This window comes from Sciurus carolinensis, chromosome 5 (assembly GCF_902686445.1).
Source record: "Sciurus carolinensis chromosome 5, mSciCar1.2, whole genome shotgun sequence".
Taxonomy (NCBI): Eukaryota; Metazoa; Chordata; class Mammalia; order Rodentia; family Sciuridae; genus Sciurus; species Sciurus carolinensis.
The window spans coordinates 149,617,514-149,739,876 of NC_062217.1; the positions used below are offsets into that span (position 1 = coordinate 149,617,514).

General features: G+C 45.6%; 7 protein-coding genes and 1 non-coding gene across 25 annotated transcripts; 5 read left to right on the forward strand and 3 right to left on the reverse strand.

The window, feature by feature from the left end:
* Positions 1–7,900: 7,900 nt before the first annotated feature.
* Slf2 (SMC5-SMC6 complex localization factor 2) lies at positions 7,901–52,795 on the forward strand. The gene is given in 22 exon segments (XM_047552741.1): positions 7,901–8,106; positions 8,109–8,188; positions 11,081–11,120; positions 11,901–11,978; positions 11,981–12,639; positions 13,966–14,023; positions 17,463–18,448; positions 19,421–19,491; positions 23,217–23,339; positions 23,926–24,093; positions 25,408–25,510; positions 28,752–28,827; positions 30,025–30,166; positions 36,897–36,999; positions 37,579–37,755; positions 39,626–39,723; positions 40,527–40,614; positions 42,042–42,173; positions 42,522–42,599; positions 44,020–44,106; positions 46,354–46,422; positions 49,525–52,795. Coding segments are annotated over 22 exon segments (3,513 nt in total). The 5' UTR covers positions 7,901–8,045; the 3' UTR covers positions 49,561–52,795.
* Positions 33,980–34,105, reverse strand: LOC124986048 (U6atac minor spliceosomal RNA). Its single transcript, XR_007108958.1, has one exon. It is a non-coding gene; the product is annotated as a U6atac minor spliceosomal RNA (small nuclear RNA).
* Positions 52,796–58,109: 5,314 nt separating the features above from the next.
* Positions 58,110–71,316, forward strand: Sema4g (semaphorin 4G). 4 transcript variants are annotated; one of them, XM_047552677.1, is made up of 16 exons: positions 58,110–58,220; positions 61,164–61,664; positions 61,756–61,904; positions 62,151–62,213; positions 64,671–64,769; positions 64,875–64,968; positions 65,111–65,224; positions 65,424–65,593; positions 65,669–65,838; positions 66,123–66,267; positions 66,393–66,615; positions 66,847–66,962; positions 67,085–67,245; positions 67,424–67,485; positions 69,029–70,081; positions 70,209–71,316. In XM_047552677.1, the coding sequence occupies exons 2-15, from the start codon at positions 61,541–61,543 to the stop codon at positions 69,856–69,858; spliced, it is 2,520 nt and encodes an 839-aa protein (XP_047408633.1). In that variant the 5' UTR covers positions 58,110–58,220; positions 61,164–61,540; the 3' UTR covers positions 69,859–70,081; positions 70,209–71,316. The 4 variants fall into 4 exon arrangements, with proteins under 4 accessions (XP_047408633.1, XP_047408636.1, XP_047408634.1 ...); XM_047552680.1 differs by having other exon boundaries at positions 70,213–71,316; XM_047552678.1 differs by having other exon boundaries at positions 58,150–58,552.
* Positions 71,317–72,492: 1,176 nt separating this feature from the next.
* On the reverse strand, positions 72,493–73,310 carry Mrpl43 (mitochondrial ribosomal protein L43). Its single transcript, XM_047552682.1, has 3 exons — positions 73,123–73,310; positions 72,913–73,019; positions 72,493–72,809 (listed from the first exon to the last, which is right to left on the reverse strand). The coding sequence occupies exons 1-3, from the start codon at positions 73,251–73,253 to the stop codon at positions 72,568–72,570; spliced, it is 480 nt and encodes a 159-aa protein (XP_047408638.1). The 5' UTR covers positions 73,254–73,310; the 3' UTR covers positions 72,493–72,567.
* A 59-nt stretch (positions 73,311–73,369) lies between these two features.
* Positions 73,370–78,857, forward strand: Twnk (twinkle mtDNA helicase). Its single transcript, XM_047552681.1, has 5 exons — positions 73,370–75,271; positions 75,455–75,695; positions 75,940–76,047; positions 76,587–76,728; positions 77,658–78,857. The coding sequence occupies exons 1-5, from the start codon at positions 74,029–74,031 to the stop codon at positions 77,922–77,924; spliced, it is 2,001 nt and encodes a 666-aa protein (XP_047408637.1). The 5' UTR covers positions 73,370–74,028; the 3' UTR covers positions 77,925–78,857.
* A 2,298-nt stretch (positions 78,858–81,155) lies between these two features.
* On the forward strand, positions 81,156–91,174 carry Lzts2 (leucine zipper tumor suppressor 2). 4 transcript variants are annotated; one of them, XM_047552499.1, is made up of 5 exons: positions 81,156–81,310; positions 86,572–87,021; positions 87,644–88,321; positions 88,837–89,103; positions 89,812–91,174. In XM_047552499.1, the coding sequence occupies exons 2-5, from the start codon at positions 86,614–86,616 to the stop codon at positions 90,493–90,495; spliced, it is 2,037 nt and encodes a 678-aa protein (XP_047408455.1). In that variant the 5' UTR covers positions 81,156–81,310; positions 86,572–86,613; the 3' UTR covers positions 90,496–91,174. The 4 variants fall into 4 exon arrangements, with proteins under 4 accessions (XP_047408455.1, XP_047408452.1, XP_047408456.1 ...); XM_047552496.1 differs by having other exon boundaries at positions 87,644–88,318; positions 88,834–89,103; XM_047552500.1 differs by lacking the exon at positions 81,156–81,310 and adding an exon at positions 83,611–84,086 and having other exon boundaries at positions 87,644–88,318; positions 88,834–89,103.
* A 759-nt stretch (positions 91,175–91,933) lies between these two features.
* Pdzd7 (PDZ domain containing 7) lies at positions 91,934–109,414 on the reverse strand. 9 transcript variants are annotated; one of them, XM_047552491.1, is made up of 17 exons: positions 109,352–109,414; positions 108,356–108,746; positions 104,808–104,948; positions 104,366–104,540; positions 103,659–103,835; positions 103,256–103,403; positions 101,954–102,014; positions 101,152–101,547; positions 100,484–100,681; positions 98,557–98,607; positions 97,798–97,967; positions 94,824–94,915; positions 94,606–94,697; positions 94,416–94,487; positions 93,092–93,688; positions 92,720–92,820; positions 91,934–92,308 (listed from the first exon to the last, which is right to left on the reverse strand). In XM_047552491.1, exons 2-17 carry the CDS (start codon positions 108,579–108,581, stop codon positions 92,084–92,086), a joined length of 2,922 nt encoding a protein of 973 aa, XP_047408447.1. In that variant the 5' UTR covers positions 108,582–108,746; positions 109,352–109,414; the 3' UTR covers positions 91,934–92,083. The 9 variants fall into 9 exon arrangements, 5 of the variants coding, with proteins under 5 accessions (XP_047408447.1, XP_047408449.1, XP_047408448.1 ...); XM_047552493.1 differs by lacking the exons at positions 91,934–92,308; positions 92,720–92,820; positions 93,092–93,688; ... (1 more) ...; positions 94,606–94,697; positions 94,824–94,915 and adding an exon at positions 98,902–98,996 and having other exon boundaries at positions 97,835–97,967; positions 98,557–98,604; XM_047552492.1 differs by lacking the exons at positions 91,934–92,308; positions 92,720–92,820; positions 93,092–93,688; ... (1 more) ...; positions 94,606–94,697; positions 94,824–94,915 and adding an exon at positions 98,902–98,996 and having other exon boundaries at positions 97,835–97,967.
* Positions 109,415–109,547: 133 nt separating this feature from the next.
* On the forward strand, positions 109,548–120,342 carry Sfxn3 (sideroflexin 3). Of its 4 annotated transcripts, none has more exons than XM_047552503.1 (11): positions 109,548–109,809; positions 111,873–112,036; positions 112,805–112,975; positions 113,288–113,386; positions 113,737–113,812; positions 113,966–114,051; positions 114,905–115,032; positions 115,214–115,263; positions 116,517–116,566; positions 117,282–117,329; positions 117,576–120,342. In XM_047552503.1, the coding sequence occupies exons 2-11, from the start codon at positions 111,876–111,878 to the stop codon at positions 117,670–117,672; spliced, it is 966 nt and encodes a 321-aa protein (XP_047408459.1). In that variant the 5' UTR covers positions 109,548–109,809; positions 111,873–111,875; the 3' UTR covers positions 117,673–120,342. The 4 variants fall into 4 exon arrangements, with proteins under 4 accessions (XP_047408459.1, XP_047408457.1, XP_047408460.1 ...); XM_047552501.1 differs by having other exon boundaries at positions 109,548–109,737; XM_047552504.1 differs by having other exon boundaries at positions 109,770–109,789.
* Positions 120,343–122,363: the final 2,021 nt, after the last annotated feature.

The window sequence follows — 122,363 nt, forward strand, 5'->3', positions numbered from 1 at the left end:
ACAGGCACATGTCTGTAATTACAGTCACTCCAGTGGCTGAAGCAGGAGGAGCGCAAGTTCAAAGACAGCTTTAGCAGCTTAGTGAGATATTGTCTCAAAAATGAGAGCTGGGGATGTGGCTCAGTGGTGGAGTGTTTGTCTGGCATGTGTTAGGCTCTGGGTTCGATCCTTAGCACGGGAAAAAAATATGTACAAAAAATAAAAGAGCTGGGAATGCAGTTCAGAGGTACAGCACCCTAGCGCCAAATAAATAAAATAAAACAATGGGAACCCATTTTTACCTTACAGATTAGCAAAAATAAACAAACAAACAAAAGGATGGCAATGTCAAATACTAGAGACGACATGAGGAAAACAACGCTTTTGTACATTGCTAGTGGAATTGTAAATTAATTTAGCCATTTATGGAAAGTAATTTGGCAGTATACAGTAAACTTGATAATGCAAATACCCTATGACTCAGTAATTTCCCTTCTGATTATATAACTCATAGAAGCTCTTTCACATGGGCACAAAGAAACATGTACAGAGATGTCCATGACAGCATTGTTTGTAATGGGAAAATAAAATGTGGCATATTAACTGCATGCATAAACAAAATGCACACATATGCATGTTTTTTAAAACATATACAAAATAATCCTTCTCTTTCTCTCTCTCTCTCTCTCTCTCTCTCAGTACTGGGAATTGAACCCAGGAGCCATCTATCTCTGAGCTACAGATCCAGCTCTTTTTTTTTTGAGACAGAATCTCACTAAGTTGCCAACGTTGGCTCTAAATTTGCCGCCTCCCCCTGTCTCCTGAGTAGCTGGGATTACAGGAATGTACCGCCATGCCTGGTGAAATCCTATATGTTCTTGATGACTAAATGTGTATATGTAAAAGAATTTTAGAAGACCTGAAAACCACAGTAATTGGAAAGAGGGAAATTAAACTGGTGCTAGCAATTAAAAAAAAAAAAAATCAGTAATGTTATACTATAGAAAAAAAAGACCAGAAAAGAAGTAACTAGATAAAGGTTAACAGTTGTGAGTTCAAAGTGGTGAATGTGTTTATAATATTATTCTTTGCATTTATCTATAACTTTTACATTTCTATAAAGAGTCAAATAGAAGTGTGTGTGTGTGTGTGTGTGTGTGTAAAAGAGAAGATACAAGTGATACTTAGGGTGCAAAATCAGTAAGACTTTGTGGCAAATAACACATGGGGGCTGAGGGTGACAGAGGAAGGGGTTAGTAGGGCTCCTAGTTTTTTGGCTTGTGTGACAAGTAAGCGGAAATAATGAAATGATTTACAAGATAAGAAATAAAAAGACAAAGAGATCAAATTTGGGGTTTAGGAGTGAAGAAAATAAGTTTTGTTTCAGACACGTTGAGCTTAAGAACCCAGCAACAAATATTTATGCTACCAAATCTTTCAGGTATAATGATGGCTGCCACGTTGCCCGCAGAGGCAGGTATGAGTGGGGAGGTCAGTGATGAGGTCCTGAGAAAGTGAGCCCATGAAGTGAGCACAGGTCAGCTGAGACAGCAGGGGCTACCTGGCAGTCTTCATTCAAAGTATTGAGCATAACACTCAGTTTAACTTTTCATCTAAAACCATTGGTCCCTTTTTTATGAGACAGATACGCATAAGTAGTATGTTCTTGGTAAAATATAAATTTTAGACACAAGGGAAAACCTCCTATTAGCTTCTATATCTATAAGTTGGGCATTTTAAAGGACAAAAGACTGATGTCTATCAAAAACATAAGTACTGAAGGTATATCTCAGTGAGAGAGCACTTGCCTAGCCTGTACAAGGTCCTGCATTCAAGCCCCAGCACTGCAAAAAATAATGTGTGCTTTTATAAAATGTGCATATCCTTTGACACAGCAAATTTTCCTTGTAATGTATTTTAGAAGGAAATACATGTACTTCTATGTTTTAAAAAATGGGTGTTTAAAGGTATTCATTGCAGCTTTATCAATAGCAAAAGACTAAAAGGGAACTAACTGATTAAATAAATGATAGTACATTCACCCTGTGGAATACTAGGCTGTAGTGAAGAAATCACTCAGGAAGCACAGCATCCTTCCAGACATAATGTTGGCATCCACATGTATATAACTCCTTTTGTCTGTATGAACAATCTAATAGCAGCATACACTGTTCTGTGACTTAAGTTTTTCACTTAATATATCTTAGAAATTATGCCATATCAGTTTGTTACCAGTAACAATAGCTAAACCTCATGCTTATTACATGGCAGGCACTGTTCCTAGTGCTTTATTGTATTAACTCACTTAAAACTCACAGCAATTTATGGGATAGGTACTATCATCATTCCTTTTTACATATGAGCACAGTAGTGCAGAGATAAGGTCACAGATCTCCTGAGTGGCAGGGCTGGGATTTGAACCCAGGAAGCAAGACACATTTAACTATGACATATCCTGTATATCTACTCAGAACTCATAATTCCTAACTGCCTGGTATATTACTGTGTGGATGCACCATTATTTATTTAACTAGTTCTCTACTACTTGACTAGTTAGGTACAAAGTTCCCTCTCAGTTTTTTATGACTGATAATGCTGCAATGACTACTTCTGTGATCATCTTTGTGAACATTAAAGCTTATCGCTAAGATATATTAGGAGGGAAATTGCTGGATCAAAGATCATATGTATTTTATATTTTTATAGGTGTCGGGTCATTGGTTCTTTCAAATGCCCATGGGTATTTATCATAGAATATATGGCAATTTCTTTAAGTAAGAACCCCCAAGTGAGAAGCTTGCCTACTTACTTCCTGTAACACTTTTCTGGGTCCCCAAAACACTTTGGGCTCTAAGAAACATTTGCTTTAAGAGAGCATGATCTCATAGTATGAAAGAAATAAACAAATTTCGGGTATAAGTCAAAATATCACATGGCTGCATGCTTTTCCTGCAGGTCTGTCAAGTCTCATTCCACAGCTCCCCAGGGTTTGACACTGAGAGGAGGGGAGACAGGCCTGCATTCCCACATGGAAATTATGGTCTGAAGAGGCTGCCCCCATTTAGTCAAGAATGTGCCCTCCAATTCTCAATGTCTCACCTCCTTCCACACTGAGGCTGAGTACCAGGTACCATTTGACAAAGGCCACCATTTTCTGATTTGTAGGAATGTGGTGATTAAATGAGCCAGTGTTCATAAGAACAGTGCCTGATCTATACTAAGGTTCAAAAATATTCGTCATTGATGTCACCGTGGTGTTAAGAAATGTTCTCTGATTCCAAGTTTCTGTAAGAGGTAGGAAAATGGCTCTGATTCACTTACTTAAATTACCTATCCAACCTCTCCCTGTAGGCTCCAGTGTGAGACCAGTTTGTACCACTTGAAGTCAGAAATGTAGAACTTTGTGTGAAATCCACTGATTTCTCAAATTATTTATTTGTTGGTACTGGGGATTAAACCCAGGGGTGCTTTACCACTGAGCCACAGCCCCTTTTTATTTTTTATTTTGAGACAGGGTCTCACTGAATTGCTGAAAATGGTCTTGAACTTGAGATCCTCCTGCCTCAGCTTCCCAAGCCACTGTGTATATTGCTGGAAATCAAACCAAGGGCCTTATGCATGCTAGGCAAGTGCTCTACCATTAAGTATATCTCCAGGCCTAACTTAACCTTTTTACTATGACTCCATAGCAAGGGTCACAGAAATCTTTTACATCAGTGTTGGAAAATATGTATAAAACCAAAGAAGTAAATATTTTGGAAAACAACATATGCTTATATCCATGTGTAGTATACCAATCTCCTCTATTATAGTGTTTTGTTGTTGTTGTTTTAATATGGTTGGTGACCCATCACATCAGTTTCAAAGTCTTCTAATGGCTTGCTGAGTATGAGAGAATCACCTGACTGGTTTGTAGAGTTCCTAAAAACAATATATCCCAAAGTATTTCTTTTTTGTGTGTGTATGTGTGTAGTACCAGAAGTTGAATCTAGGGCACTCTACCACTGAACCACATCCCAGCCCTTTTTATTTTCATTTGGAGACAAGATCTTGCTTAGTTGACCAGGTCAGCCTTGAACTTGCAATCCTCCTGCCTCAGCCTCCTGAAAGCTGGGGTAATAGTTATGCACCACTATGTCTGGCTCCCAGTTTCTTATATTTCAGATGTACAAGTGGTATCTATGCCTACCACCACTGCTGAACAAGGTAGCTCTAGAAAAAAACCTGGATATCTTTATCTATATATAAAGAGAAAGAATATTTCTGGTAGTCATCATTTATTACTTGGTTATTTATTAATTTTTACAGTTATCTTCAATTTTAGGATTTATACTCATTTTCCATTATGGAAATACCTTAAAATTAAAAATATATATATATATATATTTAAATTTATAAAGTGACTTAAAATCTTCAGATATGTCAAAAATCACAAATATGTTTCTCAAGTGTGTAAGTGTGGTAAACTGTTCTGTACCATTCCAAAATGAAATAACAAGTAACTGCCTTTCCTTAACATCAGATCTGCTTTTGCAGAGTTTTACTAATTATTCTCAGGAAGTTTGGGTTACATGTCACTACATTAAATTACATTTGGCATTTCCCCTGCTGCCCCTGAAACCAAGCCAGTGCTTTTTCTAAGCATTTGTCCTGCAATTTTGAGTTCAGCATCTGTTAGCAGTTTTCTGTGTGGACCTTGAGCCACTGTGAGCTCACCTTCCCTTCTTGAAACCCTCACGTGGTCTTTCTCTGTCAGCCTTTCAAGTTAATTATTTCCTGTGTTCTCTGAGTCTGTTCCTTATCCCCCCTCAGACCACCCTCTACTTACTTTCATCTCTACACAAGCTCTTGTACTACCTCCTCCCCCACCCTGCAGGTCCACAGCAAACAGGTCTTTGTCTCTTGGCCTGCCCTAGAGCATCTTCCAACAACCTTGGAGTTAATTCCACAGTGTAGCAATCTCAAGAGCAAAAATTTGCCATGTCTGTAGAATCAGGAGTTACTTCCAAGTTCCCAGCTTTTTAGTAACATTCTTTGTAACTTACTGACCTTTTGTTCTCTCAGTTCCTGTATGCTAAGGTACTGTGTGAGCCAGTACTCCCAAGATGTTTTCCCTCTGTGATTGCCAGGGATCTCTGGTATCAGTTATACTGTCACTCGTCTCAGGACTCCCACCTTGCGCTTGACTCTCTCAGTAACTTGATCTGTTGTTCATGTAACTTTGTTTCAGCAGTTGTCCCATCTCTTCCCATCAAGGCCAGAGCCTCTGTTCTCTCGTCTTTCATAACTCAAGGATGCTAAACAGAACTAAGCTGTATCCCATAACAGCTTCATGCACAGAAGCCACTCCAGTCCTGTGGTCTTTGCTTCCTTATACCCATGCTCAGAAATCTTCCCAAACTGGCCATTTCTGGTCTTCCAGTCTTAATTTCTCCAATTTATTTTTCCATTGCTGGCTGAGGCTTTGTTTTAGGTCTGTAACTCCTTCTTGCTTCCATTATTCATTATCCTCCCCACTGCCCCAGCCCAACCTGTTTTTCTCTCCCCTCATCTCCCCATGTGAACACACGAGTTCTTTAACATCCTTTACTCAGTGTATAGTTTCCTGGCCATCTATTCCCAACCTACCACAAATTAAAGCATAAAAAGCCCTTACACGGGTTGGGGATAAAGCTCAGTGAGTAGAGTGCTTGCCTAGCATGCATGAGGCCCTGGTTTCAAGCCCCAGTGCCCAAAAGAAAAAGCTCTAACAATCAGTGCATGTGTGTTTTGAGTGTGGTATATATGTACACATTTAAAGTGGAAAAAGGGGTGTAAGGACAAAATAGGGGTCCAAACCTGTTGGGAGTGGGGTCAAGGAGAAAAGCCTTAGAAACTTTCAGCTGTTCTTGTTAGTATGTTGAACATATCTCACCTCGCAAACCAAATCTGCCTCATTTTCCGATACAGCTTAAACAAAAAAGAGCCTTAGTGCTTATTGAGGATTTAGGTAACTACTTTCCTGTTAAGAAGAGATTTTTTAAATTGTGTTTTCATTATGACTCCATCTCCATTTATTGATCAAGGGATTTCTTGCCTCACTTAACTCCATAATCTGTTGCTCAGATTAAGAAAATATGAAAACTATTGTTTGGTAGCATAAGTACAGACTTTAAAGTGATATTTGGAGTCTGAATGATTCAAACAGTATAATCCAAGAAAAGCAACTAATTGATCATGCAGAACATGTTTTTATGCTTTATTCTTTTTATGGACTGAACATGCAATGAAACGAATCAGATTAAATGTTTTGTAGATATGTTCTGTTATAAAAAGGAACTTCCTAGTGCAGAAACATCCAACAGAAAGCACTAAATCAAGAGATAGGAAACAATACATGTAAAAAGCCCTTAATAAACAAACAGATAAGCCATTGTTCATTTCAACATACTTCAGCACCTATTATGTTTTTTTTTTATGTAAAAACAATGCTTATATCAAAGCAGTATAAGTTCTCAATTATTTGGAGCAGAAAGTACCTTTATTTTGGTATTTCCTTTCTTGCAACTACCACTACCTCAAATAGAGCTATGCACATAAACTTTTGGAAGAAAGACCTGTATGTTCACTGTTTACCTTCTATCCTCTACTTTGCAGCCTGTTGACCACTTGATTCCCCGTTAATTCTTTCTCTTGAGAATTACCCGGAAGAGAAAGAAGGTGAAACTTAGTTCAGTCAGGCATGCTTAGCGATAGAAGCAGTTCAATCTCAGTACAATAAACGTGAAAGATCTGTACAAATTCTTTTGTGTTAAGATTTTATTCCATCCAATTGGTGGAACAGCCCTGTTGATTAAAGCATGGACATCCTCAAGGTTGATGTTTTGGTTCTTAATAGTAACTAAAACAGTACTTGCCCTGTCTCTAGAATTTGATGGGATATTAAATTCACTGCAAGAATCTGTGTAGAGGACAAAGGAAGGAGAACGATAACTTATTCAGTTTTGATTACATGAGAGATTCTAAACTGTGCACTTTACATTGCTTTATAATTTATAATTGCCCAGAAAAAAATATATACCCATTGTATAGACATGGAAACTGAGGCTTAGATATTCTGATCAGTCTCTCAGTTTGTAAGGAAAACCTTGGCTAACAACCTCCAAAGCACAAGCCCTATACAAAGTATGACTTGGAGACTGCTGGCAGCTTTTACTATTCTGTGCTGTCCACAACTACTATGGGTAATTTGAAAGTCAATCCCATATTCCTTTCAAAAATCTTCAAGAAGTCTCTACTTCATGGATAACTCGAGAAACAAAAATGTTTTTGTGGAATAAAAACTGTCTTTATTTCAATTTTTTTCTTCTTAAAAAAATAAAAATCTACCTCTAAAGCTTAACAAGAACCCTTATAGAACAGACACGTCTTCAGATTGGCCTATGCAGACTACTGAGGAAATGGTGACAGCATTATGACATTTTGGCCTGAGATGCTTGACGATGTAATAAGCAGCTGAGGATTTGTGGGGCACGATGTATGACACAGAAGCCCAACTGTTGGCCATTTTCACTTAAGGGCAGCTGCGAGCTCCGCTCTGCTTCTGCAAACCTGACCCCCACCCTCCACCAGGCGGGGAGTCACCAGCTGCCGCACCCCCCAGCTGCAGCCCGCTCCTTTCCGCCCCCGCGCTAGGGGCCAAGGCCGACACAGCCCAGACGCTAGGCGCGCGCTCCAGGCACACGTGGACGGTGTGGGGAGGGCAGTTTTCTTCCTCCCCTCCCCCTTCTGAAGTCCGCCTTTCTCCTGAGAGGCTGCAGCTTTTTATTGCGCCACCAACAGAATGGACCCCCGTCCCAGCCAATCAGAAAAGCCAGTCCTCAAGTAAGACCCGCCCCCTGCTGGTCCTCAGGTTCCTTCCCGCTCACACCGGAGTCACTTCCGAAGAGAGAGAACCGCCATGAAGAGAGAAGGGGGTGCCGCCCACCTCTGCTCCGACAGCCTCCCCGAGTCCCAGCAACAAGACGGCAACCACACACCCAACTTCTCCAGCCACAGCTCATGCCGCCGTCGCCAGCGGCGCCGACATGACAAGGCGCTGCATGCCCGCTAGGCCAGGTTTCCCCTCATCCCCAGCCCCGGGGTCGTCGCCCCGCGCTGCCATCTGAGACCCGGTAGTACCGCCCCTGCTGCAGCGGGAAAGAGAACAGAGAGTCTGGGGACAGGTACCGTGCAGAGGGCTTGAGAAGGGGCCGGGTCGCGGGGCAAGGGTATGAGGGAGGACTACGGACGGCCGCTCTTCAGTTCCCGCCATCCTCCGCGAGCTCCGGCCTTAGAGTTCCGGGGCCTGGCAAACCCTCGCCCCGCCTCCGCGCGGGGGCTTCTGGGAGTTGGAGTTTCCTTTTCTGTGGTTGGGGAGCTCCTCTTGGTCTAGTGACCACCAGCCTGATGGCTACGGAGAGCTCACCTTTGGTAGAACGTGATTTTGTCCTTTCCGAGAGCTTGGCCGGGGCCCTTGCTACTTGATGCATATTTAGATCGTTTTTTGTACGTTCGCAGTTCTGATCCTAGTGGTTTAGTATGAACCTTTCCTATAAATTGTGGGGTGAAATTATGTAAGATGTGATGGGAAAAAAACCCTTCCACGAATTACTTTATAGTCCAGTGTATACGATAATTCATACTTAAGAGCATGCAGATTTGGAATGTGATTGTTTTTTTCTTTCAGTTATTTTTGTGCCTCTCCAAGAGGCCATTTTTTTTGTAAAGTGTGTGGGAGCTATGTAATGATATGGGGAGTTTCAACAAATGACATACTCTGACAATAAAACATACTTAAATTCTCTACGAACTTGGTACTGTCTTTTATTTTAAGTTTAAAAGCTTATAATGATTTTATAGTAAATTCATGATCTAATATTGTGGTACAGATCCACAATCCCTTAATTCTGAAAGCCCGAAAGCTTAGAAAATGAAACGTTTTCAGTAAGTTTTGACACCACATCTTATTTGGCAGTCAACCGTACCAGAACTAATGTAAGGCTATTTGTGGACTTTATTCCATTAAGTGTGAATATTAATAAGCTTTGCTGGAGAAATATTGATGTGCTTGATTACAGGTTGCAGCAGTGGAAAGCCACTGGGGGCTTTGTATAATATATCCAAATTATCCCCTTTCTCAAGTCCAATAAATTTAGAATTCTAACACCCATTCGGCCCCAAAGTTTCAGATAAGGGTTTGTGAAGCTGTTAAGAAATTTTTTAAAACCATTTATAACTAAGTAGTGGACATTACTGTATGGACGAGCTAAGGGAACTATTTTCTCTTGAAAGTTATATTCATGATATTTTTACAGGTTACTTGTTGTTTTACCCAAAGCCATGTTTGTCTAATATATTAATCGTAAAGGAGTCTGAGATCTAATACTTTAGGGGAAAGATACAGTGTTACATTTAGTAATTAATATAAAACATACTTAATATATTTTGTTTTGAATTGCTGCTTCTGGTTCTTTGGCATCTCCTCCTCCACCAGTAACAAGGAATCATGTTTTCTCCCCTTTAATGTTCTCAGGCATTGTTTCCTTTACTCTGTGGTAGATTTAATTTACCTAATATAATTTATTTTCTGTAATTAAATGCACATATTCCTCCATAACCTGTCATTCATATTCATCTCATAACCCCTTAAATTTTCCACCAACATCTCAAAAAAAATATGGTGGACGTTCTCAGTAAACCAGTAAAGGTGTACTTTTTATTCTAATGTGACCAATAAAGTGTACAAGGTGTCGCAGGAGGTTAACCTTGGGTTTGAATTGTTTAGGTTTTCACTGAGTAGTCCCGTCTTCCTGTATAAATGTTTGGAGAAACATGTTTAGTCTACAGCTTGTTTTCTTTCAGTAAAATGAATACGTTTTAGCAAAATTTGCCAGAATTTTTTGTTGTTCTGGTATGGGGAATTGAAACCAGGGGTACTTCATTGCTGAGCTGCATGTCCAGATTTTTTTCCCCCCCTGTACAAGGGACTGAAACCAGAGGCACTCTACCACTGAGCTACTTCCCCAGACCTTTCTATTTTTTGTGACAGGGTCTCTCTAAGTTACACAGGCTGATTTGAACTTGTGATCCTCCTGCCTTAGCCTTTTGAGTGTCGGAGATTACAGGCATGTGCCACCATGTCTGGCCAGACAGTTAATTTTTTGCTTTGCAAAAAATTTTGTATCTGACAACTCTAAATATGTGAAGAAATCCCAAATTCTGGCAGTATAGTCCTATTTCATTTTGTGCCCAAATTAAGATACAAAAGTCTCTTAAAACCTAAGCAATTTGTTTTTGTTTTGTTTTACCCGTTAACTTTCATTTCTCTTTGTTTTGCATTTTTCTTGGTATTATTTTTGTAAATATCTTAAGGATTCTTAAATGAAAAATTAAAATTTTTGAAACACTACTTGTGAAGTCTCATGCCATTTTTGCTGTTGTTTGACATTTGACTATAGTGTATAGAGTAGTATGAGCTTAGTACTTGATCCTTTCTGCCTTTGCCTAGCACATTCTTCTTCAGTTCCCAATACCACAAAAATTGAAGTAAACATTCTTCAACAACTGCTTTTCCAGATCAACCAGATTACTCATATTGCCATCCTACCATCTACTGTATTTCTCTTGTTATGAGAGTCTGTTGAGGTTTTAGTTCATTTTTACAATCTACATTATTCATTCAGATTTCTATTTGAGTGCTATTTTGTTTCAATTACTAGAGATACCAATTAATAGATTAAGATGCCTATCCCCATGATCTTCCATTCTACTGTGAAGCAGTGTTTCGGTACTATGAAGCATTCTACACTAATTCTCTGGACCTACACTGCAGTTTTACCACTTTAGTACTATGAATTATATAGACCCTGTTGTTTATAAGCTCATGTAGAATGATGAATTTTCAGTATTTTTTCAGCTCAGCAAAGCATGATTGCTATTATCAGAATTCATTTAATTAAACCAGACAGTGAAATCTAGCTTGTATTCTATAAATCTAACATTCTCCTTTTAATCTGAATTTTTGAGATTTTAATATTTGCTTATGTGATACCATATTAGTTATGCTTTTATTTTCAGGAAGCAGTCGATTATAGATTTCTTCAAACAAGCTTCAAAACAAGGTATGTATACTGTTAATACTTTCGGGGGGCTATTTTGGAGGTTAAGAGGGAGATAGGTTCAACTTTAAACCTATTCTAAACTTTTGACTGGCTAAACATAGTGTTCAAATTGAAAATAACAATGTTTTTGAACTTGTGATTTGTTTTTGGTTTGTTTTTTGGTACCAGGGGTTGAACTCAGGGGCACTCGATCACTGAGCCACATCCCCAGCCCTATTTGTATTTTATGTAGAGACAGGGTCTCACTGAGTTGCTTAGTGCCTCACTTTTGATGACACTGGCTTTGAACTCTTGATCCTCCTGCCTCAGCCTCCTGAGCTGCTGGGATTACAGGTGTGCCTCATTGCACCAGACAAAAATAACAATGTTTTAATGATGATACAGTGGGGTTTTGTTTTGTTTTTAACAAAGATGAACTGGTTCTAAACAAAGTCATTTTGCTGTTATGCATTACATTTTAAAATATTCCAGTCTATAATGTTTATAGTACATACCATTTTGGTTCTGTAATACAGTAACGTAATTACAGAGCCATAGAAAGGTTATATAACATAGCAAAAGGGAGCTTTATGAAAGGCTATTAACAAATAATCTGTCTTAATTTCACTTATCCCCTCCCCATAAAATGTGTATTGTTACCCATATATTATTGGTTTGATAATTTTTGTGATAACTAATATAGTTTAGTATTTTTAACTGATAATTAAGATAAATATAAAGCATCAGTTTGTGTTATTTTTAATAACATGTAATTTGTATGTGTTTTAATTGGCTATTCAGATAGACATATGTTGGATTCTCCACAAAAATCAAACATCAAATATGGAGGAAGTGGATTGTCCATCACTGGGACAGAGCAGTTGAAAGGAAACTATCCTCACAAAAAAAATCTAAACCCAAAAGGGTGTCATCAGAGAAAAGTCCTATTTTAGAAGCTCTCATGAAAGGTGTTAATAAAGAGCACCACAAAGATCGTGATGTACATGAGTCACGTCGGCCTTGTGTGTCACTAGGCTCCAAATATTTATCCAAAGGAACAAATATCTATGTTCCTTCTTCATATCGCTTGTCAAAAGAGATGAAGTCACTAAAGAAAAAACATCGGTCTCCAGAGAGAAGGAAATCACTGTTCATCCATGAAAATAGCAGGGAGAAGAATGATAGAGATCGAGGCAAGATGAATACAGACTCCAAAAAGCAGGCCATGGTGAGAGAAGCTGACATCTTCAAGAACAGCTCCAGAAGTCTTAGTAGCAGGAGCAGCCTGTCCAGGCACCATCCAGGAGAAAGCCCGTTGGGAGCTAAGTTCCAGTTGTCACTAGCTTCTTATTGCAGAGAACGGGAACTAAAGAGGTTGAGAAAGGAGCAAATGGAGCAAAGAATCAACTCAGAAAATTCTTTCTCTGAAGCAAGCAATCTTTCTTTAAAATCTTCTAGCGTAGGAAGAAAATGTACACCGAGGCAGGAACAAAGTAAACATAATGATGTCATACCTGGAAAGAGTAATCTTTCAAACCTGGTATGTGCAATAATTACTGAACGAGTTTTGCCACTACTATATCAAAATATTTAATAATTGTTAATGTTACGTTGATATTTTTAAGGAAACACTGATACACAGTTTGTGTAGAAGTTGTTTTCATGAGGTTTCTTCCAACTGTTCTTCATTGAATTCTTCCCTTAATTTTTTCAGATCAGGAACAAAGATCTTTTCAAATCAGGAAAATAGCATTTTTAGAACTTTTAGACAAGTATTTTTAAGTTAGGATATGCTTAAGGGAGGTATTCAAGTAATGGCAAGTCTAAGAAAACAGACTGGTTTAGAGCAGTGATTGTCAAAATGTCCCCTGGAGTGGGAGCAGCATCAACTGGGAACTTGTAGGAATGCAGGTCCTTTCCCAGGCCCACTAAAATCAGAAACAGTGGTGGTAAAAGCCCAGCAACCTTCAATTAATGAGCCTTCCAGATGATTCTTATGCACTTTAAAGTTCAAAAGGCAGTGGTTTAGATTATATGTTGTATATGGGTCTTGGAAAACTTAGATGATGATGTTGACGATGACTTGAAAACTGTCCACATTCATCTTATCTCATAGATTTTTCTTTTAAGCATAGAGTGAATTTAAATTAGCATATTCTATCTTTCCCCAAAAAAAAGTCAAGTTCTTAATTTCAGAGTGCTTCTCACAGAGCAAATAAAGGAAAGTCAGATGTCAGAATGCAATGTTAATAAGGTGAAATTTTAAAATCAGATAGGCTGCTCATAAACTTAGGACATTCCAGGAGTAAATAAAGATTGTTGCATTGTGTGTTACTATTCGCAAGAAGTTTGTTGCCTTCATCAGTGAGATTTGTTAATGATCAATACAAGTAAGATTTGGTCCATTTTTTTAAGATTTCAGTGTTCGGTGGTATATCAGTCCTTAACCATAAGTATCAAAGAACATATTGTATCTATTTGGGAAATAATAGATTTCAGTTTCTCTCTTAAAATAATCCTTGAGTTATTAATATAAATCTCCAAATTAGCATTGTGAAAACTGAATTTTTATATATTTATAACACAAATGCCTACTTTTCATTTATTTAGCTCTCAGTAGTACAGCTCTTGCCTGTCATGCTGAGACCCTAGGTAGAGCAAGAGCTCTACCACTGAACTACATATCCAACCCATACCTTCATTTTAAAGCTTAAGATCTTAAACATTTTATTTAGAACTTAGATTTCACCTCTAAATACAGGTATTTCCTTTATTTAATCTAGAAATCTATGTTTAAATGTTAGGAAGAAAAGTTCATATTTATTGCCCCAAGTTCCTAATTAATTTTTTCTTATTTTCCAAATAGGAAAATGGACATCTCTCAAGAAAAAGATCCTCTTCTGATTCATGGGAACCTACTTCAGGTAGAATCAAATTTAAATTTGCAAATTTCAAGATAAATTTGCAGCTTAGTGGTACTACTTTCTAAAACAAATTTGCTTAAATATTCAGTTCCCTTTCTAGATGTCAATTAAGTGTTTCAGGTTAAGAGTTTGACAAAATTATATTTAAAAAGAATAGTCCATAGCTGGGTGTGGTGACACACACCTGTATTCCCAGCACCTAGGGAGGCTGAGGCAGTAGGATTGAGAGTTCAAAGCCAGCCTCAACAGAAGCGAGGTGCTGAGCAACTCTGTGAAGCCCTGTCTCTAAATAAAGTACAAAATAGTGCTGGGGATGTGACTCAGTGGTGGAGTGCACTTGAGTTCAATACTCCACCCACCAAAAAAAGAATGGTCCTTGAATTTAGCATGCATGATCTGGTTTGTCTTGACTTCTCTCCACAGTTAGTTCTAACAATGTGTATCTCATTAGTATTCAGTGTTCTATTTCTGAATCCTTGGATACATCAAGAAACATGATCTTATATTCTTGGAATTGTAGACCCAGGGGTCTTGGTATTATGTTGAAGATACTTTGTATAAGGTTGAAACTATTAATCATGATTCAAAACAGTGTTTCTTAATACTTCAAGTACAAACATGCCTGTTTAATATCTATTTTCAAGGACATTTTATAAGTGCTATGTGTCTAAAAGTATCTACTGATTGAAAAAATACATAGTTACTGTTAACTCAGTAATTTTTAAAGTATCTTTTTTAAATTAGAAAATAGAACATTAAAATTCAAACGCTGCAGAAATTGATGACACAGAAAACAAAAGGCCACCAGAAATAATAACTATTCATAATATTGTATATCGGGGTTTTTTTCCTGCTATAAGTGCAAACTTTGAAAATCGAACTTTAGATTCTATTCAATAAGATACAGTGGACATGGTGATAATAGTTAACATTTATTGAGCACTTACTGTGTATCATACCTTATTCTTTGTGAAATTAAAAATACAAATGGAGCTTGGCGTGGTGATATACACCTGTAATCCCAGCAGCTCAGGAAGCTGAGGCAGGAGGATTGCAAGTTCAAACCAGTCTCAGCAACTTAGTGAGACTTGAAATAACTTAGTGAGACCCTGTCTCAAAGAATAAAAAGGCCTGTGTATATGGCTTAGTGGATAAGCACTCCTGGGCTCAATCCCCTGGTACAAAAAAAAAGTATGTCTTGCTTAATCTTACTGGTATTCCATTTATACATGATTATTATACTCACAAAAGTACAAGAATTTTAGAAATGTTGGTAGAGTAGGCATTTAGCTCTTTGGTCTTCCAGAGCCGTGTCCCTTGGTTATAGTCTGAGGTCAAATTTAATCCATTCCTAGTATCTTTGATAATTTATTAATAACCAATCCCCTATTAATGAACATTGAATATTTTCTTATGAACTCAGTCCTAAATTTGCTTATTAATATATATTGGAGCCAGGTGCAGAGGTGCCTGCCTGTAACTCCAATGATTTGGGAAGCTGAGGCAAGAGGATCACAAGTTCAAGAATGGCCAGGGCAACTTAGTGAGACCCTGTATCAAAATATAAAAATTTGGAGATATAGCTCAGTGGCAGAACACTCCTGGGTTTGATCTACAGTACTGGGGAGAAAAGAAAAAAGAACATTATATTTTTCCTTTTCTTCTTACAAACTCAATTCCTCTTCAAATATTTTATGTTAACAAACACTGGAAAAACTGTAAAACAGGGGCTGGGGAGATAACTCAGTTGGTAGAGTGCTCGCCTCGTAAGCACAAGGCCATTACCGCAAAAAAAAAAAAAACTTTAAAACAGATAGTCTGTAGACACTATAAGGAGTGCAAAAAAACAACAAAAAAAAAAACATGAAAATTTTGCAATTAATCTGCCGTAGAGATTTTACAAAAGGGGAACCCACCTGTAGTACCAGTTTATTTCCATCTAATTCTAGATTTTTAAAGCTCTTAATAAACTGACTTGTCCTAAACATTTTCCATAAACAGTTTGCATATCCTCTTGGATAAGTCCTTATTTTAATTCATTTATGCCTATAAAGATAATATTTTCAAGTAAGATCACATTCTATGGTTCTGGGCATCAGATATGAATGTATTATTTTTGGGGACACAATGCAGCCCATGACATGGCTGAAGATTAGAGGGATATATGGGGAAGAATAAATAGTATTTAACCATTGCGGGGGAAACATGGGTGAATTTATTTATTTATTTATTTATTTATTTTTTAGTTGCGGATGGACACAATATCTTTATTTTATTTATTCTTTTATGGTGCTGAGGATTGAACCTTGTGCCTCATGCATGCTAGCAAGTGCTCCACCACAGAGCTATAATGGCAGCCCTGGTGACTTTATTTTTAAATGAGAAATTTAAATTAATCTGTTACTCTGCTTTGCTGGGCAGTGGCACACACCTTTAATCCAGTGGCTCGGGAGACTGAGGCAGGAGGATTGCAAAAGGCCAACCCCAGCAACCTAGCAAGGCTGTAAGCAATTTAACAAGACCCTGTATCAAAATAAAAAGCATTGGGGATGTGACTGCGTGGTTAAGTACCCCTGGGTTCAATCCCTGTTACCAATAATAATTATAATAATAATAATAATATCATGGGCTGGGGATATAGCTTAGTTGGTAGAGTGCTTGCCTTGCAAGCACCCTGGGTTTAATCCCCAGCACCGCAAAAAAAAAAAAAAAAAATCAATCTGCCTTCAACTACTTACCGTTTATGTGTTTGAAGGTACTATATTTTCATTTTTTTTTTTTTTTTTTTCATTTATTTTTGTAGTATTGGGGATTGAGCTACATTCCCAGGCTGGCGTAGTACTTTAAAATACAGAAGTGTTATTCTGCAACCAGGTAGTCCTGGTCTTGAAAGAATATCCAAAGTGCTTTTGAAACCCTTTCATTGGTATAAATATGGGTTGTTTATGTTTTAGGGAGTTGTGATTTTAATTCTACTATGGTAGTAAATGTTTAATAGCTTTGGAATAAAACTGAACATTTGTTCTTAGCTCTGTATTTCTTGGACACCAGTATCTATCAATTGATAAATAAATGGCTCTTTGCTCATTCTATATATATGATGAATAATCTTATCCTAAAGTATTAGAACTTTTTTTTTAACTGGGGATTAAACCCAGGGGCACTTAATCACTGAGCCATATCTCCAGCCCATATATATATAATTTTATTTAGAGACAGGGTCTCACTGAGTTATTTAGGGCCTTGCTAAGTTGCTGAGGCCAACTTTGAACTCAGGATCCTCCTGCCTCGGCCTCCCCAGCCGCTGGGATTACAGGCATACACCACCGCGTTTGGCTTAGAACTTTAACATTTTGTCAGTGTATTCTGGATACTTAGTGAATAAGCTTTACTCAGGACAGTATACTTTCCTCTAATCTGAAAAAAAATTAAATTTTAGCAGGCTCTAAGAATAAATTCCCTGACAAGAGAAAAAGGAACTCTGTGGACTCAGATCTGAAAAGCACAAAAGAATCTGTAATACCAAAAACAAAAGAGTCCATCCTTGAGAAACGTCCTGATGGACCACATCAGAGAGAAAAATTTATAAGACATATTGCACTGAAGACACCTGGTGGTGTGCTGCGCTTGGAAGATATATCCAAGGAACCGAATGATGAAACTGATCACTCCTCTACAAACTTGGCACCTTCAAATTCTGGCTACCATTCTTCTAGGAATAGCGACCAAATCCGTGTGGCAAGTACCAAAGAGACTAAGATACAGAAACCCCACTTATCTTTACCTCAGGAAAAATCTACAATTAAAAAGGCTAGCAACCTTCAGAAAAATAAAACTGCTAGCTCTGTAACATCAAAAGAGACAAAACTTCTACCTTTGCTGTCCCATGTTCCAAGTGCTGGTTCCTCTCGGGTACCATTAAATGCTAAAAATTGCACTCTTCCAGTTCCTAAAAAAGATAAAGAGCGTTCCTCATCTAAAGAATGTTCTGGGCATTCTACGGAATCCTCCAAACACAAGGAACACAAAGCAAAGACTAATAAGGCTGATTCTAACATATCTTCAGGGAAAATTACTGGGGGATCTTTACGTTCAGAATGTGGCACTCCCACAAAATCTCCCCCACCTGCTTTGGAAGTTGTGCCATGTATCCCAAGCCCTACAGAACCTTCAGATAAAGCGCCTTCAGATAAAGAGAGTTCAGGAAATTCCAATGTAGGTAGCAGCGCACTGAAAAGAAAATTAAGGGGTGATTTTGATAGTGATGAAGAAAGTTTAGGTTACAACCTAGACAGTGATGAGGAAGAGGAAACATTAAAATCACTGGAAGAAATAATGGCTTTGAACTTCAGTCAGACTCCTGCAACTTCAGGAAAGCCTCCTCCTCTTTCTAAGGGGCTTAGAGCTCAGTCATCAGACTATACAGTAAGTTCTGTGACATTTATCTTTACCTGAAAATATGGATTAGTGAAGGAAGATAGGTTGTTGAAACTTACTTTAAAATTCAATATTTATTATAACTCATAGTTAGACCCAAACTGGTATAATTCTTTTTCAGTAATTGAGTTTCCCATATCTTTAGTTTTATTACTGTTAATCAGTGGTCTCCAAACTTACTTGATCACACACACTTTTTTAGTAAATTAAAAAAAAAAAAATTTGAGCATGTACCCGAACATATATGTGTATACTGATAGATTATATACATGTACCACTATAATACTGTGTACTTTCTAAAGCATATGCAAAAACAGAATATAAAAAGAGAAAAAAATAAGTATTTTCCTATTGAAGTTATATAGAAGTTACTATAGAGTGAGTTCTATTGGAGTTTCTATAGACGTTTCATATAAATAGAAGTTCTATTATTTTCTTCCTGCACCCCAATGGATCACCTTGCACACCCCCTGCTTTGGAGACCACTGCTGTAAATGAAGGTAGAGTGTAGAAATGTTGTTAATTGTGGTGTGCAATTTTATTTATAAAGTGCTTCATTCTATCTTGGGAGTAAGCTGAATTCTAAGATGTCTGTAAAATTTGGTGGGGAAGGTGTTAATATTTCATGGTAACATCTGAAGATTAGTTTGGTTTCACTAAAATAAAACTTAGAAGTAAAGATAGGATAACCACAGAGCCCTTGGGTGTTTATAGTCAGATCCTAAGGCTAACAGGGTTTTATAAGTAGTGCCTTACCTAATAGATGATAAAAATCAAATTGCCTGCAGTATGAAATACTAGATTTAAAGCATGATGGTGAAAGTTCTCCTTTAAGAAAGGTGTCATCCTGGCCCTTATTATTGAAATAGAAAATACTCTTTTAGTACTCAGAATAGCTTAAAACATCTCAGATCTTCTATGAAGTATGTTGTAAAGGATTTCTGAATTTTCTTCTTTTAGGAGTGCGTTCATAGTGGAACTTATACAAATACTTTAGAGCGTCTAGTGAAAGAGATGGAAGACACACAAAGGTTAGTTAGCATCATGATTAATTTACTAAATATAGCATACTGTCGCTTGTATGACTTTTAATTTGCCTTTTTTAAAAGATCATGAAAAATTAGCATTCATGATGTCTTAGTACCTTTATAACAAGAGTTCAATGTTAGCTGTGTTAGAAATAAGATGGGTTTTCTTGTTCATAGACTAAATCAAAGATCCAGGTTTTTCAGGACTGGGGATGTGAATCAGTGGTAGTGTGCCTTGAATGCCCCGGCCCCCTGGGTTCGATCCCCACCAAAAAAAAAAAAAAAAAAAAAAAAAAGCCAGATTGTTATAGTGTATTGTATGTTGCATTAACTAATATAAATTCCATTCAACTTATCAGTAGTATCTGATAACTGAAATCCTTAATCAAAAGAATGGACAGAGCTTGTTTTGAAGCATATAGTAGTTCAGTTCATTTAAGTAAGTTGATGTTGTTGTTGCAACCATTGTCACCATTCAGATCCAAAATTTTTCATCTTCCCAAACTGAAATTATACCTAGGACACTTAACTGCCCATACTCTCCTACCTCTCTGCCCTTGGCAACTACCATCCTATTTTTTGTTTTTATAAAATGAACTGTTGTAGGTATTTTATATAAGGAGGATAATACAGTGTTGGTCCTTTTATGACTGATTTATTTCACTTGGTGTAATACCTGCATTGTTTAGTGATGGTGAAGGATGTGTTAGAATTTCCTTCCTTTTTAAGGTCAGTTATGCCATTGTAATATGTATAGATCATATTTTGTGTATTCATTCATCGATGGCCACATGTATCACTTTTTGGCTACGGTGAATAATGCTGCTGTGAACTTGAATGTACATATAACTTATGTCCCTGCTTTTAGTTCCTTTATGTATATATCCATAAGTTGACTTGTTGAATCATAAGGTGATTGTTTCATTGAGCCGGGACTGCCACACTGCTTTCCACCAGCAATGCATAAGGGTTTCCTATTTCCACAGTCTTACTATTTTCTTACTTTGGATAACAGCCATACTAATGGGTGTGAAATGGTAACCCCTTATGATTTTGATTTGTGTTTCTCTAATGACTAAAGATGTTAAATATCTTTTCATATGCTATTGAGCCTTTACATAGTTTCTTTGGAGAAATACCTGTTCAAACCCTTTGCCTATTTTTTTTTAATATTTATTTTAGTTGTCAATGGATCTTTTATTTTATTTATTTTTATGTGGTGCTGAGTATCAAACCCAGGGCCTCACACATGCCAGGCAAGTGCTCTATCACTAAGCCACAACTCCAGCCCTCTTTTGCCTATTTTTAATCATATTATTTCATGTTTTTGTTGTTCACACAGGAAAAATGTTTTTTAAACATTAGGATGTTCACCAAGTCCAAGTTTAGAGGTCAATAACCAGACATGGTATTTTTATATCAAATTACTCTTGAATAGCTGCAGCATTATGATGAACATCCCTCCTCTCTGCTGTCCACCTCCCACAAATCAGAAAGTTGAGGATCATAATTTTTCCCTAATGAAATTTATATAACTAGATCCAGACTGTTTTTGCTAGTGAGAGGGGGAAAAGACATTCCTTATTAATTCAAGGACTCTCCATGAACCCAGAGCACTTCACTTAAAAATTCAGCTGGATTGCTAGGCATGATGGCAAACACCTATAATCCCAGTGCCTCAGGAGACTGAGGCAAGGAGGATCACAAGTTCAAAGCCTGCCTCGGCAACTTAGCAATGCCCTGTCTCAAAATAAAAAGGGCTGGGGATATGGCTCAGTAGTTAGATGTCCCTGGGTTCAATCCCCAGTACTAAGAAAACAAACAAAAATTGAGCTGACTTTGATTACATAGAAGTTGGTATCTGTGTATCTCAAATTTGATAACCAAATAGCTAATTATAGGAATTGAAAATAATTAGTAGGGCAAAAATTTTTTTCTCTCTGAATTTAATTAAGAGAAATTGTCTCTGTTATAAAGTTCTTTAAATGTTTTGTGAACTCATGAGATGAATCTGAAGTTGTTTGGTTGGTTTCTGGTGCCAAGGGTTGAATCCAGGGTGTTTAACCACTGAGTCACATCCCCAGCCTTTTTACTTTTTATTTTGAATCAGGGCCTTGCTAAGTTGCTGAGGCTGTCTTTGACCTTGCGATCATTTTGCCTCAGCCTCCCAAGTCACTAGAATTGCAGGCATGTGCCACCAATGCCCAGCTGAAGTCGCTTATTAAAAATTGAGCATTGTTCAGTTCAGAGGTAGATAAGCCAGTTTGATGGTTGACTTTTTTTTTTTTTTAGTGATGAAGCAGTTCTTACTTTAGTCATTTACTCTTCTGTACATTCATTCATCCCCTTTTGGTGCTGGGAGTAAGAACTGGTTAAAAGAGTCCGTATAAGTAAGGACTCTGGAGCAAGATTCTCTGACTTTGAATCCCAGCTTTTTGCACTGTGAGTCTTAGCCTTTCTTTGTGTGTGTGTGCACGCACGCGCACGTGCGCAAGCGCCACTGGAGGTGGAACCTGGGGTGCTCTACTGTTGAGCTACATCCCCAGCCCTTCTTGTTTTTTATTTTGAAACAGGGTCTCTTTAAGTTGCTGAAGCAGACCTTGAACTTGTGGTCCTCCTGAGTTGCTGGGGTTATGGGTGTGCACCACTGCACATGACTTGTTAGTTAGCCTTTTCAATGGCTAGGTTTTTTTTCTCTAAAATGGATAAGTTTTAAAAACTACTACATGGGGTTGTTATGAGGATTAAGAGTTAATAGGGGCATGGTGGCACACATCTATAATTCCAGTGACTCAGGCTTCGGGGGCAGGTTGATTGCAAGTTTGAGACCAGCTTCAGCTATTTAACAAGAACTTGTCTCAAAATTACATGTAAAAAGGCATGGGGATATAGTGCCATGGTAAAACACCCCTGGCTTCAATCCCCAGTACCAAAAGAAAAGAGAGTTTAATACATCTTAGGAATGTTTAGCATACTTACTACTGGCATATAGTAAGTGCTTACTAAGCCACAATTCCAGCCCTAAACTCCACCTAAACTCCAGGTTTAGGTGTTGTGATGATAACCATGATGACAAAAACCGCTGCTGGAAAAATTATTGCTCAGATTTGTAATTCCAGCTATTCCAGGGACTGAGATAGGAGGATTGCAAGTTCTAGGCCAGTCTGGGCAAATTTAGCAAGATCTTGTCTGAAAATTTAAAAAAATAAAATTGGCTGAGTATATAACTTAGTGGTAGAGCATCTCTGGTTTGAATCCCTAGTTCCACAAAGACAAAACAAAATTTTAGGCTATTGGTCTACTAGGCATCAAATGTATGTTAAAGATTAGAGAGGATAACCAAATTAACAAGGTTCATTCTTTGCCATTTTTCTTTTCCCATTCTCCAAAATAATTTGGATGAGTCATTCTTGAAGTACTAGCTGTAAAGAATATTCAAATCTTTTTTGTAATGAAATACTATTCTAATATTATACCACTTGCTGGATAAAAGCTTAATACCTAAAGAAGACTTTGGTTGTTTTAGTAAAAATGGTGTACTGTTTTAAACAGCATAATGTATTTGGGAGACATGATGTGATCTATAGTATAACAGGATAAAGTAACAGGATACTCAAGGTTTTTCCTTGGTACTGCTTTTGAATTGATATCAGCTAAAGTTTTGGGGGGCTTTTTGTATTTTTGTTTTTTAGAATAATTATTTATCACAGCATTGTTTTAATTATCAGGCTAGATGAACTGCAGAAGCAACTACAAGAAGATATAAGGCAGGGTCGAGGCATTAAATCTCCAATCAGAATCGGAGATCAAGACAGTACAGATGATGAGGATGGCCTCTTGGAAGAGCACAGGTACATTTCTCATTATATGTGCCCTAAGTTTTTACATTTTTAAAAAATTTAATTTAATTATTTTTTTTTTTTTTTTTTTTTTTTTAATCAGGGATTGAACCCAGGGGCTCTTAATACTGAACCACATTCCCAGCTCCTTTTATTTTTTATTTTGAAACAGAGTCTAAGTTGCTTAGGGTCTCACTAAGTGACTGAGACTGGCTTTGAACTTGAGATCCTCCTGCCTCAGCCTCCCAAGCCACTGGGATTACAGGCTTGTGCTACCATGCCCCACCTTACATTTTTTAATTTTGTTTTTGTAAAATGCATATAGAACAATGTATGCTGGGTTTCGAATCTACCTCTGATGGTGCTTAAAGGCAAATGTTAAGAGCCCAGTTGCATCTTTTTTCTTTGGCTTATTGTACCTTTTCATACAGACTTACTCAATGCCTTTTGACTAGTATGGACAGTGAGTGGGAGGAACAAAACAACTTTTTCTTATGCTGGTCTTTTAATCTGGGATTAACATTGATTTGAAAATGTTTTAAATACAAAACCATATGCAGTATAACTATTTGGTATTCAATGACTTTTTTTATTTCAGGGAATTTCTTAAGAAATTTTCAGTTACAATTGATGCTATTCCTGATCATCATCCAGGTGAAGAAATATTTAATTTTCTCAACTCTGGAAAAATTTTCAATCAGTATACCTTGGATTTAAGAGACTCTGGTTTTATTGGACAGAGTGCTGTAGAAAAGCTTATTCTCAAGTAAGTCGAAGGTAGACATTTTGCTTTTTGGGGGCCAGGTGCGGCAAAAATTTATACTAAAGACTTCTGACCAATGTAGTCTTCTAAAAGGTTTATTTCTATTATGAGCTATCTAGTTTCCTTATCTTTTTACTGTTACCATTCTTTGTGTTTTTTGTGTTTTGTTAAATAATTTTTTGGCACATCATATGCTCTTGTTAATTGGGTTTAAGATTAGTACGTAATGATGGTCAGAACAGCAGGGACTTAGTAAGTATATTGCTTTCTTACGTGAAAGAAGTAAAGCAATAGGGTAAGCAGGTGTAGTGGTGCTTGCCTGTAATCCCAGCAGCTTGGGAGGCTGAGACAAGAGGATTGCAAGTTCAAGGCCAAATTCAGCAACTTGGCGAGACCCTACACAACTTAGTGAAACTCTCAAAATAAAAGATAAAAAGGGCTGGGCTGGGACTGTAGCTCAAAGAGACCCTGGGTTAAATTCCCAGGACTAAAAAAAAAAATAGTAGTACAGAAATAGGAAGTTCAGGGCTGGTACATTGTTTTCACTGTATATTATTTGTTCTATACCATTCTTAGCACCTCAGTGCTTCAGGTATTATTAGAGCTCAACTTTCATGTTAAAATTCCCCAAAATCCCATATATTTAGAATTCAGTCAACATGGCCACACCAAGCAATAAGGGAGACTGAGAAGTAATTTTTATTTCAGGCATTCAGTGTGCCCAGCCAAAAATCAGGGTTAAGTTATTAACAAGATAGGCAAAAATAGTGGGCTGGGGATATAGCTCAGTTGGTAGAGTGCTTGCCTTGCAAGCACAAGGCCCTGGCTTCAATCCTCAGCACCGCAAAAAAAAAAAAAAAAAAAAAAAAAAGGCAAAAATAAATACTGAATTGAACAAATAATAATTTCTTTTTTTTTCTTTCTTTTTTTGGTTACTGGAGGCAACTAATAATTTTTATCATAATGTCCAAACTATAATATGATTTTTCTCAGTGTATATCTCAAGTCTACAGAGATCACATTAATTCTGATGCTGATTTATGAAGTATATCCCCAAGCTGGCCAAAGTAAATGATGTCCTGAGACTTGATAGACTTTTTCTCAGATAACTATAGAATTAAACCAATAGATTAAATCAGCTTTAAGCCTTGAATTGTTTTTTTTTTTTTTCCTTGAGTAGCCTATTGATATTGGTGTATAGTTCACTTCCACAGACTAGGGATAATTTGCTCAATTTCCTGATTATATCAGCTATGGTGATGGTGGAAGTGTTTTTGCCATGAAAACAGTCATATTGATTTTACTTTGTTTTTTCAGATCAGGAAAAACAGATCAGATTTTTTTGACAACACAAGGTTTCCTCACCTCTGCTTACCACTATGTTCAGTGTCCTGTACCTGTATTAAAGTGGCTCTTTCGGGTAAGAAATGTTTTGGGGTTCTTGTTCTTAGTCAAAAACAAACTATTTGGACTGCGGTTGTGGCTCAATGGTAAAGCATTTGCCTTGCATGCGTGGGGCATTGGGTTCGATCCTCAGCACCACATAAATAGAATAAAGATATTTGTTCATCCACAACTAAAAATAAAAAATAACTATTTAAATATAATTTTGTTTTGTATGTTACTAGAGAAAAAATTATCATATCAACCCTAGTTTCAGTGACTTAGAATGAGGGAGGAAAAGTCAGTGTAAAGAGCTGGGTACAGTGGTGCATACCTATAATCCCAGAGACTCAGGCGACTGAGGCAGGAGGATCCTAGGCCAGCCAGAGCAATATAGTGAGACCCTATGTCAGAATTTTTGTTTTTGAAAAAAAGGAAAATCAGTGTAAGGAGATTGTAAAGAAAATGTTAATGAACTGGACATAGTGGTACACATGTATAATCCCACCAACTCAGAAGGCCAAGGCAGGACATTTGCCAAGTTCAAGGTCAGCCTCAGCAATTTAGCAAGATTCTTTCTCAAAATTAATAATTAATAACATGGGATATACCTCCATGGTAGAGCACCCTTGGGTTCAGTCCCTGGTACTGCAAAAAAGTAAATAAATGGAAGAAAACAATAATGAGCTGGGTATAGTGGCACATGCCTATAATCACAGCAACTCAGGTGGCTGAGGCCAGGAACATTACAAGTTTGAGACCTGCCTGGGCAATTTAGCAAGACCCTGTCTCAAAATTAAAAAAAAAAAAAAAAAAAAAAAATTTTTGGAGATGTAGCTCAGTGGGTAGAGGGCACCCCTGGCTTCAGTCCCCAGTACCCCCTGTCCCCACCCCCCTACACACACTCATACACACACATAAAATGGTAATGTAGATCATGTTCAGGTCAGGATAAAAATAATGTTTTGCATAACTAGATGCTTTATCAGAGTGGAAAATCACTGTTGTAGGCACATAATCTTAAGGAAGGGTCCTCTAATGTTTATGTACCTAAATTTCTTTTGAACTTTTTTCATGTTTATGGTAATATTCTCTTCATATGTGTATTTTAATGCAAATCCAACTGTTTCTTTTCCCCATGTATATGTGACACTTAAATTCACATACTTATTGTATATAAGTTGTAATTTTTTTTTTTGGTGCTGGAGATTGAACCCAGGGCCTTGTGCGCACAAGGCAAGCACTCTACCAACTGAGCTATATCCCCAGCCCTATAAGGTGTAATTTTATAATGATATTATTGATTTCATGTATAGAATTCTGTTGTTACTATAGATAATTCGAACCTTCAGGCAGAAAACTTCAAATTAGAATTTTACTATTCTTGACATTTCTATCATCCAGAATATATCTATTCAGGATTAAATACAGTGTTTGTTGGCAGAAGCGAGAGGCTATGAAAAGAACTTTTTACACTACAGTAGGTTATATATTGATAAGTAATATAGTTATGCCCAGGTAGGTTGCAATTTGTCACTCTTTCGGAGACTAAATTTATGAATGACAAAAGTTTTATCAGGTTGCTGGAGTGTTCCATTTGAATAAAACTCTAGATGTATTACAAATATGCATTAGGGGAAAATAATTCATAGTATAAAAGAATCCTTTGCATTATGTAAAAGTTGCATATCAGAGAACCATAATTATATGCAAACTGAGAAGGGGACAAAAACATAGGAGTTTCTACATTGGGGTTTTTTTGGTTTTGTTTTTGTTTTTTTGGCGATGCTAGGGATCGAACCCAGGGCCTTGTGCTTGCAAGGCAAATACTCTACCAACTGAACTGTATCCCCAGCCCTACAATGGGTTTTAATGTAGCATTTCAAGTTCTAATTCCCCCTTACATTTTAGACCTAAATTTATTATAATCTTAATTTTTGACTCCCAAACAAAAATACAATGTGTATTCTTCTATAAATATATTCTCCTATATTTTAAAATATATTTCATGTTACATGATTTTTAACTCTTTTTTCTTTTTCATTCTGGGTCTTTTATGTGCTCAACAAGCATTCTACCAGAGTTACACACCCAGCCTAAGAGTTAGCTTTTAAACTTGAGATTTTGATGATCTTTTAAGAGTTAGTTTTCTGCATCTAAATGCCTGTACATATAAAGACTGACTAGATCAAAGTGTAAATACAGTGATTTGGCTTTAGTATTACTAAATTACTTATTTTTAAAATGTTTACAAAATTACACTCACCGTAGGCGTAGACTTCTTGCCTCTTTTCTGGTATTCTTGTGAACACAGTATTATCAATATTCTTGATCTTTGCTAATTTTGAGGTCAACTAATAATATCGTCATTGTTTTGCATTGCATCTCATTGTTTGCTAGTACCATTGTGCATCTTTTAAAAAGTGCGTTGATAAGCCAGCACAGTGGTATACCCCTGAAGTCCGAGCTCTTCACGAAACTGCGGCAGGAGAATTGCCTAAGCCCAAAAAATATGAGCCTGGGCAATGTAGTGAGACCTCATCTATAAATAAATAAATAACTTTTTTTAAAAAGTGTATTAGTGGGCTGGGGAGATAGCTCAGTCAGTAGAGTGCTTGCCTTGCAAGCATAAGACACTGGGTTCGATCCCCAGCGCCGCAAAAAAAAAAAAAAAAAAAAAAAAGTGTATTAGTTTGTATATTTGTGTCCTTTCAAATACTTTTACTAGTTCGTGATTTGATTTTTGCCTATTATGTAATTAACCTGGCAGCCTTTTCTTCTGTGGGTCTTGGTTTTATGTCATGATGTATCCAGGAAAAGCATTTTTTAAAAATATTTTTTATTTGTAGATGGTCATAACACCTTTATTTTATTTACTTATTTTTATGTGGTGCTGAGGATCGAACCCAGTGCCTCACATATGCTAGGCAAGCACTCTACCACTGAGCTACAACCCCAGCCCAAAAGGCATTTTTTGATGGTTTCAAATGTTTACAGTGTTTAAATGAAAGTTGGTGTTTTTTTGTTTTTTTTTAAAGCAACATGTTAGAATAGAAACAGCCCTGACTTTGGATTGAGACCTGCATTTAGATTCCACATCTTCCATGTATCACATGTGTTACATTGGGCAGGGTATTTAATCTCTATTTCCTCATATATGTAATGAGGACCATTTCATAACATTACTTTAAGTATTAACTGCACATGAAACATCTTTATATGTGCCTGGAAAATATAAATGCTCATATTTTTATACTCTTGCCATTTATTTTTAACAGATGATGTCAGTTCATACAGACTGTATTGTGTCAGTGCAGATTTTAAGTACACTGATGGAAATAACAATTAGAAATGGTAAGTATATAAATTGTACTGTGATTTATAGCATGTATTATTGGTTATTTTTTATCTCTTTCTTATTGCTGAATGTTAATATATTTGGAAGTGTAGAATAAAAAATTATTTTGTAACCAAACATCTTTAATAATGAAATGAACTCCAGTAAAAAGTAAGTGTATGGGGCTGGGGATGTGGCTCAGTAGTAAAGTGCTTGCCAGGCATGCATGAGGCCCTGGGTTCAAATCCCCCAGCACCAAAAAAAAAAAAAAAAAAAAAAAGTAAGTGTATGTGTGGGGCATGTGGTGCATGCTTATAATCCCAGCTACTTAGGTTCCTGAGGATTGCAAGTTTGAGGCCATCCTGGGTAATTTAGCAATTTGTCTCAAAATAAAAAGGGCCAAAGATGCAGGAGCTTCCCTGGGTTCAGTCCAGTGTACCACTGCAAAAAAAGCACTGGTATCTGATTTTTCTAGTTGCATTGAGAAAAGAGGTAGAAGATTTTGCAAGTGGCAACCCTTTCTTAATATTTACCAAATCATAACCTACTTTAGAGCAATAAGTGGAAATAATTGAAACTTATTTAACCAATTAATTTTAATTGGCTTTTTGGTGAGCAACAGTGTGGTATTGATAGTGCAGTAAGTCAGATTAAGAACATCTAATGCAAAGGTGTGACAGTTGCTTTTTCACCTTTGAGAACCATTGTATTAAATAAAAGAAGCATTGTACTTTACCTGATTACTTGTTTGGGAGATTTAAGACTATAAAGACAATAGAATCTTCCTATGTGGATGGTGGTTGGGATTTTACCATTGTTATATCCGTTCATTTCAAAATGTATTACTTCAAGCTGGATATGGCTGAGGCTGGAGAGAGGCAGCAGGATCACTTGAGCTAACCAGTTCAAGGCCAGCCTAGGCAACATAGACCCTGTATCCAAAAAACAACAACAGCAGCAACAAAACAAAATGATTACTTCCTTCTGAGTTATACTCATCTATCATTCTCAGGTAGTTTCTTCATTAAAGTCATTTCCTTCATACTTATTTGAAAATCTATAATTCCTATGATCATTCTATAACTTAAACCATATTATTAACATCATTAGCAGATGTTATTTAATAATCTATGTTTTACATGCAGGCTATCACTTTGCAAATGTGGGTTTGTTGACCAATGATTTGGAATAAAATATTTTCTTCTGTTAACCAGATACTTTCAGTGACTCACCAATTTGGCCTTGGATCCCATCATTGTCTGATATAGCAGCTGTGTTTTTCAATATGGGGATTGATTTTAGATCTTTGTTTCCTCTGGAGAATCTTCAACCAGACTTTAATGAAGACAGTCTAGTGTAAGTTTCCTTTTCATAATTAACTCCCAAAACAACATTTTAAAATACCTTGCTTAAAATAACAGTTGATATTGGTTTAAGTTCAGTATTTATTCTTGATTTAAAAAAAAAAAAAACTCTTAAAGTTGAGATCAATCTTAAAGTAGATTTATTCTTAACATCTGTCTTAATCTAAAAGCCATCGTCATGTTTAACAGGGAAATAATGGAAACATTTCCACAAAATGTTGTGGTTTTTCTGTTTTGGTTTTTGTTTGTTTTGTTTTCTGACCCAAGGGTGCTTAATCACTGAACCACATCCTCAGCCCTTTTTATTTTTTATTTTGAAATAGGGTCTTACTAAGTTGCTGAGGTGGGCCTCAAACTTCGATCCTCCTGCCTCAGCCTCCCAAGTTGCTGGGATTACAGGTGCATGCCACAACACTCAGCTCCCATAAAAAGGTTTTTTAAAGCCAGGTGTGGTGGCACATGCCTGTAATTCAAGTGACTGGGGAGGCTGAGGCAGGAGGATCATGAGTTCAGGCCAACCTTGGGAACTTAATGACACCGTATCTCAAAATAAAATGAAAAGGTCTGGGGATGTAGCTCAGTGATAAAGAGCCCCTGGGTTCAATCCCCAGCACCAAAAAAAAAAAAAAGTAAGACTACTCATTGTTTTGTAGGTATTGACCAAAGTCATTGATAAGAGGGAAAAAAATAGCGTATAAAAATTGGAAAGAAGTTGGTGATAGATCATTTATTTGATAAGTGATTTAATCTATACATAGAATTGTATAATCAGTTGAAAAACTATGGCAAATAGAATTTGGTATGGGTGCCAGCATGCAAAATTTATGAGAAACCAGTTAACCTCAGATAGCTGATCTGCAGCTAATTTAAATGATACACTGGAAGAAGAGACAGTAGTTTTTTTATTATAATTTTCATTGACTAATTTTTAAAAAAAATAAATACCTAGGAATAAATTTAAAAGTGCATATGTGTGTGTGTATAGTAAGTAAAACATTACTACAGGACAAAAAGGACCTTGAGGGGAAAGCCTATTATGGTTACAGTATGAATATTATACATTATCAATAATTAGATCCTAATAATAAATGCCAATAGGATTTTTGAGAGTTGGAGAGTAGTTGGGAACATACAGCTATCTCTCAAATCATAAAAAAAAAAAAAAAAGTAAGTAGGAATATCCAGAAAAGTTATGAGGCAGGAGTAGCCTAAGCAGATCATAAAGTAGTATAGTAACAATTGTGTACTACTATACAAAAGTATATAATAGTACATAACCTACTATATTTTTATTTATTTATTTATTTATTTATTTATTTATTTATTTATTTTTGCGGTGCTGGGGATTTGAACCCAGGGCCTTGTGCTTGCAAGGCAAGCACTCTAGCAACTGAGCTATATCCCCAGCCCTCATAACCTACTATAAAAGTGGCAAAGGACAAAGTTCCATCAGTGAAACAAAATAGAGAAGTCCAAATAAAAAAAAAAGTGAACTCTTCAGTATTCAGTATTATCCTCTATCTGGAAAACCTGGTAGCTGCCTGGAAAAAAATTTGAATTTATAACTCACAGTTACGGATCAAAGATTTTAAATGTATACAATGAAAACATGAAAGTAATAGAAGAAACTGGCAGAATTTTTTATAATCTTAGAAGAAAGGAAGATGACTTTATATGTGAACTAATACCCTCCATAAAAGGAAATATTAACTTATTTGACCACATTCGTAAAAAACCTGCATTGCAAAATCATTATAAACAATGTCAAAGAAAAACTTAAAAATGGAGAGGGAGGGTAAAAAGTGTGTGTGTGTGTATGAGAAACTTATGTGTATAAAGCTTAATGTCAAATCAGTAAGAAAAAGATAAATAACCTATAAAAGTGGCAAAGGAAATGAAAACTTAACAGGAAATAAGAGCAGTTCTTAAATTTTATGAAAATATATTCAGCTTCTCTTAAAGAGAAAAATGCAAATTATTGTTAACTTGGCATGTCCAAAACAAAATTCTTCATTTCTCTGGTTCTCTTTTCATCCTACATAGGACCCCTCATTACTCAGATGTCATTTATATCTGAATATAAGTTGGATAGCAAATTTTTAAATCGAGCCTATATTCCACTTTTTTTTTTTTTTTTCCCCCTTTTTTTGTTAGGGATTGAACCCAAGTCCTCACACATGCTAGGCAAGTGCTCTACTACTGAGCTATACTCCTAGCCCATGCAAAAGAAACCCACATTTCTCCCACATATAACTAGAATACTCTTAAACATCTATAATAAAAAATGTACCTTGGGCTGGGGATATAGCTCAGTTGGTAGAGTGCTTGCCTCACAAGCACAAGGCCCTGGGTTCAAATCCCCAGCACCACCAAAAAAAAAAAAAAAAAAAATGTACCTGATATTTCTGCATAATATAAACATTTAAAATACCAACTGGGGTTGTGGCTTAGTGGTATAGTGCTTGCCTAGCACGTGTGAGGCACTGGGTTTGATTCTCAGCACTGCACATTAATAAAGAAAATAAAGGTCCATCAACAACTAAAAATTTTAAAAATAAAATACCAATTACTTTATTAGTTAACATTTTAATGAACTCTGCGGTAATTTTCTATGTTGTATGCGATGCATTTGAGTTTTTCTTTACTGTTGAAAGTATTTACAGTAGTTGAAATAAACAGCAAATCAAAGATACATAATGATTCCATCAATACATAATAAATGCAAATAATATTTGGCAAAATCAAATAATTTTTTGTTGGTCACTTAACCAATTGAAGAGTTGCCTCACTTAGGTTTAATGACTGGACCAGGGTGGTTATGACTATAGTCCCTGTTGCTTCACTGAGTGAAGATTGGGAACAGGTCAGTAAAAGTGAAGTGGCATAGAAATGAAAGCAATGTAATGAAATGTCTGTTTAAATAACATGAATGAGTCTGGATTCTCTTCAGATATGATCACAGCTTACTTTTCTTTTTTAACCGGGACTTAACATAACACATCCATTTTTGCTTTGTTTATGTATTAATTACAGGAAGTTCTTTAAACAAATAGATTTGGAATAAAAATTTTTATAGATTGTTAAGTGCTCAAATAGGCATATTAAATACTCAAATAGGGATATCAAGGTATACTGGTACTTTTCTTGACCATTCTGCTATATACATAGACTGAGTACTAAGTATATCCTAATTTGTTTCAGTTTTGTGTCGAATCAATTCTCACATCCCTGTGTTCCTCTTCCTCTCCATAGCTATTTCTTCCTTTTTATTCCCAGTATCATTCTAATTCAGATGCCCTTTTTCATTTCTAACCTGGCAAAATCCCTTATTCTCCATCATCTTTCTACTTCCAAGATATTCTTTTTATTTATTTTTTTTTTTATTGTAAACAAATGGGATACATGTTGTTTCTCTGTTTGTACATGACGTAAAGGCATACCATTTGTGTAATCATAAATTTACATAGGGTAATGTTGTTTGATTCATTCTGTTATTTTTTCCCTTCCACCCCTCTTTTCCCTCTATACAGTCCTTCCTTCCTCCATTTTGCCCCCCTCCCTAACCCTAACTCTAACGCTAACACTAACCCCTCCCACCCCCCATTATGTGTCATCATCCAGTGATATTAGCGATATCATTCGTCCTTTGGTTTTTTGAGATTGGCTTATCTCACTTAGCATGATATTCTCCAATTTCATCCATTTGCCTGCAAATGCCGTAATTTTATCATTCTTTATGGCTGAGTAATATTCCATTGTGTATATATATATATATATATATATATATATATATATACCACAGTTTCAAAAACAATGGTTAGATGCCACGAAGTAGGTGGCAATGCCTTAACCGTATGCGTGTTGTCAGGCCCGAGGGCCTCTTCCATCTTTGTCAAGGGGAGTGCTAACCTTCTCTCCTTTCATACAACACTCCAAGATATTCTTTGCACTGTTAGAAAAAAAATTTATCTCCCCTTCACATCCCATATTTAAGATTTTACAATTTTACTCTGACCTATTTTCTCTTTTGCTCTCGAGACTTTGTTCTAAACAAATTGATCTACTTCCTTCCTGTTCCCTTCACATCATAACTGTTAACCCTTTGGTAGTTTTTTCTGTACACGATACATTATTCTAAGGTCTGAACATAATACCTCACTTAATAGTAACTGCAGATATTTGGAGTACCTCATTTTCATTTTATAAGAAAGGTGGACACAGAAAGGTTAACATTAAGGTTAAGGTTAACTTGCCCCCCAAGGTTATACAGCTTGGAAGGGGCACAGTGGACAGTAAGTAGGGTTTTGTTCTGTTTCAGTTTGTTTTGTTTTGTAAAGACAGTTGAACCCAGGAACACTTTTGCCACTGAACTATATTCCCTAGTCCTTTTAATTTTTTTTTAATTTTGAGATAGGATCTTGCTAAGTTGCTAATGCTGATACCACGCAAATTTGTGATCCTCTTGCCTCAGCCTTCCAAGTCACTGAGATTACAGATATATGCCACCACATTAGCCTAAACTGTTGTTTTTCAGAATAAGAAGGTTATTGCCAGGTGCAGTGGCACACTTCTGTAATCCCATCAACTTGGAGGCTGAAGCAGGAGGATTGCAAATTCAAGGCCATCCTCAGCAACTTAGGGAGACTCTGCTTCAAAATTGGCGGGGGGACATGTGGCTCAGTGGTTAAGTGCCCCTGGGTTTAATTCCTGGTACCAAAAATAAAAAGAGAGAGCGAGAGAGGACAAAGGTTTTTTTCCTGGTGTGGTGGTATATGCCTGTAATCCCAGTTACTGGGGAGGCAGAAGCAGGAGGATTGCAACTTAGCCTTGGCAACTTAGTGAGACCCTGTCTCAAAATAAAAAGGGCTGGAGATAATAACTCAGTGGTAAGGCGCCCTTGGATTAAATCCCTAATACCACAAAAAAATGAATAAATAATAATTTTTAAAAAGTTAAAAGGACTAGGGATATAGCTCAGTAGTAATGCATCCCTGTTTCAATACCCAGTACCAAAAAACATTTCTGACATCAGTTGTGTGGGTTTTCCACACTTTGTAATTCTCCAATTTTCTATAGACCCTCAACTAGATATCCTATGTTTTAATTTGAGTCTGATGCAGTTAGTACAGGCTCAAGTGAAAGGCTCAGTCCCACAAGACTGTCTCCACTTAATATGCCAGTCACAAATCTGGGTCTTCTGTACTTCTGATCAGTGAGCTATAAATTGGGAAGTCCCATAGTCCCCACTTCACGTTCACTAATTTGCTAGAATAGCTCACAGAACTTGGAAAACAGTTTATGTGTCGTAAAAGATACAACTCAGGAACAGCCAAATGGAAGTGATGCCGAGGACAAGGCCTGAGGAGGAGTGTGCCTGAAATCTCCCAGGCCTTCCAGGTCTACCACCCTCCCATCATTTGTCAGTGTTCACTAATCCAAAAGATTTCAAACTTTAGGGGTTTCATGGAAATTCCATTACATAAAGATGATTGTTTAAAGCAGTGGCCACTTGATATCTGACCCTCCTGGGTGGGCTCAAAGTTTAAACCCTCTCATCACTATAGGCCCCATCCTTCAGTAGTCACCTCAGCAGCATGAACTCAGGTGTGGTCAAAGGAGACTTAACAGAAGAGGCTCTTCTTACCCCTAAGGGTTTCAGGAGCTCTGTGCCTTGGTTCAAAGACCAGATATATTTCTTACACTGCAAGGGGATATATATTCTTATTTGCATGCATGTGTGTTCATGTAGTTGTGGGGATTGAACCCAGGGCCCTAAGGCTTGCTAGGCAAGTGCTATATCATTGAACTACATATCTAACCCTTTTCATTTTGAGACAGAGTCTCCCTAAATTCTGTCCGGCCTTGAATTTACAGTTCTGCTGCCTCAGCTGCCTAAGTATTAACAGGCATGCCCACCCCTGCCTAACTGATTCTTCTTAATACATAAAATGCTTGTGGAAGGAAGGAATTAACAATAATAGTAATTGAGGAAATGGGTGGCTGAAGGGAGCTAGGTTGAGAGGACGTTTCCTCCTCAGAGAGTTACTGTACAGTTGATATGTTTTTTAACTGTATGAATATATATTTTTTTGAAAAATCTTTCAAAAGCCAAGTTCATGCATCTCCTCTTCTGTGAACTTTTACTGACAGCTTCAACCCAAATTGGAATGCTTAAGAATTGTTTCTTCATATTGCTTTGGCAGTTTCTTTAGGCACTTAAAATTCTGTCCTCAAAGCCACCTCCTACATAGTTTTCTGAACACCAAGAGCATTGAGAATAGTATCTTGTAAAAAGTAACTGGTTCAAAGGAAAACTAATGTGTAAAGATGGAAATCAGATTAGTGTTTACTACCAATAGGGAATAGCAGATTGACTTGAATCTGGCATGTAGGAACTTTGGGGAGTGATAGAAATGTTCTATTTCTTGATTTGAATGATGATTATATTAGTATGTACACTTATCAAAACTAAATGGGCACATTCTTTTTACTATATGTGAATTATTCCTCACTAGAATGTAATTTAAAAAGAAGGAAAAAACAAAAACATTAAACTGGGCACCACAGCACATCCTTTGTATTCTCAGCTCTGAGAGAGGTTAAAACAACAGGATCACAAATTTGAGGCCAGCAACAATTTTTTTTTAAGTAGTTCAGTATTTCTTAAAATAACTAATTATTTTTCTGCCTAATTTCACATTTCTTTATTCACTTCTCAATAGTTCTGAAACACAGACAACGTTGGAGGGGAAAGGAAGTGAAGATTCATCTTATAAGCCAATTTTTTCAACTCTTCCTGAAACCAACATTTTAAATGTGGTTAAGGTAGGAAAAAAGAACTTGTGCATGTATGTGTCTTTAGCAGACAGAGCTAAAACTATTTTAGTGATGGTTAATAATAATCAAAAGAAAAAAGAAAGGGGAAAAAAACTAGTTTCTTACCAAATTAAATTTCTTAGCAGTAATTAATCTTTTATTGAAGGTGGGTTTTTGCTGTTTTTATTTTTGTTTTAATATTAAGAGTGGAAGGGAACTTTAGGTCAGAATTATATCATTAAAATAGTTTGGAGACCAGTAACTTTTTAGAATTGGATGTGTAAAGAAAAATTATCACTTACAGTATAACTTTGCGATCAAGAATAACTGTGTAACACATTTTCATGACTGAATCAAATATTAAATCAATGATACTGAACCATTAACAAAATCTTGGAAGTGGAAAATAAAAAAACATTTACCATTTACTTCAGATTATTAGCAAGAGTGTTTCTGGGCCACCTTTTCTGGATATCTGATACTCGTTTTATGTATAGTTCTCTTTTGCCAAAAAGATTTTGCAATTAAGATTCTTCAAGTAAAATATATCTTCTTAAGTTGCTTTGTCTGTGCATTTGTGTCAAAAAGTTTCTAGGCTTGTGTACATCCATACATCCAGAAGGTTACCAAGATCGTGAAATAATGTTGCTGATTTTGATGTTGTTTAAAATGAGTTTGGAAAAACAACTGAAACAGATTCCTCTAGTAGACTTTCAGAGCCTCCTGATAAACCTGATGAAAAACATCAGAGATTGGAACACAAAGGTAACATTACTTAAAATTTGAGTATTGATTTTTTTTTTTTAATAGCATCACCGTTTGACTTTCATAGTGCCTACAGAATTAAAATTGTTCCTAAGCTCAATTAAAATCTTTAACAAATGGAAAAGAGACTGTGGAAAGTGCTGTCTTTACTGGAATTGTATTACATAAATTAAAAATATTTTCTAAAACTGCAACTATTTATTCAACAAAGTTTTATTTATCGAGGATTTATTATGGACTAAGCATTCATATGATAGGTGCTAGAAACCCAGCTGTGGAAAGGACAATGCCCTTGCCTTCACAAAGCTTTCATCCTACTCAGAGTTAGATGATAAAACAAGTAAAGGTGGATTGTAATAACATATCAGGTTGTAATTAAGTGCTGCAAATTAAAATAAAGCAGGACATGGGTAGAGAGAGTAGAAGGATGCGGATGCCAGGCTATTTCATTTGAGGCAGTCAGGGAAGACCTTTCTGAAATGACCTTTGAGCAGAGATACCTAAATAAAATGATGTAATAATTTTTGCTTAAAGCTAAACTTCAGTGGCCACGTGGAGTGTGGATATGTACAATTTTTGTTAAGACCTTTTTAAAAATTGTATTTTCAACCACTTTTTGTGGAAAGTTAAAAGCACAAAAGTAGAGAGTAGTGTAATAAGCCTGTAAGTAGCTACCAACCAGCTTCAAAAAATTATCAAATACAGTCTTGCTTACTCTGTTATTCCTACCCCATACTTCCTCTAGTCATCAAATTATTCTGAAGCATTTATGTCAAAAAGTTTCTTGGCTTGTATACATCCATCCATTCAGAAGGTGACCAAGATCATGAAATAATGTTGCTGATTTTGATGTTTAAAATGAGCCCCCCCTCCCCCGCCCCTTGAGCCCAGGGACACAACCACTGAGCCACATCCCCAGCCCTTTTATACTTTATTTTGAGACAGGGACCTGCTCAATTGTTTAGGGCCTCGCTAAGTTACTGAAGTTGGCTTTGAACTGAAATCCTCCTGCCTCAGCCTCCTGAACTGTGTACACCACTGCAACTGTTAGGCTTTCAAAAATACTTGAAGCTGGGCATGGTGGCGCACACCTGTAATCTCAGTTACTCAGGTAGCTGAGGCAGGAGGATTATAGATTTGAAGCCAGCCTTAAAGCTTAGCAAGACCCTGTCTCCAAATGAAAAATAAAAAGGACTGGGGATATAGCTCAATGGTAAAGCACCCCTGGGCTCAGTCCCCAGCACTAAAAAAATAATAATTAAAATACTGGAGCCTGGCATGGTGGCACACACCTATGATCCCAGCAACTCGGGAGGCTGACACTAGAGGATTGCAAGTTCAAGGTCAGCCTCAGCAACTCAGTGAGGCCCTAAGCAACTTGGCAAGAACCTGTCTCAAAATAAAAAATTAAAAGGGTTGGGGATGTAACTCAGTGGTAATACTCCTATGTTCAATCCCCAGTTAAACCCTCCTTCCCCCAACCCCAAACAAATAAATAAAATGCTGAAATAGAATTCCTAAAGTGCAGGAAATTCCAGGTCAAAAGCATATATGATTTTTGTGCAACCCTCATTATATACATTTGGAAACTGGCATTTGTGTTAATTGTTTTATTCTTCCAACAAGGACTATTTAAATATGAATAGAGATATGATATGACAAGACATGAGAGCCAGTGAAATTCTGATGAACGTGTTTGGTTTAAGATAAAACAGAATCTGTTGTGTACTTTTAGCAGGTTCTAGATTCCATGCATTTTCAAAAACTGAGCATTCTATTTTGTTAGTGCTTCCATTAGGCTGGGAATGAATGTGGACTTGATTCTGCTATCCTGTTTGGAAAGAAAACTTGCACATTTCTTTTTTTTCAGATACCTGAACTCTGCCTGGGCATAAATGAACTCTCTAGTCATCCTCACAACCTTCTGTGGTTGGTACAGCTAGTCCCTAACTGGACATCTCGTGGAAGGTATTGAGAAGTGAGAATGAAACATTTAAGAAACTTTATAATATTTACAATGAAATACTTCTCGGTCCTTTATTTTCAGTCACCATTCTTTTAATGTTACATAAGAGCTATTGTTTCTATTTAGTTGAGGGTAAAGGTATTGATAGCCTGATTCTGATTCTTTTTAATACTGGGGATTGAACCTAGAACTGAGCTATATCTCCAGCCCTTTTTATTTTTTATTTTGAGATGGGATCTTGGTAAGTTGCCAAGGCTGGCCTCAAATTTGTGATCTTCCTGCCTCAGCTTCCCAAGTTGCTGGAATTATAGGTGTGCACCACCACATCCAGCTGATTCCAATTTTTAATTTAGGTCATTTTGTAATCCCCCTCCTCCTGTGTACCCCTCTCTTCTGCTCTCCTACCACCACTGCCACTGTGCTACATTTCCAGCTACTTTTATGTTGCCCAGCTTGGCCTCAAACTTGTGATCATCCTCCCTCAGCCTTCTGAGTGGCTGGGATTACAGGCATGCAGCACTGGACTTACTGTGGTACTTTTGAGATTTAGTTTTAGTTTATCTATAATATAGGTTGCACACATTGTAAAAATGAATGAATTAGCTTTGGGGGAGTGCACAAATCTTTCTACCTTTATGTGCAAGTGTTTTACATTAAAATGTTACTATTCTATAATAGTTCCTATGTTCTTGTACAGCCTTCTCTTGAAACATTGCTTGTATTTCCAGTTAGAACTAGACCAACTTTTGGCTCTTTTTGCTTCGTAAGTCATGTTGATTAAAATACTTTAAAATTCTAATTTCAGACAACTCAGACAGTGCCTCAGTCTAGTGATTATTTCAAAGCTTTTGGATGAGAAACATGAAGATGTCCCTAATGCCAATAATCTGCAGGTATAAGTACTTTTTTTTTTTTTTTTTTTTTTTTTTTTAATGTGGGAATGGTAGTGAAGTATAGTGAAAATTAATGACTCCTAAGTCAAAATTCCTTAGTGGTGTTACTATTCATGTAATCTTTAGCATGGTACTTGACTAACAATATCCAGTTTTTTTTTTGTTTTTTTTTTGTTTTTTTTTTTTTTTGGCGGTACCGGGGATCGAACTCAGGGCCTTGTGCTTGTGAGGCAAGCACTCTACCAGCTAAGCTATCTCCCCAGCCCTCCAGTTTCTTAATAGAAGAGAGACCAATAAAGTAAAGGAAGGGGATCAAGAGGGAAGGGAGAAGGAAGAGCAAGGGGAGGTTTTGGAAAATAAAATTGACCAAATTATACCATGTTCATGTATACATACAGCAATAGGGAATCCCACTTTTATGTATGTTCATAGTGTACTCATTAGAATAGAAGGGAGACCAGTAGACTAGAGGAAGGAAATCTCAGAGAGGGATTGAGAGGAAGGAAAGGAAAAATACCAGGAATGAGATTGATCAAATTAATGTTCATGTAGAAATATGTCATAATAAATCTCACATATAATTATAGTGCACCAATAAAAAAACATAAAAAAGAAACCATTATTTGTACATAGTGCTCAGTAAAATAGTGTCTGCTACCATAAAAAAAATATATAAAATATAAATTAAGTGTTCTTGTTTGAATGCAGTTCAGTACAAGGTACTCTACCATCTACCAGGTTCTAGAGATTGAAAACAAAAAAAGAATTAGAGACTACTCTTAAGGACATAACCTAGTGATTGAAACACAAAGCAATCATCGAGGGTTTTTGTGGTAATAACAATAATAGAAGTATGCACAAGATGTTAGAGATTAATGGGGACAGTTTTTGCTTCATTGAATTGAGGTAGATTTGATTCCAGATATATGGACACCATTCCTGAACCAGCAGGATAATTCATATATAACTCACAATCCTTTCAGTGGTATTTATTGCTATTAAAAGAGGTCCAGGATATGATTTCTATCACTAATTCATATTTGAATTATGCAATCTAGATTTGTTTTTAACTCCTTATAATAGTTCTGTTCAGAATTCAATGACATCTATCCACTGGGAAATTGAACTTCACTGATTTTCAAATAATTTCATAGAGAAAGCATTCCCTGTGACCTCTGTTACGTTATTTGGCCTTTTAAGCATTTATCCTTAGTTACAAGTACTAAATCTTTAAATTAAAATCCCTTTTTAAGCAATTGAGGACTTTTAAGTAAAGGAGAAATGAGTATCATTGGACTATAAAGAAAGGTAAAGAGGCAAAATTAGAGAAGGCAAAATGAACAGTGGGGAACACTAGGGAAAAGTGACCTAAGAAAGAACAACTGTATTGCTTGGCATTATTCATTGTCTCCTCTTTCTTTCAATAGATATCAGTCCTACATCGATATCTTGTGCAAATGAAGCCTTCTGATTTGTTGAAGAAAATGGTCTTGAAGAAAAGGGCTGAACAACCAAATGGAACTATTGATGACAGTCTTCATTTAGAACTTGAAAAGCAGGTATCCAGGGCTGGATCTCAGAGCACATAAGAGCATAAAGTGATATTTCCTATTTATTGCTATCATGACATAACTCAGTAAACTTAAGAGCTGAGAATTTAGTAAAAGGACGGTGGTTGATAATTTAATACTGGGATAAATTTTTGTAGCTCTATACTAGGGCAATTGTGAGGAATGCACTTGAGTTAGAAGTCTTTAAGAGGCCTAGATTAAATGCATGTCTTTTCCTTTCTTACTAGCTGGTTTAAATCCTTTATCCTCCCTGAGCCACTTTCCTAATAGGTAAATTGTGAATGACATCAGTGCTAACTAATTCCTAGGTATTGATTTTATTTATTTCTCTAACAGGCATATTACCTGACCTACATTCTTCTTCATTTAGTCGGTGAAGTTAGTTGTTCTCATTCTTTTCCTTCTGCACAACGGGTAGGTGATGTTTAGTGGTGATGTGTTTTAAAAGGTGTCACTATTGATAGAATGACTGAGCATGCTTTAGTAAAGAGAAGAATGAATAAGGGTTAACTGGAGAGGGGCAGTAATAGTAACCTGCAAATATATCATATTAACAAGAATTGTCAACAAATGTTATTCAGTTTCACCATAACTTGGCAACAGTATAATATATTCATAACCAAGGTCACCAAATACCATATAGGCAGCTTTTAGCTGATTTCTTCTCGCCTTTTCTTACACTTCTTTTCCTTTTTTCTTTTTATTCTTTTTAAACAAACAACATTTTGACTGGTCATGGCACGCCTGTAACCCCAGTGGCTCGAGGAGGCTGAAGCAGGAGGATCATGAGTTCAAAGCCAGGCTCAGCAATTCAGTGAGACACTGTCTCTAAATTAAACATTAAAAAAGGCTGAGGATGTGGCTCAGTAGTTAAGTGCCTGTGGGTTCAGTCTCCAGTACCAAAAAATTAAAAAATGAAAAAAGAAACAACATTTGCCTTCAACACTAAACTTATATTAAGTCATACCACTTCAGGAGTGGATTTCATTTCTAAATTATCTCTACATATTATACTTTTGTTTCATTTTTTGATACTGGGGATTGAACCCTGGGTGCTTTACCACTGAGCTACATTCCCAGTCCTTTTTATTTTGAGAGAGGGTCTACTAAGTTGCTGAAGGTCTCATAAAATTGCTGAGCCTGGCTTTGAATTTGTAATCCTCATGCCTCAGCATCCCAGGTCACTGGGATTTTAGGTGTACACCACTCCCCATATTAAGATTTTCATTCTGAATTAACCTTTTATCCCTATGCTATTCGGGAAAGGTCTTATTTAATTTAATACCTCTTCATACCTTAACTAGTCCAGTCCCTATTTTAATGTTTTCTTTTTTTTTCAATACTAGGGATTGAACCCAGGGCCATGCTAGGCAGTACATGCTAGGCAAGTACTCTACCTCTGAGCTACATGTCCAACCTTTTCAGTCCCTATTTTATTTGTTTGTTTTTGGGGCTGGGGGTTGAACCCAGTGGTTCTTTACTACTGGGCTACACCCCCAGTCCTTCTTTTATATTTATTTAAGTTGCCCAGACTGGCCTCAAATTTGTGATCCTCCTATCTCAGTCTCCCAAATAACTGGGATTACAAGGGTGCACCATCAGTCCTGGCTTGTGTATATTTTTACTATTAACAAGCAGTAGACTATAACCATCCTGTTATCATAGAAATGACACTGATAGGACTGCTATTATGTTGGATGATCTAACATCAGAAACTGCTGAGTGATGAAAGATTTTTTTTAAATCATTAAGTTGTTCTACTTACCTAATTCTTCATTAATTTGTAATATTTCATAGTTGTTTTCATCCATTGCATTTGTTTTGTCTTGCACAGAAGCACTTCGTACTACTCTGTGGGGCTTTGGAAAAGCATGTTAAATGTGACATTAGGGAAGATGCAAGACTTTTTTACAGAACTAAGGTAAGTGTTTTTTTTTATTTTTTCATTTTTGTGTTAAATCTTGGTTGCATTAATATTTAAAGGAAGAAGCCAGGCATGGTGGCACACACCTGTAATTCCCAGCAATTTGGGAGGCTGAGTCAGAAGGATTGCAAGTTCGAGGCCAGCTTCAGCAACTTACCAAACCCTGCCTCAAAAAAAAAAAAAAAAAAAGGCTGGGGATTTAGCTCTCTGGTAGAGCACTTACCTACCATGCCAAGGCCCTGGATTCCCAGCACTATAAAATAAATAAATAAAAGATTAAAAATAGGACTTTGTTCCTTTTTTTTCAAAAATATTTAAAAAAATTTTTTTTTAGTTATAGATGGACACAATACCTTTATTTTATTTATTTATTTTTATGTGGTGCTGAGGATCAAACCCAGTGCCTCACATAGATAGGCACGTACTCTACCACTGAGCTACAGCCCCAACCCAGACACCAAAGGAGAATGTCTTAGTTTTTTCTCGTAGTACATACATATTGAAGCCCTTATGCTTAAGATAGTGTCAAGGATTGAAGCACTGTTTAAATAAATGTATAATTACAAAATAGTGGCTATGAAATTTTATGATGGTTGAAAACTTGTTTTGTTTTGTTTGTTGTTGTTGTTGTTTGTTTTTGTTTTTTATTACCAGGGATTGAACCCAACAGCACTTAACCACTGAACCACATCCCTAGTCCATTTTTATTTTTTGAGACAGGGTCTCACTAAGTTGCTTAGGGCCTCACTAAGTTGCTGAGACTAGCTTTGAACTTGTGATCCTCCTGCCTCAGCCTCCCAAGCCGCTGGTGTTACAGGCATGCGCCACCACACCTAGCAGCTGTTATTCTTTAAATATTATATTTAAGAAGTTGTTAAAAGACCTCTTCAAGAAATCTGAGTCAACCATTCTGAGCTCTAGGATGGAAGTAACTCAACAATAAGCCTAAGTTTTTTTCTTGTTAAAGGTTTTATATATTTATAGTAGAAAAACCAAGTTTGTGAACATAGGGTAGGAAAGCAATTTTAGTATTAATAGAATTATTTTGAGGTTTTTCCTGAAACATAAAATTAAATAGTGCTTTTTTAAAAACTTGTAAGGATTTTTTAATTCCCAAATCATCTTTTTAGTTTTTGTAATGTAAAGTGGATTCTTTTGTTCCTCTGGTGTTTGGCTTGTCATTGAGTCTCAGCATTATAACTTTATCTCTCACGTTAATTAGCTACAAAGGCTAATCATTTGAATAATGCCCATTTGGATGTAGTATATATTTACTTTAGTGAATTGAAGTTAAATACAGAAATAATTCTAACTGAAGAAATTAAACCAGATTTCCGATTTCCAGATCCATATAAGGAATAGCTCTTTGCCTTAGAAGGTAAGCCCTACCTTTCAAAGCATATTCTGACTAGGGTTACTAGTCTGTAGAACTTGGTGGTAGTGACCATTACTGACAGAAACCTCCTACCTCAGCCTCCCAAGTCACTGAGATAACAGACATGCTTTATGATTCTTAAAACCAAGGGCCTAGCACAGATTAGTGCCAAGGCTCCTCTTACGGAGAGTGACAATAGTGGTCTGTGGAAATTGTTTCAGAAGATGGTCCTACTGAAATGGGTGAGTTGCATGCCTCTCCAAAAGCCTCTCCCAGAAAACGTAGTGATTATTTGGTGACAATTTGCTGAACTCTAGATGAGAAACAAGGCAGAGGTTACAATTTACTTTGTGCATCTATAAAGTTCCTTGTTTAAAAACATTTTTCTCAAGCAGTTATGGTCAGGAGTTAATGAAAAATCTCAAGGGTGGTAGAAATTTTGCTTTTGGGGTCAAGTTTGAGTTTTGCACAAAGACTTGCTAAACCTCTAAATGTACGAATATACCAGGTATTTGAAGGGGATTCATAGCACTTTGCAAAAACAGAGAGAAGAATAATGGTGAATTTTGGTAAGTTCCAAATGTAAGTTCCTTTGAAGGCAGGGTTTATGCTTTTCTGTATTGTCTTTAATAACAGGGAAATTGAGTTCTAAGCATTCAGTATTTTATATTATGATGATAAAGGAAAGTTTTGTTTATTACTATAATTTGAAAGCCTCTCTAAATGATGAGGAACTTGTTTTCTCTTAACAAAAATCAAATTGAGTGTGTGCCTGTCAAAGCTATAAGCTCTTTTGTATCGAGTGTTAAATGGATTGTAGGTGAGGATGTTTTGATCTGATCCATTTTCCTCTTTTTGATATTTTTAAGGTGAAAGACTTGGTTGCCAGGATACATGGAAAATGGCAGGAAATAATTCAGAACTGTCGGCCTACTCAGGTGTCATTTTATTAAACAATTTATTCTTAATAGTTTTATTAAATGGTACTTTTCATACTTTTTTTTTTTTTTTTTTTTTTTTTTGTGATGCTGGAGATTGAACCCAGGGCCTTTGCTTGCCAGGCAGGCACTCTACCAACTGAGCTATATCCCCAGCCCCTTTTCATACTTTTGAAACAAAGTACAACAGAAGACTTGCTTCTAATTCTCTTTAAATTTAAAATTCCGGTGTAATATGTGGTGTGTGTATGAATGATTTTTGTTTGCTTTATGTTCATTAATTTATTTTCAGAGATGGCCAAGCCCATTTCAGAATGCATCAAATGGAGGTTACTTCATAAGGAGCATTACTCTCCTCTCCCATTTATTTTCCCTGGTATGAATTGAACCGTTGGTGTTCTACCATTAAACTATAACCCCAGACCTTTTTATTTTTATTTTTTTATTTTTATTTTGAGATAGGATCTCGCTTAGTTGCCCAGGCTGGTCTTGAACTTGCAATCATCCTGCCTTGGCCTCTTGTGTTGCATATATCAAGTACAGGCATATATCACCATGTCCAGCTAAGGAATATTTTTCTTAACAGTTCTATTAAGACATAATACACATAGTGTGTATTTCACCAACTTAAAGTATATGATGGTTTTTAATATATTCAGAGAATTGTGAATGTCATCACCATGGCCTAACTTTACAACATTTTTGTCACCTGAGAAATAAATTCCATACCCATTAGCAGTCAGTCCCCATTCCCCCATTATCCTCATTCTCCTCTTCACTCTCTTAAGATCTAGACAAATATAGTCTTACTTTCTGTCTGTATAGATTTACCTAATCTGAACATTTTCTTTATATGAGATACATTATGTGGTCTTTGACTAACTTCTTTCACCTAACATAATGATAAGTGAATCCATGTTGTGGTATGTATATTCTTTTCTGTTGCTGAACAATATTTGATTGTGTGGATATATCTGTCACATGTCCACTTATTAGATGGACATTTCAGTTGTTTCTATTTTCTGTTATGGATAATGCTTCCATGAACATTTTTATATATGTTTTTGTGTGAATATATTTACAAATGAAACCATCTTGAGCAAATGCCTGAGAGTAGAATTGCTGGGTCATTTGGTTATTCTATGTTCAACTTTTTTTGTTTTTGTAAGTTTTTTGCATGTGGGTTTTTTGTTTTGTCTTGCAGCACTTAGAATTGAATCCATCTTTACCACTGAGCTATTTTTTTACTTTGAGATAGGATCTCGCTAAGTTGCTAAGGCTGGCCTTGAATTTCTAATCCTCCTGCCTCAACCTTCTAATTTGCTGGGATTATAGGCATGTACCACCAAATCCAGTTTCTATGATCAGTGTTTTAAGGAGCTACCAGAGTGGCTGTACCATTTTCCATTCCTACCAGAATATTTTGAGAATTTTAGTTTCTCCACATTCTTCCCAATTATTATCTGTCTTTTTGACTAAATATATAGTAGGGAGTGGGAAGCGAAATCATATTATGGTTTTAATTTGCATCTTCCGGGGCTGGGGAGATAGCTCAGTTGGTAGAGTGCCCGCCTTGCAAGCACAAGGCCCTGGGTTCAATCCCCAGCACTGCAAAAAAAAAAAGGAAAAAAAAAAGATGGAGTAATTTGCATCTTCCTAATAACTAATGATGTTGAGCATCTTCTAATATGCTTATTGACCATTTGTATAGCTTCCTTGGAGAAACGTCTATTCAGATCTCTTGCACTTATTTTTTTCCTTTGGTGCTTAGGAATTGAACCCAGGTGTACTTTACCACTGAGCTCTATCCCCCGTCCTTTTTATTTTTTTTATTTTGACACAGGGTCTTACTAAGTTGCTAAGTCTGGCCTCAAACTTGAAATCTTTCTGCCTCAGTTTTCAAAATCATTGAGATTACAAACTTGTGCCACTATGCCAGACTCACTGCCCATTTTTTAATGGTTTAATTATCTTTTTATTGTTGAGTAGTAAGAATTCTCCATGTGTTCTGAATACAAGTCCCTTATTAGAAATATAATTTGCAAGTATTTTGTCCCCTCTGTTGTCTTCATTGTCTTGATAGTATCATTTACAGCACAAATATTTTCAGTTGTGGAGTCCAATTCATATCTTTTTTTTTTCTTTTGTCATTCATGCTTTTGGTATCATATTTAAAGAGGGTTTTTGCCTCGGTTTGGCATTTTTCTTAACATCTGCTAATCAGTTTGCCATTTTGTTTGTTTGTAAACTAACTGATGCATGATTGTCTAACTTCTAAAGTTTAATGTACATAGGAATCATCTTGGAACTTGGTGAAATTGCAGATTCTGATTCATTAGGTCTGGAGTGGGACTGAGATATTCTGGAAGTTCAATAAGTTCTCAGATTGATACTAATGCTTCTGGTCTAGAGACTAAACTTTGAGTAGCAGAGCCTTGAAATTGTTTATAATTTATTTCAAAATTATGTGAGCACTGAATATTAGCTAGAAAAAGTAATTTTTTTTTTTTTTTTTGGTACCAGGGATTGAACCTATAGGTGCTCAACCTCTGAACCACATTCTCAGCCTGTTTTTCCTTTTTTTTTTTTTTTTTTAATTTGAGATGGTCTCACTAAGTTGCTAAGACTGACTTTGAACTTGTGATCCTCCTGCCTCAGCCTCCTGAGCCACTGGGATTACAGGAGTGCACAACCACGCCTGGCAAATTTGTACTGCTTTGTTGTTTCAGTTTCTAACCCTCAGTAGACTTTTTTTAGTCTGACCATCTATGCTGATATGCCATTAAAATTAGAAAAGGATTTAATAATAAAACTTTATATTAATCAGCTTAACATTAATCTCCTTAAATATGTCCTTCATGAGTGTTGTTACCATTGTAACAAAAAATGTCCTGTGTTTATGTTACACTTCTTTTCACTGTTAGATCACAAAATGTGACATTTGAACCTGATTATCAGAACTTTTCAAAGAAATGTATAATATGAAGATTTTATTACTTTTGTTATCAAAACCTATTGTTTGATGATTAGTGGTTTTATAAGGGTTAATTCATAATTTGATTAAATTTTCCTTCTGCTTTTTTGTTTGTTTTCCTTTTCTAGGGGCAGCTTCATGACTTCTGGGTACCAGATTCTTAACAGAAGTTACAGCAGCAAAAATATGAAACAAGAGAAATTCATTAAGAGCCTTTCCAAGAAGAATAAAAGGATTACTTATGGATTCCAGTGCTACAGAATGCTAAGAAAATACACAGCAAATGTGCCACTTGAATATCTAGTATGAAGCTGGTAATGAAAAAATTGCCATTTCTGAAGCAGATATGAAATGTGATCTGCTTAATTTTTAAGGCAACTGACCTTTTAAAAGAGCAAAGTCCTATAAAAGGAGGGAAAGGATAGAAGCACCTCATAGTCTAACCTGCCTTTATTAACTCCTCCTGTTATATTAGAAACCAATTATCTTTTTTAGGGAATATTTGTGGCACTCGGATAATCATGGGAAGTATGGAAGAAAAGAGTCTGGACCACCTTGAGGAGTTGGACGTAGAAACCAGGACCAAGTCCAGTTGGGTTTAATTTTCCTTCTTGGTTATTTTAGGATGCAAAGAGATTGCTTAGAACAGAGTTTAGCAACTAAGGCAGCAATCTTTTCTGTAACTTGTGTAAACCACAGTAGGTTTCAATCTCTGCATTTTCCTTCATTATTCAAGATTACACTTCTATTAGGTTTTTAAAACACTAAAACAATGAAACAGATCCCCCTAAGAGGAAGAGGTTAAGCTGTAGTGGACTCTGTTTTTAAAATGCCAAAATATCCATATGTAGCTTGTTTTGAATTGCTTTTAAATGCACATATTTTTTTAAAATACTGGTTAAATCTTAGAATTCTGGCCCTTGATAGCCATATTACAGAAGTCTCTATTATAAAAGCTTAAAGATCTGGAAAAGTTTCCAAAAACCTTGTTTCCATAAGTATATTACTTTGGCAGAGACCTGGATGGTGTTTATTCTTTAGGATATTGTGTGTGTGAGTGTGTGTGTGTGTGTGTGTGTGTGTGTGTGTGTGTGTGCTTGTACCTTGAAGTTGTTGCACTTGAAAATCACAGCTGCTCTAAATTCTTAAACACTGGAAAGCCATCCTTTGGTTTTAAATGGTGGAGGGTTAGTAGAAGTGTACAATGCTTGTTTTAGCCCAGGGGCCCTTTAAAGCCATTGGATAGTAACAGGCTCTTACTAGCCAACTCAAAAATTCTTTCGTTGACTGAATGTCTCTTTTAGTAGGGTTTGTTCCTGAAAGAGAATACAAACATTTTTTGTTCTTTCAACATTGGCTTGGGTGACTTGCTCTCTCCTGAGCACTCTCATGTCTAGTTATAGGGGAAAAGATGATGGAAGTAAAGGGAACTGGACTTGATGTTTATGGTTTGAGAAGGGAGAAATTAAGTTTTAATTAAGAACTAACTTTCTACCTCTAAATTGAGGCTTAGGAGTAAAAAAAAACATTTTATCTTAAATTTATCATTTAAAATAGCATCAGTAACTTTTGAGCTCATGTCAAGCATTGGGCAGTTAGAGATTTCATAGGCAGGACTAAATAAATCCAGTTTCTAAGAACCCAGGCTGAATGAGGCTCCAAGAGTCAGACCAACAAGTTTTATTCTGTGTTGAGTTTACTGGTAAGAATAATATTATCTTGATACTACCTCTCAAGGGTATTGTTACAAAATGCCACTTATGAACGTTAAAAAGATAGATACAAAGAGTTATATTTGACAGAACTTGATGAAACTCTGGCATCTATCTGCCCAACAGTGGGGGCTTTCACTCTGTAATTTAATACTTTGTAGATACATTATTTGTGTGTAATTTTATAAGTGTTCATATTTTTCTCATTTTGCATTGTGTAAAGTGTACAAAAATCTCAAAGTATAAAATACTGCTTATATTGCTTGTAATTACAGTGTGTAAATATTTTCTAATCGTGTACATTGACGGGGGGGGGGGGAACAAGTGGGTTATTCAGGTTTTTTTTTAAGTGACCCTTTTGTATTGCAGTTTCAACAGATAACTGCCCATCAAATTTAAAACCACTTTGATACATTTTTATTTAGCAGCTCCAATAAGAAAAACCTCTATTTTTGTCTTTCTCCATTAAAAGAAAAATATTTCATGTGTCCCTTGAAATTAAATGGCCAGACGTCAGTTTAGGCCCTTTTATTTATGATTCTGGTAGACATCTTCTGTCTCCAGGTCATAGTCCAGTCAGTATCTACATTTGGGTTCTCATAGAAATTCTGTGATTCTCTTTTAGCACAAGTAGCCCATGGTTTTCTCCCAAATAAAGTATTTTCCTTCACCCTCTTGAGTCCCCATGCTTTGTCTCCCTCCTCTTGTTGTTGCCCAGTGAATGGGATGACAGAGAGGGAGAAAATGTTCATTGCACAAAGAATGTCAGGCCACTTTTGGGACTTGGCAAACAAAGCTTGCACTGAGTGGTGGTGTGTTTGGCGATATTACTGTGCCAAAAATCACCTTGTTTAATTATCTGGTTGTATATGTCAAACTTATTACCCTTATTGCAAGCTGAAAATTAAGATAATTGTGTTTATGCTTTTGTGTGTAACCATTTGCCTTTTCTAACCTGCTTTTCTTGTTAGCTGAAAATATAATTCTGTTAGTTAAGTGAAGACGCTCATGCACAGAACACATCTACGTAGCAGTAAAGTAACAGCATTTGTACATTTGCTGTCTGTCTTCTGATGGCAGTGGTGCCTTTGTCACCTTTTGGAAGGTTGGCATTTTGTTTTCATTTTGAAATGCAAGTAGTAGCTGGCTTTTGACTTCACAAAATCTCCCCAGATGTAAAAGTTAGGTAATGGCATGTTATCATCCAGACTTAGTTGAAGCATTTGCTTTTTTTTTTTTTTTTAAATCAAAACAGATATAGTTGGTGGGGACTGGCCAGTAATAATGTGTGGAGTCTTTAAACCAAGAATAATTTTTAAATTAAAGAAATAATAAGAATTTGAGAAGTGACCCATTAACAAGTGACTAAGTTGGAGAATTAGGAATTGACTATCCTGGTTTGTCTCTGAGGGGGCAAGTGTAGGTACAGATGGCTGGCCATGTAGAGAAGTTAAGCATGATCTTGGTGGTTATTTCTCACTCATCAGCAGTGTTGGTGCACCTCATTATCTGTGCATTTGTTTTCCTAAGAGTCGTGTCAGTCAGTGAGTCCACCAGTTCCTAGACAGTAAATGCAGATTTCCCTCTTCTTTTTTTTTTTTTTTCTCTTAAAATTTTATACTACATCTTGTTTAAAGTCCTATGAATGTATGTGTGTGTTATTAAAACTGCTTTTTCTCAGTTTGAACATGTGTTTGGCAACATTTGTTTGGGGTTGGTATCTGGAATTCCCTGTTGATTCCCTTGCTCAGTTTTTAAACTGACTTATTCCTTTCTTTCTCTTTGGTTTCTCCAGTTTTTTAGCTCCATAGCTTGTTTCTGTAAAACATAAAAGCTATAGCTGTACATAGTTCACTTTTATGTAACCAGTTAATAATTTGCTGTATACTTTATAGTCAGGAATTCAGTTCATTTTTACCTCATTTGCCATGTTCATTTAACAACTGTTTAGTACCTACTACATGTTAGACACCCTTTTTAGGAGCCAGTAAGGACTTGGTGATGAACAATACAAACAGCTCTCAGGATCTTGCCTGCTGATACCAGGTTAAAATACTTTAATCAATTGGGCAAAGAGGGCTGGAAAAAAATTACCTTGACCTAATTGCAATGTTCTAGAGTGCAGGACCAAAAAAGGGGACACCCTACGGTGCAGAGACAGGGCTCAGGATCACCTTTGACCAACCAGGCAGATAAGACTCTGGGTATGCCAACTATGGGGAGACACAAGTTTATACCTCCTTACAGAAGAAGCTATTACAAACTCAGAAGGCCTAGACATTGTTGTCGGAGTCTTCAATTCCAGAACCATACTAGGATTTCATTATCCCTTCTGATAGATGAGTTGGAGGATGCCACCTTTTTCTCTTGACAGTGGAGTGGAAGAATGGGGGTTGACAACCAGGCAGAAGCAGAAACACTGCTGCAGTACTTAAATTGGGCAGGCAGCACAGCCTCGTACAATATAAGAGAAGGGCTTTGACCTTGCCCCTAGGTCTGGCCTTAGATTCCAGTCTCACCACTCTAGTCATTTGATTTTGGGCAAGTTCCTGTTTCTCCATCTGTTAAAAGGAATAACAATGGTATCTGCCTCAGGGTTTGTAAGGATTAAATGAGCTAATGCACGAAAAGTGCTCAGTACAGTGCCTGGCATGTGGCAGGAACTCAGTCATTGCTAGCTCTTCTTATAATTTTGCTTTAACTTGAGACTCTTCTGATGACAATTAAAATTGCTTCTAAGCAGGTACTCTGGGGTGTGCTGATGTCTGATCAAATTTTATCCCCAGAAAGTATAGTTGTGTGCTCTGTTCCTTTAACCTCAGGGGTCTCCAGATGCTGCTCTGTCCAGCCCTGTCTCTGCTGGTAAAATTTAATAAGCCATGTGCCATTTGCATACTTGTAATCCTTGCTACTCAGGAGGCTGAAACAGGAGGATCACAATTTTGGGGCCTGCATGGGCAATTTAGCAAGACCCTTTCTCAAAAAGATAAGTTTTTTTAAGGACTAAAGATGTAGCTCGAAGCACCCCCAAGTTCAATCCTCAATACCAAAAAATAAAGTTTCTTTTATTTTTTTCCTTATGCCAAATAGCTGAGAAAGAGGTGGTGGGGTGGTTTTCCAGCATTCATGGATGTGTCCTGATAATCCCTTTTCCTTGCTAACCATTCCCTAGGCTGGAGTCAAGAGAGGGCAAACCAGAAGACCCAACTTGGGTCTGACTCCAAGAAGACTGGTTGGAGGAAAACTTAGCAGGCAAAACAGGCTTCTGTGGAACAGTGAGACTACAGCATTTTTATACTGGTGACAGTCTTTGCTGAAGAAACACCTCAGCTCTGTATGTGGCCAAAAAGATCACACCACCTAAAGGGAAAGTGCTGGGCAAACCAGAGATGGAGATGGCAAAGCAGGAATAGAAATGCTGCCACAGTGAACAGAAAGTAAGACAACCTGATTAGGCCAGAGTTCCCTGCCTCAGGGAGCCTGTCCTCAAAGTTTCAGGAGTTCATACCCACCCCCTTCACCTAGGATCCCTGCTACAGTGAGTAACCGTTCTGTGCCGACCCTGGAACCAAACCAGCCCTGGTGTGTAGATGACTGAAAATCTGTGGTGAAGACAAAGAACACTCTTATCATCCACTTTCTTACAGCAGAAAAGAGAAAAGTGGCCTAGCAAAAACAAGATTTATATTTGTATATGTGTGAAGTACTCCAAGGTTTCAAAATGGAATCTTCCCACAGCCACCCTATCAAGTAGCAAGGGTAGTGATTTCAAGGATGAGTAATAGCCTGCTCAAGGAATAACCTGGCACAAAGTTAATGCTGGGTTAGGATTAATTTCTTGAATATTTGATTTCAAATATTTTTCTACTGTCAGTATTTCCCTCATTTTATCACCTTGATTTGTGTGGGAGGAATCATGTCAAAGATGCTTCCTATAGAAAGTACCATTAACTGCCTTCACATCTGACATTTTAATTAGGTTCACAGTTTTAAGTGGGGAAAAAAAAAATGGATTGTAGTCTGAATCCATATTATCAAGTGTACTGACACAGTAGCCATACATGGTCACACACACCTGCAATCCCAGCAACTTGGGAGGCTGTCTCAAAAAGGAAAAAAAGGACTGGGAATGTAGCTCAGTGGTAAAGTGCCCCTGGGATCAATCCCTAGTACCAACAACAGAAATAACTGAAGTAACTGCCCAGTGACAGTTTAACAAGTGCCATACTGAAAGTAAGATACTAAAATCATACATTTTGTTCATTTAGAAATGTGGGAGGTTAGCCAGATGTGGTGGCACAGGCCTATGATTCTAGCAACTATGCAGGCTGAGAAGGGATAATAAATTTGAAGCCCGCGATGACAACATAATGAGATCCTGTCTCCAAATTTTTAAAATAAATAGGACTGGGGTATAGCTCAATGATGGAGCACTCCTAGGTTCAATCTCCAGTACCACCACCACCACCACCCCACCCCACCCCACCCCTGCCAAAAAAGTCTTAACTAGTCACAGTGGTGCATGCCTATAATTTCAGCTAGCTGAGAGCCTGAGGCAGGAGGATCTCAAGTTTGAGGCAAGTTAAGTGGTAAAACACCACGCAGTTTAGTCCCCAGTGGCGTGCCAAAAAAAAGTAAAGTTTTGAGTCTGCCACTAGGAACACCTGAAAAGAGGATAGATTACTTCAGTGAAGCTGAGACTCAGAACCTACCACCTTGGAGTGTTTGTCACTCCTGAGGTATGTGAAGTTAGCACTGAATCTATGAGAACTTGGGATCCATGCCACCAGTCTCCTTGGCCCCTGAGTTTACTTTCTCTCCTGTCAGGTACTTTGTGGCTGGCAGTCTTCCTCTCCCACCCCATTGTTCCCTCCAACCCATTAACATAAGGACTACAGATTAATCTTAACCATGTCTTCACTGTCTTCCTCATCTTCCCCATCAGCTCTTTCAGGATGTTCTGTGGTCTTTTCCAAACTACAATCTGACTTTTCCCTTCTATTTCCCTCTAAATAACTTTCTGTTTGATCACATCAAACTCACTGGCCTCTTGCATGCCCCTTCTCCCTATTCTCCCAAAACAAGTCTGTGCACAAATTTGTACACTTCTGCTTTTGCTAGTAATAATTCTCAGGCTTCCTCTGCATCCCCTTTCTCAGACTTTTCCAGTTCGTTTGAGAACTTTCTGTAAACAATGAATTCCAAGGTAAGTTCCTTAACCTCTTAGAGCCTGTTTCCCCTCTATAAAATGGGACTACTAATTCCTCAGGATAAGACACAACAAAAGAAATGAGCCCAGTGCTGTGATGCATACCTGTAATCCCAGCTACCCCAGAAGCTGAGGTAGGAGCATTGCAAATTATAAGTCAGTCTGCAATTTCGTGAGACCATCTTAAAATAAACAATAAAAATGTCTGGGGTTACAGCTCAGTGGTAGAGTGCCCCTGGGTTCAATCCTCAATACAACCAGAAAAAAAAAAAAAAAAAAAAAAAAAAAAATTTAAGCTGGGCACTCAGTAAAGTGTGTATTTTTTAATATGAGTGTTTAAGCCACTCCCCCAACCCGCCACACACACATATCCTGTTTTCATAGTGCTGGTAGACAAGTTTAGAGCTGGGGGTGGAAGTGTGATATGAGTCCTGCTGTTTAGCCGTCTGCAGTCACACTGCACTCCAAACTTTGAGATTTTATAGAATTAAGTACCAAACTCTGAGCTTTGAGGAATCCAGAAAGAAGGATAAAGTGTCTTTCTCAGAGCCCCTTCAGCTAAATGTCACCATGATTCTGTTCAAACTCTTGGACACGTGCAAGAATCAGTTCCAGTGGTCCTTTACTTGGTCCTTCTCTAGGGCCCACACCAATGTTGTCACAGATTTAGTAGGGGAGGGGATTGGTCTGGGTCATGACCAGAGTTCAGGTTTTATTGAGACCATAGGAAGGACCATAGAAAGGAGGCAGGGCCTGCGGTTGCAGGAAAAACATCCTAGTTAAAGGAGTTGGGGAATTGATTCTGAGGGGGGTTTCTGAATTGGTGCCGGAAAGGGATTAAACCTGGCAAGGAAAGAATATTTGATTGCTTGGGAACATGCACTGCAAGTTTTGGAATAAGAATAATGTTCAAGAGAAGCTAGAGGGGAAGGCAGGTGTCTGAGTGACCGCGTCCCTGAGGTGAACCTGAGTTGGAGCTAGGATTCGGTGAGCAAACCTGTGCCAAAGATTGTGGCTTTGCATGCCTGTAATCCCAGCGACTCAGGAGGCTGAGGCAGGAAAATCCCAAATTCAAAGCCAGACTTAGCAATTTAGCTAGGCCCTCGTACTGGGAATGTGGCTTAGTGGTTAAGTGCCCCGGAGTTCAATCCCTGGTACCCACCCCCTCAAAAAAGGTTGTGGTTTATTCAGAAAAGGGCACTTTTCTGTGTGCACTTCAGGTCAAGCTGTCTCTTCATCCCCTCCACCCCCTCAGACCTCAAGCTGAAGTTAGGCAGCGGGAGGCCTTTGAGCTGGAAATTGAGATCCTTGTGTTCAGAGCTGCCCAGACGCCTGATCCCCACCTACTGTAGCATCAACCCCCACCCCGCACTCACCCCATAGTACCCTAGGCTGAGAGCAGGGACACGGGCCGGGGTAGGAGAGAACGCAAGAAGTGAAGTCGAGGTTAGAAACAGGCCAGAGGGCCATCGGAGAGGGAAAACCTCAAAGGACGAAATTTGCTGGTCACCAGCAGTAGGCAAGTGGGAGGGGTCCGAGGGTTAGAGGGAATGGGTGGGCGGGTGCCAAACCTGTGGAGGGAGAACCGGTCAGTGAGGCCCCCACCAGGGGGCGGTGCCCAGGCCGCATGGCCTAGAAGAGAGGGGACGCCAGATGCCCAAGGGCTGTGTGAGCTTTACGCTCAAGTCCTCTCTATTGTGCTAGGGTTGGGGGCGCGAAGGAAGAGAGCAGCGCCCTTCCCCGCGCCCCGCCCGTGGGCCCGCCTCCAGGCCCCTGCCCCACCCCCGGCTCCGCCTCCACCCCCGCCCCGCCTCTGGCCGCGGCCCCTTCCTCCCGCAGCTGGTGCTGTGGGGCCGCGGAGCCGCGCGTCGCTGTCTCTATGGCCCCGGATCCCAGCGCAAAGGTGAGGAAGGCGGAGAGTGCGGGCAGCCCGCGGGGCCAGGCCCGGGCCGGGGGTCGGGGACCGGGCAAAGCCTTCTCCACGTCCATTCCACCCTACGAGCTGGGCCAGGCCTTTCTCACTGCCAAGACCCCCAGTCCTGCATAAAGGCTTTAGAGGGGCACGGGCCTGGCCTCGGGTCGCGCGGGGCGCAGACCGCCGCCGCGGAGTCTGGGACTGGAGCGGGGCGGGGACCCGCGTGGCGAACGGTGTTCCCCTGGATCTGGGTCACGTCTCTCGGCGTCCGGCGCGATCGAAGGAGAGCTTGTCCTCGAGCTGCAGCAATAGAGACTGAGGTTAGATCTGACGAAAGGAGAGAACCGCGGACTGTCCAGGATGGTGGAGGGAGGGGGTGGCAAGGGAGGGACTCCCTCGAGCCAGGAGAGACCGCCACCCTACTAGGCAGAGAGAGATACCGCCTACAGGCAGGTGGACATCTGGGATGAAGGTCGAAAGCCGGCTGATCCTCCATTGATCCTGTTGGTGGGGGGGGTCCCCTTTTCCCAGTTTCCTCCACCTTAGTATCTAATAGTGAGACGGTGATCAGAGTTAAGGGGACAGGCAACCCGAACTGTAGAACTCAGGGCGAAGAGAGGGGTGTTAACTGGAGACCTTGAACCCGCTTAGCCACTGGGGGAGGGGTATGGTATGCTCCGCCTAGTTCATTTAGCCCCGCCCGTCCTCCTTCCCAACAGGTTAAGTGGGGGCTAAGAGCTCCCACTTACTGGTATCCTTAATTCCCCATATCTAGAACTGCAGTACGCATGGGGGTAGAGGACTGCTAAGTTATGTATTTTATTCCATCTCCAGTAAAACTAAGGATCTCCTCCTGCCTGGGTTAGTTTCTCCCTCCCTCCCTTGCAGAGTAGCCTTGACCTATGCACTCATTCCAGGTCAGAAGCCCAGAAGTCTCCCCTCATTACCCCCACACCCGCCATCCCCGCACAGAAACACAACACACACACTTAGAATCTGACCTTAGAATTGGGACTTTGGGGAAGAAAGATACAGTTCTGCTCTGCACCCTACCCCAGTAGAAACTGGTAGCCACCAAGCCTGCAGTGAGAATCAGACCCCTGTTTGCATGTGTTGTTCAAGAATTCTGTGAACACAACATGTGGCTGGCCCTCCCGTGAACATTACTATGCCTGACTCACTATCAATGGGTTTGTGTGCATGTCCCTACACACCTGTGTGCATGAATACAGGACCCTCCTGTTGAATAGGTGTGCAGTCCTTTATATAAGCCTGCATATGTAGGTTTAGAACCCTGATCATCCATCTCTCAGGCTGTGTGACCTGCTGAGTGAATGGGCATATGAATACAACTTTACATGTGAAATATATCACTACACATGGCCATGGCCCTCCATGTGAACATAAGTGTGCACAAACCTCCCTGTGAGTGTGAGCGTGTGAATGACTCTCCTGTGAATGCATGTGCTCACAGCCCTCCCTGTAAATGTGTATGCACACCTGTGCATGTACATCACCTTCCTCCGGGCCCATTTGATTCAGGATGAACCTACATAAATGTGCCGCGTGCCACACTCTGAGTGGTTCCTCTAACCTGGGGTGTGTTCCTTCTGGCCAATCCTAGGGACTGATCCCTCCTGGCCATAGGGCTCCCCGCTTCTGTGCTAAGCAAATAGGAGGCCCCAAAGGTAAACAGGTGTGCCTCCACAGTGAGGGGTGGGGCATGAGCAGCTTGCCTGAAGCCTCCTGCTGCCCCAGCCCCCAAACCAGGAACTAGTGCTCTTTCTGTGGTCCAGGGACCCTCTTTTCTCCCTCTCATATTCCACTCTCCCCCTCCCATGGCAGTGCTGACCTTTAACCCTTGAATAAACCCTCCAAATTCCTGTTATCCCTGGCCAGCTCTTGATTCCTCCCCTCTCTTCAAGGCCAGATAGTTAATATTTGACCTGGAAGAGAGAGGAGAAGCCAGTGGCACCTTCTGACCCTGCTTCTGGGTGTCTGATGAGGTGAGTTGGGCCACCTCCACACCAAGCCCAGCTCAGGAAGCTGAAGGAGCCTCCTCAGAAATCAGGAGTCCTGTAAAAGGGGTCAGGGGAGGCCTGTCCCCCAATCCCGATTGTTGGTTTGAGGGAGGATCCAGGTATGGGAATAATCTCCAAGATGTTCTAGGGGAGATGGCTAAGAACTCAGGGATCCCATCGTCCACCTTCTCCACATTGCTTATGTCTCCATTAACTCACCTTGCACACTACAGTCTCCTGCACAGATGTTACACCTGTGCAGCTAGGGAGACCCATATATTCACACCTAGCTCCTACCCCCTTGTGCCTGTGAGTGCCTGCTAGCAGGTAGGGACATGTGTGGATGCCTAGCCAGAGGGTGCAGTATGGACTCGCATAGGCAGGGCAGAGATGCGCACCCCCTCAGAGAAGAATGCTGAGGAGAAGTGTCTAATTAAAGAGAAATTCCAGAGGGAGCTCTCAGGCCAAGGAAAAGAAAAAACAAAGGGAAAACAGGACAAAATTAACAAAGGCCCATTAAACATCTCTGCTCAGGCCTTCTTGCATAAGGCACCCCCGCAGCAGCAGGGGTAGCAGCTGCCCATTGTTGGAGAAGGAGCATTCTCTCTTGAGAACGAGAGCTTCATTCTCTAGCAGAGCTTCTGACCTGGCCAGAGGAGGGGTATTACCTGGGGTTTGAGTTGAAGGGAGTCCAGGATTATGTAAAGAGGGCAAGTTCCCATGCTAGCCTCCTGCATCAGAACAGAATGGACAGAATCACTGTGAGTTGATTCTGGCCTGGGAGTTCTATGGATGCTGGGCCTCCACCCTTTGGTGTCCCCTGAAATCTGGGTAATGCCATCCATTTTCCACGCACCCACAGATCAGAGATTTTTATCCTGTTTTGGTTTTTTTTCCCCCCCTCCTTCAGAAAACGGACCTCAAAGAACCAGGACTAGCCCTGCTATCAGGGGCAAGGTGACCCATCAGTAACCTACGAACTCTCTATGACTCCACAACTTCCGTTTACCATGAAGTTTGCATTTGATGCAGAAAGGCATGTGATCCATCCTTCCCTCTGACCTCGTAGCTGTGATTCCATGGCCACACAACCCTGTGGCTCCATGACCCCTCCATTCCAGGATCCTCCCTGGCCCCATGACTTCTTGACCCCATGGCCTCATGACCCCTGACCTTCCACGTGACCTTCCTAGACTTTGACCCCTGTGACTGTGTTTCCCATCGCTTCCTGTGGCTCTGGCCTTGGCTACCCTTGGGGGTCTTGTTGGTCTGGGCCTCCCCAGGAAGATGTGGGGGAGGCTTTGGTCCCTCCTCCTGAGCCTCCTCGCAGCAACAGCTGTCCCTGGACCCTCCCTGCGGCGACCTTCCCGAGAACTAGATGCCACCCCACGGATGACCATTTCCTATGAAGGTTAGACCCTCAACCTTCAAAGGCCACAGCAGCCAAGGCTGGGAGCAGGAGGCAGCCCCCAAACTGGGCTCACTGCTTCTGCTCTCCCCAGAGCTCTCCGGGACCCGGCACTTCAAGGGCCAAGCTCAGAACTATTCAACATTGCTGTTGGAGGAGGCCTCTGCAAGGCTGCTGGTGGGAGCTCGAGGCGCCCTGTTCTCTCTCAGTGCCCATGACATAGGAGATGGGGCTCACAAAGAGGTCAGCCCCTGAAACTTGGACCACCCTCAGTGACTACAGCCTTATCCTGCTCCCAGGGACCTCAGTTTCCTGGAACCCTGCCAGATTTCCATAGCCCCCTGGACAGCACTGCCCTTCCCAGCCCAGGTCTCCCTTGCATCCAGTGTTCCTCCTGGAATTCACCCATCCCAATTTTGCCAGCTCCCTTAAACCCTCTGGGTAATGGGTATTGTCAATGCATCTATCCATTCCCTTTACCCCTGCTAGATCCGGTGGGAGGCCTCCCCAGAGATGCAAAGCAAATGTCATCAAAAAGGGAAAAACAACCAGGTATGTGGTGGTCTGCCCTGTCCCCAGCTCCTTTCTTCCTCCTCAATTGGGGATGCCGGGGTTGATAGGGACACAGATGAAGTGTTACAAACTCCCCAGTCAACGGCACAACCACAAAAATACGAGTGCAGCCGCAGTGGCAGACCTTGGGCATGGTCCTTCTAATCTGAATATCTGGTGGACTATTAGCTTATCCTGTCATGGCATCTTAATCCCCTCAGGACTCCCAAATTATAATCATGATAACAAGAATAAGTAATCTTTAGTAAGTGCTCACTTAAGCTATTACCTTCCTCAAGTTCTAAAATAACTCTATGTAGTAGTATTGTCATCCATTTTACAGGTGACAGGAATGAGGTTTTGGTGGGGGACTAGCTCTAGTACCCACTATTCCATGGAGGGGCACTGTGGAAATGTCAGCCCTTTCTGGCTGAAGAACAGGTATCCGCAGGGGACCTGTATCTAACTATGTAACAGAATCTATCTGGAAAGCTTTTATAAAAATACACACTCCAAAGGTTCACTGGCCTGGAGACTCTTGATTCTGGGGTGATATTGGGACAGCTACATTTAAAGAGGCACCTCCAGGAGATTCTATAAAAGGCTGCCTCTTGGTGCAGTGTGGGTAGATAACAGGGTTAGTGAGATAGGTGGAACCCAGGTCATGGAAGGCCATAATGCCCAGCAGAGGCTTTGGATTTTATTTTGTGACAATGGGCACCCTCACAATTTGATACCTTACCTCAGGGCTCTCAAACTTTACATGTGAAATCACCTGGGTATATTACAAATGCAGATGCTAAATCATTAAGTCTGGGAAGGGCCTAGGATTCAGTAGTTCTGACAAGCTCCAAGGTGACACTGAGGCAGTGGTTCCCATACAACACTCTAGGTGGGAAGACTTCAGATAATATTTCTCACATGTTCTGAGGGAGATTAATTTTCAAAAGAGGTGTTTAATGATCAAGTTTGTTTGGAAAGTGCTGCATGCTCAATTCCACAATGCATAACTTTAAGGTTCTAAGATAGGTTTTACCTGTGCTTTCCAAACTTATTTGACCACAGAATTCCTCCCCAGAATTGAAAGCAGTGTGTGTCCTGGGGCAGAGGGGGTTGCTTTTAAAATGTGAACATCTTAGGGAAAGATCACTATAGGAATGTTTATCTGGCCCAGGCACCCAAAAGATTAAAACAGGCTGAATTTAGAGCAGGAAAAGTAGTGGTGAGGTTGGGGTATCCTATGGGTCAAAGGAAAGAGGGCTGGTAGGCGAACAGAGAAGGGATGGATGCCAGGGGCTGCAGCAGGGGAGGGAGTGGGAGAAGAGAGAGAGGCAGACTCAAACCCTGGGCAACAGACAGGAGGAGGAATCATTAACAAGACAAAGAAGTGAAGAGAGTGGTATCTTAGGGCATTTGAAAGACAGAAGGCCAGTGTGGCCAGCATAGAGTGAGTGAGGCAGAGAAGGGGGCAAGGGGCAGGGCCCAGTGATGCAGGGCCAGGGGCTTGTGGGGCTCCTTGTTCAGGACACTGGTGAGCCACTGTGGTGACGTGATCTGGTTTACATTTGTTAAATGTACTTCGGGAACTGGGTTGGAGAGGAGCAGGAATGTGTTGATTGGTGGAAGATCTCTAGAATCCAGACAGTGGTAGTAGCAATCCCCAGTCACGGGCTACCTGGGAGACAGGGGTAAATGGGAGGCTGTTTACAACACATCCCCTTGTACCTTTTCAAATTTCGTATAACATGCAAGCATTCCTTATCCACTGCGCAGTTTTGATAAAAAGTGGCAGAGGGTAGTCTGCTGAAGGGCTGCTGATGTTGTCCAAGGAAGAAATGATGGTAGTGATTTGAACTGGGCAGTGGTGATGAAGGTAAAGTGGACCAAGTTCAAGAGCAATTTAGGGCAAAAAATGAATCATGAAGAGGGACTGAATGCGGGGGCGAGGGAGTGAGAAGATGACTCCTGACTCCTGGCTTCGAGACTGAGAACAGTGAAGGAGGTGGGGAAGACTGGATGAGCAGGTTTAGGAGGGAGGATGTAGGTTAGGGAGATGAGTTTGCTTCCTGACAAGGTGAGTTTGATGTGTCTAAGGGACAGCAGGTGGAGAGAAGGAGACAGGGTGTGGAAGCTCCTGGACTAGGGACATTGCTGAGAAGGAGTTCAGCGGGAGAGAAGCATCTCAGGGTGCTGGGAGCCCTGGAACCTCCTGAACTGGGGTTGGAGGGAGCTGCAGGAGATACAGGAGAAGCTGTGGTGTCAGGTAATCCAAGGGCTGTGTCACAGCAAGTGCCAGGGGATATTTTGTGTTCTGGGCAATGAGAAAGCCCATGAGCATCTTAGAAAGAGCTGTTTGTCCTGTGAGTAGGGGCAAGAGACAGACTCTAAAAGTAGATTAAGAGAGGAGGCCTCTAACTAGGCAGGGGACTCACACCTCTCCCCCACCTCGTCCCACAGACTGAGTGTTACAACCATGTCCGGTTCCTACAGCGGCTCAATGCCACCCACCTTTATGCATGTGGGACTCATGCCTTCCAGCCCCTCTGTGCAGCCATTGTGAGTATGCCTGCCCCCAGCCGAGACTGCAACCTCAGACTGTTCTGACCATGGGCTGCAGCCCCTGCCTGCCCTGCGACTGACTGTTGGCACCTCATTCCCCAGGATGCCGAGGCCTTCACTCTACCAAGCAGCTTCGAGGAGGGGAAGGAGAAGTGTCCTTACGACCCAGCCCGCGGCTTCACAGGCCTCATCATTGGTGAGCAGCTGTTCCTCCCCACTCAGCCCCTCATTCACAAGGATGGCATTTAGAGAGTCTCGTCAACAGGACTTGCCACCTGCATGTGTCATGTGCCCTGTTGTATATGACATGTCTCATGCCTGGCATGTCCCTGCCTCAGATGGAGGCCTCTACACAGCCACACGGTATGAATTCCGGAGCATTCCTGACATCCGCCGGAGCCGCCACCCACATTCTCTGAGAACTGAGGAGGCCCCAATGCACTGGCTCAATGGTTAGGAGGATGAGGCGCAGGATGAAGGGGGGTAGGGGTCTATTTCTTCATTTTTACTCCCTTGGGCAGCTGATCATCCCATCCCCAGGTCCCCAGGTGAGCCTATTCATTCCACTTCTGTGTGGTGTCGAGGGAGGGATGGGGCAGGGGCAGAAGTCCCCAACCTGTCTCAGAAGACACCTAACTGTTCAACCCACAGATGCTGAGTTTGTGTTCTCTGTGCTGGTACGGGAGAGCAAGGCCAGTGCAGTGGGTGACGATGACAAGGTTTACTACTTCTTCACGGAGCGTGCCGCCGAGGAAGGCTCCAGCAGCTTCACTCAGAGCCGCAGCAGCCACCGTGTGGCTCGTGTGGCCCGTGTGTGCAAGGTAGATATGGCTGAAGTAGGGGCAGAGGCTGGACCTCTGACCCTGCTCCCTGACCTCTTTGCTCTACCTCCCCAGGGAGATCTGGGAGGGAAGAAGATCCTGCAGAAGAAGTGGACATCCTTCCTCAAGGCTCGTCTCATATGCCACATTCCACAGTATGAGACACTGCGTGGGGTCTGCAGCCTGGATGCTGACACCTCAGCCCGCACACACTTCTATGCCACTTTCACACTGACCACACAGTGGTAAGTGCAGGGCCAGTGGGGAGGCAAGGACTGGGAACAACGCGGGCTGGAGCAGAGGTCAGTGAGGATGAGGTCCACTGTGGGGAAGACTGGCTGCAAAATGAGAACATCAGGCATCAAGCTAGCCTAGGGCCAGAGGCCACAGAAGCCCACTGACCCATGGAACAGGCCTTAAAGGTCTACAGTCAGGTCTAGACAAGGAAACAGTGGCTCCAGGCTAAACGTGGGTTGGGAGAAGGCTCCACTAGTGTGACTCAGTCTATTCCCCTATGTCCCATTCCTAGGAAGACCTTGGAGGCCTCAGCCATCTGCCGCTATGACCTGGCCGAGGTGCAGGCTGTCTTCGCAGGGCCCTACATGGAATACCAGGATGGTGTCCGGCGCTGGGGTCGCTATGAGGGTGGGGTGCCTGAACCCCGGCCTGGTTCGGTGAGCATTCAGACATAGGACCAGTGCTGAGTAGACAGAGCCCTGGGAGGGGCAGGAAGGTCTGGCCTTATGGGAAGCAGATGGTAAGAGTCCTGAGGTTCACCACCCCCATCCCCCCACCCCAGTGCATCACAGATTCATTGCGCAGCCAAGGCTACAACTCATCCCAAGATTTGCCATCCCTGGTCCTGGACTTCGTGAAGTTGCACCCACTGATGGCTCGTCCTGTGGTACCCACACGTGGACGGCCCCTGCTGCTCAAACGAAATGTGCGCTATACACACCTCACAGGAACACCCGTCACCACACCTTCTGGAGTCATCTATGACCTGCTCTTTCTGGGCACAGGTGCTTCTACCCAAATCCCTGATCCCTGTTAGCTTTGATCACTAATGTTTCTAAACCCAACCATTCCTGCCAAGACTATCCTGGAGCTCCCAGTATCCTAAGGGGCCATTGCTACTGCTGAATCCTTGTTCCTCACCTCATAATTCCTGAGCTATTTCCATCAGGCCTCCTGTGGGCTGCAGAGGGAAGATCACATTGTTTGGGTTTGACTTTCTTCCCTTTCCATGGCAGCTGATGGCTGGATCCATAAGGCCGTTGTCCTGGGCTCTGGGATGCACATTATCGAAGAGACACAAGTGTTCAGGGAGCCCCAGTCTGTGGAGAATCTAGTCATCTCTCCAATGCAGGTACCCCTGATTTCTGACTCTCAATATGTCCTTGCTGAAACAGGGGGAGTGGGGAGGCTGTGTGTATTTCTGTAAATGGGAGTGGGGGGTGTTGCCAACCAGGTGTCCTCTCTGGCTTCCAGCACAGCCTCTACGTGGGGGCCCCAAGTGGAGTCATCCAGCTACCACTGTCCAGCTGCTTCCGCTACCGTTCCTGCTATGACTGCATTCTAGCACGGGACCCCTACTGTGGCTGGGACCCCAGCACCCATGCCTGCGTGGCAGCCACCACCACAGCCAACAGGTTCCAGAGTAGCTGGTGGGGGCAGGGAGGGTCACATGAGGCCCAAGTGGAGGAGGAAGGCCTGCCAGTCACAGGGGATGTGGGAGCTAGTCATTGGTTCATAGCCCTATCAGCCCGTTCAGTGGGGAAAGTAAAGCCCAGTTCCCCTTGTTCATGAACCCTGATCCTTTGTCCCCAGGACAGCACTGATACAGGACATAGAGAGAGGAAACAGAGGCTGTGAGGGCAGCAGGGATACAGGTAGGTGACACTCTTGGATGTGTGTGGGTCTGGTTGCAGAGCCTGTTCTCTTTGCCATTTACTGTCACTGTATGGGCGTGTTTGTATATGAGTGCTGCACTGTGCCTTCAGTGAGGAGTACCCAGCACACAGCCTGGCACAGAATAAGAGCTCAACAGCCCAAACAAATTATAAACGAAGAAACAGGTTCAAGATGTAAATAAAGTGTCAGGCGAGGGACGTAGCTCAGTAATAGAGCACTTGTCTGCACGTATGGGATCCTGTGATGGATCTCCAGCAATGGATAAAAAAAAGTGTCTAGTGTCTTTTCTCTTCTGGAGCTTACAGCCAAGTGGTGGTGGGGGGCAAGCACTCAAATGATCACACCAACAATCAATTACAATTATTAATGATTATAACTATGACAAGGTTCAGAAGGGTAGTGGATATTTCCCCAAGGAAGATCAGGTGATGTATGAAGGAAGAACAAATGTTAATAATCATAGCTAATGTGTACGAGTATTTACTATGTGCCAGGCACTGATGTAAACACATGTCATTATGTACATTTATTCTCACAGCACCCTATGAGAGAGGTGCCATTATTATCCCCTTCAGAGACAACCCTTCAGGCACAAGGAATATGAGTAAACTGATCACAGTTACTCAGCTATCAAACAGCAGGGTCAGAATTTAAACCTAACCCTTAGCATCTGACTCAATTTGTACTTTCGACCATTGTGCTGGGCTGTCTCCCACAACTTAACCAGGTAGGCAGAGGTCCTGGGGTAGGGCAATGACACCTAAGCAGAGGGAACAGCAGGCAGAAGGAGCTCTGCATGTTAGAGCATCCGAAGATGCTGGAGAGGTGGGCCAGTAACATGCTGAGGATTTGGGTCTTTATCTGAAAAGTGACAGGACACTTCTGAAGAGTTATAGGCCAGGGGAGTGGCACGAATCAGATTTGTGTTTCTAAAGGATCACCCAACTACTTCTTAGAGAATGGGTTCGATAGGGAGCTGAGTGGCTTGGCAGTCGTGGAAAGAGAGACGTGAACAGGTCTGAGAGATATTCTGATGAAAGCTGGATACATACAAAGGTGGGGAGGAAAGACAGGCAAGGGAAACTGAGCAGCTGGTGCCACCATTCACCATAATAGCAATTCAAAGCAAGTGGTTTAGTTTGGAAGTGAGGCTTTGGCCTTAGTTAGGTGCCCAAGAGACTTCACGTGGAGATGCCCAATATAGTAGATAGTCAAGTCTGGCACTCAGGAGAGAGGTCTGTGCTGGAAGTAGAGATTAGGAGTCACCGGCAGATGGCACAGACTGAAATCACAGGACAGCATGGGAGCAGAAGAGAAGGGAAATGCGCCCAGGAGCCACATGCATCCTGGGAAGGGCCATGGGAACCTCGGGTGGGAGTGTGAGCACACGGACTTGGTAAGCTGTCACTGATTCTAGACTCTATGCTTAGTACCAGGGTCTCAGCAGTGAGCACTTTGGCTTGCCATTTCCAATGCCCTCCTGGGATAGGTAGGTAATGACTTTTCAACCCCACTTCCCAGGGCCACCACTACCACTGAAGACCCGTTCTGTGCTCCGGGGTGATGATGTCCTTCTGCCTTGTGACCAGCCATCCAACCTGGCCCGGGCTTTGTGGCTACTCAATGGGAGCAAAGGCCTAAGTGATGGGCAGGATGGCTACCGTGTGGGCGTGGATGGGCTGCTAGTGACAGACACACAGCCTGAGCACAGTGGCAACTATGGCTGCTATGCTGAGGAGAATGGCCTCCGTACCTTACTGGCTTCCTACAGCCTCACAGTCCGGCCCACCACTCCTGCCCCAGCTCCACAAGCCCCTGCCACGCCTGGGGCACAGCTGGCACCTAACGTGAGGCTGCTCTATGTGCTAGCCATTGCTGCACTTGGTGGCCTCTGCCTCATCCTGGCCTCCTCCCTCCTCTATGTAGCTTGTCTGCGGGGAGGCAGACGAGGACGAAGACGGAAATACTCACTGGGTCGGGCTGGCCGGGTAGGGGGCTCTGCTGTGCAGCTGCAGACAGTCTCAGGCCAGTGTCCTGGAGAGGAAGATGAGGGTGATGATGGGGAGGAGCCTGAGGGACTGGAGAGCAGCTGCCTCCAGATCATCCCTGGGGAGGGTGCCCCAGCCCCACCACCCCCACCACCTCCACCACCACCGGCTGAGCTGACCAATGGGCTGGTGGCACTACCGAGCCGGCTGCGGAGGATGAATGGCAACAGCTATGTGCTCCTGAGGCAGAGCAACAATGGAGTACCAGCAGGGCCCTGCTCCTTCGCTGAGGAACTCAGCCGCATCCTGGAGAAGAGGAAGCACACGCAGCTCGTAGAGCAGCTAGATGAGAGCTCTGTCTGAGCCCAGCCTCCCCTAACAAATTCTCTTCCAAGCCAGCCTGTGTACCCCAGGCTGGGCTGCTGCCTTCCCAACATAGCCACCCTCCTTCACACCCCCACTCCATGCCCTCCTCCCAACTTTTTGATGTCTCTGTAGGGCTGGCCAGTCAGGCCCAGCCAAAGCCCCTTTCTCAGTCTCCAAGACCTATGTATGAGCAGCCCAGGCCCACCGGTGCTCCTCAGAGGTAGGTGCTCCCTGGGGACCATTTGCTCTGCTGATCCAGACACAGTTCCTGTTTCTTAACCTAAATGCTTGGGAGGAGGACTCCATTCTCCTCTTCCATTATCTGCTCAACCTTTCCTTTCTCCCAGGTAGGGCTCTGCAGATCCAGATGACCTCAATGTCACCACCCTCTGCACCGCCCTGTGTTCTGGATCATCCTGAAGCCAAATAAGACCTCTGCTAGCCACCTGAGCCCTGCATACATTCACATGTGCACATGGAAGAATGTTCATCAGCTGGGCTGCAGTGTCCCACCCCACCCTCTCCTGCTGCATTCTTGGTTTTCATCCCTTCTGGATTTGGGGTACCCTCCCAATTGTCACATCCCTATCTAGTTGTCTGCTGCAGTCCCAGCCCCAGCCCCATGTGTTGACCCCTTTGGCAAGAGCTTGGGATCAGGCCAGCCTGGGAGGTAAGACTGCATCATTCCCCTCTTCTGCCTTCCTGTGCAGCCCTTGTGAGTCAGCTCCCCCCACCCCTTGGTCACAAGGAAGAGCAACAGAGCTCTTTCCCTGTGCATATGTGGAAACACACCCACCACACATGTGCTTACATTTCCATCCACATGCACCTCTGAGCCTCCCCTTGCTGCCTTGGACCTGTGTCTGGCAGGTTTGGTCCGTGGACATTTCAAAGGGAGATCCCCCTCCCATTTAGCTGTCTTTGCAGACCCTTCCCTGGGACGAGTGACCAACACTGCACTCAATGAGCCAGCCTCCCTTTTGGGGACCAAGCATTTGCTCCCCTTAGGCCACAGCAGGGGGAGAAGAGGACTGATGTCTCACCTGGCACACAAAGCCCGTTCTTGGAACTATGCAAAGGGCAGAGGCTGGGAGTTTGGATGCTTGGCTCCCACCCCTGTCCTACCTCACCGGGGCACTTTCAGAGTCCAGGGGCCTCTGAAGTCTTCAGGCCCATATGGGACAATCAATCCTGACTGAGCTCCCCCATTCCCATTGGGTGAGGATGACTGTTATTTTTGTAGCTGAGAACGTGGAATCCCACGGGTTTTTACTGCCCTTCACCCAACCTCTCCCACTCCCCCACCCCACAATGAATGTATTTATTGTGAGAACGGCTGCAGTTCTTTAGGAATGCCCCCACTCATCCCCCGGTGGGTGGAATAGGCATGTGAGAGTGGGGAGCCTGGGCTCAGCTCCTCCCCCAATGTTGGTTAATAAATATCCTCTTTCCCCACATCTGTGAGTAGTCTGGTTGGTCTAAATTAGCTCACCCTAATCATCAGGGTACAGACTGAGCCTATAGAGAAGGTGCTACAGTGATTTTTGCATTCAGGCTTGGCTTTGCTCCCCATTCAACTATTTGCTGAGGAAAACTGGGATCCTCAGCTTCCATCCAGGCTACGCTGGGGGGGCACACAGGCCCTTTTATTAAGGCTCACATTATTCATTAATTGTGGTGATAAGGTCATAACAAAGGAGAAAATTACAACAGTTCAAAAATTCACACAAAGGTATCCTGATGTTTACTTCCTGTACGTGTCACCATGCCTGGCTCCTTGTCTTCTTGTTTATTTGGGGTTTTGGGGATTGAACCCAGAGACATTTTACTACTGAGCTACATTCCCAGCTTTTTATTTTTGAGACAGTGCCTAACTAAGTTGCTTAGGGCCTCACTAAGTCCTGAGGCTGGCCTCGAACTTCTGATCCTCCAGCCTCAGCCTCCCCAGCCACTGGATTACAGGCATGCATCACCACACCCAGCTTCCCTGCCTTTTGAAAACTAAGCTTAGGAGATGTTCCCTATTTATCAGTCTTCCTGTTCTTGTAAGCAGCTTTCCAGTACCTCCCACCCACTGGTTCAACAGAAGATGTGGATTCATAGCTGCACAAATCAGGGTCTTGAGGGTGGGGATGCAACTGGGACAAGGGAAATCTTGTTACCAGGAACTCCCTCCAGGAGTCAGGCCTAGATTAATCACAGTGCCTTTGATTCTAATGACACAGAGCTATACGTTCTGCTTCTGGTTTTAGGATAATGAAATCTCCAGTTTATGCTTTAACAATGCACATATTTTGAAGTAAGAACTCAAGTGTGATGTTTAGTAAGTTTAATGACCTCAGTTTTCTAATCTGTACACAAAAACATGGATAGACAGTGCCTTGCCCAATGTCCAGCCCTGGAGAGGAGCTCTCTAGATTAAAGGTTGTGGCAATAGGACATCAGGGATTCTTCAGAAGCCAGCTGTGAAACCCTTTATAGGGTTTGAGATTACCATAATCAATTTGGATTTCAGAAAACAAAGACCCTGTATAATACTTGAAAGCTCTATCATCTCAGGTCTCAGGGATGCCAACTGGATTAGAATTAGGGACTAATTTAGAATCACAAGGTCACTGATCCCTAACAATGTGGAAGAAAGAGGAAGAACCACTTTTATTGGGGCAACAGTCTCAAGTCTAGGGTTGGAGTTGGTGGGGCAACTCTTCACTGTGTTTGCACCTGGGCTGGGACAGGATCCTGGAGCTCCCGGGGTCGCAGTCCCAGGAAGGTTGTCGGTTTGTTGGTGAAGGGGTGCCACTGGCCCTGGATGCTAGGATTGTCGGTGTGGAAGGGCTTGCGGATGCGAATCACGTCCAAGCCCGACTGGTCTGCCAGCTTCTGCACCAGAATCGTGATCTCTTCGACAGATTTGCAGTGGATGCTTTCCTCTCGCACAGCTCCGTTAACTGGCAGGGTGGAAATAGAAGCAGACAGGTCAGGGGTCGGGCATGGGGAGGCTAGAGAGCCGAGCCCGGATCCACCATCCAGCCCCAACCCGGCGCCACTCACGGTATTCTGCCACTACTCTGGGCACGCAGCACCGCCGCGAGTTCACATATACGACGACCCCGGGGTTCCGTCTGGCGAAGTCGGTCACCTCGCGTTCCACGAACTCCCTGAGACCCGGGAAGAGTGAGCACGGTGACCCCTGACCCGGGGCGACGTCTGCGGGGAATCGTTACTCCTTCCCCCCACCTCCGTGCGCTTTCCCGCACTCACCGGGCGCCGCGGGACGACTGCGCGTCGCGGCTGAGGCTGAAGCTGAGACGCTGTAGCTGCTGTACGTAGCGACCCAGTCCGTTGTGGAGGACACTGGTCAGGAAGCGACTCGGAGTCCCGCGCGCAGTCATACCTACAGCTTGGGGGCAGTGGAGCCCAGGAGCGGGGGGAGGGGCGGGACGGAGGACGAGCTTCCGGTTCCGGAGACGTTCGAGCTCCAGAGTTTTGCTTCCGAGGTTACCGCGAGTGGCGCGTGCAAACGACTCACATTGTGGGCAGAAGTGGAACGATCAGGGTGGTGACGCTCGAGCAGGGACCCGAGCCGTGGACCTCCTAGAAACAGCGGAGGAAGGACATGGGGAGAAGACACAGGGAGAGAGGAGAGGGGCGCCTTCTTCTGGGTTCAGACTGGCAGGAGTCGTAGAGTAGCGTCCTAGCCGTGTGGAGGGTCCCAGTGAAGGGGAAGGAGCGGCGAAGGGGGTCTCCACTGGAGTCCTAAAATAGAGGTTCCACAAAAAGGATGCAGAAGACTGTGACTGTAGAGATGAGCACTACGAGAAGAGTATGTGGAGGGGTGGTAGAGGTGAGAAAATGATACAGATACTAGCGACAAGGACTGTGTAGAGGGTCACAGGAGTGAGAGAAACCGTAAAGGACCCTTGAGATAAGGGAGGCTTATAGAGGGACACCGATGTGAAAGGGTCACGTGGATGGGCAGAGATGTGAAGTAGCAATGTAAAAAGGCTGAGGAAGATTCAGGGGGATGTTTATGACAAGTTTTAGGGGAGACAAGCCAGCTAAAGTGAACTCTGTGGAGTGCTCCCTAGGGTTTGACCCTAGGGAAATGAAGGCACCCAAACCAGGCATTTAGGGCTTTTCAAGTGGTGACTTCCTACTCCACTAAGAATGTGGGTCCTCCTACGGGGAGCATACCCCCTGCGGATCTTGCTGCCCCTGCGTGGAGAGTGGATGGGTCGGAGGGGTCTGCCCAGAAGCTTGGTCCCAGGCTCTTCTCGTCGCAGGTACAGGAAGGAAGCTCTTCCAGCCTTGGAGGTACCAGTGTTGCCTCTAACTACAACTGAAATTCGGCAGTATTTGCGGGCACATGGAATCCCTTTCCAAGATGGCTACAGTTGCCTTCGAGCACCAAGCCCTTTTGTGGGGTCCTCAGACCTCAAGAATCAGACTGGTGCTGCCACTTCCTTCAGTCTCTTCATTGACAAGACCACAGGCCGCTTTCTCTGCATGACCAGCTTAGCAGAGGGGAGCTGGGAAGACCTCCAGGCCAGTGTGGAGGGACGAGGGGATGGGGCCAGAGAGGGGGCCCTGCTTACTGAGGCCCCAGAAGCTAAAGACATGGAGGAGGTCCGGAGGATCTGGGACAGAGCAATACCTCTCTGGGAGTTGCCTGACCCAGAGGAAGCCCAGTTGGCTCGTGTGATGTTTGGCCTTACCAAAGTGACAGATGACACACTCAGGCGTTTCAGTGTTCGATATCTGCGACCTGCTCGAAGCCTGGTCTTCCCTTGGTTTTCCCCTCGGGATTTAGGATTACGAGGCCTGAAGCTACTAGGGGCTGAAGGCCAGGGAGACGGAGTACACTACATGGAGACCACAATTCCCCGGCCTGGTGCCTACCACAACCTGTTTGGATTACCACTGATCAGCCGTCGAGATGTTGAGGTGGTCCTGACCAGTCGTGAGCTGGACAGCCTGGCCTTGAACCAGTCTACGGGGCTGCCCACCCTTGCCCTCCCCCGAGGAACTGTCTGCTTACCCCCTGCCTTACTCCCTTACCTTGAACAGTTCCGACGGATTGTGTTTTGGCTAGGGGATGACCTTCGGTCCTGGGAAGCTGCCAAGTTGTTTGCCCGAAAACTGAACCCCAAGAGATGCTCTTTGGTGCGTCCTGGAGAACAACAGCCCCGTCCCCTTGAGGCCATGAACCAAGGCTTAAATCTTTCTCGTATTCTTCGTACTGCCCTGCCTGCCTGGCACAAATCTATTGTGTCCTTCCGGCAGCTTCGAGAAGAGGTGCTAGGAGAACTGTCAAATGTGGAGCAAGCAGCTGGTGTCCGCTGGAGCCGCTTTCCAGACCTCAATCGTCTCCTGAAGGGGCACCGGAAAGGCGAGCTAACAGTCTTCACAGGTGACCCTCTGGGAAATCCTGCTTTGGTTAAAGGGACAGAAAATCAGGTGACAACAGTATGTAGGTTTAGGCCACTGAAATATTAAGGAGGCTTTCCCTCCCAGCTTTGTAGCTCTGACCAGTGTTTTGATTCAAGGGTTGGACTTTTCTTCTCACCCAGGACTGTGTTCATCCCCCCTACAGGGCCAACAGGCAGTGGAAAGACCACATTCATCAGTGAGTATGCCCTGGATTTGTGTACCCAGGGGGTGAACACACTATGGGGTAGCTTTGAGATCAGCAATGTGAGACTAGCCCGGGTCATGCTGACCCAGTTTGCCGTGGGGCGGCTGGAAGAACAACTGGACAAATATGAAGAGTGGGCTGACCGCTTTGAGGACCTGCCCCTCTATTTCATGACTTTCCACGGGCAGCAGAGCATCAGGTGAGATCCTCAGAGTTCAGACACTTTGCTTTTCCAGACAAATCCCAGCACTTTGCACCTTTGGTTCCCTTTCCAACTCCAGTGGGAACTCCTTCCAGGTCTCCTTAGACAGGTTTGGGGTTTTCAAAGAATGGGAGGGAAGAACAGATTGCCTGCAGAATTTCAGGATGCTGGCTCTTCTGCCTGGGTTGTCTGGAGCTGTTTGTGATTGACTCTTGAGTTCATTGCCTCCTCTTCTTCCCAGGTCTGTAATAGACACAATGCAACATGCAGTCTACGTCTATGATGTTTGTCATGTGGTCATTGACAACTTGCAGTTCATGATGGGTCACGAGCAGCTGTCTACAGACAGGTGATGTCTTCTTGTCTAACTTGAACACATGTCTTCTGAGGCAGCTGGCCTCTAGGTACATACGCTGTACTCTCTTGTTTTCTGAGAGGTGTACAGGTACCTACCACCCTGTATGTATTATTTAGAGGCAGGGGGTGTGGCAGCAGGAAGTATGGATGAGGGGCTGATTGTGAGTCCTTGGGTAGAGGGAGGTGGAAAGTAAAGTTGGATTGCTTTGTGGGGAGATATATGTGTTTGTTCTTGAGCTGGGCACAGTGGCTCATGCCTATAATCCCAGTTCCTCAGGAGGCTGAGGCAGGAAGATCACAAATTCAAAGCCAGTCTCAGTAACTTAGCAAGGCGCTAAGCCACTTAGTGAGAACCTGTCTCAAAATAAAAAACAAGAAGGACTGGGAATGTGGCTCAGTGGTAAGTGCCTGGATTCAATACCCTTTATACTGCCTGGGTTCAATACCCATTACCAAAAAAAAAAAAAAAAAGACTATGTTTTTGCCTTTCTGACTGTCCAGTTACCTCTTTGTTTTGTTGGGTGGGAACAGGATCGCAGCTCAAGACTACATCGTTGGGGCCTTTCGGAAGTTTGCAACAGACAATAACTGCCATGTGACACTGGTCATTCACCCCCGGAAGGAGGATGATGACAAGGAACTGCAGACAGCATCCATTTTTGGCTCAGCCAAAGTGAGTGTGCTTTAAAGGGACTCAGGCTTTAGAGAGTACAGGGGACAGATGTGACCAGAGACAGGTCTCAGTCAGCCTTAGATCATCTTGACTCTAGTGGGAGAGGCAAGAGGCAATATCTCTAGGACCATGACATGAGGAATACATGCACCAGGAATACAAAGGCTAGTAATAGTTGGTTCTTTGCCCTTCTGGAGCTCACATCCTCTAGGAGGGGAGCAGTGAGATAGTGATTATGGCTCAGTGTGATGAGAGCTGTGATAGGCAGCATAGGTACTTAGGGAACAAAGAGGAGAGATCTGAGTTAGCCTGGACATCTGGGGAGACTTCCCAGAGGCAGTGTCAACAATCATTGGGCTGTAGTTTGGCAGACAGTAGGTGTTAGATAATCAAGTACATGGGAATGCCTTCTGAACATTAGGACCAGCCCAATCCTAAAGCTTCCAGTGGTACACTGGGTGCCTATTACATGCCAGGCCTGGGCTAGGCACAGGAAATTCAGGGTAAGGAGTACAAACTCTGTGCCATAACGGAATAGACATGGGGCTGAGATAGAGAATAATGCAACAGAAGTGAAGAAATGGTGATATTTTCTTCAGGAGATCAAGCATGGTCTTACTGAAGTGTGATGTTTAGATTAAGACCTATTGATGAAAAGCTGGGTTGAGTAGGGTGGCCCGCTGGGGAGGAGCGGTATTGCAAGTCAAGGGAGCAGCACAGACAAAGTCTGAGACAGTAGCAAGCTTGTGATGAGTGAACTCGGAGACTTAAGTGGTCCCAACATCACTTATTCAAAGAGCTTTAGTGATGGGGGAGTACTTTTCCTTTTCCAATTCTTATCACTCCTCACTGCACCTTTAGTCTTCCTTTCTGTTTCACTCATATGTCTTCTTATTCCTATCTTCTTCTTTCTGCCCCCTATCTCCTAGGCAAGCCAAGAAGCAGACAACGTTCTGATCCTGCAGGACAGGAAACTGGTAACTGGGCCAGGGAAACGCTATCTGCAGGTTTCCAAGAACCGCTTTGATGGAGATGTGGGTGTCTTTCCACTTGAGTTCAACAAGAACTCTCTCACCTTCTCCATCCCTCCAAAGAGCAAAGCCCGACTCAAGAAGATCAAGGATGACAATGGACTAGTGGCCAAAAAGCCCTCTTCTGGCAAAAAAGGGGCTATGCCCCAAAACTCTGAGACTTAACTCAGGCCAGGACCCCAGACCCTATCAGTCAGACACCTCTAAGCCTTCAAGTGAAGGCAAAGCAGAGCAGTCACTGAAATGAGCCTGATGGGACAGGCTGGGCCATAGATGCTTTCTTGGCCTTCTGCTACAACTTCTCTGTCCTGTAGTCCTGAGCTGTGGGCCCTTCTCAACCTAGGGCAGGATTTCCTAGTGAGGAAATTCAATTTAGTGGCTATTTCCAAGAACTACTATGTGCTTGGCTTTTTTCACAGTCCTGAATAGCACTGAAAAGAAAAATAAGGTCTGGTTCCACAGATCCAGTGTTCTAGTTGAAAAAACAAGACAAGCAATGAACAAATAAACAAAATGTTTTAGTTAGTAAAAATACTATAAAGAAAATAGTAATGCGATAGAGTGCTAATAGGCTAGCATAGATGAAAATGGTCTAGAAAGGTCAGCAGAGTGCATGTGAGCTGGGGCCTTAAGAACTAGAAGTAGTGGATCATTTGAGCATCTAGGGAGAGAGATCCAGGTAGAGAGAAAAGCTGAGATGGGAATGAGCAAGTCAAATTCAAGGTAGTGAGGTCATACCCCCTGAAAATAGAGTAGGGACTTCTTCCTGAAACTGCATCCTTTAGGCTTTTGGAGCCAAAGGGTGACATGATGAGTATCAAGTCCCCCTGTTCCCTGCTTTGTAGAGCCAGGCACGAGGTGGCACCTGCTAAAATCGATACTAGGTACTTAGCTCTGTAATTATCAGTGCCTCAGATTGAGATGGGAGCTTCCTCCTGCTTGATTGCTTGGCCATGGAACCGCGATAGGAAGCTATGAGCCCAGAGTGCCTGCCTCCTGGACACCGTTTCCATTATGTGTTACTTTAGACAGACAGCTGGAGTTAGGACTTTTTATAGAGACTTTTCCAGTTTTCGTGAAAAAAATTATTTTCCATTACCTTTGTTTCTGTGCTTTTTTCCTCTTTGTCCACCAGGTGTCTCCCCAGTCTGTAACTGGACTTTGCTCTCTGAATTGGGAGTGGATGGATCTCCTCCCCCACTAAGAGCTTTTGAGCTGTGGGCTCCCAAGGAAGCAGGGGCATTAAAGGGCCTTCACATCCACCTCCCCTTTATACCTCTTCTTGGCCTAGGAGAGAAAGGGTACTGTGTTAACTTCCCAGAGGATCTCTATGAGATTCTTGGCAGAGGTGTGGGTTGGTGGGCCACATGCCCAGGCCCTATCTGACCAGCTGTCCCTCTTCCCTCCTGATGTGAGCCACTCATCTCTGAATATGGATTCAAGACTCAGCATATTCTAATCTCTACCCACTCCCCCATCCATTCCCCTCCTCCTGTACCCTCTCCCATATTTCTCTGAGGTTAACATGTGCCAAAAACTCCTGGGGGCTTTTTAAAAACACAGAACCCCTGCACACATTCCGAAGTTTGAGGAGGGTACGGAAGTCCTCAATTTAACAAACTCTGCAAGAGACTGTAAAATAGATGATCCACAGACCCTCTCACAAGTATTCCTAAATGATGCTACTTTGTCGGCTCACTTCCTCTGGTCTTCTGAAGTCCCAATTTCCCTTTCAGTTTGCCTAAAAAAGTGGTGAGAATACAAGATGTTTGAAGGAGGGTGCTGGGAAGAATCCTTTATTATGGGTAGAGAGAAGGTTTTTGCTCCCTGGAAGTAGAGCTTCCTTTTCAAGGTCTCCCAGTCAACCCAAGAGGGGTTTCTGGGACCTTGTAGAAAGATATGAGAACTATGGCCACAAATATCTCCAAAAATAGACCTTGGAGCAAAGCTGCTGCTGAGCTGTTCTCTGTGGGGAAGATCCTGGGGATGGGAGTATTTCCTCCAGGGCTTGCTTTCTTGGGGGTCTCTCCCAGACTGGCTGGAGCCGGGCCTCCCTAATCCTGCTATAATCATTCCCAGCCGTTGGCTGGTCTAGGCCTCATCCAGGGTCTGTAACATTGAATGTCAGCCATGCTTTCCAGATGTACAGTACCAGATCAGTCCTACCTACAAGGACATGAATTCCACATTTTAGTCTTCCAAGAATGTCTGATGTGTTCCAGTAGGGGTTTCCAGTAGGGGACCTTTGAGAGGACCCTGTGAATTGGGATAGAGGGATAGATACACACTTGTCTGTTTGTCTTGCCCCACCCTCCTAGCAGACACCCCCACACAGTGCAAACCAGAATGATGAGGGGGAGGGGAAGCTAACACAGTGTAACCCCCACCCTCTATACAAACATTCCCCTCCATAACTGCCTTAAACTCCCCCACATTAAGATCTACATACTCCCCACAGTATGTTCATAAGTCCCTTGAGCCTAGAAAACAGTGTTGGGGAGATGGATCCCTAGGTCTGTATAAGGTCCCTGGGAGCTATTGTCCATGTTCTCAACTAAAATGGCTCAAAGCAAATTTTCTGGGATAAGGCTGGTAATCTGCCAGTGTTCCACTAGTTAACAATTTCTCTGAGAGCTCAGGAAGGGCCTGTCTTCAGATTGACAGTGTCCATGTGTCACATGTGGCTGTGAGGAGCAGCTTCCATACTGTGGATGGGTTTGTGAAGAGACTAAACTCACGCTAAGGCCGACAGCTCCAGTACTCTGGCTGCAAACATGGCCTAGATACCTGTAGACTGAGCCTTTCCACAGGCTGCCTGGAGTACAGGGGTGGGGGGGAGGGAGCCCTTGGTACCTCCCTGCAATACAGGCCAACTTCCTGTTTGTGCCTGTGGGTGGGACTTTATGAGTCTAAGGGAAACCTAGCCAGGCCCTGTGGGGGGGCCAGGACTGGCAGCTGGCTCACCTGGGCAGACACCTACCCCAGAGAAAGGGGTGGGCTGGTTCTGCTTGGGCAGCCCCAACCCAAGGTGTGTGTGTGTGTTGCCAGGAGGTGGGGGGGAGCTGTTTTGGTGAAATACAAGCCTTCTGTGTCTACTTTCTAGGGGTTATCCTTCTTTGTGGGAAGTGGGTTGAGAGTGGACCCGGCCGGGCTCTCAACCGAGCAGGGGAGGGTTGCAGAGTCAAGCCCTATACCCTTATTTCGGGTAGCCAGGTAATTTAGCTCTGGATCACGTGCTACTCGTCCCTTCCCCAAGTGGAAAGCTATGAAGTCAGGCCACAGGGGCAGCCTCAGGTCACTATGGAGGTCCTGTTGGGTTGAGTATTGGGTGGGTTGTTGAGGGAGTGTGGGGCAGACCACTCCCCTCCCCGGGTGGGGGGCGCGGCCTCAGCCGCCCCGCCCCGCTCCACTAAGTCCGGCCTGGCGGGTGCCGGGAGCCCGGAGCCCGGAGCCCGGAGCGGGCTGGGGATCCGGCGTTCTCTCCCTTTGGAAGTGGGGGCATTGGAGCAGAAGCTCGGCAGGAGCTGGAACGGCAGTGCAGGTGGAGCTCGGTGAGTGGTAGGGCGGCGGGGGCGCAGGAACTCCCACCTCTTGCACATCTTCTCTCTGGAGCGAACTTTCCGAGTCTGGGCAAGCTGGGGGTTAGGGTGAAAGGTGGGGGATCCCTGCTCCTTGGGAAGCGGGTGAAGAGTCCGAACAACAAGTCGATATAGAAACCGACGGACGTACACACACGCGTGCACGCGGACCCACGCATGCACTTAGGACACACGAATACACGTGCGTCGGAAAGGACGCGCCCAGTCGGATACCCTAGTAGTCTGAGCGATCCGCACCGACCCCAGCCTGCAGGGTGATGCTATTTAGTCGGAGGTTGGGGAAAGGGGACTCCCCGTGACTGCCTGCGGGGGCGGGCAGGGTGGGACTCATCCGGAGGTTCCTGCTTTCCAGCCGCCTCCCTGCAGGTGATGACCAAGACGTAAACAGGCGTGGAGCACGTGATTGCTCCGCAGATTGGTGGGCAGTGCTTCCCCAGCCCCTCCGTGGGACCACGACCTGGTCAGGGAGAATTTGCATGGCCCGGTGCGAGACTGATTCCATTCTTTGCCTGGAGCGATAATAAACCCTCTTCTACGAATAGGAGCACTACGCCCCCTGGAGCCGGGGTGGGTGGGAGGCCAGGAGACTATTAGGCTGGGTGGCGTTCTGTACTTGGGCTCCTCACCTTACGGTTCCAAAACACTTTTTTTGAAGTCCGCATTCCTGAAGGTATCGGAGGGAGACCCATGAAGGCAGTGGACGGCTGACCCCGCCCCTTACCCCCAGCCCAACGAGCAGCTCTCTGCGGGTCCCTTTCTACCACTACGTCCACCCCTTGCCGATCTGGGAGCTCCTCCTTGCAGAGTAGGTACGGAGAGCCCACCCGTGCAAGAGTAAAAGCCCCCATCCGCACCGAGAATGCAAGAAAGTAAATGCCCCCTCAATACCCAAGGGGTCTATCCCCTCTAGTAAGAAGGAGGAGGAGCCCCCCACCCACGCCCCCAGGGAATGAGGGGCTGCCGTCCTGCCTTCCTCCCTGCCCCACCCCCACCCCTCCACACGCTGAGCCCAGCTGCTGCCTGAGCTTCTGGGCCCACTGCCAGAAAGGGGAGGAGGCTCTTAGTGCCCCAGGAGGCAGGGATGGGGCAAGGCCAGAGGAGGGGGTCTCTACTAGGGAGAAGGGTTCAGTTAGTTCTTGTGAGGCTGAGGGTCTGGGGTGAGCCTGAGGGTGGTTGGGCTGTTTCCTTTTCCAGGGAAAAAGAAAGAAAAACAACCCTTTCCATAGAGCTAAAAATAGAGCTGAGAGCCGGCCAGGCTGTGGCCTGGAAGGGGGGGATGCTCCTTCCTGGGGCCCAGCCGGCTCTGGCAGGCCTTAGCCCTGGAGGGGGGGGGGGCATGGAAGAGGAGGAGGGAGGCTGGCCTTACCCAGGGGTGTCGCATCAGCTGACCTGACCAGGTCACTGAGACCCCTCAGGGAAAGCCCGTGGTAGTGTGTAAGGTTGTGTGTGTATGTGTGTGTGTGTGTGTGTGTTTTTAAGAAGTTGTTGGAGTGTTGAATAAGACTTGTCAATGAGTGAATAATGGTTAGGAGACCCAAGTGTATTTAAGGTTATGACTGGGTGCAAAGGACTGTGAGTTGTGAAAGACGTGCACAACAGGCGTGTGACACCCAGGGTCTCGGTGTGTGAGTTGGCCTGGAAGATTGTGGAAAGGAGAAACATGCAACCACGTGATGGATGAGACCGTGTGATGTGGCTGCCTGAGACTGAATGTGGGAAAGGTCGTGTGGGTGTTAAGATCGTGTTGTTTTCGAAAGGGTGAAAATATCTGTGACCCTGAGAAAGACAGTGGAATGTTGTCTGCTTTGAGGCTGGTGTAGGTTTGGACTGTAGGTTTGGATCGCTTATCCCAGCGATTGGTGGGGCCAGAGGCTGCCCCCCCTCCGAGCAATGACCTCTTCTAGCAAATGACTCCGAGGGCAGGTTGTTTAGCACGGATCCTCGCCAGCGGCAGGCCTGGACTTGCGGGCCAGGGCCCAGTGCTGGGGAGTGGAGTGGGTGACCCCCCACAGGGGGAGTGACTGATGTGTGGTCAGAACTGGCCGCCAGGTGGCGCCGCCTCAGCAAATCCAAGTGTGCTGCCTCCAACCCGTTGGGGGTGGGGCAGGCAGCCACCGAGCCTCGGCCCCGACCTGTGCCCAGGCTTGGGGCGCTGGTAGATGGAGGGGGGCAGCTGAACCTCGGTCTCCCGTCTGGACTAAGAAGCTGGAGAGTGTCTGGGGCGGGGGGAGGCTTCTCCTAGAGAAGCGAAGGGGGAGGGGCGGCCGCCAGCGCGCCTTGGCCCTTTGTGCTCGAACAATGACCAGCTGCCACTGGCCCCGGGGGCCAGGCTGGGGTAGAGGGTGACCCGCCTGCTGAGTTCCGAGCCCCAAGACACATGTCCACCCGGATTCGCAGGGAGGGATCCTGAACGCCGCCCTGAAGCCCCTGCGTGCGCCCTGGCGGACACGCGTGACGTGGGGTGCTTGCGCGTGTCTGCGCCCCGGGGCGGGGACGCCCCTTGGACCCTCCTCCGCGCCGCACCGCCCACTCGGGCCGGGGGCACCGCCGAGGCGGAGGCGGAGGCGGGGCCCGGTCGGGCCGGGTCGCTCCGAGTGGCCGCGCGCGGGCTGGAGCGGGCGGCGCGCCTGTGGAGCGCTTGGGGCGGCCCGGGGCTGAGCATGGAGCAACGCGGCGGAGGTGAGGGGGCCTGGGCTGAGTCGCCCCAACTTCTGCGCGGTGCAGTCGGGTAGGGAGGGGACATTCCACCGCCGCCCCCCTTCGTGGAAAGGGGGTGAACTGAAGGGTGGGTTGGGGGCTCCCAGCTTCGAGATCCCAGACTTGTTCCTGCTTGACTGGTCCTTGGAGTTTGGGAGGGGGAGAGACTTTCCCCAACTCTGCAGCCCTTCAAACTGAGGTCTGTGAGAGCTGGGACCTTGGCCAGATGCCTCTCTGTCCCTGGCTGAGCCCTAGCCCCCCAGCCCTCTAAACTGGGGGGCACACTTATGCCAGCGTGATTGCTCAGGGAGTGCTGGGGAGAACGAGGGGTTCCCTTTCCCACAGCCACAAACGCATTTCTCAAAATGGAGCCTCGCTTGCCCCTCCTTCTCTCTTGGGCTTCAAGAGCGGGAGCCTGGCTGGCTGGGCCTGGTTTTCCAGACGCCTGGCTCTCAAGACCCAGCTCCATGTCCCTCTGGATTTAGGGACCCTTGACTCTGGGGCTTAAGTGACTCTAGTTCCCACTATGTCTGCCTCCGTCTCTTGGTACCTTAGCCTCTAGGCCTCTGGAGCCTTTGTCTCTTGTCTTTGGGTCTGTCTATCTGAGTCTGTCTGCAGCCACCCTTTGCTGTGGTCACTCTGTGCTGTCTGAAGTGAGAAGTGCACACAGAGTGACTGCCCCTTCCCCACTGTTCTCTCCATGCCCTGGATTGGTCCGGAAAAGTGGGGAGAAGTGACCTTATCAGCTTCGCTCAGGGCTGGGATTTCCGGGGGTAGTCTCAGCCCCTACCCTTGCCCTGCCCTGCAGAGGAGCCTGTGATTGCACCCTGCACCCAACTCACCTCCTGCCTGGCTCCCAGCAACTCCTTTACCTCAGTCCTGACTCCTTGGTTCCCAGTGTTATGGTGCCTGTACTCTTGGGTTGGGGCAGAGGTATAGACTCAATGGAGTTACAGGCAAGGAAAGGGGAACAGATTGGGCAAAGGAGTCAAATACCTCTCCCCACCCCTCAGAGGGTAAAAAAAATCAGGCTCCCACTACCCCAGGTGACCCTGCATGCCACCCAAGCCCCCACCCACTCCTGCACATGCTCACACTCAGACTCCTTTTTACATAATTGTACACACTCACCTTCCTGTTTACATACTTGTGTAAGATACACATAGCAGTTTACACATAAACTCACATATACATAAGGCACTGATACGTCTATCCAAACATTTTCTCAGGTATAATCGTGTTCAGCACAAGTTCACTGTGACATATATATTTGCTTTTATCTACTTTCTAATAGTGACCCCTTATTTATGCACTATTGTCTTTTGAGATACACTTAAGCATTCACACATACTTTCATGTATGTATAGAATGTATTGATGCATCTGCCCAAACATATTCACAGTCCCTCATGGTGTACTCTCACATTTTCATATACATGGACAATGTTCATTTTTATGCTCCCGTGCATGTCGTCACGCACACAAATAAATAAATATGCACACTCCTACTCCTGAATTCTCTGTCCACTTCTTGGCCCTTACTCTGCTTGATGACTTCAGCAGATGCCTAAGTCCTGGTCATCAGCAGTCTCAGGACTGGGAGGGAGTTCCGGGTGGAGGTTTGCTGTCCCCTTCCAGGAAGAAGCAGGGCCTGGGGAGGTGGAGCCCTCTTGCTTGAGATTCAGGCAAGGGAATCTGGGAGCAGCTGCTAGAGGTGGTGGTGGGCTTTTGCATGCATCCCCTGGGGCTTACTCTGGAGACCAGCTAAAGCTGGAAGATTTCATAGAGGTTAGTCACAGGGCAGAGTCGTCAAGCCTCTTTGAGCCCTAAGGATGGAGTGTGGAGAGCCTAGGAGTTGCCATAGAAGTAAGCATGAGCTTGCATCTACTTCTGGGAAGCAGGGGACCAGGGGACCTGAGAGGGCTCCCTAAGAGCTGTGGGATTCCTGTTTAGCAAGCTCCACCCTTGCCGCCTCTCTGTCTGGGAGAAACTGAGGCCCAGCAGGGGGAGGCTGGGCACTACCTGGCCTTGGCTCTTTGTTCCGTAATTACCATCTGAGTTGCTGATTGCAGCCGTGATGTTTCAGACTAAACTGCCCTGTAATGAGGTCACCTGTCCCAGGAGAGCAGGGACCTGTGCTTGGAATTGGTGGAAAGGGCTCCCCACCTAACCTGAGCCCTGGCCTCTATAAGGAACGTAGGATTGAGCTTGGGCATGGGTCTCAGTCTCCACTGCCAGATGGCCCTATGTAACCACTCAGGCCTCCCATCCCTTCATCTCAGCTTGGTGAAATCAATCAGCCTGTTCAGACCAGAGTTGGGCAGTGGTCTGGCGCCTAGAGAGGGTTTGAGATTCATGCCGGTATTTGGAGGAGGAGCCTTGGGGAGGAATCGGGACTTGTTATTGATGCAGGGGTGGAGGGGATATTAACCTGGATCACAGGATCAGGAGAAGACCTTGTATGGGGATGGGGCTAACGGTGGAGGGGACTCTGACACCACTGCCCTGCTTACACAGGTTGCCCTGGAGGCCCTTGGCCAGGCCTGAGCCTCTGCTGCCATGGCCATTGTGCACACTCTGCCAGTGCCATTGGAGCCAGCTCCTGAGGCCACTACTGCCCCACAAGCTCCCACCATGGGCAGCGTGAGCAGTCTCATCTCTGGCCGGCCCTGCCCTGGGGGGCCCGCTCCTTCCCGCCACCATGGCCCCCCTGGGCCCACCTTCTTCCGCCAGCAGGATGGGCTGCTACGGGGTGGCTATGAGACACAAGAACCACTGTGCCCAGCTGTGCCCCCCAGGAAAGCTGTCCCTGGCACCAGCTTCACCTACATCAATGAGGATTTCCGGACAGAAACACCCCCCAGCCCAAGCAGTGATGTTGAGGATACACGAGAGCAGCGGGCACGCAGTGCCCACCTCCGTGGCCCACCACCAAAGCTCATCCCTGTCTCTGGAAAGCTGGAGAAGGTAAGGACCAGCCACTCTTAGGGGGCCTGGTGGAATAAGAATCCCCCTTCCCTGGGGAAGCAGGAATTTGGAAGCCTTTTTACAGGGTAAAATGTGAGCTCAAGGTTCGCTAGTCCTGGTTTCTAATCCCAACTGTCACATTCTGGCTGTGTGACCTCAGGGAAATCACTTAGTCTCTCTGAGCCCCATTTTCTGTTTTCTATCTAGTCAAGGTAATGGGACAATTTTCATAGGCTGTTATATGAGAACTAAGTCAAGTAATGCTTAGTACTTAGTACTTAGGACCTAGCAAGTATTCAGTAAATGTTAGTTTTTTAAATTATCAGTATACAACAGCTATGAATTTGACTTTGGACAAGGCCTGTGGCCTGGATCAGCCTCCATTTCCTCATCTGTAATATGGGGATGGTGATAATGTTTTACTTGTCTGTCGTAATTGACTGGAAATGAACCTTTCGAATCACTTGACATAAAATTGTCCCTCAGGAGGCCCTCTGCCAGTGGTAGCAGATCTTATTAATTTATGGGGATTGGGGATCCCAGATGGGAGGGCAGGGAGCATGTCAAGGGCTTTGAAGGATCCGGCAGCTCATCCTCAGTGTTACATGCTACCTCGTTTCAGAACATGGAGAAAATCCTGATCCGCCCAACAGCCTTCAAGCCAGTGCTGCCCAAACCTCGAGGGGCACCCTCCCTACCTAGCTTCCTGGGTCCTCGGGCCACAGGGTTGTCTGGGAGCCAAGGCAGCCTGACACAGTTGTTTGGGGGCCCTGCTTCTTCCTCCTCTTCTTCCTCCTCTTCCTCGGCCGCTGACAAACCCCTGGCACTAAGTGGCTGGGCCAGTGGCTGCCCATCAGGGACTCTATCTGACTCCGGCCGAAATTCTTTGTCCAGCCTGCCTACCTACAGCACAGGGGGTGCTGAGCCAGCCACCAGCTCCCCAGGCGGGCACCTACCCTCCCATGGCCCTGGGCGGGGGGCACTGCCTGGGCCAGCCCGAGGAGCTCCTACTGGGCCTTCCCACTCAGACAGTGGCCGGTCCTCCTCCAGCAAGAGCACGGGCTCTCTGGGGGGCCGAGTGGCTGGGGCACTCTTGGGTAGTGGTCCCAGGGCCTCCCCTGACAGCAGTTCCTGTGGGGACCGCTCCCCACCACCACCACCCCCTCCTCCCCCTTCGGATGAGGCCCTACTGCACTGTGTCCTGGAAGGAAAGCTCCGAGACCGAGACCGAGACCGTGAGGCAGAGCTGCAGCAGCTACGGGACAGTCTGGATGAGAGCGAGGCCACCGTGTGCCAGGTGTGGTCAGTGGTGGCCCTGGGGGTGGTGTGGCAGAACGTACAAGGAAGGTTTCCATTTGGGGGAGGCGGGCCTGGGCAGTTAGTCTAAGACCCCCTGCCAGGGAGTGTGGCATGATCTGTGGAGTGGTAAGGAGTCAGAGCTGCCTGCCGTGTGCCAATTTTTTAAGTTGAGCAAGTTACTTAACTTTACAGAGCTTCAGTTTCTCCATCTATAAATGGGGATATTGCTGGCTCCATAGGGTCGTCATGCGAATTAAATAAGGCAAAGGGTATAAAGTGCTTAAAGTAGTGCCTGGCACCTAGAAGTACCATGTAAATGCTTGCTATTACTATGGTGGTAGTTTCTGTTACTGTAAAAGCCATCCCTAATACTGTTGTTATAATTATTCCTGGTTTCATGGACTGTGCCCTCTCAGAACCCAAGCCGTGGGCCACCTGGGCAGTGAGCTAGTGAGGGTGGCAGGGTTTGGTCTGGAGAGCATGCGCAGGACAGACCTGCCTTCTCATCCTCAGGCATTCGGGGAGCGGCAGCGGCACTGGCCGCGAGAGCGCGAGGCCCTGCGTGAGGACTGTGCAGCCCAGACGCAGCAGGCCACACAGCGTGCCCAGCGCGCCCAGCAGCTGCTGCAGCTGCAGGTGTTCCAGCTGCAGCAAGAGAAGCGGCAGTTGCAGGACGACTTCGCGCAGCTGCTGCAGGAGCGCGAGCAGCTGGAGAGGCGCTGTGCCACCTTCGAGCGGGAGCAGCGGGAACTTGGGCCACGGCTGGAGGAGACCAAGTGGGAGGTGCGCCAGACCGGGAGGGACAGGCAGGAGGGTCACACCAGGACACACCCTGGAGAGACAGGCGCAGCCATACCAGCCGGCCACCCCCAGAATGCCTGTCCTTTCTCACCTATGTGAGATGAGGACCCCTCCGATATCCCTTTCTGGGTGGGGGTCTCCTCATTAGGTCTCCTTGTTGGTCTGGCTTGGTGCCCACATAGCCAGTGGCATTGCTGTCTCACTGTCTTCCCTACAAAGTGGGTATTGTTAATATCCCTATTTTAGACACAAAGAAATGGTGGCCCAGGTAAGCTGGAGCCAAGTCCCACATATCAGGCAGAACTAAGATTTGAACCCAGGCAATCTGGCTCTGATGTCTGTTCTCATACCCACGGCTGTGGCACCTCTCACCTGGATACACGCTCTGCCCGTGATTGCTCCCACTCACACCACACCACAACCACCTTGTTCCCACAGCTAGGCAGAGCTTCCACAGTATCTTCTGATGTTTTCACAACACCACTTTGAAGGAAAAAGATCTGGTCTGTGTTCCCCTTCAGCCCCTTACAATGTGTATGACCTTAGATATGTGACTAGTCTCACCTCAGCGTCTCTCTCTATAAAATGCGGGTAATGATTGAGCCTCCTGAATGCACAGCATGATGTCCAGTGCCTGATTCCCCCAGAGAACCCTTCTCACCATCCTTCCTGACCACCTTCCACCCTCAGGTGTGCCAGAAGTCAGGCGAGATCTCCCTGCTGAAGCAGCAGCTGAAGGAGTCTCAGGCAGAGCTGGTGCAGAAGGGCAGCGAGCTGGTAGCCCTGCGGGTGGCACTGCGGGAGGCCCGGGCTGCCCTGCGGGTCAGTGAGGGCCGAGCCCGGGGCCTGCAGGAGGCAGCCCGAGCTCGGGAGTTGGAGCTGGAGACCTGCTCCCAGGAGCTACAGCGGCATCGCCAGGAGGCTGAGCGGCTGCGGGAGAAGGCCGGGCAATTGGACGCTGAGGCAGCTGGACTGCGGGAGCCCCCTGTGCCACCTGCCACGGCTGATCCGTTTCTCCTGGCAGAGAGTGACGAGGCCAAGGTGCAGCGGGCAGCAGCTGGGGCAGGAGGCAGCCTGCGGGCCCAAGTGGAGCGACTGCGGGCAGAGCTGCAGCGGGAGCGGCGGCGGGGTGAAGAACAGAGGGACAGCTTTGAGGGGGAGCGACTGGCCTGGCAGGCAGAGAAGGAGCAGGTGATCCGCTACCAGAAGCAGCTGCAGCACAACTACATCCAGATGTACCGACGCAACCGGCAGCTGGAGCAGGAGCTGCAGCAGCTCAGCCTGGAGCTGGAGGCCCGGGAGCTCGCCGACCTGGGCCTGGCTGAGTCAGCACCTTGCATCTGCCTGGAGGAGATCACTGCCACTGAAATCTAGGGCTCCAGCTCCACAGTGAGCTCCACGGAAGGGGGCAGGAGCCAAAGGCCACTCAGAACCCAGGACCCAGTGAGCATCCCCAAGTCTAAAGGCTTCAGAGCCACTTGTCTTCCAGGGTACAGGCCTCTGGGCCTCTGCTACGAACTTGGGTGCCCCTGTGACTTGGAAGAGCAAGATCAGTCCCCTGAACGCCCCATGTTCACTTTATCCAGAGGCTCCTACTGTTCTGCCCATTTCACTCCCCAGCTGCTGCCAATGCCACCCGCCAGTTCTGTTTGCCCCAGATGCTTGCCAGCCCTCTCCAGTCACGGGAGCTGGGAGAAGGACGGGGATCCCTCATCACATTCTCCCCACTCCAAAGCCAGAGAGAGCCAGATGGCATCAGCTGCTCCAGATGTGCCTGCCCCCACCTGGCCATGTTGGGGGACAGGGCTGGAACTGGGGTGAGATCCCCATGTCCCAGCTCTGCAGCCTCCCTCCTGGGCTGAGGGGGCTGAAGTCAGACCAAAGGAAGAACTTAGAAATGTCTTGTTTATTTGTGTTTGTGACCAAGCAGCCCTTCCCAACACCCAGGTTTATGGCCTTGTTTTCACTTGTATATTTTTCACACTGTAAATTTCTTGTACAAACCCAAAGAAAAAATTAAAAAAAAGTTTTTGGTTTTAAAAACGTGAGTTTGCTGGATAAACGAGTGCTGGAGGAACCTGTTTGACCTCCATCCCTTCTTTGTTTGCTGGCAACTCCCATACCTCTCAGCTCTTACTAAGGGGAGGAAAGGTGATAGGGGAAGGACAAATCCAGCAGAAAGTGAGGTCCTAGAGTTCCACAACACAGATGTGTCTCTGCTTTAGGAACTGGAAAAGCTTTCCATCTTGTGTCTTGCCTAACTGCTAGCTGAGAACGGGGGGGTAGATGCATTGACCCCTTGAGGACTCTCATCAGTTTTTGTTCCTCACATCTTGAGGGAATTGGGAGTTGGGGAGGGAGGACATCATGAGAAAATGCTCACTGATCCTAGGCTCCAGACCTTAGGTTTTTCAATCCCCTCCCTGTCTTGGGAGTTTACGGGGACAGTGAGTGCAGGTGACAGTCTGCCTGTTAGCACCTTGTCCGAGGACCCCAAGTTTATCGGGAAAAGGCAGAGCCTAATTGACAAGCTGGGAGGGGAGCAGAGCTAGCATTGTGGAGCTCTGGTAGGCAGAGCAAGCAGGCCTGGGATGCTCCTGAGTGTCCTGGAGCTTCACAGGAGCGGTCCCAGAATCAACAGGAAGACTTGGGTTTTTTTGTTTTTTTTTTTTTGTGGTGCTGGGGATTGAACCCAGGGCCTTGTGTTTGCAAGGTAAGCACTCTACCAACTGAGCTACATCCCCAGCCCGGAAGACTTGGATTCGGTGTTGGGGGGCAGGGATCTGAGGTCCTTGGAAAGAGTCATGGGGAATCTGGGGAGAGTGAGGGGTTAGTCTCAGGAGTCTGGAGGGTTGGGGAAGGGGCTGGGCTAGTAGTCCTCTGGAGAAGTCTGGCCTCTGTAGGAAGGGACAGGGCACTGATGGGAGGTTCTGGGAGCCAGCGGGAGGGAACTGGAGCAGCATCAAGGGGTGGGTGGGCAGAGGGGAGGATCATGAGGAAGGTGCTGATCAGTGAGGACTGACAGGTCAGTGGGTAAGGGGAGCCGACCAGGCCCAGGGACCCTGACCACAAGCTCCATGGGTTCCCGAGCCTTGTTTCTATAAGCCCTGCGGATGGTGTCCACTGCTCGCTGGTGGGTCACCTGCTCCAGGCTCTCTCCATCCACTGCCACAAGCTCGAAACCAGCCTGGGATGGAGGTCAGAGAGTCATGCACTCCCCTAGTCACTCCCACCTCACCATCTAACCTGAAGGCAGTGTCCTCTCACCTCCACAGGCTAGGACACTCCTCCCCCAACTGGGTTCAGGAGATGGACAATGGGACTTTTGTGCCTGGAGCAGTTGGGGGCAGGGTGGGGCACAGACAATGGCCTTTTGTCCCTTGAGGCCCAGGGTGGAACAGGATGGGCCGTCCTCAGGCCTAGGCTAGCATCAAGGGACAGATTCTCCCCTTAGGCCTGCTCTCCTGACCCTCATGCTCTCAAGCTGCCTCCCACGACCTGGTCTGAACACGTCCGGCTGGATGGTGAACGTGTAACAGCCCCACACCCTGCCAGACTTCAGCTCTGGGCCTTGGGAGTGGACTGGTGCTTCACCCACCTGCAGGGCTCCACTGAGGAAGGCGGCTCCCCCTGGGAAGATCTTCTCTATCTTCACCATGGGCTGCACCCTGGACTCGATGCCCCCTGAAATGCTGATGCCTAGAGAGGGTCAAAAGCTCTGGGTGAGAATACAGCCACACCCCAAAACCCTGGGGCCCCATCCCAAAATCCAGGGCCCCCAACTTCTCCCAAACCCCAGGTTCTATTATTCCTTGTCTCAGCTCCCAAATCCTTCAGATCCCAGTTCCCCCAAATCTAGATCCCGCTTTACCCCAGGTTCTTTTTCTTAGGCCCAGGCCTCAAAATTCAAGCTCACCAACCACCCAAACTCAAGGGTCCACCCGACTGGCCCAGTCCACCCTGGACTCACCCAAGGACTGCTTCATCTTAGACAGTGTGACTGTCCTCAGCTCCCCACTGGGGGCCTTCTTGGCTGCCTCCTCAGCTCCCCTGCCAGATCCATCCTCTGAGGGCCCTTGCCTGGCCCCCACCTTGGCCACCTGCCCATCCATGGGTCGTGGCAGAGGGGGCCTGGCCTTTCGAGGCCTGTGGTAGCGCCCATTGGCTGCACTGGAGGTGGGGATGGCTGCTGGAGAAGGGGAGCGCCTCCGCCCAGGGGACTTGCCTCGACCCCTGCTGTGGCTTCTGCTGCGACTCTGGGCTGGGCCCTGGCTCTGACTCTGGCTCTGCTGGGGATCTTCTCTGCTTGGGGGTTCTGTCAGCAGCCAGTTAGGCCGAGGTGGCCGGGGAGCCACAGGGGGTGGTGGGAGAGGGGGCGTACGTGTGCTTCGGCATGGTGTGAAGGCATCTACTGGCACATCTTGGAGAGGAGGGATCCCCTGATGAGGGTGGCGGGGAGCCGAGGCACTCAGGGAGACCTTGAGGCCCCCCAGCCGCTCCCTCAGCTCCCCATCCTCCTCCTCAGAGAAGCCATTCATAGGCAGCAGGTAGAAGCCTCCTCGGCTATCTGGGGAAGAGACCAAGGTCAGGCTGTTGCCTCTTGGCCTTCCAGCTCAGACCACCTTTCCAGCCCCCAGGCCTTGCCTTTGTTTGTGTGTGACCTATGAGAACCAGACCTGCATTTGCTCAGACCCACTGCTGAGCCATAGTAAAGGACACTGCCCACTGGGACAGGAGACAAACACCATCTATTATAGTCACACTTTCTATTGTAATGCTTTTTCTTTTTTTTTGGTACTAGACTTTGAACTCAGGGGTGCTTAACCACTGAGCCACAACCCCAGCCTTTTTTATTTTTTATTTTGAGACAGGGTCTTGGTGAGTTGCTTAGGGCCTTGCTAAGTTGCTGAGGCTGACTTTGAACTTGTGATCCTCTGGCCTCAGCCTCCCAAGTCAAATATTACAGGCATGCACCACTGTGCCTGGTTCATATTACATTTCGACTTTCATGTGTGTCTAATAAAAAATACGACTAGCACAACAAACTGATAATTTCCCCAAGATTATCACATAGAATGAGACTAGATTTAAAAAGCAAGAGGATTTAAAAGCAGTTATGAAGTAACAGTACAGGTAGTGAGTGAGGATGAAAATGGACGAGGGCTTTCCTTCAGGGAACCTAATAGGCTTTATACCATGACAACCCCATTTGGGGGCAGGGGTGGAAGGCCCCTTCTCTCTCCTAATTTTCCCAGGATTGTGCCCCCTCCTTGGGTTTTGTGATTCCAACTGACCAGGCACAGGGGTGATGAGATGACGCTTGGGTGGCGTGTCCTGCCGGGCTGGTCTCAAAGCAGGAGGCCTCACTGGTTGGAGAGAACAGGTCAGAAGCTCAGCAACCTCTGCTGGCCTCTCCACTGTGAGATCCCACCTCCACCCCCACTAGGCCTCAGGATCCTGAAGTCCTGGCCCCCCGCTGCTGACCTGCCCTGCTCTTGAGGGCCTCAAAAGCCTCCAGCTCCACGGGCATCACCATACTGTCAAAGCGGCCCAGGTCTGTGGGGGCCACCACACTCCTGGGGAAGTCAAGAGATGTGGGTGAGTAGAGTTCATTTTTGGAGGTACTGGAAGGAGCTTCAGCCCTGGGGATGTCGAGGTATCAGGGATTCCCTCCTGATGCCACCCCTCAAGCCCCTCTCCACCTGATGTCCCGCAGCAGCAGCAGCTTCTCAGGCTTGTCCAGAATAGCCAGCAGGGGCCTGACCAGGTCCTCCACGCCACCCTCATGCACATACTGCAGATAGAGGCACCAAAGGTAGGGACTTCAGAGCTGGGCCAGGGGAAACACAGAGACCCTGGGACCCATTCAACCCTCCATGATTTAGGAAATGTTCACACCACTCCAGGGTCTAGAGGATGGTCTTATCTCAGTGACCATGTAGAAGCCTGAAATAATAACAGATCCTTGATAAATGGCAGCTTTGTGACAGATACTTTTCTAAGCCTTTTACATATGACCTCTCACTTAACCACCCTGAGAGATGATATTAACTATTTCTGTTTTATGAATGAATAAACTGAGGCTCAGAAGGGACTTTGCTCAAAGTGATACAGATAAGGAAGTATGAGGAGGGACTGGAACCAGAGATGTCTGGCTCTTGCCTGCTCTGGTGGCAGAAAAGAGTGAGCAGGGAGCAGGCTCTCTTCCCCACCCCCTCCTCCAGGCAGAAGGGAGGAATTTGAACCCAACACTGGGCTGTGGGCCTGGCCCTTTGTTTGGACCTAGCGTGGGGACCTTGAGGAAGGGGTGGCTCTACAAAAAGCTTCTCCAGTCAGTACCCTGCTGCCTGGCACTGCCTGGATGCCACCAGCCCGGATGCCACACCCCACAGACTCAGGAGAACTGAACACTGGGAACCACCCTACTTGGACAGAACACTGTCCCCTGGTGGTGAGAGGGAAACAGATTCAGGGACATGCACTAGGAGAACCTCTTCTATGGACATAGAAAGATAGTGCATCCTCTGGTGGTCAGAGTGAGTCATTCATAAATAGCTGGAAATAAATATAAACTACGTGTGTGGCCCTAAACCACACGCAAAGTTACAGGCATTCATACATACACAAATCATAATGTACTCCTTTTTGTCTGAAGAAAGACAAGCAAATGACACAGTAACAGCCACATGTGTGTACATACATCATGTCCACAAATCATTCAGCATCCAGGCCCTATACTGGGCAATCATGAAGACCCCTGTCCCAGATCCTCAGAAACCCAGTCTAGTGGAATGAAGGGTAAATGAACCGTGTTCCACAGTGAAACATAAACCCCTGGTGGTGGGGCAGGGGGCTTCAGAAGAGGCGGAGGATCTGAGTGGGCTTCCTGGAGATGGTGGCCTTTACTCAGACTCTAAAAGAATAGATCAGGTAAATGTATGAAATTTGGGAGGAAAGTTCTCCAAAGGCAAGGTGGAACAATGAGTAAACAGGCTTAGTGTGGCCACAGGGTCCATGAGGAGCCTCCGCAAGGGGCTGCACAGGTGTGAGTGCTGTGACTAGTCCTCCCGAAGCAGCTTAGTTCATCACCTGTACTGGCCAAGCTGGTGACTGTAGGAAGACCAGGGGAAAGCTGAAGCAGGATGAGGAGTGACATCGGAGAGGGCTTTGAACATGAGAATAAGCCATTTATATTCTATTCTGCCAAATATAAGTGGTGGCGAGGTGCCCTGGGGAGCATAGAGTGATCGGAGAGGTAGTATGGGCTGATGGTTGTGGAGAGATGGCTCAGAGAGGAGAGAGAAGGGAGGCCTGAGGTTCGGGGCTTTATAGCTCAGGCATTAGAGGAACTTTACCAATCCCTGAGGCCCAGGATTCATCCCAGAGGATGGTGGAAGGGACTGGGTCAGGTTTGGGACATATGCAGAGCCTGTAGGTGATATGGGGACACAGTGAGAGGAGGTCCTGACTGGAGAGCTGTGCAGTGGAGGGATGAGGGGGAAAGGTGCTGGCCAAAGAAACAGGTACAGAGCCCCACCTAGTGGTCATATCTCAGAGGTGCAAGCTCACTGGAGGCTGATGAATACAGTTGTACTTAGCACTCAGAGCTGAGTGTGAGTTTAATTCTGAGTCCAGTAGCTGCCTCCCAACATGCATCCCTATCTGCAGCTCTGCTGTGGACCAGACCTTGGTAAGGGGATGCATGAATAACCACAACTTAGTGTCCAGGTGACAATACCTGGACACACATATGCACTAGCCAAACACATACAAGTCCATACATAGATAAAATCATGCAATCATGTTGACACAAACCAGGTAGCTCACAGACATGCCAATGCACACATCACACTGATACATAACATCAGCCTGAGCAATGTGAGGGTGGAGGAATCCACACATGACTTTCTGAAACCCCTCAGCTTGCACGAGCTGTACAGAACCCACAGAATTCCAGGGTTTCCTGAGACAGGATAGGATAGAATCTTCTGGTCTTCCTAGGGGGTTAAGCTGCACCCACACAGCCTCCCCAATATTCAGGTTTTAGGGACTCCACAAGAACTGACGCCCACTCTGCCCTAGGGTCCTTCGGTTCTGTTTGAACTAGAAGGGAACAGAATAACGGTGGCGGATTGCTTACTTGGGTAAGTAACTTAGTTACTTGGGTAACAGAAGTGGGCTTGGGTGGATCTACTGACTGCCCCAGGAATAAAAGGAGACAAGGAGGATAAGACTGGATGGAAGCTTAGAGGGACTCTAAGGGACTCCTTTTCACACACTCATCACCTGTCTGCCTTCTCTCTTCTCCTCAGCTTGAAAGTCACCTCCTCAGAGAGTCCTTCCTAGACCACGCCACTTAGTATGTATCTCCAGGGTTATCTTTCATGTTCTTTTCCTTCACAGAATCTTGAGTGATTTGATACTAGGGGTGTTTTGGATCTAGTTGTTGTCTAGCTCCCTTTCCTGTGTGTGTGTGTGTGTGTGTGTGTGTGTGTGTGTGTGTGTGAGAGAGAGAGAGAGAGAGAGAGAGAGAGAGAGAATGTATTTTTCTTTTACTGACTGCCGGCCTCTCAGAATCAAGCCTAGATACTGGTCAGTGGATAGTGGCCTGAATGAATAAGGGGCCAGGTGAGTGAGCTGCTGTGGGCCAGGGCTATGGAATGGGAGGGGGCTTACCCGGGAGCAGTGACGAGTGACCGCCAGCACCTCATCATCTGTCAGCAGCCGCCGGGCCAGGTCCTGAATGAGGGGTCGCCGGCTCTCCCAGGCCTGCACCTGCTCATTGGGCAGCTGGCTGGAGGGGCTCCCGGACCTGGCAGAAATCAGGGCCTGGCCCCTCTCCCGGTCTGCAGGGCAGGGGCAAAAAGGTGTGATGGAGGAGCAGGAGCTGTTGGGGTGGGTGGGGGAGGGCTTCCCTAGCAAGGGTCAGGCCTGAAAAACAGGCCAGCCGAGAAGCCCAGGTACCTAGCACGAAACTCTAATCTAGCCCACCTACTCCCCAGTATGGCCTTCCACAGCAACCTGACCACCAGTGGAGTACCAACCCTACTCCCGCTAGTCCCCAGACACACCCCTACACCAGTCTATTCCTTAATGGAGTCTTGTCCCAGGGACCTCTGTAAAAATACACTGTCATACCAGTCTGGTTCCCATTGGAAGTCCTATCACAGGCTTTCTTATTGACCCCAAAAATGTCTTTGGGAGACTCAACACAAACCCTCAAAATGTACCCCCTTATCTCTCTGCAGCCCTATCTTTCCTAGTTGGGAACAATAAGTAAGCTTAGTCCAATACTTTGAACTGCTCCCAATATGTACCTCTTTACCTGATTGACCCCAATAGAGTTTAGTCCAAAGCCACCAAACTGGTCCCACTTGAACCCTCACCTGCTACTCTACTATTGACCAGGCCTTGGGAAAGAGATGGATGAATTACCACGTCTCAGTCTCCAGGTGACAAACTTCTGTACAGGCCCAACGCCCCCTGCTGTGAAGAAGAAAAAGGCTCAGGCAGGCTCTGGGTCCCCAATTAGAGACAGGGGCTGGGGGACTCATACTGTCAGAAAGGGAGAGTTCAGGCTGCAAAGTAGGTTGAACAGGGAGACAAAAAACTTGGACCCGAGGGGCTTGAAGGTCATGCGTAGCTAGAGACTTCACTCTTAGGCAACAGGGAATCGGTGAAGATTTTGGATCAAGAGGGAATTCAGTGTGAGTGCTGTTCAGGGAGATTCATTTGAAAGAAAGAGGAAAGAACCCCAAGGACAGAGCCTGGGGTACCTACCTTCAAGGGACAGAGCGGAAAAGAGGAGCCTTCAAAGGTCAGAGTAGAGTGACCAGAGAGGTGAGCTGAGAACCAGGAGAGAACAGTGTTCTGAGCTGTGGGAAGAGAGAGAGGCGAAGGAGTAGGTGCTGGCCCTAATTTGCAGGGAGGTCTCTCCCATTGGACTGTCACTTTGAGACCCCAGAACATCCAACCCCAGGGTGGGGCAGCATCCAGCTCCTCTTCCTCTGATTGTTTTCACCTACCCAACATCCACTCCCCTTTCTGGAAACTTCACACTGATTGTCTCCTGGGGACCCAACTGCCCGCATTCTCAGCCCATGCTCTCTGGGGTGGGCATGTGGCCCAGGCTGGCCAGCAAAAGCACTTTGTCTCCCACATCACAGTGGTTTGTTTAGCATGGTGTGACCCCAGTGGGACTGAGAGGCATGTTTATGAGACTTAGCTGGAACTACCACAGGAGAAACTCCTTCTCCCTGGGGGTTGTGAAACAATAGTGGCCATCTTACCTCCAAGTCAGTGAAGTCTGCTAAACCAACCCACCAGAAAATGAAACCAAAAGATGGAGGGGGACACATGTGGTGACATTGTTCAGACCTTTAAACCTGATTAAGTTAGTAGTAAGCTAAGAGGTGGGTTTATTTTTTTGCTTTTGTTTTTGTTTTTGGTACCAGGGATTGTACCCAGAGGCGATTAGCCTGGGAGCCACATCCTCAGCACTTTTTATTTTTTAAATTAAAAAATCTGCTAAATTACTGGGCTGGCCTCAAACTTATGATCCTCCTGTCTCAGCCTCCTGAGTTGCTGGGATTACAGGTGTGCATCACCAAGTCTGCCAAGAGGTGCCTTTTTTTTTTTTTTTTTTTTCTTTCTATTTTTTCTTTTGAAACAGGACCTTGGTAAGTTGCTTAGGGTCTTGCTAAGTTGCTGAGGCTGGCCTCAAGTTTGCAGTCTTCCTGCCTCAGCTTCCTGAGTCACTGGGATGACAGGCATGCACCACCACACCTGGCAAGAGGTGATTTTTAAAGCTAGTTTGGGCTGAGTTTCTGTCAGATGCAACTCTAAGAGTCTTAACTCATCACTTTTGGTATGATCTCTGGGCCTTACCAGGGAGAACAGCCCTCTTAGGAGTGTCCTTAGGAAGCCCCGGTGAGTTCAGCCTGAGCTAGACCTTCTGCCTAGGCCCTGATCTAGAAATGGTCTTGCTCAAGGATGGTTCTAGAATTGGATTGGGCCTGAGAAGCCAGATGCCTGGCAAAGCAAGTCCCACTACTGCCACCACCAAGAGCTTCCTTGCTGTGTTTTGACTCTGTAATTTTCCCTTTCTTTAAAATGGGAGGTAAGGCAAGATGACAACGACCACCACATTTTCTGAGCACCTTCTGTGTGCCAGACAATGTAGGAAGTGATACATGTTCACTAATTCACTTACTCCCTGGTACTCTAAAGAAACAGATATTATTACTCCCATTTAACTATGAGGACACTGAGGCTCTCCAGGTTGAATGCTGACGTGGTATGCCAGAGGCCCTAGCTGGTGGACTTTGCCCCATCTTCCCTGTCTGACCAATCCAGCACTTACCTTTCTCCAGGTCCAGGCGAGGGCGGACTTTGGCTGGGCTCCTGCTGTCCAGTGTCCAGGTCTCTCTGGGCCCATCCCCTGCAAGCCGCCCCTGCCGCCCTCCCTTGAAGAAGAGGTTCATCAGAGTCTTGGAGCGCTGCAGGGCCCCCTTCTCCCCAGGGGACCCCGACTTCTCCTTCTTCCGCTGTTTCTTCTCCTCTGCAGACACGAGGGAGCACCCGGGGGGCTGGAGGGTGGGCAGAAGGGAAGGACGAGGGGCAGGGGTGTGGGAAGGGGCAGAGAAAAGGGAGAGTGGGGGTGGCAGACAGATCTGCAGCCGTGTAGGGTGAGAAAGGTTTGGGGGTCCTCCTGCAGTTCCATCCCTCCTGCATCACACAAGTGCAGCTGTGTGAGGAATCTGGGGCTTGGGGAAACAGGACTGGTACTCCAAATTGAAAGGACAGGGGTTAGGGCTGGTTTGGGGATCAAAGCTGGGGCTAGGACCGAGGGCGGGTTTGAGGCCCAGGTCTGGTTTAAAATGGAGCCTAGAGCAGGGTCTGAGTATGTTTTGGAGCTGAGCCTGGGTCAAGATCTGAGGCAAAAAGAGGCGTGGGGCCTGGGACAGAGTATGAGGCAGGTTTTGGACCAGGGGCTATAGAGAAAGAAACGGCCTCCCATCCCCCACGTACCCCATAGGGTCAGGTGGCTCTGGGAGCGTGTGATGGGGGGCCGGGGTCGGCTGAGGGCCAGCAGCAGAGCAGTCTTGGGGGACTCTGAGAGGGCAGAGTCAAGGCGGCGGGCAGGAGGGGGTCCATCGGAGCGGATGGCTGTGTCCCTGAGGATGACTGTCGGCCGCACGCTGCACCAAGTCTCCACACGGCCCCCCACATCAGGCTCTGTCTGCATGGCCGTGTCTGCCCGTCCCCAACCTGGTCCATGGCTGCCCAGGTCATCAGGCCCCAGGCAGACATCCATGCGGTCGGAGGGCAGGGAGCCCGAGCTATAGGGGGCGCTGGAGGCATATGAGGAGACACTGGAGCTGCTCTCAGAGGCAGGTGACAGCTGCTGCAGCACCCCATTGCTCACTGCAGGGAGATGGCAAGGCAGGGGCACCTGCAGCACCTGGGCACATGACCGGTTTACCCAGCACTCTGCGAGGCTTGCAGATCACCCTGGGGCTTGCGGGTAGAGGAAGGAAGGTCAGGCAGCCGCCAAGGTTAAAGCCACCGGCAGCTCTGCAGTCTTGCCTGTGGCTTGTGAGAAATATCAGGCAAAGCACTTCTCTATTCACTCTCTGGGGCTCAGGGCCATGGTAGAGCCTGGAATTGAATCTGCAAGACCTCAGTGGAGGGTCCAGAAGCAGAAACAGCTCTAGGCGAAGTGAGGGTCCTGAGTGGATCTTGGTCCCTGTCCTTTCCTTCTTCAGAAATCCTGGCCCCACCCTTAGGCCTTAGCCCATTCCCTCCAACTTTGGGGACTTAAGTCACTTACATCGGTCCAGCCAACAGTACTCAGAAACCATCTCCTTGTAGGCAGGGTACCGGCCTGTCTCCTGGGGAGGTCACAGTGGGTACAGGAGGAGCAGGTGAGAAGGGAAGGTAAGAAATGGGACAGGAGTAAATTTTTACTTTCCATTTCTCCCCTGAATCCACTGCTCTAATCACATTGGCCACTTTATTTCTAAGCATGCCAAGTTCCCTTGTACCACAGGGTCTTTGCACCTGCCCTTCCTTCTGCCTGTATTCTCTTCCTTCAGCTCACTCTTGTTCTTTGTCACTTCCTCAGAGAGGCCTACCCTGATGTCCCCTGGTTATAGGGATCTTCCTAAATTACTCCATTCCACCTCTCTGTTCATTTCCTGGTGGCATTTGTCACAGTCTACAAGCATCTGGTTTGTTAGTTTCCCTCCAGGAACAGAGACCTTGTCTGTCCTGTTCATTGCTGAAGCCCCAGTACCTGGCATAGCATCCAGCACACAGTAGGTGCTCAAAACTATTGTGTTTCATTTTTGTTTTATGTAGTGCTGGGAATTGTACCCAGGACCTTGATCCTGCTAGGGAAGAACTGTACCACTGAGGTATAACCCCAGCCCTGAAAAATATTGTTAAATGAATGAATAATGGACAGAGCAGGAGTGAGGAGGGGATCTGGGAGAATTCGAGGAAGGAAAGGGAGAAATGGGATGTGGGAGAGATGGGAAATGGTGGGGGTGGAGGAAGCACTGAATGTTGAGATGGGCAAGACCCGGTGATGAAGGAGAAGGCAGAGCAGGGGCCACCAGTTGGCACCAGGGGAGAGTGAGGCATCCTTCCTGCAGAGTGAGAAGGGCCTGATCCTCAGGCAAGTGTGAGACCTACATGAATAATGAATCCAGCTGCCTCCCCTGAAATCTGATCTCTGGCCCCAGCCTAGGGCTCCTTGCCCTGTGGCCTGAGGGTACCTACCACCAGGACTTTGCCCAAAGCCACAGCTACCACTCCACCCTTGTGGGCAGGACATTTGCTCCTTCAACCCTAGCCCTCCACCATTCAGAAGAAAGGGTGCTGCTTTAGGAATCTTGGGAGCAGGACTGGAGCCAGGCTAGGCTGCTGACCAGCACAATCACTGACTATGCCTCTCTCAGCCTCAGTTTCTTCTTTTGCAAAAGGGGAATTTGAACAATACCTTCTCTCCCTTACATGTGGCCATGGAAATGTCATATGGGGAGAGCAAGGAGCACAATTAAGATCCAGAGTAGTCTGGGAAGTACTTCCACTACTCTGGCCTCTCCCTGACTCCCAGAGTCCTGCCCACCTTGATGGTCAACATGATGTGCGTTTGGCCTTTCAGCACCTCCACGGCCTGGCTGTGGCTGATGTCGTCGAACCTGACACCGTTGGCGGCCAAGACCTGGTCCCCCACCTTGATGCCATTCTCCTCGGCCAGCCCACCATGGTCCACTCTGGGTCAGACAGGTGTCAGTTGATGAGACTCTGGTCTGTCTCCCTCACCCGGATTTAGTCACCTTTCTCTTGGATATGGGACCTCATCCCTCCTCCCGGTGACCTCCTGGTGACCTCATCCCCCATCAGGTCCGCCCCTGACCTGGGCCCTCATTTGGACATGCAGTTGATCAGGCCTCATTTGCAGGCCATCCCCAGTCCCATTCCCAGCCCAACCTTTAGTTACTCCATTTCAACCCTGTCCCTGTCCTCACTTGGACACATAGATGCCCAGACCAAACTCCTTGCCCCCTCGGATGTTGAAGCCCAAGCAGAAGTCATCCGAGGTCGTGTACAGGTGGACTATGCGCCTTGCGCCATCCTCCGAGCTGCTGTTGGACGGAGTGGAACTGCACTTCTCCACCACCAGCCTCCGGTTCACAACGTCCACCCTGGGACAGCAGCAAGGGGCCCTCAGGTGGGGTCCCCAGCCGCCACCACCCATCTCCCCTCCCAGCAGCCCTGATAGCTGCATGGAAAAGGGAGGTTGCCTCCCGGAGACATCCCAGGCCTAGGATCCTCAGTGGGACATAGTTGTGTTGAATCTGGGGGACCATCCTAATCACCTCTTTATTGAACAGTTGCAATATGCAGGGCCCCATTTCTTTTTTCTTTTTTCTTTTGGTGATGGAGATGGAACCCAGGGTCTCGAGCTCACTGAGCATGCTCTCTACGTTAAACCACACCCCCAGTGCCAGGGCCCTATTTCTACTCCTTCCAATGCCCCTGTAGGGGAGGTGCTGATACTGTGCCCTAGTTTCACAGCAGCAGCAATGAGGGAACAGGGCCTTGGTGTTGGACAGCAGTGCCATTGAAGTAGGGCAGGGAGGGAGACTCAGTCTATTGGATTGCCCGGGAATTGGAGTGTTTGTGGCTTCTCCTGCTCAGGGGTGGGGGGGTTGGGAGCGCTGGGGCTGCTCACCACGTGGTTTTCTCCTTGGAGAATTTGATGCCCGGCACCCGGCCCATGCGCCGTACCATCATGTGCAGGCGGCTGCTGCCTGTCAGCACCTTCACGGCGCTGCCCATCGTGGTGCTCTCCAGGCTCAGTCCGTTCACCTCTGTGATCTTGTCCCCCACGCACAGGCCAGCGCGCTCTGCACCAGGGAGTGGCGAGGGGGCTGACCTCCCCACCAGACAGAGTTCCCTAGGGTACCGAGCTTCCTCCCTCAATGTGCAGATCCTCAGAGTAGGCTCTGAGTATTGCCTATTAAGGAATCTCCGTCCCCTGATCCACTCTGCCCAAGGGAGGGCCCGCCTCATCTCCCATGAGATCCAGCCCTTCAGAGCTGAGGACTTTCCCTCATTGCTGACCACAGCATCCCCTGCCTCCCCCTAAGCCAGCAGCTTCCGGGGCTGCTCACCTGCACTGCTCCCCTCCTCCACTTTGCTGACAAAGATGCCCAGGCCATGCTCGGAGCCTCCCCGCACACTGAAACCCAGCCTCCCTGCTGGGCTCTTCTCCACATGGACTGCATGGATGATGTCACTTTCATCACTGTTGGCTGTGGGGATGGGGACACAGGCATGATTCCCATGTTTGTTTTGGGCACAGAGAACCCCTGGGTTCCCCAATTTGGGTCCTGCACAAGCTGGATTGCTGGGCAGAGCCACATAGGTAATGAGGACCCTAAATGGGGAGGGGGTCAATTTCCAAGTCTCCTTTGGGTGATTTTGACCCTGGGCCATGGAGCATGTGGGAGGTGGGAGCAGGTGAGAACAGCAGGACAGGAGTCTGCTCCTTTGTGTGCTGTGCTGTGTGTGTGTGTGTGTGTGTGTAATGCTTACTGAGCCTCCTGTGCCTACATTCCTAAAACTGTTGCCACTCTGAGGACCAGATAGACAGAAAAGAAGGTTCAAATTCCATTCTTTGGGGCACAGTTTAGGGAGGCTGGGCTCTTCTGCTTGCAACAGAAACAAGTAGATTGGCTGTAACTTCAAATAGCTGTAGAGCTATCCTCTGGAAGGCATTAGATATTTTTGTCTGTGGAACCCAGAGGGCAGAACCAAGCCCATGTGGTGGAATTAGATGGAGACATATTGTGTAAGGAAAACCTTTCAGAAACATGTGGCTTCCAGAAATGGAATGGGTTTCCTGGGACAGATCGCAAATGGTATGCAAGCTCAGACCTGGTAAATCCAGGACTGGGATGTTTCAGAAGGAGTGCTGAGGCCTCTTCCATCTTTTAGACCCTATGCTTCTGGGGTAAGCATGGAGGAACTAACTACCTGGCTACCTGAGGGGAGAAACCCCAAACAGCACCATGCTGCATGGTGTCCCAGAGCTACCTTCTCTGTCCAGTGCTGGGGTAAGTCAGAAGGTGTGGGGGTGTCCTGGGGCCTGAGTTATAAGGGAAGTCTTCTTAGAGGACTGATGGACGGGATTTGAATGCATGGAAGGAAAGGAAACATTGAAGAGGGATTGGAGCAAGCCAGGCTCAGAGGCAGGCCTTGAGGATGACTTCTGGGAAGAGAAAAGCAAGAAAACCTAAGGATAAGTTGGGTCCCAAGTGAGAAGAGATTTCTTCTCAGGAAAGGCTTACCCAGAGGTATTTGAGAGGGAGAAATCACACACACACACACACACACACACACACGCACACACACTTCAATTTGATCTAACAGAAATCAGGTTACAGTGCATGACCAGCTCAGACATTAGACAGAAGTCCCCAAGGGCAGCCTGAGCAGGGACAGTGCAGGACAGAGACCTGGGTGATTGTGGGATTGTGGGGTTTCCCAGCAGACTATAGTCACAGGACACTTCAGCCTCCACCCAGGAGTCTTTTGCTCCCACCCCAGCACACTTTCTCCTCAGTCCCTTACTGGGGCCCCCTAGGGCCTGAAGTTTGAGCCCAGAAGCTTGAATTCTCTGAGGATGGAACTCTCTCACTCTCCTGCCCTAGCCCTGGTCACCAACCCACCCTCCAGGAACTCCATCTGGGCCCTTCTGGTCTTGCCCTCTCCATCCTCTCCACGGTGGCCAGAGCCTGCATTTGTACTAGGGCATGCCTTTCCCCTGATGAAAAATGTCGACTCCTGCCCCTCTTCTAGCTTTTAGAGGAACTCCAGACTCCTCCCTGGGCCCAGCAAGGTCACTCACAGGCTACCACTCACAGGCTTCCTCTGCCCACCTCTGGCCTCTCTCCCTCACTGGACTTTGGCCGCACTGACCTCCTTCCTGCTACTCTTGGAAGCCCACCCTTTCCGTGTCCCCTCTGCCTACAATACCCTTGCCTCGACCTGCATAGGCCAGTTCCCTTCTTCATTCCCTCCCTCCTTAGACACACTTTCTCAGGGCAGCCTTCCTGGACTCCTAGCCCTCCTCCCAGTTGGTCCCTATCACAGAGGTTCCCAGGATGTGTTGTGGACCAGCAGCATCAGTGCCACTTGTGAACATATTTAAAAAGGTGAATTTCTTGGGCTTTGCCACAGACCCAGAACCAGAAACTCAGGAGTGAGGCCCAGTGATTGTGTGTGTGTGTGTGTGTGTGTGTGTGTGTGTGTGTAGGGCATTAAACCCAGGGTGTAAGGTTCTACCACTAGGCTACACTCCAAGTCCTTTTTAATTTTTTAAATTTTAAGACAAGGTCTCAAAATATAAAATGAATTGCCAGACTGGACTCTTGTGATCCTCCTGCCTCAGCCTCCAAGTAGCTGGGATTACGAGCTTGTGCCACCTGCTGGCTGCACAGTTGTTTTAGCAGAGTGGCAGCCATAAGGGCAGTGCTGCAGGGCCTCCCCACTCCCTTCCACACACATCTCCTAGCTCCTCTGGGGACTTCTGCTCCATGACCAGAATGACAGTGGTGACCCTCAGCAGTGCCCTGCAGCTCACCTGAAGGTGAGGCACACTGTGGTGGTAATGGTGTGAATGTGCTGGGCAGTGGGGCAGAGGTGCCCAGCTGGGTCAGAGGAGAGGAGCAAGGACTGAAAAGTTCAGTCTGGGATCCAGTCAGGGGAGTGTTGCTGGCTAAGAAAGAGGAGAGGAGCTGGAGATATTTATCTGGTCCTGCCCACAGAAAGCCCAGGCCCAGAGGGCCCTTGCTCCCCGCCTGGCAGTCAAGGTCCTTTCTCATTCACCAGATCTTTGCCGCCTCACATCTGTCACTGCAACCAGGCTGTCTCCAAAGGGCCTGACCCACATGCTTCATGCTTTTCGCTCCAACCTTTGTGGGTGATAGCTGCACCCTACCACCTGCTGTTCTTGTTGCTTTGTCTCTAAGTCCTGCTACAATGTACGTTTCTGGAAGTGAGGCTCAACTCCCTAGGTCCTCCACAGGACCTAATCAGGGCAGGTACAGAATTGGTGTGCAATGACGCAGCATCCGGCAATTACACCAGCTTAGGTCATGCCCTCTGTTAGGGCCCAGACCCAGGCCGCCCTCTGTGGTCCTCAACCCTCCTCTCTATACCCTCTTCTGAATGAACATTTGCTGCTCTGCCTTCAGGCCTTTCCTTCTGCTCCTGAGCCTGGGTACGCACTGACTCCTCAGAGTTAGGCACAGAGCTTCTCATACAATTGGCTCTTTGCTGGAAGATGTCCTTTTCCATCCTACTTCACCCCACAAAGCACACACAAATGGACCAGGAGAGAAGCAGAGTTCATGGGAGGAAGGGACCTGATCAATACCTAACCTTGCTCACTTCTCTACACACATCTTTCCCTGCCATCCTGTCCCTTCCTTCTAAATCTGACTGGTCTACAATCCTAGAGCCCTAAAGGATTGACCTGAAGGAGAGGCAAGGGTAAGCGAGGAGGAGTATATGCATTCTCAGAGCCCCACTTCCCTAAGACTCCCATCTCTTCAGTTCCCCTAATCATCTTGGCTCCTCTGCCTCCTACTTAGTTCCTACTGTCCTCTACCCCAGCCCTCCCCAGCCCAAGCTAGTGACTGGGCCCCACACCCACCTTCGATGGGGGAGTTGATGAGAATGACGCGGCCCATGGGTGATGAGGCTCGGATTCCACGGGGGGGCCCATTCAGCAGTCGCTGCTGCTTCCTCAACAGGTATCGCGTTGCAGTGGAGCCCAAGTCGCTGCCCAGGTGGCCTCGGGAGGAGAGGGAGCTCAGAGAGCTAGCGCTGAGTTCTCCTAGACCCAGTGGGTCAAAGCCCATTGTGAAGCCATGTGCCATAGTGGCTGACTGGGGTGGCACCCTATAGATCTAGAAGGAATCTGCCAACCCTCCAGAGGCCAGCCACCAGTGCTCTGGGCTCCATGAGTCTTCTGTGCAGAGTAGGGTCTCAAAGAGGTGGAATTCCTTTACTTGCACCACTTCTCAGGAGTGTGGGTTTCAGACCTGGGCAGGGAGAGCGGAGATTGGGTGAGAAGGTGTGAACAGTTGTTCCTACTTTCCCCCAAACTGCCATCCCTCCCCCTGGTTTGAGCATCTTGCCCTCCCATATCTTAGTCTCCCTAGCCCCCCACCTCTCCCACCCTGGGCCAGGGATCCGCCAGGACCAGGCATAATCTCGGATCTTTGGAGCCATTTATATGAAAGGTGTGTGGGGAACTCTCCTCATCTCTACGCTCAGCTGGGAAATGAGATTATTTCGGGCCCTGGGACTTGCAGCGATGTGGGGAAAATAAAGGGTTAGGACAACTCACTGCAATACCTCTCCTATGTATGCGGGTAAGGGCCAACCTTCCGGGAAGGGCTTCAGGACCTGGGACAGCTGCGGCCCAGGCCCGGGAGATCCCCTGGCCGCAGGTTGTTGCTCCGAGTCTAAAGCTGCTGCGTGACCCTCTCCCACGCTTGGGTGGAGGATCTGCTGGCGAGGGTCCCACAATACCCCGCGAAAAACCCATGGCCAAGTCTCCCAGAGCAGATCTAGCGCCCAGAACGAAAACCGCACTCCAGGCCTGGCCCTCCCGGGCCCCTCTTCTCGAGCTTGGCCCCCTCACCTGCTCGGGTGTGAGATCGCAGCGGGTTTTGAGCACCCGCAGGCGCCAGACACTGCAGCAACCAGGGACCCCGCCCACGCCCTGCAGGGCTGCGGGAATAGGGCTGGCCTGCGCGGCCCTGGACTCCCATTGGCTGGTGGGACAGCCAGTCACTCACTCCCATCACCTCCCTTGGGCGCCAGAGTCTGCCGCTTGTCACCTGGGTTCGGGGCCACAGGGCTCTGCCCGAACCCGTCACGCGCACCTAGGGCTTGGCTCTCGGCTTGCCCCACACCCGCTGGAACTCGTCTTCTCCGGGCCACGCTATCCCGGGCTCGTGGAAATGCCACCCCTCCGTGGTCACTCCTGAGGCCTCCATGGGGGGGATGTCCTCAGGGAAGAGCAGGGTATGAGCCCGCGATGATCTAGGGCGCAGGCTGGCGCCTGGGCGTGTAGCAGGTGTGCTGTGTGGTGACTGGGTGAGTTTGTGTGCGTGCGCGCGCGCGTGCATGAGGGTTGCCTTTGTCATTTGTATCCTTCTGTCAGAAGGTGTCTCTCAGGCCACCCTGTTCTGGAAAGGTCGCAGGGCAGGGCAGTTGTCCCAGAACACTATGGGCAGGAAGACCCCTTATGCCGTATTTCCTCAGAGGTAGATAGAGGCTACCTGAGCCTTCTGGCCATCCACATCCCAGGGACTGGGCTAAGATATGTGGTGCAGGGCTGAGGGTTGGAGGTATAAAGATACTGGGGGCACAGTAGAGTTAGGAGTCAGGGAGAGAGAGCAGAAGAGGGAGGCACGACAGGAACTCTGCTGCGAAGGGATGCTGAATACCGAGCTGCTGAGAGAGGAGCTTGTGGGTACCGGGCTAGGACCCCAGGGGGCCCAGCAAGCCGAGGCGATCGCAGACAGCCGTCAGGTAAACAATCAGTAACCGGAGTCCCTCAGGGCGGGCTCACCTTCAGAAGACCGCCCCTTCACACCACCCACCTGCGCCAAGTGCACCTATACCCCAGCTGCAGGGACAGGGTGCCTCTGGAGGCCCGCCAGAGCATTGCAAGCGAGGCGGGCAGCGGTGCGGCTCCTCCTCTCCTCTCTCTGCCTGGGGAGGGGGGCCAGAACTGATCCCTGCGGTATGATTCGTTCTAGGAGGCCGCGTAGGACCTAGTCCTGGCAGCCTGGGCTGGGGGCGTAGCCCCAAATGACATCTACGGCCCCCAGGGCCTGTCAGGTTTGGGGCAGGCTAGGCGAACAAGCCAGGGGGAGCCGCCGCCCCTCCCTGTTGCTCAGCGTCATGCGTGACGTCGGGTTTGATGGCTGCGAGGGCCGCAGCCGCGCGGAAAGGAAGGCGGGTCTGAGAACTGCAGAGGCAGGCAACCCCGGAAAGCGTGAGTACTCCCTGTCTAGGCAAGGCTGGGGAGTTAGGAGAGTGGAGGGTAGAGGCTGGGGGTTGGAGAAGGATGCCTGCCTGGAAACGTGCTCTTTGTCCTGTGGGATTCAGTATCTTGGCCTCTGTGGAGCCCATGGTGCACAAGGGGAGGTTGGCTGGGGGGAGGAGTGTCATTGAGCGTCTGCAACTGATGGATCTGTGCTCTGTGTGTGTGTGAGTGTAAGGGTCTTTGTGGTTGGTGTATTGTGTCCACCTTGTTTGTATGTCTAGGTAGGGCGTGCCTGTCTTTGTGTGTGGGTATGTGAGTGTGAGTGCGAGGGAGTTGGGTGTGCCTGTCTGAGGGAGGAAGTGGGGTTGGAGGGGATTAGTCATTCTGCAGGATTTTGCCTAGCCTGGCCAGATGGCTGCTCCCAGCTTTCCTCTCAGTGCTGGGTGGCAGGGTATCCACTGAATACTGCTTTCTGGAGATGGGTGGTTCAGAGAGAAGCAGATGGGTGTCTGTGCCAGTCTTGCCCAGTCAGGCAACAGGGAAGTCTTTGGGTCACTCAGTGTGGCTTGGGGGAAATGGGTTTGAACAGGGAACATATGCATACCCACGTGAATGCACATGGCTGATAGAGTCCCCTGTTTGAGATCTGGAACAGATAAGCCCTGTTCCAGGTTGTCCTCCAATCAGGGGCTGGAATGTGGGATGTCTTTGCCATCTTCCCAAATAGCCAAGGGGGTTTGTATCTGGGTATTAGGGCATTGGGGGCCTGAAGCTGACATGGGCATGGCTGTGTAATGCATATATTACACATTTCTGTGCAAGCAGAGCTCACAAGTATCTGCACAGGATTAGTTGTTGTTCATGCATCAACCACACACATGTAAATCCTTACTCATGAAAATTTGCGCCAGGCCAGAGCCCATGGAAACCTATTTTCCTGATTCTGATCTTCTCCTCCCCGTCTTCCAGTGGCTGTTGGTCCCTGGCCAGGACATTGCCTAGGAAACAACTCCTCCCTTACCCTTGCTTATTTCTGGAGTCACCTTGAGCTCTTGAAGGGAAAGGTGATAGGCTCAGAGACTAGGGCAGGGCCATCAAAGCTTCCCCAGGTGAACCGCTTGGACTCCCTCCTTGAAGTCCTCTGACCCTTGTCCCTGTCTTGCAGAAAATGGGTGAATTGCCTTTAGATATCAACATCCAGGAACCTCGCTGGGACCAGAGCACTTTCCTGGGCAGAGCCCGACACTTCTTCACTGTTACTGATCCTCGAAATCTGCTGTTGTCTGGAGCACAGCTGGAAGCTTCTCGGAACATTGTGCAGAACTACAGGTGACCCCCATCTGACACTGTAATCTTAGGGTGTCATTCACTGCCCTTAATCTAGTACGTTTTGTCCCTGCCTTCCTAAGATTAAGAGTAACCTTGGGCTGGAGTTGTAGCTCTGTGGTAGAGTGCTTGCCTAGCATGTATGAGGCACTGGGTTCAATGCACAGCACCACATAAAAATAAATTAAATAAAGGTATCGTGTCCGTCTAAACTAAAAAATACATTAAAAAAAAAGAGTAACCTTGTCCCATTCCACAACCCCTTCACTCTCTGGTCCTATTTGTTGGCACCACAAACAATTATGGCACAGAGCTTTAATCTAAAGGACTTTATGGTATTTGGATTGAAGAAGTGACATTGATATTTATGAGTGGAAGGCTGCTCTATGTTTCACAAACCACTGTAGGAACTTTTCCTGCTACTGTCTACAAGAATGACTAGATCAAAGTAGAGTCCCAAGGAGGTAAGAGAGCATCCATTTTGTCCTCAGGAGCAAAAGTTCTTGTGATGCTCCCAGCCATTTTTGACTTGTCACAAAAATATCTTCACCTATAACCTAGCAGAAAATGTGTGGCTAGATGGGAAATTGAACTAGGAGCCATTTCTGGGAAGCTTTGACTCTTCCTGAGTCACAGAGCTCCTTTTTTCTGAGATGGGGGGATCAAAGTTCCTAGCCCTCTGCCCAGAGTTCTCTGAGCAGGGCAAACAGAACCTTAGAGGCTAGATCTGCCTCTTAGAACAGCCTGTCGGTTCCTTGTCACCTTCTGCAGGGCTGGTGTAGTGACCCCAGGGCTCACCGAGGACCAGCTGTGGAAGGCCAAGTATGTGTATGACTCTGCCTTCCATCCAGACACAGGGGAGAAGGTGGTCCTGATTGGCCGCATGTCAGCCCAGGTTCCCATGAACATGACCATCACTGGCTGCATGCTTACCTTCTACAGGCAAGTCTTATCCCATGTCCCCTTCCTGAATGATCCAAGCTGGAGTGTAAGTAGGTGTCTCCTCTCTGGGCCAATTTGGGTAGAGAATAGCGGGTGGGCAGGAGCTTGTGTTAGAATCCCTCCCATTCCTCAGAACTCAGCCCTGGAGGTCTCCCTACCCCAGAGACAGTGGGTCCACTAGAGCAGGTTCTAGGATCATCGCCTAGATCCTCCTGAGGGCTTGGGAGTAACCTTTGGGATTTCACTACAGGGGTCCAAGGATGAGGGACACTGTAGAGGGAGAAGACTTAAGTACTAACTTTGTTCCCTCAGGAAGACCCCAACCGTGGTGTTCTGGCAGTGGGTGAACCAGTCCTTCAATGCTGTTGTTAACTACTCCAACCGCAGCGGCGATGCTCCCATCACCGTGCAGTGAGTGCCAGTCCCTGGGAAAAACTGTGGTACTTTCTCCCAGCCCACTGTGCTTTCCTTGGGCCCTGCAGCCAGGGGCTCAGCTCTCCTCCCAGCCTAGCCATTCCTCACTCTCCCTGGCTCACTGAGGGCATGAGGCCCTCTTGTGCATGCTGTGCGGGACCTGCTCCCCTCTGAAGGGAGGGAGCAGGGCTTCCAGGTAAGTTTACGCTGGAGCTGGGGCAGGGATTCCTCTGCAATGAGGCCACCCTCCTAGCCTCATGCACTAAGGATTTGGCATCTTCCTTAAGGAAAGAGCCATATGCTGGACTCTTCCACTTTCCCTTGTTACCTGGTTCTTTCATCCACAGGCAGCTGGGAACAGCCTATGTGAGTGCCACCACTGGGGCTGTGGCCACAGCTCTGGGACTCAAATCCCTCACCAAGGTAAAGACTCCCCCTCCACTAGGTTCCCCATTCATCCTTTATCTACCTTCCTTTTTCCCATTACCATCCATTCCTGACCTACAGGCTCCCATCTCTCCCCCAAGAGTCCCTTCCCACTCCATGAGCCACTAAAAAACTCCTTTCCACCCCCAGCACCTACCTCCCTTGGTTGGCAGATTTGTGCCCTTTGCAGCTGTGGCTGCTGCCAACTGCATCAACATCCCACTGATGAGGCAGAGGTGAGTAGACCTGACTCCTGGCACGAACATGCCCAGCGTGCTTTGATGAACCATCCAGTCATGCAGACCAGCCCAGCATGGGGACAAACCTCTCTCCTTCAATGGACATGAGCTTCTGGGCCCTACCTCAGTCTGACGCTGTGTTCCAGAACAACCCAGTCCCAATGTAGGAGAACTGGCCCCAAGGTGCTGTGAGACTGAGGAACAAGGCAGACAGATCCAGGATTGTACAGAGTGCAATTTACTGGGGACTTACTGACAGAAGCACTGTCCTAGGCAGTAGCAATATCAGTGTTTCCCCATGATTTAGATCTGGAGTAGGCATATGTAATAGGACAAAAGTGATTTAATCCAAGCCAAAATATACCTGATTTATCTTAAGCCATTATCAAGGACATCAAGCATGTTTCTAGCACCGATAGCAATAGGGTCCAAGTAGTAAAGCTCCACACATTACTCTAATGGTTTTGTCTGTTTATAATATTCTGAGAAACTGTACAGGAAAAACCAATCAGGGTTACTCAGGGGTAACCATGGTGGTTATGATTCAAGATGGCTGTAGTCATGTCAAGCTGAATCTCTATACCCTGGGATCCTTGGGTAGGAGAACCAGCCTTTTTCTCTCGCTCTGAGACAGGTCTTACTAAGTTGCACAGGCTGGCCTCAAACTCATGATCCTCCTGCCTCAGCTTGCCAAGTTGCTGGGATTACAGGTGTACACCACTGTGCCCAGCAGAGAAGCAGCCTTTAAGTCTGGGATACTTGAGGGGACTCTGGGGAGTAGCTTCCCATTCAGGCACTGCAGGTGGGACTTGGGCCCTGCAATCTGACTACAGCCCTCTTCTCTTCCTAGGGAGCTGCAGGTGGGCATCCCTGTGACTGATGAGGCAGGCCAGAGGCTTGGCCACTCAGTGACTGCAGCCAAGCAGGGCATTTTCCAGGTGGTGGTATCAAGAATCTGCATGGCGATTCCTGCCATGGGTGAGAGGGGTGGCTGGGTGAGGCATGGGAAGCTCTGAGAGAAGTGGGGGCTGAGGTTCTCAGGGGACATTTGGAACTCAGCGGGGGAGAGTAAGGGGAGCTGTGAAGGGGGTCCCCTTCCTTTGGGTTCCCAACTCTCACTCCACTAACTCCCTCTCTCCCTACCCTGCTGTCCTCTCAGCCATTCCCCCAGTGATCATGGATACTTTAGAGAAGAAAGACCTCCTGAAGGTAAGTGTCTCACTCCCATTCTGGAAGTGGTGGTATCTGAGAGAAGTGACCAGTCCCCTCTCTCTAGCCTGGCCTGAGCCTAAGTCTTTCTACCTCTTCTTTTGGCCCTGAACCTTCATCCATTCAGCAAGAATGAATTGGGCTGTAGTGAAGGAACACTGAGGGAACAAGAGGAGACTAGGGAAAGAAGGAAATAGTTTCTCTCCTAAGGGAAGCTAGTGTCATTCTGGAGGCATCCCTATCACACACAGGGATGAACTGTGTATGACATGACTCAGTCATGCTTGATAGAGTCATGTTGTCACCCGCTATGTCACCAACACACACACTCTCTATCTGCCTCCCCCCCAACACACACACAACAGAGAAGCAAGGCACAGGAATATAAAATCTGGCTCCTTCCTTGAATTATTTATTCACAAATATTCACTAAGTACTGATTATGCATCAGATATGTTTTAGAGCTATGAAGCCAGTATGGAACAAGATGGTCATTGTCCCTCTCCTCATGAAGTTTATAGTCTAGTGCAGAAACCAATAAAGAAAGAAGCAACCAACAACTATTATTATGAGTTCTGATATATGATTTATAGGAAACACCAGAGAAGGGTCTCTGTAGACCCAAAGGATGAGAAGGAGACAGCCAGGCAAAGAGCTCAGAGAAGGATGTTTCAGGTAGAGAAAAGAGCCAGAGCAAAGGCCCTGAGGTAGGAAAAGATTGCACATTTGAGGAACAGTAGTGGGTTCTGTGACTGAAGTGAATGAAGGAGCGTTTGCCAAGCAGATGTGTGGGTAAAGGGAGAGATGCATGCCCTTGGGATCAGAGGAAGTGAGTAGAGGTTCAGAGGAGGCTTCCTGAAAGAAACTCCTGGAGGAAGGGAGGAAAGAAAACAAATGTATGAAGTAAAGACATCACTCAGACATCCAGCTGGTATGTATCTTGGACACCCGTAGGGCATACTGTGTGGTAGGGGGTGGAACCTGTTTTGAAAATCAAGAGTTTAGTGTTGAGGGATTCCAAGAGAATTGGTTCTAAGAGATGAGAATGTGTGAAGAGATGGCAAGAAATGGGACTGGCTGGCAGGAAAGGTTGTCATCTGGAGGATCCAATCTATATGGGCTTAGAAGAGAGAAAAGTGCCATGTGTCTAAAGGTTCAAAGACAGGGTTGATGAGACAGAGCCTTGATGGGTAAAATGGGATGGGGGTCAGGGGGTAAGGAATATGAGCCATTCCATTGTCTGTCTCCCACAGCGCCGCCCCTGGCTGGGGGCACCCCTGCAGGTGGGACTGGTGGGCTTCTGGTAAGTGTACAAGGAGTTAGCTGGGGGCACATGGGAGCACCTTTCCCTTGTGAATGTGGGTAGGTATTTATTACCTTTAAGACATTTATATGCATCATCCATTCTGGTATTGGTCCTAGACACCTGCAGGGCATACTGTGTGTGTTAGGGGGTGGTCCCTGTCCTTTTTTTTTTTTTTTTTTTTTTTTTTTGTGGTGCTGGGGATTGAACTCAGGACCTTGTGCTTGTGCAGCAAGCACTCTACCAACTGAGCTATTTCCCCAGCCCGGTCCCTGTCCTTGAAGGTCAGATTCAGTTGAGGGGTTCCAGTCTTTATCCACCAGGGGAGAACCATGGAAATATACCCTCTGGTACCACCCAGAAGTCTCCTGCCCATTTAATTTCTGATTCTGCCATATTTTGGCCTCAGGGGTTTGAATCAATACTTGGGAAACCCTTTACCCAGCCAGAACCTAATAACAGGGTTGGGTTTAACGATCCTAAAAGATTCTTTGGGTTTTAATCAATATCTCTTCTGAGGGCTAGAGGTGTAGCTCAGTGGTATAGGGCAGCTTAGCATGCATGAGGCCCTGGGTTTGATCCCCAGCACAGAAAAAAAAAAACCCCAAAAAACAACCAATCTCCACCTCTAGGCTAGCTCTGTCAGGTAGGGTACAGGAAGGGAGCACTCTGAGACCAAAGTTTCACAAACTTTTCTAACTCTCTTCTCCCCCAGCCTGATATTTGCCACTCCCCTGTGCTGTGCCCTGTTTCCCCAGAGAAGGTAAGTGCTTCCCCCTGGGCTTGGCTGGGACCTCTAAACAGGTCCCCACATCTCTGGATCAAGTGACCCTGGGGCTCTTTGGTGTTTTCCTGGGAGGTCTGGCAAGTACTCAATTGATTTGGGGGGTGGGGTAATGACAGTGAGCCATCCCTTCTGGAAGCAGAAGGAGAGGGAAGTTGGGCCTGGGAGGAGGAGGGGTGGTGATTCTGGGCCTGAGGGTCTGGGTCCTGTGTTGTTCTGTTGCAGCTCCATACAAGTGAACAGGCTGGAGCCGGAGCTGAGCGCTCAGATCCATGAGCAAAACCCTGGCACCGAGGTGGTTTACTACAACAAGGGGCTTTGAGGAGGGTCAGCCTCTGTCCTCTACCTCACTTCCCTGAGCTGCTACTTTAGTGCCGCCCTTCCCATCTATGCCACTGCCCATCAGCCTGGTACTGGGCAGCAGGCATGGTAGGTGAGCAGTCACTGAGAGCAGCAATTCATTAGGCTGGGGGAAGTGTCCCCCATAAGTCTTTTTCTTTCCTCTGATTTCAGAGAGCAGGGTCACATGACCCCTCCCTTCCTGTGCTTGTGTGTCTGCACACATACATACATGATACACATATATGTTTATACATTTGTTCCTGGAAGCTGAGAGTAGACATGCTACCGTGGGATGTTCTAATATCTGGCTTCCCTTCTCAACCTCCTGTCCACCTACCAGCAAGCCAGGTTACAGGTGGGACTTTTTTTCCTTTCCTAAATTGTTCCATGGGCCAAATCATTTCTGACAGCACCTCACCCTTTCTGGACACAGGAAGAGCCCTGGGATCTCAGGACAAAGACTGAGGGACACTAGCAGGCCAAACTGGACGGAATACTTCAGATTTATGGCACCTAACTGCCAAAGCTAGCTCAAGACCTGGGCCAGCAGAGGAAGTCATGTTTGAAGCCAGGAGGCAGGGACTTATGTGTCACTTGGTACCATACCCAACCTCCTGGAATAGATCCATATCCTCTCCTTTTCTTTACCAGAACAAAGGAGTGTCAGTGTCCTGTACTGCCCTTGTTTCTCCCATGTGGGCATCTTTAGGCACAATTTGAGGATTTGTTGGTTTGCTCTGACATCATAATCTCAAATGTGTATCTGACAATCCCAACTCCTCTCCTGAACGGAAAACCACACGGGCAGAGTGAGCCTTCTCCTTTAGGAGTTACCATCACACCTGCTCACAAGGGGACATGTATGGGAATGGTGCTTAAACTCCACAGGCCTGAAGCTTGTAATTTAAAGACAGGGAATTTTGTGTTCCATGGACCTGTAAGACAGTCACCATAACTCCTCCATTGGCTCCTTCCTTCTCTTCTTTTGTGGTGCTGGGGTTCAAGCCCAGGGCCTCACACATGCTAAGCAAATGCTCTATTACTAAGCTATGCCCTCAGCCCTTTCTTCTCTTTCTTGAGACTTGGCCCTTCTTCTACCCTCACATTCAAGAAGAGGAAGGGCCCAGGTTCAATGTCTGGACCAAATGGAAGATGGGCTTGGGGATGGAATGGGTAGCAGTGAATCCAGAGAGTAGAGTTAAACCTGGACTCCGATTCCCATGACCTCTGGCTGAAGAGTGGGTGGGGTGGATAAAAGGATCCCAGTGGATCTTCTGAGATCACTTTCCCTCTCCCTCTAATCCACCGTACCCGGTGATAACAGCTACGATACCATGGTTAGTCAATAAACTGCAAATATGTCTACTTCTTGATCTTCACTTGATTCCATGTCCTGAATGCCCAGGAGGAGTTGCAGCTTCCCCTTTTCTCCCCAAAGTCTGGGTTCCTACCTGTCTGTAGGGATCCTCATCACCCAGTAGAGGGCACTCTGAGATTTGAAAAATCAGTTCTTTCAATAGCACCTTTATATTTGTCTTCACCAGTAGTGCTGATCACAAACCTACATTATCAATTCAGACTCTGGGCTTTTTGGTTTCCTTCAGGCATCTGTATTGAATGGTGACATGTGGTCCCCAAGGAAGCCTCTGGAGAGAAGGCCAAGGTCTGTCCAGCTGCATGAGAGAAGCTGTTAGGGAACCAATACACCTTCACACCCCATCAATTCCCCATAGAAACAGATCTGGCAGGAGTCCGCTGACAGTTACCCCTTTCTACCACCCTGGGGGCCCTCCAAACCCTCCCTACTCATGTAATCTCTCTCTCTCTTTCTCCCTCCCTTTTTGAAAAATGATGCTGAAAGTTCATGCCTATACATAGCTGCTAAGAGCCACCATTCAACAGTTTGTAGTTACCACTCTTCTCCTAAGTCTTAGATTTTGGGAATAAACATAAATGAGTCTATAATAAAATCTACTCCCCACTCCCTGCAGCGAGATAACCCTCACCTTCCCTTTTTCAGCCTAAATATCTCACATTAGGTGGCAGGGGAAAATTTTTAGGACTGATTGGTCCTAGAGCAGCTGGAAGTAAACCTTGGCCTGGGGTTACTCACTCGTCTTGGGGTACTTGTCTGGGAATTGGGGTTGATACTAGCTCCTGTTTCCTGAGTCCTGCTGTGTGGTCCCAGGATCAATGATGCCAAGTTTTAAGGACTCTTGTTCTTCACAACCATCCCTGCCAAGTGGCCATGTTTATGTTATTCTTTCTTTATTTTCTTGCAGTACTAGGGATAGAACATAGGGTGCTCTACCACTGAGCTACATTTCCAGTCCTTTTTATTTTGAGATAGGGTCTTGCTAAGTTGTAGAGGTTGGCCTGGAACTTGCAATCCTCCTGCCTCAGCTTCCTAAGTAGCTGGGATTACAGGTATATTCCACCAAACCTGGCTTGTTATGCCCATTCTTAGCAAAAACACAGGTTTAGAGACATTAAGAAAGTTACCCATAGCAAATTGCGATTCAAGTTGAGGTCTGTGAGGTCTGTGAGGTCTGTGCCACTCTGCTGTATTTCTCACCCGCCAGCCAAACTTGAGGTCACTTTTCTGGTCCCTTTGACATCCAGGGCATCTCCTACCTGTCTGTTGCAAAACCAACAGATCCACGATTGTAAAATAAACCTCTCACTAGTTGCTTCCTGATGATCATGTCCTGACTGGCTTTCCTCCACCACACCCTTCCACCATGATGTTCTGCCTCACTTTGGACCCAGAGCAATGAAATCAGCTGTCTATGAATTCAGAATTCTGAAACTATGAGCCCCAAATCCCAAATAAAACTTTTCCTCCTCTAAAACAAACATACTGTCACTAACATCACTAAGGAGTTTCCAAACGTTAGAGTCTTTTTTTTCCCCCTTTGGTAGTGCTGGGAACTGAAACCAGGACCTTGTGTATACTGTGCAAGCAATCTACCACCGAGCTATATCTCTAGCCCTTTTTGAATTTTAAATTTTGAGACAGGGTCTTGCTAAATTGCCCAGGCTGACTTTCAATTTGTGATTCTCCTACCTCAGCCTCCTCAGTAGCTGGGATTACAGGTATGTGCCATCACACCAGATCCAAACTTGAGAGTGCTGGAGTCTTCATGTAAGCAAAAATTCCTATTCTTGATTGAATGAATATGGGATAACAGTTAGATGACCAGTTTCAATTCCATCCCATTCTGCCAATCATATTAGCACCATATTAGCCCACCAAGCCTGCTGGATCCCTGGGCAGTTCTGGAATGTTCTTTCTATAGTTAAGCTTTGGCCTCTGGGAATCCCCTTGAAAAGAAGTCTTGGACTTTTACTGGAGAATCTATGTAGGATAAACTCATTTGAGGAGTGAGGTGCAGGAATCTCTGCAAAATAAATCTGGTAAGAATGTTTTATAACAGAATTATCTATGCTGTACAGATAATGCTAAACTGCATCAGAGAGAAAACTGACAGGGCACCAGTGGGTCGGTTAGGAAGGAATGTTTTCCTGTCACCTGTCCTTCCTAGTTCCACACCAACTTCTCAAATGAAGCAAAAATTAGCAACAGGGTACTTCAAAGGCTCTCAAGGGACAAATCCTAGCCAGGTATACTCTCCACATTGTTTCTATATATTTGGAATTTTCCTCAGAAATCAGCACTTGAGCAGGGACATCACTTTCTCATTGGAAAGTTACTTTGTTCCATTCTTAGTTGGGCTTCTCCTCTTCCAGTGCTCAGACTTCAGGAAACTTTTCTGGGAAAGTATACAGGTGTCCTTGGCCTTCCCTCCCTAGTCTTCCTCCCTTAATCTTGTCTCTGCTTCAAACCCTCTACCCTGCCTATTATTAAGGCCAGAAAGACCACAACCCTCCCTACCCACATTCTAAGGAAAAATAACAGCTTGAATCCTGGGGCCCTGGCCCAGCCAGGCCATGGGAGAGGGTCAAGTGGGCACATCTTTCCCGGATCACTGGGACTAATAAGGCAGGCCGGCATCCTAAGGGTAGATGGTTAAGGCCAGCTTCAGCTCCGGTCCTGTGGGGCTGTACCAGTCAGTCTTTAGCCTAGTCCGGTGCCCTACAGTTAGAATAAAGCACCTTTTCCTCCCACTTTAAGTCGGCCAGCTTCGAGCTCCGCCCCCAGGGCAATTCAGTCTTGGATAAGCCACGCCCCACAGGACGTAGACACGTCCGAAACGGGCCCGCCTCCAGCTGTGGCTGCAGTCACTCAAAGCTAAGCTCGGTTCCGCTTCCTTCCGGTTTCCTGTGCAACGGTTTTACCGCCACTAGGAGCGAGTCCAGCTCACCTTCCCGAGTCTGAAACCTGCGACTCAGATCCGGTTCCCCGCTGACCTGGTCCTGGACAGTTAAGTCCACCAAATCCACCTCCTTTCCAGTTTCAAAACCCACCAGCACCCACTCAGGGCACCAGTGGGTCGGTTAGGAAGGAATGCTTTCCTGTCACCTGCCCTTCCTAGTTCCACACCAGCTTCTCAAATGAAGCAAGTTAGCAACAGGGTACTTCAAAGGCTCTCAAGGGACAAATCCTAGCCAGGTATACTCTCCACATTGTTTATATATATTTGGAAAAGTGTTCGCCCTTTGACTTCCTGCTGTGACATCCACGGGGTTTTGGAAGAATTATGCGAGGCC

Coding starts and splice junctions, on each gene's coding strand:
- Sema4g (XM_047552677.1), top strand. CDS start 61,541: ATGTGGGGGAGGCTTTGGTCCCTCCTCCTGAGCCTCCTCGCAGCAACA. Junction 64,969..65,110: donor CTTCACAGGCCTCATCATTG/GTGAGCAGCTGT, acceptor TCCCTGCCTCAG/ATGGAGGCCTCTACACAGCC. Junction 67,486..69,028: donor TGAGGGCAGCAGGGATACAG/GTAGGTGACACT, acceptor CCCACTTCCCAG/GGCCACCACTACCACTGAAG.
- Mrpl43 (XM_047552682.1), bottom strand. CDS start 73,253: ATGACTGCGCGCGGGACTCCGAGTCGCTTCCTGACCAGTGTCCTCCAC. Junction 73,020..73,122: donor CAGTCGTCCCGCGGCGCCCG/GTGAGTGCGGGA, acceptor CCCGGGTCTCAG/GGAGTTCGTGGAACGCGAGG. Junction 72,810..72,912: donor CAGAGTAGTGGCAGAATACC/GTGAGTGGCGCC, acceptor CCACCCTGCCAG/TTAACGGAGCTGTGCGAGAG.
- Twnk (XM_047552681.1), top strand. CDS start 74,029: ATGTGGGTCCTCCTACGGGGAGCATACCCCCTGCGGATCTTGCTGCCC. Junction 76,048..76,586: donor GAGCAGCTGTCTACAGACAG/GTGATGTCTTCT, acceptor GGGTGGGAACAG/GATCGCAGCTCAAGACTACA. Junction 76,729..77,657: donor CCATTTTTGGCTCAGCCAAA/GTGAGTGTGCTT, acceptor CCTATCTCCTAG/GCAAGCCAAGAAGCAGACAA.
- Lzts2 (XM_047552499.1), top strand. CDS start 86,614: ATGGCCATTGTGCACACTCTGCCAGTGCCATTGGAGCCAGCTCCTGAG. Junction 87,022..87,643: donor TCTCTGGAAAGCTGGAGAAG/GTAAGGACCAGC, acceptor ACCTCGTTTCAG/AACATGGAGAAAATCCTGAT. Junction 89,104..89,811: donor TGGAGGAGACCAAGTGGGAG/GTGCGCCAGACC, acceptor TTCCACCCTCAG/GTGTGCCAGAAGTCAGGCGA.
- Pdzd7 (XM_047552491.1), bottom strand. CDS start 108,581: ATGGCACATGGCTTCACAATGGGCTTTGACCCACTGGGTCTAGGAGAA. Junction 103,836..104,365: donor TCCAAGGAGAAAACCACGTG/GTGAGCAGCCCC, acceptor CTGCTGTCCCAG/GGTGGACGTTGTGAACCGGA. Junction 92,309..92,719: donor TCCTCAGTGGAGCCCTGCAG/GTGGGTGAAGCA, acceptor CCTCCATCCCAG/GCTGGTTTCGAGCTTGTGGC.
- Sfxn3 (XM_047552501.1), top strand. CDS start 109,708: ATGGGGGGGATGTCCTCAGGGAAGAGCAGG. Junction 112,037..112,804: donor AACATTGTGCAGAACTACAG/GTGACCCCCATC, acceptor CACCTTCTGCAG/GGCTGGTGTAGTGACCCCAG. Junction 116,567..117,281: donor GTGGGACTGGTGGGCTTCTG/GTAAGTGTACAA, acceptor CTTCTCCCCCAG/CCTGATATTTGCCACTCCCC.